The sequence below is a fragment of the Centruroides sculpturatus genome, unplaced genomic scaffold, assembly GCF_000671375.1.
Source record: "Centruroides sculpturatus isolate CEXI.00-Female unplaced genomic scaffold, Cexi_2.0 scaffold890, whole genome shotgun sequence".
Taxonomy (NCBI): domain Eukaryota; kingdom Metazoa; phylum Arthropoda; class Arachnida; order Scorpiones; family Buthidae; genus Centruroides; species Centruroides sculpturatus.
Genome location: NW_019385014.1, coordinates 202,856 through 327,145, shown reverse-complemented (window position 1 = coordinate 327,145; position 124,290 = coordinate 202,856). Strand labels below are relative to the sequence as shown.

At 29.8% G+C, this 124,290-nt stretch overlaps 3 protein-coding genes across 11 annotated transcripts in view; all 3 read left to right on the top strand.

Moving 5' to 3' along the window:
* Window positions 1-5,659: 5,659 nt before the first annotated feature.
* On the top strand, window positions 5,660-52,450 carry LOC111633429 (hydroxymethylglutaryl-CoA lyase, mitochondrial-like). 3 transcript variants are annotated; one of them, XM_023377992.1, is made up of 10 exons: window positions 5,660-5,759; window positions 26,656-26,727; window positions 26,817-26,924; window positions 27,245-27,340; window positions 27,425-27,483; window positions 27,557-27,646; window positions 27,729-27,792; window positions 43,498-43,686; window positions 50,865-50,990; window positions 51,668-52,450. In XM_023377992.1, the coding sequence occupies exons 1-10, from the start codon at window positions 5,673-5,675 to the stop codon at window positions 51,767-51,769; spliced, it is 993 nt and encodes a 330-aa protein (XP_023233760.1). In that variant the 5' UTR covers window positions 5,660-5,672; the 3' UTR covers window positions 51,770-52,450. The 3 variants fall into 3 exon arrangements, with proteins under 3 accessions (XP_023233760.1, XP_023233762.1, XP_023233761.1); XM_023377994.1 differs by lacking the exon at window positions 5,660-5,759 and adding an exon at window positions 6,300-6,319; XM_023377993.1 differs by lacking the exon at window positions 5,660-5,759 and adding an exon at window positions 17,659-17,950.
* A 4,466-nt stretch (window positions 52,451-56,916) lies between these two features.
* Window positions 56,917-77,171, top strand: LOC111633435. 5 transcript variants are annotated; one of them, XM_023378002.1, is made up of 10 exons: window positions 56,917-57,011; window positions 65,484-65,616; window positions 73,802-73,959; window positions 74,369-74,441; window positions 74,614-74,772; window positions 75,028-75,226; window positions 75,303-75,493; window positions 76,373-76,451; window positions 76,577-76,711; window positions 76,797-77,171. In XM_023378002.1, exons 1-10 carry the CDS (start codon window positions 56,932-56,934, stop codon window positions 76,907-76,909), a joined length of 1,320 nt encoding a protein of 439 aa, XP_023233770.1. In that variant the 5' UTR covers window positions 56,917-56,931; the 3' UTR covers window positions 76,910-77,171. The 5 variants fall into 5 exon arrangements, with proteins under 5 accessions (XP_023233770.1, XP_023233769.1, XP_023233773.1 ...); XM_023378001.1 differs by having other exon boundaries at window positions 76,794-77,170; XM_023378005.1 differs by lacking the exon at window positions 56,917-57,011 and adding an exon at window positions 61,371-61,391 and having other exon boundaries at window positions 76,794-77,168.
* A 13,873-nt stretch (window positions 77,172-91,044) lies between these two features.
* LOC111633430 overlaps window positions 91,045-124,290 on the top strand; it is a 67,178-nt gene continuing 33,932 nt past the window's right edge. The window contains exons 1-5 of one of the 3 annotated variants that reach the window (XM_023377995.1): window positions 91,045-91,111; window positions 91,191-91,495; window positions 96,087-99,555; window positions 99,825-99,980; window positions 103,658-104,071. In XM_023377995.1, the coding sequence (XP_023233763.1) occupies window positions 96,175-99,555; window positions 99,825-99,980; window positions 103,658-104,071 (3,951 nt within the window). In that variant the 5' untranslated portion in view covers window positions 91,045-91,111; window positions 91,191-91,495; window positions 96,087-96,174. Of the gene's footprint in view, window positions 91,496-94,317; window positions 95,896-96,086; window positions 99,556-99,824; window positions 99,981-103,657; window positions 104,072-106,467; window positions 106,803-124,290 lie in introns of those variants that run through there. The other 2 variants (XM_023377997.1, XM_023377996.1) reach the window with 2 other exon arrangements.

Genomic DNA, 124,290 nt, shown 5'->3' with positions numbered 1-124,290 from the left:
ATACAGTGCTGTATATAAATGATAAAATATAATAATAATAAAATATTATTTTGAATATTTTCACACATATATATGTGAGAATTATACATATATTTATTAATATAGTTCAAATGATACTAAATTTAGAAAATATTCGAAATAATATTTCTATTATTAAATATATATTTTTTCTCCCTATAATATTTATGTCATTCTATATTTATTTTGTTGCATTCCATTCAGTAATCATTTTTAAGTATAATCAAGTTTTTCATAGTATAAGAGTAAGGAAAGAATGGCTGCTAGGCATTAAAAAATTATTTTAATGACATAAAAAATTATTATAGAAAAAAGTTCTACGACGATCTGATAATTTTATAAAAATAAGTCTATGGTTGTAGAAGATGCAACATTCTTGTCTTTTTTTTTCTAATCTTGGTGATTAGAATTTCTAGTTTTAGTATTAATACAAAACCGGTCAAAACTATTTCCAGAATTACAATAATATAAATGTCATCTAAATGAGGCTAAAGGTCATTTAGTCCTGGATATTGGAGAGAAGAAAAAAGATTAATCGATAGATTATCCCTGAACATGATTGTTTTTACAAAATACATCCTCTTTTTACGCCTACTAATTGTGCAAAATTTATAGTCGGAGTAGCATCTGAATATATAACTAACAAATAAGAGAAAACTATGCAGCTTAATTATTCTCAGGTCGCATAGTTTTCCTTGCTTATTAGTTATATATTCAGTTCACGTTTATCGAGAAGCAATAACAATATTTATTTAAAATGTAAGTTTTTAAGATCATTAAGAGGTTGCCAACTTTTAGAGAACAAATTCCGAACGGAATAAGGAGAAAAACGCCAACTCGAAACACAAACGAACTTAGGTACATTTTCTCCTTCCCTCGATGATGATAATGATGATGATGATGAGACCGCCAAGACGGTTAAGGCGTCTGCTATCTCATCATCATCATTGCTCTAAGGACCCAGGATCAGTGGTGTTTTTTTTAACTCTTTCCGCCCTGTGGGCACTAAGAGGGCCTCTTTTAGCAAGCCCAATTATGGGTTCAGTCAGGACCACAATGAGGCAGCCGGGTGGTGAGGGACGGGGCCCGACATATCCGGATCAGTGGTGTTAGTAGCGTGTGTGGGAGGGGAAACAGACCGCACTAGATGATACTTTCAAAGGGAATGACACTAAAATGAGTCTCTGCAAAATTTTCGTGGAGTGTTTCAACTGAAATTTATTTGTTGTTATTATTTTTTAATAATTCTATAGTTTGTTATAACAAAGAACATTTGTATCGCTATACCTACAATGTTAAACTCTTTATTAATTTACTTTTTGAATCATCTAATGCGTTTCGCTCAGAGCTATCATTATTACCAAATTACAATAAAAAATGAAATCAAGTACAAAAACAAATAAATATATGTAAATTTACAAAATTTCACAATGGACGAACTCTAGGTGTTCTTTACTCTTAGTTTATTTCGTATACCATCAGGAAATAAGTTTTATTTTTATATAAATACATGTAGACTGCACGTGTGATATTATAATTTAAATGTTACTGGTTACTGGTTTACATTATTGTATTTACATACGGAAATTACGATTTATGAGAAACACTAATGCATAGAAAAAAATTGCTAACAATTCTGTATAGTCTATTACGAAAAGAGATCCATGAGGTGATACCAATTCTAGTCTAGCCCGAGATCAAATCCGAGCGATTAACTCCAGAAATTTTTCGTGTACGGTCCATTCCGGATATGTCGGCCCCGTCCATCACCACCTTACTCCTCCCATTGTGAGTCTGGTCGAATCCACGATGAATATGATTAAAACTGGCACTCTTAGTGTCCATAAAACGTAAAAAGAAATTTTTAAAAATCTAGAAACGAGTTGCGTAACTTTTCCGGCTGTTATGAGATTTTATTTAAAAAATAACTTTTATATTATTAATTATAATAAATAAATAAAATTGTGTGTGGCGCCCTCTGTTATGAGATTTTCTTATTTAAACTTTCAATATTTTTAATTATTTTAAAATGACAGAAAGTTTACGTTTGAGGGTAAGGATGAGTTTTATAAAAAATGAAAGAAAGAAAAGAAAAAGAAACTAAATGCTAACAACAAGTAAAATCTTCGTTAAATCCAACTCCACTCGAGATATGACTTATGACCCTTGTATTTCCCCCACTCCTCGATCTTTATTACCAAAATTTAATAACATCAATTCCCTTATATACAAGCTATTATGCCAAATTTCGTTTCTTAATCTTCACCCCATCCTGAGATATAAAAAGACGCCAAAACACACACATCCACGGAATTTATTTTGCCTTTTTTTTACGCTTTTCGATTCAAGAGGTCTCAAAACGTGGAGATTTGCAAAGAACCCGGAGGGTCATATTTGACACGATTCCAATACTTTCCCTTATTATGTACACATATCAGCCGGGAAAGTTAAAAAACGTAAACTGATGGGAATGAAAATAATTCTGATTACGCTTAGGTGTGTCAACTTCTCATGAAGAAACAGGGATGCGTTAAAAAAACCTGAAACTTTTCGTTTATTTTAATTTAAAGAGCATTTTCGAACAGTTTCCGTTTTCCAAATAATTTAAAAAATAATTAAATTTCAAACAATTGGCAACATGGTCATAAGCATAAAAATATTTTATACAAGTGTTATAATAATTTCAAATATTTAAACTTTGACGTAATTAAGGTGTCTATGACGTTTAATAAACTATTGACGTTTTTATTATAATTTTTTAAAAAATGTAATGATTTATAAATTACTAGCTTACCTGTCGCGCATTGCTGCGATCTCAGAAGAAACGAAATTCAAGCAAACTCGTTATGATAAAATTCAATTTACATTTTATCATTTTTATTGAAACTTATTATTATTATTCATTTTCATCGGAAAAACATTTCAAAGTTTCGTTTCAATTCTATTTATTTATTGGAGTGTTTGTGGATACACCATATTTTTTTTGTTTTTCCGTCTGGTGCTTACACGAATAAATCAGAAGATTTTCCGTTGCGTGAGCAGGCCACATACAATTGTACATGCGAGAAGCACGGATTTTTTAAATTTAGCCCACATACTCGCAGAGATTGTCAGAAGTTCGATATTCCCCATTTTTATATATAGTTTTTAAACTTTTATAATTTTCATTATTTAATTGCTCCTTCTTTTCTTCCTTGGCATGTTGTGAAATTTCTGATAGTTGGATAATAAACTGTTTTATTGTAATTTGTCTTTTTAAATTATTTTGAGTTGCTATTAAAATTTGGAAAAGTGGTGATCCCTAAATCGGTAAAATAGGCGAATTTCCTTCTACAACTTCGGTTGTTGTTCGGGATACAGTTAAGGTTTTAACAAAGTTCGAGCGAATACATAATTAGCAAAAAAAGCTGAAATTAAGTGATTAAACAAAAATTATTACAAATATCGTAAATAACAAATGCATATATAGAGATATTTTTTGGAGGGGGAAATGGTCTTCACAATTTGAAATCGATCGAACACACAGTAAAATGCTCATATACATGCGCGCCATCTATCGTAGGATAAATGTACTATTCCAGAAACCTTCGCGGGAATGTAGTCCCAAAGTTTTACGGAAATCGGATACAGTGCTGTGCGATGTCTATAATTTTAACATCGATGTCAAACATCGATGTTTGCGTAAGCATCGATGCTAAATTTCGATGTCGAATTTCACATCGATGTTTGATCGATGCCCATTGGAACATCGATGTTCAATCAAGATAAACTCAAACAATTTAAAAAAAAAAAAAAACAAAAGCAGGGCCGTGTTCAGTAACGCAGAACACCTAAGTTAGAATTCTGAGTGGCTTAGTGGGCGGAGCTAAGAATACATAAAAGAAGCTAGTGGTGGGAGGAGTCAAGCAGTAGTTAGAAACGAGTTCAACATCGCAGCATAACTAGACTTAGCAAGAATTCTGCGTTACTGAACACGGCCCAGGTTTGTTCGAACAGAAGTTCCTGACGCATGCGTAATGTCATTTTACAATGCGAAGAATAACGTGCATGCCGGTTCTGAATCAGTTACAGTTAGGGACTAGGGACTTGCGTAGGAGTAACGAAAGTAACCTAAATTAAGAAAGAACAGGTACAGATAACTTAGCTCTATTTGATACGTGTACGATCGTACATGCAAAAAAAGTCGACAGGGATTTTTTTTACTTTTTCCGCCCTGTGGGCACTAAGAGGGCCTTTTATAGCAGGCCCTTTCGGTTCGGCCAGGCCCACAATGGGGCGACCGGGTGGTGAGGGACGGGGCCCGACATATCCGAACGGACCACCCCCGAAAAATTCCTGGGGATTCTTTGACCCGTCCGGATTTGATCCCGGGTCCCCCAGAGCGGTAGGCTGCCACCTTGACCGCTCGGCCATCCGGCCTCAAAGTCGACAGGTTGCGCGCCACAAGTCGGCGTAAACAGACTAACATGGCAGAGTTGCGGATGAGTTTTAATGAGTGTGAGTTCGTTCACTGTTAAAATAGTGTAAATTTGTAAACATATTTGCAAGAACTTTGTTTCATCGCAATTTCACAATTTCTACGAAATTCCCGGACTGTCCGGGTGAAAACCGAACAGGTGGTAACACTAAGAACAAAGAATTAACTGCATGCATCGATGAATCAAAATTCACATATTGCTAACATCGATTCAGGATCGATGTTTCAAAAACATCGGAAGGTCGATGCATCGACGAACAAAAACATCGATGTGTCGATGTCACATCGATGCATCGCACAGCACTAATCGGATAAACGGTGTGGTAATGCATGAAGGACAGAACACACACACACACACACACACACACACACATACATTCATTTTTATATATACAGTAGAGAATCGATTATCCGACCCCCGATTAACCGTCACATCGGTTAACCGACCGTTCTAGTCGGCAAATTGAAATGTCCGCTAGTGATGTGGCGCTACAATATTTGGCTATGACTTGGCTACTTTAATATTATTTTTGTTAAACTTTTGCCTGTTTTAGCTGTCATCAATGGCTCGAGCATTGAAGGGAGGCCAGTATTTAAACGAGACTTAATTTTCTAATTATGAATGGTTGTTTGTTTTGTGAGCAATAAAATAATTTAAAAATAATTTTTAACGATACAATAGCGACGATTATTATTTTTAAAAAATTTGTTAAGCTTAACATAGATGAAAATTCAACGCGAAGTTGGTTAATAGCGATATACTAATAAACTAATTACATGGGATATACTAATACAGTATACTATACTAAAAATGTATTTTTTTCATTTTTTCGGTTACCCGATTTTTTCAGTTATCCGACCAACCTGAGTCCCCAATTGAGTCGGATAATCGATGCTCTACTGTATATAAATAAAAATACTCTTTTAAACAAAAATGTATAATAATAAGGTTGAATTTTTATTAACTTAAATAAATAGCCATAATTTTCAGAGAAACGAAATTTTTGAATAAAAGTTCATTTTTATTATTAATATTATTATTTAAAAAATTAAAATTTAATTTATATTTATTGCGGAAAATAAATACCGCATCATTAAATGCTACAAAATAATAATAATAATAATAAAGTAAAATTTCAATTTGTTTGTTCAATTTCAGGTTTTCGTAAAATTCAAAATGGCGACGTCCAATAGAGTTCTATTTTCTTGTCGGGAAATTTGGAAGCTTTTCAATTATATTAACCGTCATTACGGAAATGCTAAGGTAAAAATTCATTAAAATGTCAATGATTATTGTTAGCCTGTCAGATTGAGATGTTATGTTAAAATATTAATTATTTTTAAAATTTTAAATTTTGTCCGTACAAATCACGTATTAACCGGTAGCGTAGTGAATGTTTGTGAATGAAGTTTCGATTGTCATGTTTACTTTTATTGAATTCGTTGTATAATTACTGTGACCGAAGACAATTGATTACTTTTAAACCGGAAGTGACATCATAAAAATATTTTGAAGGGTCGTGTTTAGAATTATGGTCTTTATGATTGTTTTGGTCGTTTAAGAGGTTGATAATATTGATGTCTCCGCCCCCCTCATAACTAGAATCATACCATTTCTCAGTATTATAAATAGTTCTTTTTAAAATTTTACTCAATAAATACTCAGAATGGTAAAATTCATGTATAGGTGGAATAAGCAATAAAGGAATGAAAATACAATATTGCCATTCTTTAACCATTAAAATGTCTTGGGGTATTGGGAAACAAACATGATTGACATATAAAAGAATAAGAGGAAATGAATGGTTACAGCAAAAGGAAAAGGTGACATTATTTGCATCTATTCTATACTTAAGAGTTGAAAGAATACTTTTCTACTTCAATATAATGCTTTATTTTTTTATTTTCATATTTTGTAATATTACAATACAAAATACAGTTTTAAAAATAGTTATGTAATTAGGAGCAATTGTGAATACTATCTTATATGATATTAATATAATATTTTAGTATAGCTTTAAGTGAATCAAATATATGAAGTTTGAAAGTTTATCATAATTTATACCATATATATTATATATACATGCATTAAAAGAGCATTAGGTAAATTCAAAGGGCACAGAAAAGACAAATGTCCTCCTTAACCAAAAATAAACAAATTATAAAACAAAAATATCTTTCTGAAATATATTTATATGTACAGTACATGAATGTGTTTAAGTCATTTTATATTTTAAAAAATTTATGCAGAAATTATTTCTAATATTATCTATGATTGTGTCTCAATATACCATAGCATACATATTTAATGTATTAATTATTATATTTACATAAAATTAGATTATAAAAATAATATTGATTGAACTTATGGATCAGTTTTATAATTTTTTTTTTTAATAAAATTTTAAAAAGTTCATCATTCTATCTTATTGACCTTGAAAATCAATTCTACACTATTGATCCAACTCTGTTAGTGGCATTAAGATCTAGAATTATTTTTCTGGAAGATAGTGTCACCTTCGTGGTCAAGCACAAATACACTCATAAATTTTAAATGGATCTTTAAAATATATAACCCAAAATGCTGTAAGTTTATATAAGAATATAAGTTTTATTGTCATTTTGAAAAAGTTAATGAGATTATATCTCATTTGTTTCTTAAAATTATAATGCAATTTATTAATAAAACTGATTATAAAGGGATGAGAAAAAAGTGATTAATTCTTAATGAATATTTTCAATTTTTTATAGTATCATCATCAATGATGATGATCGTATAAAAGAATGAAAACATCACTGAATAAAATTTATTTTGGTTTCTAGAATTAAGCTTTTTTTTCTCATCTATTTAAATATGCTATCAACCTCAAATACTATTTAGTAAATAGTATTTATAGTATGTTGATTATAAATGTTCATCTAGAAGGAAATCTATAATATTTTCCACAAGATGGAGTTACAGTCATATTCTAATTCATAAAATAAGTTATATTATTATATATTTTTCTTGTAAAATGCTATACAAAGTGTAATAAAATTGACATTAATGTGCATATAAAAGGTCATTTGGGAAAAGATGATGATAGTTGTAAATCTGTGCTAAAAACAATCAAGATAAATTAATGGAATAAAAAATTAACAAAAACAATGTTAAGTAACTAGTTGTAATTGTGTATAATTTAATTTAATAAATTTTTTTTATTTTGTGAACAATGTAGCTATGGAAACTGGCAATGACATTGCACAATATGTTTTTGTGTCACTGATTAAATATTAGTTTGGTTTATTTTTTTGCATTATTTCTGTTTTATAGTGTTTATTAAAGTAAGTTATTGTTTATCCATTATCAAATGACACTATCCATGTTAACAAAATGGCTTGTTAAGTTTTCTGTGAAGATAATGTAACCAGAAGATCAGGAACCAATGTAAATGTTATAATAAAAATAATTTTGAATAAATATAAACTGATAAGAAATGAAAAATAATAATCTCATTCAATACTTCTATTGTATATTAAATATGGCAGAACTTTTACTATATCAAATGCAATAGCAATTTAAATTTAAAAGTATCTAATAGTAAGTGAAAATGCTACATACTAAAATGCTTTTTTTATTATGTTAAATATAGCCTATTATTATCATTAATGCTTACTACAATGTCTTTCTTTTTATATTAGCAATTTATTATTAAAATTTTATTTTAATAAATGTAAGAGTTTCAACTATTGTAATTATGAAAATATAATAATTGAATTTTATATTTTATATAGAAAGCAAAATATAAATCAGTAATATTAGATACATTGAATTCACAATATATAATTCTTTACTCAAAATACGTTCAAAACATTTAATTTCCTACCTTAGCATTTTAAATATAATGTATTATTGACATTTCAAATAGATACATCTTGTATATTAAAGCACTCTTTATCAAAAATTTTTTAATATTTGTAGATATTCATCTAATCCTAATTTTCTATGTTTGAAAAATAAAATGTCATTAATCTCCTAAAATTTTTTTCTAGTAGAGATGTGTATTATTTGATTTCAATATTATAAAGTTTCAATTTGACACACGAATCATGTTTATGAGTCTTGTTTTTTAGTTGTTTAACAATTACTAATTTAAAGTCATCTTAGTATGTCCTCATATCACAGGAACAATTAAACACCAACTGAGCCAATTTTTTTTTGTATGTTTGTTTTTCTATGAAAGATACAGTAAGAAGACTTAATTATTGTAGTTGTCTGTAGTGGTATATTGACTTATAACCCCTAAAAAATGGTTAAAAGAAACAAAATGCTGCATAACCCTGCACCTTAAAGTTCCTGGAGAAATACATTTTACTTAATCCATAAGCAGTTTAGATGATGTAGGAAACTAATCAACTGTCATCAAAAATTATTTTGGAAAGTTCTTCATTTATTGGACAGACTATAAATATATAATACCAATAAATAATAATAAAATAAATTCAAAAAAATTAAATAGAAAAAAATTCTAATGTGGATAATATCTATAGTACATTTTATATTTAAGGAGCACCCTGGGTTTGAGATGAGTTTGAGAGTGGCATTGTATCTAGTATGGCCTTTGGCAGAATTAGTAAATTAAATAAGTAAGTGGTAAATAAAATAATTGCTGTTATCATCATCATTGTTGATTTTATTACTAACAATATGTTGCATGTAGACTGTACAATATTCAATGACACAAGTTTGAGGGTCAATTACTTAGCTCTTATTCATTGCAGAGAATTAACAAGTGTTAAAACCAACAGTAAGATTCTAAATATTCTCTGAGAGCCATTAAATAGAAAGGAAGAATTACTGGAAAATTACCAGCTTTCGAGATATAAGTTTAAATAGGATGTTTTAATTGATACTATTATATGAATTAACATACAAAACCACAAGAGAAAACTTAAGATGAGGCAGACTCTTATGTACTTTGGTGGTTTCCAGAAAAATCATGATAACAGAGAATGTCTCATGCATAAAGATTTTTCATAATTTTTTAAGACATTTTTGTAGTCAGTTATGTAACCAGGAATAAACCATGGGGGCTAGAGGGGCAAACTAAAAAAATTTTGAGTAGTAATTTGTTTCAGTTCTACCAGATTTATTAGCTATTAGTTTAAGTGTAAAATAAGTAACAGTAGCCTAAATTGTGCTGAAGAGAACTAATTACACAGAGAACATACTTGTAATTGACTATGTCAACTTTATTATAAGAGGAAATGCACTTCAGGTTTTCTGCCTCTTTTCTATTTATTACAGATTTACCTAATTAAACAATAAATGCTATAATTGTAATACAATTTACTGCATACATAATATTCACATTAAAAAATTTAAACATAGTAAATTACCTTTGATTTAAATTTATTAGTGACCAATGTGTGAATCAACTTTGTATTCATAAACTAATAAATAAAATAAAAATTAAGTAAACATAAGGCTATGATAAAAAAAATTACTTTCCTAAAATGTTAATTTAATTACTTTCCTGGCTGTTATAACAGAAAGAAAGTAAGTGATCAGCAAAAAAATACCCCCCCCCATTTTTACATTTTTGGACTTAGGACACCTTGAAACATTGAAAAATGCAAAAAAAATTTGGGGGTAATTTCTATATGTGTGGGAGGACAGGATTTTGTTCACTTTGTTTGAAGTTTAATAATTTCTGTGCTTTATGTCAAAAATTTTTGAAATTTTGCAGGGAGGTTTGTGTATTAGGGGATTGGTAGTTAAAGGTCAAGGAGGTGGGGAGATAATGGGGGTTGTGTGTATCTCCAGTAGGGTAGGATTTAATGACAATTTTTACAATTATAATTAAAACTCATCAAAATTAAGCTTTTTGCCATTTTTAACTATGATCAAATGTAAAAAGTTTTGTAATAAAATATGATAACAGATGGCACCATCAAAATTTTAAATGTTGCTGGGAAAGTTGAGCAACTCATTGCTGGTTTATTTTATTTATTAATTTGTGAATACAATGTTAATTCATCCAGTGGTGACTAATGTATTTAAAAAAAAAAAGTCTAAGATAATTTAGTGTATTTAAATTATTTAATGTGTGTATTATATATTCAGTGTGGTATATTAAAATTATATAGCATTTATTGTTTAATTAAGTAGATCTGTAATAAAGGACTGAAGAGGGGCAAAAGGCCTAAAATGCATTTTCTTGTATAGTAAAGTTGGCATAGTAATTATTGATATGTTCCCTGCATGATTAGTTCTTTTCAGCAAAATTTATGCTTATCACTAAAGGATCTATCAGGAGAATGAGTAAAAATTAAACAACAAAACAGTAACCCAAGTGTACATAATGAAAGTAAAGTACATAGTCAGCAGTGTCCATATGCAGTATATAAGTTGAGTGGATTTAGACACCTCATAGTCCTCAGTAGCTATAGGTCTTGTAGTAAGTTTAGACAGGAAAAGCTGTTGGATAAATTTAAAATTGAAATTTAAAATCTGGCAATAAGTTTCTCTGGCTTTCACTGACTTTAAAACAGATAAATTGTAGTTATAGATTTCAGCATCTAAGTTCATTCAAATTCAATTATAAAGATTAAGAATAATAAATATTTCCAGAAGAAATAACTTACTAGTAAAGTGCAGGTTTAACTGATGAAAATTTAAAATGGTGAGTGATTATATATTAAAGTTCTTGATATTTAAAAAATACTAAAGATTGAAGTCTTTAATTTAAATAGAAAACAGATATTTTCTGGATATTTTTCATTTTAAATAAATTCAAAAAGTATTTGAATATGATTTAAATAATAATTAGAAAATTAGTCAGAAATAAAAAATTAATGAAATTAGGGATGTTTCAGTTTATTTCATTCCTTAATTTTGTATTTCTGTCTAGAAACATTTCATCTCTGAACTTTAAAGAAACTTTATAGATATATTATGTATTTAAATATCATATTTTTATTACTTTGGTAATAAAAATACATTTTAAATTATGTTTGCATAATTTAAAATGAGGTAGAGGTTTGTGCTATTTATTTTGGCAGATAATTTACCTTTGCCTTAACTGAAGGTTATATTTAATATACAGTATTAGAATATTTTATTGGAATCAAAATTGAATAAAAAATAAACTGTTAAATTAAAGAATATTAAAAAACTTATTTATATCTAATATTTTTATAAAGAACTTAAGTATTTTTAAATCTTTTTTACTTTAAGATTAAAAAACTTTTAATATTCTGAATGCCTATGGTAATTATAATTCTTGCAACAAATCGATAGAATAATTTTGTTTGGACTCTGCATTAAATTCATTTCTATATATTTTTAATAATGGTAACTAAAGAGTTTTATTAGAGAGGACTTACAAAAATGAAAAAAAATCTATTGTTTAAAATGTGTTATTAATGATGGCTTAAGAAATAACGTGTTTAATTTTTTCAAATACTGTGATTAGAAGAACTACAAAAAATTATTATATAATTTTAGAGTAATTTCTTTTAATACATCTTTTTATACAAGGAAAATTGTTGAGTGAAAAATTAAATATAGAATAAGTCATTTTAGTTTTTAATTACGGTACCTAAAGATGTAAAAGTGAAGTTTTTAAAAATTGAATTTCTTAATTATAGAGCGTTTCTGTTTTATATTGAAAAACTGTTTGCTTGACTGCTTAAAACATATTATAAATGCAAAATAATGATAGATTTTTTTTTGTATTTATTGATGCGTAAGTTAAAACACGATTATGCTGTCTATAAAATTTTTAGACTAACTTTATAAGAAAATGAAAAGAAAAGTTTAAATTCTGAAACAAAATAGCATTATGAATATGATCACAATAAATGATATTACAATTACATAGCATTTGACCAAAAAGTAATTACATCAATAGATATATGTGGGTCATTTTAAAAATTTCCTGTATGGGTGTGCCACCTGTTCACTGGGAAAAAATGACAACAGCACTACAGTGCACATTGAGTACTAATCTTTGGTGAACATGTAGCAGTAAGATCAAGTGAGATTTTGCATTGGTATTGCAAAGTGGATTGTGAAGAAGTACAATGCAGTTTTTCATGTCCAGATATACATAAGTTGATAAAGTTCTATGTGCTGTTAACTGTTAGGAAAATCAACAACAGAGAAACAACTTCTAGGAAGACCTTAGCAGCCATGTACCATTGTATGAGACTTAGATGATGGTTTAAGGCTATTTGGGAAGGATGAATAGTCATCACTGATGTTTTTTTTATTCATGTGGGCACTCCAAATGCAGCAGAGACCCATCACATATTTTGTGCTGTTCTGGAGATGGATTGCAATATGTATGTAATGATTGTAACAAGTCAGAATATCTTCTGAGACTTGAAATTTGTGCTTTATTCACTTATAAGTCAACACAGTCCCTTACCAGCATTGTGACATTCAAATTTTCTGGTGGTATGGAAATGGAAGATTCTTGGACATTCACCTTACTTACTAATCTTTCCCAATGTGATTTCTTTCTGTTTAACAAAGAATAAGAAGCAGGTGGGGCTGAAAGTTTAAAGTAATGGATGAAACCAACATTTCTATACAAGAATCTCTATACTATCTGAACAAGATGCACACTGTAAGAATGCAATTAACCATTGACAAAAAATGTATTGACATCAGTAGCAAGTACAGTACATTGGATAAAGGACATTTATGCTTTCCATCATAAAAAAACTAGTTTTTATTTTCCACTCTTAATGCAACCATACAAAAATTTTTGAAATGACCCTTGTGTATTGAAGTACAAATTTAAAACAATAATATACAATAGAATCTCAATTACTTGAACTATACTTAACCATAATTTAGATTAACTGAAACAGTTTGTATTTTTTTTATTTTTTTAATATATTACTGTATTTAATTCTATAAGCGTACTTAAATCCCAGATTAGAATTTGATGACTGTTGACAACTGGTTCAAAGCATTAGAGATAAAAGCTCTCCATTTCCAATTGAATACAGTATATTTTCCTATTACTGTTAAATACAGTACTATATTTGGGTTTTGTTGAAAAAGCAAGGCTGATGTGTTTTTAATAAAACAGAAGGGATATTATGGGAATAACTGTAAGACAATGTTTTTTCTAAGTAATCTTCAATCGTGGATCATTTCCAGACTGTTTGACATATTCTTCTTATGATTCAGTTTAAATTTTTGGAAAAATTGATCTGATTTTAAAAGGAAACAAATAGCCTATTAGAAGATAATCTCTATTGGACTCATTTGAACTTTATATCTTCTTGCAACCTGCAATTTTCATTACAATTCTTTAAAAATTATAATTGTATTAAGTGTGCTTAAAATTAAGAAAGTACAGAAATATCTTAATTCTTTTGTTTATTTTTTAATCTCACATTTTAAAAATTGTCTTATGCAGAAAGTATAAAAGAGAGTAAAAATTATTTAATTCAAATAAATATAATTGTTGTCCTCAATTTATTACAATGTTTTTTTTTACAATTTAAATAATTTTGAAATAGTTCATTTAAAATTTGATAATTAACATCATATAATATCTTTACAATTTATTCATACTATATTATACTGTTTTTTATGAAAATTGCAACATCTTCAAAGAGATCAGAATGGCCTGCAGTTTGCAAGATGAGTATATCACAGTCGGACATGCAAATGCAATTTGGAACAGTGCTCTATAAACTTTATTGTATTGGGTATAAGTGGAGGACACAATGGGAATGTTTTAATCAGTAATTGACCGGAACTCAGTTGTTATGATATTTCCAATGGCTCACCACTCTCTCTTACTGAAGTTCTCATTATGAATACCTTATTCACTTTGAACCAGACAGAATTATTGAGATGAGATAGAAAAAAGTCTACCTTATCATCAAATTGCTGTTCATTTGGGCAAAATACCAATACATTGATGTAAACATGGCATCAATGGACAAATGAGACCTATATTCAATGGTGCTTGGAATGTAGATGATGAACTGATTAGATACAGATTTTCTGATGAATCACAATTCAACCTAATCACCATGAAAACTGCACTTTTGTTTGGAAACATCATGGTGAATTGCATCTGGAGGTTTGCATGGATTGTCATGTTTGGATTGTTTACAATCTTGTCTCGTACACATTTCTAGCATCCTGAACAGCCAGCACTATATAAAGGATGTTTTAGTGGCAAAAGTGATTCATTTTCTCTATATAATTCCTGATGCTCTCTTTCACTATAGCCAGAATGTCCAAAACTTAGAGTCTCTGAAAATCAATTGCTAAATTTTAACAATAAATTTGTTTGAAGATGAGTGACAGGTCTTCTGTAACTCATTAAGGAAGGACATGGCATCTTCCCTGACCTGCACTTTGCCAGACTTTTCCTTGATTGAAGATATCTGGGATATGGTAGCATAATGATGATACTATATCCCAGACATTAACATATCAGATCTCTCCACCAGTCACTATAGAGGTGTTATGGGATGTATAGAAGCAGCCTTACACTCTCCAATAACAAATTCAGGATCTCTCTCATTCACAGGTTGTACTATTGCTGGACAAGAATGAACATCAGCTCATCTTAAACTTTTGCTCATCCATTCACTGACCAGTTCACCCACCCTGAAATAATTTCAAATCTACCTATATTGATCATTATTGGAGAATTGTTTAAATATTAATTAATGTTTGTCCAGTAGTTACATATTCTCATTTAACTTTTTTCTGCTTATATATCACTAAAAATCAATTGTTAAATTTTAGAAAGAACCATTTGATAACACCCACCCAATTAAAACAATGTTCTATACTGGAACAAACATCTTAGTTTCATTACTGCTTTCATTCAGTGCTTCAGTATATAGAGATTGTTATCTCTGCATGTAATGGCTTTATGAGATACTGAATTTTGTGCTAGTATGGCTTTATAAGCTCTAAGTTTAATCAGTTATTTTTTGTGATATAAGTAATCTGTAGAATAAATTTTGTTTGAATAGCTCATGTTTTTCTTGGCATTGCAATTTTCTCCAACAATAGTGTATAATGAAAATGCATGAAATACTAANGCCTATTTACATTTTATATTCTGGATCACTGTGTTATATTGATAAATAATAGCATATAACTTATTGAACAAAAGTTAAAATAATTTCTAAATTAAACTAAAGCTTATATGAATTATGATATAAAGATCTGTTTTCATATTCGAGATGTAACGTTTATAAATATAATAATATTGAGGTATATTAGGAAAATCAAATTAAATAATACATGATAAACGTGGATGATATCAATCAAATTTCTCAGGAATAATGGCAAACGAATATGTTGAATATTTTATTGCAAAATTAATGAACAGCTGTTCATCACTCATGTACATTATTTTATGATGATTAATCGGAGAAAAGCTTGGAGATACTTCTGTGTTTTCAGATAGCTTACACCATTTACTTTTCCTAAATTTTAACAAAATTTATTCAGGCGCTTCATACTCCTTTAAAAATGAAATTTCTTCTATTATTATTTCTTAAATATTGTTATATTCTTTAAGGATTTTTCTTACATAACCTCCAAATACGTTACGATACCAATGTCGAACATTAACTTATTAATGCATGAATATCGTTATTAAATATCCCAACAACTGATCATCACTTACATATTTGATCTCTTCTTTTTGAAATTTCTTAAAAATTATTATATGTTGAAATCTGCGTAAACCGGCTTTATACGATACCGAATATGTTTTCCGGTTTAGCCAGGTTTTACTGTATTCGTTAATGATTCATCTTAGATGACTTCCAAATAATTCTAATTTATTTAGAGGTTACCTGAGATATTCAATCAATACTTAAGGTATCAATACAATATTCATACATTAAGTTCCTTATCAATGACTATAATTTGTCTGATTATCATGACAATAAAATGTTTAACTCGTTAATCATGTTTAAGATTTAAATATTTTATATTTTGAAAAATTAAGAAATTAAGAATGTCTAATTAAATAAAGAGAACACCATTGAATCATCTTGAAAATTATAAATTAATTATTCTAGCTGTTGCAAATATCATGTTATCATCTTTCATCTGTACAATTTGGAAAGTTAAATCTCAAATTTGATACATTTATTAATGAGTAAAGTTACAGAGAGATCAAAATGACTTTCACAATTAAATACTCGTATATGCGTTGTTTTTAAATTTCTTTCTCGTTCCTAATAACGTAATTATTATCAAAACTATTGCTATTCTGTGATAAATTTTAATAAAAATTTTTGCTTTAAGATTCAGCTGCTAGAGCAAAATTTGATGCTTATGTTTCAGTAATACACATATTAAGTATGTTTTATAATGAATTTTGAATATAAAAGGCATCACAAAACAGATTCTTCACAATTTTTTTGACAGATGAACAGTTGTGGTGCTCATTTTGTCTGATCTTTCATTACAGTATTTGTTAAACTCTTAATCATCAGTTTCATACTTTACATCTGTAAATGAAATAAAATTTTTGTACTTTGTTTCTTAACTTCCAAAATTTGTTAGAAAGTGTACATAATATGCATATTACAGCAGTACCAAATTTTATCCTAGTGGCTGAATTTGAAGTAAAATTTTCCCTAAAACAAAAACTGAATACTCAGGAGAGTATTTATATCAAATTTGGTTTAAATTTTTCTATACTTTTTTCTACAGAGTACTTTCTACAACAGTATTTTTTAATTTCTAATTACAATCTATACTAAATACTCTGTTTTAAATACAATCACCCTGTATATTAGATCAATTTGATTAGATTAGTTTTAATAACTTGATTAATTTATTATTTATTTTTAGTGACAAATTGATCAGAAAGTAATATTAATTTTTAGTAAGATTTAATATGATGTATTTAACACATTTTAAATTAGTTAAAATAAGTTACCTTAATTTAAATAATTTATAGGTTTTAATTTCTTTGTTAATAGCTCTATATGTTACTAACATTCTTACATTTGTAAATAAAGAAAATATATTGATCAATTCAAAATAATTCAACTAATTTGCATAAAAATGAAATTTAAAAAAAATTAAAAGTTATAGGAATTGCAATTATATTCTTAACCTAATTATTAATGAACATATCAGTATTATGATTAATAATGTTTTTGTTTATAATATTTTTTTTGAAAGGCTATCTTAGTTTGGTATGTGTGTCGTTATTTCAACATTACTTTTACTTTCAAATAGCAAAACAGCACTCTGAAAACGTCCTAGTTACATAATTTTAATAGCTTCTTTCCTATTAGAAATCATGCGTCAATAGAAAAGAAAAAAACTTTTATTGTCATTATAAAAAGTTATTTTAAAAACTCATAAAGAGAGTAAAAGGAAAATTGAACAAATAAACTAGGAGGAAATTTTAATTTCTTCCAGGAATGAATGGCTTTTGGAGTAGTTGTATGGTAAGCTTAAATTTTAAATTATCCAAGTTTAGTTTTAACAAGTAGTAATTTTTTTTCTTGAACTAAAAAAACAAACACACACCATATACATATACTTTATACAGAATGTACTTAATATAAAAGAAGCTTTAGAATTATTTTAAATTAAAACAATTCTAAAGTTATTTTTATATATTCTATTTTATTAGCATTAAATATATGGCATTTTATGAAAATTGTGACTTATTTATTCTGATAAAAATTTTATTTCATAGAAAAATGAATGCAAAATTTAGTTATACTAATTCTCATTTGTATGTGCAAGGCTTTCATAACTGTATAAAAAGAAATAATAGAATATTCAAATAAAACTAAAGAAAAAGGAAATTTTAAGAGCTACTTATGTTCCTTTGTTTTCAATTACCGTACATTTTATCTTATAAGATGCACTGTTGTATTGGATGCAACACATTTTTCAAGTCTAATTTTTGGAGGAAAACTATTTTTTCCATTGTAAGATGTATCCTAATTTTTAGATAAATTATTGGTACAAAAAAGTGCATCTTGTAAGGTGATAAATGTTTCCAGTTTTGACTAATACATTCTTATCATTGCAGCAAGTAGAATTCTGAACTTAAAGTATAACATACTAATTAGTATTTCAGATATAATAGATTTGTTTGTATTAATAATTTCACTTTTTATAGTAAAGTATATTGATATTGACAATTGTTTTTGCATTAATACATTTACATTTCTATTATATCTGATATAGTTTACGTTAAATTTGATTACTTAACTTTCATTTTTCTTTGTTAACAATTACATAATATATGTCAAACACATGTTTTACATACATAAGAAATAATATCCCAAAACTGTAATTGTTTTAATAAAATCTGTATTATTATATATAAGTATGCCATTGTAATCAACATTATCATTACATCATATACTATATCACATCATATTATATTGTCAATTAAGCAATAATTTATTAACTGAAAAAAAAATGTGATAATTTTTCTAGACTTTTTTAAAGACTAATTGTATGCAAATTTGATGTCAAATTAACACANCTATTGCTTCGTGTAAATCATAAAAATTAACAGATGATATAAGGTATTATACACAAGTTTATAGAAATTATTTTATGAATGATGGTCCTAATGAAGATTGATTAAAATTAAATAAAAATAAAAAGAATAAATAAAACTATGTATCTTCTTCATCTGAACAAAAAGTATCTCCAACTGTGGCATTAAAAAATTGTTTTTATATTCCAATTATTTAAAGAATATTAGAATAAAAATAAATAAAAATTAATATAATGTAATTAAATGTTTATTTTATTGATATATAAATGCAAATAATAAGGGAATATTAGAAATGAGAGAAATATTTCTCTCATTTCTAATATTCCCTTATTATTTGCATTTATATATCAATAAAATAAACATTTAATTACATTATATTAATTTTTATTTATTTTTATTCTAATATTCTTTAAATAATTGGAATATAAAAACAATTTTTTAATGCCACAGTTGGAGATACTTTTTGTTCAGATGAAGAAGATACATAGTTTTATTTATTCTTTTTATTTTTATTTAATTTTAATCAATCTTCATTAGGACCATCATTCATAAAATAATTTCTATAAACTTGTGTATAATACCTTATATCATCTGTTAATTTTTATGATTTACACGAAGCAATAGCAATAGATATCCAATCAATAGTAATAAATAATTATTAATTATTGTGATTTAATTTAAAAAATTTTTATAATGTATGCTTTGTTTATTTTATTATTTTGATATATAAAAATTGTCATTATTCTTTATTTATAATCTTTTCTACTGAATTTCAATTTTTTTTCAAGTTTATTATTAGTGTTTTGAAGTCAGTAATTTCAAAGGTTTACTTTTGAAATCATTAGAATAACTTAATATTATTGAACTTATTAAAATATGTTTATGGATTCTTTGCCCTTTTCCACAAAGGACAACAATTGCACTCATATTATTTATTGTAGATTATTTGATCAATTATTGACATTATTATTTATTGATAAAAGTCATTTCGTGTTTGGTTTAAGATTCAAATAAAAAATCTTCAATGAGTGAGAAAAAGCAATCAAGTATTTTGCATTTCTTTTGTAATACTATATGTAACCTTGAATTAATCAATGTCCAAATGTCTCCATAAACCGCCAAAATTTTTCTGTGGACCATAAATGGTCCATTGGGTTGGTAACCACTATTAGATATAAATGGTGGGATGTGCTAAACTAATAGTTTCCATATATAACATTTTAACATGGATAATAAAAGCAGTTTGAATAAGATAAAATTTAAAAATAGATAATTTCTTTTTAGAAAATCGTTTATTAATTCATTGAAACATAAGATGATGGAGAAAACAAGCTATAAACTGAGGAGAAGGAAGAGAAAATGAATAGTTGAAAATGAAGAATTAATTTAAATAAACTAAGTCTAACAATTCTCTTCATTTAATTTTAGTTCACTAGTTCTGTGTTTAACCCTTGTAATATTGAGAGAGGTACATTTGTACCAGTGGCATGTTATACCGTGAGCAAAAAGTGCAATTGCCTGGGGGCTCTCCTACAAACAAAGGGTCTCAAACCAATCTTTTATAAGAAAATATTTTTCCCAAAATATTCCCTGAAGAAAAATGTGGGCTATACCTAGGGCCCCATAATTCAGATTTGACTGGACCCCATGAAGTTACAGGATTTGTCCAATAAATATTGGGAATGAAGTCGTAAAAAAAATTTATCGGCGATATATGTACAGTGAGTTAATATCTTTAAGATATGACCATCCTGCATCAATACACTGCTGTCAATGCTTTTTTCAGTCTTCATATGCCCCTGGAAGTCAGCAACTGCAAGGTTGTTCGTGCTCAATTGTCCTGAAATGATGTCCTTCCAGGCTCCTTTTGATCCAAGGGAATAAAAAGAAGTCGGAGGAGTCAAATCTGCACTGCAGGGTGGTTGGAGCTGCATTGGCACATTGTGTTTGGCTGATGTCTCTTTTATAATTGCATGTGTGACTGGGTGCATTGTCATGATAGAGCATCCAGGTATCTGTGATTTCCCCTCGAATGCAGCAGACCCTAATCAAAAGTTTCCATAGCAAATTTGTTCAATTTAATGCAAAATTTGATGGCAAAACTCTTCTCGATGGCATCTTAATTCTCAATGAAAGCCCTAAACACACTTTCACTTCAGGCAGGATCTACCCACTCCAAAGGCTCAGGGACAATTGAGCCAGGTCTTGTAGCTTACATGACACCCCCCACTGGTTCTACCCATAGAGACTGCCTCCACCCCTTCCCATTGGTAGGAAAAAATCAGTCTTGATATTTATTGGACAAACCCTGAATAATATTTCAATGATTTAGTCACCCAATCCAGTTTCATCTCTGTAAATAATCATATTTAGAAGAAACTAGTTTACACTTTTAATTAAAATAATTGACCAAAATAGTAGTTGGGTTACATATGTAGCTGACCTGGTATTTTCCATGAGAAGTCAACTGCATCAGAACAGTATAATTTCAAACCTAGTTTGTTTTTCACCATATTGCAACTAAAATTATAGTTGACACAGTGGAAAAAGAGATAATACAGCATTTTCTGCAAGAACAGATGGTCAATTCATATTTTCAGCAACATTGTCAACATTGGATTTGGCATTTGCAGTCCTTTGGAACAAGCCTAAGGGTGATCCATCAGATAACCATTTTGTTGCATCTGAAGAACTCGGAAGGAGTTAGAAAACGTTTGTGCAGAAATCATTTTTCATTTATCCAGACCAGAAATTGATTTTGTAGTTGTTGGTACATAAGATATCTACAGTTTATATTATAGTACTATTTTCACTAATATACTAACTTTGCTTTAAAAATATAGTTAATCTTTGTATTACATGGGTTAAAAGTTTGTTTACAAATAGAAATTTCACTGTGAATTAAAATAAAACTTGGTTAAGAAATATTTAATGTTGACTCATCAGTGGCCACATGAATTCCTTCCAAATCAATACTAGTAGTTAAAAAATTTAACTATTCTTTAAGATGTTCATTGCAACAAATTTTTAAGTAGTTGGTATTAACTGAACGATGTGTTATCATTAACAGCCAAAGAACCCATCTAGACTATATGCATAATTTTGAATAATGTATACTGATTTCTCTCTCATGTTATTTTGAAACTGCATATTCTAAACACTTACAATTTGAGAATCCTCTTATATATGTTTTCATCTAAAATTATTATTAATAAAATTACTACTACATTTTGCATTGGGATCTTTGAAAACAGCTTATGGTTGAACTGTTCTTTATCATATTTTGTTATTTCAATATAATTAATATATATGTATGGAAAAAATTTTCAAGAATGTTATTAAATAGATAGATATTGGAAATTGTTTTGCATATTATGCTATATGATGTGTTACTCAAAGCAGAATCATTTATGGGTTTATTTTGTTATAAATATTTACTATAAAATTATAGATTTAAAACATATTTTTTAAAATATAATCATTAATTAAATAATAATCTTGTTTATACAAATTCAAATAAAATTTAGAATTTTTATTTTCAAACACATTTGTTACAAAGAACAATCATAACAAAAATATGCAAATAATTGCAATTTCTTTATTAGTATAATTAGTAAATAATACCCTAAAATGATTTTTCTTTGGATTTATTTAATACTGTGGTATATCAAATATAATTAATTTGTTTTAAATATTATTTGATGTATACAATTGTATTTCTTTATTATGTTATATCTACAGCATTTTTTTTTTCTGTTGTAAATAAGGGGCCATTTATGAATTACACGTACTGTACAGTACTGTACTGTTTAAGGGAGGAAGAGGATTGTGAAAAGTACATCATTCTACATGATGAGGAAAAATCAAGACATTGGGCTGCAATTCAAAAAATTATAGACCTGTAAATTCCCACTGTTTGTCTGTCCTTCCTTCCTTAATCCTGAGAACGGAGCTAGATGAAAGTTGAGACCAGATATGGAAAGCTTAGGGGCAGGAGGCCCTGATTAACTATATATATAGTTAATTGTTATAAATGTTAATTCAGTTTAAAAATTTTCCTCTGAAAGGAGTTAGATAGATGACCAGCATGATTCTATTGCTAACAGGAAAAGTATGATGTACAGGTGCAAAACACTACTAATTTGATGTGGAGAGAATATATTTTAAATCAAATAAATTAAAAATATGATTAAAAATTGCAGCCCAGCATTGTGATGATGTTACAATAAGTTAATGAACTTTCTCATTACACCAGGTTGTATATATTCAAAATGCGCAACAACCTACAAATAACCAATAACTGGCGTGAAATTCTTCAAAACATCGGCAAACGTTTTTGATGCCCCTCCTGGACTCGTCTTCAGGCTTATTTTTATATTTTTCGTTGTAACTGGATTCTTTAATTCAAATGTTTTTTAAAAATTTGAAACGTGCCATTTTTCTAAAAAAAATTTTGAAAGTGGAAGGAATCCATGAGCTATTTCAATAAGCCTGAAGACAAGCCCAGGAGGGGCATTGAAAACGTTTGCTGATTTTTTGAAGAATTTCACACTGGTTATTGGTTATTTGTAGGTTGTTGTGTATTTTGGTTACAGTAAGTAATTGCATGTTAACTATGTAGATTTTTTTTACTAATGTTAGTGGCATAGAAATTTGCTCATATAAGCCTTTTTACTAGTCATGTGAATAAACTATCAGTTAAATAAATTCTGCAAATATTTTGTAAGTCATTACTTCAATACCAGGGAATCTATGAACTATTGTATGGTACACATAAAGGGGAGAGAGAGTGCCAGAAGGAAGTCAAAAGTGGTTCAAAAATTGTACATGTAATTAACCCGGCGTGAGTGAGGCGGGGTATGTCATACCCGAGAAGATTTTAAATGCAGATTATTTAATGTTGTTTTTGTCATGGAAATCCCGTCGTCACAGTAGCTGGAGATAAGGGAGTAGGAGACGAGGTGCAGTGTTGAGTTTAGTGTTGCGCCTGCGTCAGCGGGAGATACACATGAGCAAAGGTGACTGGGGTACGTCACACCCGACCTTATAGTCGGTGTTACATTTTTGAGTTGACAGTAAGTTTATGAGTTATAATTATTTATAGTATTTTTAGATTTATTTCTAGATTTCTCAGATGATGATCTTTGCATTAGACAACAAAACATGCATTATCCAAGGGAAACTCGAAAGTGATTACTGATCATCTGGGAGAACCTTCATTATCTGTTTCCAAAAAAGTGGGTAGTAAATATGTCAGGTGTGGTGACTGTACTAAAAAAACAGATAGAAAAACAAAACATTGCTGTTCGAAGTGTGAGAAGCCAATATGTATGAAGCATATGATTTTTATGTGTGGAGATTGTTTTGATTTGTAGGTGTAATGTTGGTGCTGTGCAAATTGATCTCATAAGAACTTTTAGTTTTTTTTCTATTTTTATAATTGAAAGATACTATAGTTATGTTGATTAACCAAAGAATTTGTAATTTTGTTAGAATTTTATACGAAAAAATGTTAAACTACCAAAACTTGTAGTTTTTCAAAGAAAATATAGACACTTTGTTATTTCAATTAAAAAAAAATGCTTTTCAATNATTTTGTAAGTCATTGCTTCAATGTCAGGGAATCTATGAACTATTGTATGGTACATATAAAGGAGAGAGAGAGTGCCAGAAAGAAGTCAAAAGTGGTTAAAAAATTGTACATATAATTAATGGATGGTCCGTAAGATACGAACTGTCTTGAAATATATGGTTTTTGTTGTTTATCCTACTATTATGAAAAAATAATTTTGTGTTGTAATTAAATATAATTGTATTTCAATCACTAGGGGGAGCAAACGAAAAGTGTCTAGTGGTTATGGCAGAATAAAATATATTTCCTACTAACTACTAATAATTTTAAAATTCTTTCAGAGGATGTACACAACAGTTTTACAATTTTGCAGATTTATGTTTAAAGTTATGATTTATTTTATGATTGTTTCTTTTAAACTTATCTTTATTTGACGATACATTTATGTGATTTTTTTGGTAATTGTGTCAACTTGTACAGACTAAACTGGAACAAAAATATCAGAAATATACATCTATTTGTAGTTAATTTAACAATAAATAAGTTATATCTTGGGAAACAATAGGACTGTTACATCTTGGAAGGAAAACTCTTACCTACGAAGTTTCCCTGGTATTAACTTCCTTATTACTAACAAGGAAGTTAATACCAAAATATAATTTTAATAATTAGAATGGAAAAGAAAAGAAAATGAATTATGATGTTTGCTATGTCTGAATATTTTTCTGTTGTTTTCTTTTTATATATTAATACAAATAATTGATTGGTAGTTTTTATTACTATTAATTAATTATCTTAGCATTTTTATAAGTAAACATTGATAACAAAACTTTAATAAATTTCTGATACATCTAATTAAGAATGGAATCAGTTATATCATATTTTAGTAAATTTTGAATGATTGTTTCATTTATGTCAAGATGAATTATATGTAGTTTTTTTCATTTGACATAAAAATGTTACAAGCGGTAATTGAATTTATAGCAATTGTAATACAAATGAATTATATCATTTTTGAAGTATACTTTATTTAGTACAGCCTACTTCAAAAATGATATAATTAAATTGTAACATATAAATAAATATACTCATTTTATTGTTAAAAATTTAAGTTTATTTATATAATAGACCTATATTTTATAATTGGCATAATTTTTCTATTATGGTGAACAATTACTTTCTATTATGATTTATGAAATGTTATGTTATAATTAGTATCTTGGTATGATATTAAGTAGTTCAAATTATTTTTGGATTTAGGGAGTTTAATTTATGACTCACTTAATGATGGTTTCTTAGAAATCAATTAGGTTGCAAAAGCATTGAGGATCTATGTCTGTTGTACTGTACTTATAATCTTGGATATTTTCAGGCATAGAATATGTTTATAATGTTCATTACAGTTATTGATTTAAGATTTAGATTAATGTTGAAAAATAAATTTATATACAGAGTCTTCCAAAAAGAATGCTATTATTTTAGGTTATTGTAATTATGTTAATTATACCTGAGAATATTGTAATATATGTTAAAACATTGGAAAACTGTCCAAGATTCATGTTTGACCACTGCAATTTTTCAATGTATGCACTTCATCACATTCAATGATACTCAAATTCTTCCTACACTCACTACAACATATCCATTATCACTTCTTTCACAGCAGCCACAATTCTACAGCTCCTGCAGATTACTCATGTTGTACAATGATGATGTATTCTTACTTTTCAAACAGCAGAACACAAATCACCTTCTCTCATTTTCATTTACAGAGATTCTTAATAGATGAAATATTTGAATGCAGACAGAGGGTGAGACTTGGACAGTTACTTGATCGATTGTTGTACTTCTCAGATAATAATTAACCTAATTACAGCAATTTAAAATGGTACAGCTTCTTCCAAAATGAATGTATGTAATTTTTACTGTACTTACAAAATATTTATGAATTTGTAATTTAATTTGATTATTCAAGTTATTGAATAATCAAATTAATAAATAATTTATTTTTAAAATAATAAATATGTATTATGATTTAACAAATTGAATACTTTTAGATAACTGAAAAACTGCCAGAATTTGTAAAAGTTGTTGAAGTAGGTCCACGGGATGGTTTACAGAACGAAAAAGTATGATGATGTAACTAATTAAAATACACTAAAATATTTAATGTTTGAAAACTTTTTATTTTACATTTGTTTTTTTGCTTTTACAAAAGGAAATTGTGCCAACTTCTACAAAGGTGGAATTTATCAATAAATTATCGGAAACAGGACTTAAAACGATAGAAATAACTAGCTTTGTTTCTCCAAAATGGGTTCCTCAAGTAATTAAATGCTTAATAGTTATATCATTAATCTACAATTATTATGATTTTTTAGTTTTTAAATTTTATTTAAGACGAAAAGAAATCTTATATATGCAGTTCTGAAAATATGGATTTTTCAATATATTTTCACTCTTAATCTAGATGGCTTTGTTTCTCCAAAATGGGTTCCTCAAGTAATTAAATGCCTTATAGTTATATCATTAATCTACAATTAGTATGATTTTTTAGTTTTTAAATTTTATTTAAGACAAAAAGAAATCTTATATATGCAGTTCTGAAAATATGGATTTTTCAATATATTTTCACTCTTAATCTAGATGGCAGATCATAAAGAAGTATCTCAGCAGATCACTAGGTATCCAGATATTAGTTATCCTGTTCTTGTACCTAACCTCAAAGGATTCCAAGCTGTGGTAATATTTTAAGTATTTTATATTTTTTGTTTTGATTTATAATGATTTAAAGCATTATTATATCTTAAAATAAATTATGCACAGGATCTTTCTCAAGTTAAAGAAATAGCTATTTTTGGAGCTGCTTCTGAATCTTTTAGCAAGTAGTTATTATTATTTTCATAGTTAAATATTTAGAGTTTTATATTTACTTAATGTTATGTTTTTATGTTATAGAAAAAACATAAATTGCACAATTGCGGAAAGTTTGCAACGATTCAAGGAAGTTGTAAATGCTGCTATTTCTGCTGGAATAAAAGTCAGAGGGTAAATTCATTGTTTTAAGTTTATTAAGTATTCATTAAGTTTTTTACATTCCTTAATTATATATATATTGTATACTTGGCAGATATGTTTCCTGTGTTGTAGGATGTCCCTATGAAGGAACCATAAGTCCAGCAGCAGTTACAGATGTAAGTTTTCTTTTAACATTATTTTTTTTAACAAGTTATTTGTAAAAAGATAAAATTAAAATTTTCACAAAAATAATTTTTTTTTAATATTGTTAAATATATGCAATATGAATGTATAAATTATTGATTAATTGCATTTAAACCATTATGATTACTTACTAATTAAAAAATATTGATGAGTACATTTTTGAACAGTGACAGAATATAAATTAAATGTTTTTTGTGTTTGTTTATCTAATAAATACATATATACATGCAATGCCTACTTTTACATACATACATACATACATACATACATACATACATACATACATACATATACAGTAGAGCATCGATTATCCGACCCTCAATTAACCGTCACATCAGTTAACCGACCGTTTTAGTCGGAAAATTTCAAATGTCCGCTAGTGATGTGGCACTACAATATTTGGCTATGTCTTGGATACTTTAATATTATTTTTGTTAAATTTTTGCATGTTTTAGCTGGCAACATTGGCTCGACCATTGAAGGGAGACCAGCATTTAAACAAGACTTAATTTTCTAATTATGAATGCTTGTTTGTTTTGTGAGCAATAAAATAATTTTAAAATAATTTTTAACAATACAATAGCAACGATTATTATTTTAAAAAAATTTGTTAGGCTAAACATCGATGAAAATTCAACACGAAGTTGGTTAATAGCAATATACTAATTACATGGGATATCCTAATATACTATACTAATAATGTATTTTTTTCATTATTTTTGGTTATCCGATTTTTTCAGTTATCCAACCAACCTGTCCCCAATTGAGTCAGATAATCGATGCTCTACTATATAACTATTTTATTACCCTATACTTGATACCAACCATCGAGAATTATCGATAATTAACAATATAATTCATTCTCTCTTAAAATTTATTTTTAATAATGACTGACTAATTAATTTATGATTAAAAATTTAATATATTTTAACCTAAATCAAATTTGAATTAGGGTATTTTAGATTAGAAAATTACCAGCAAGCTCAATTATTTTGTAATATTTCTGCATAACAGAGCATTACAATATGCAGTGGAATCTAGTTAACTTGAATCTGTCTGGGAAAAAAAATTTGGACTTTGAGTTAAAAAGTTTCAAGTTATGGAGGTTCAGCTAACAATCAAGATTTTATGCATTGGTTTATCAGTGAATCATAATAAATTAGCCATATGATATTTTCTTGTATCTTATTACTTAGAATCGTCAGTGTAAGTAATAAGTCCAATGTTGCCCAGAAACTTGAAAACACTTAACCGAATGGTTAAATAAGCTACTGAGAAATGCTTTCCTGAAGGGTTGATCTGTTTTCTCCTAAGTGTTTAGTAAAGGATTTTTTAAATTATGATATTTCATGCCTAGAATTGTGCCGAATTGATCTGTTTTTTATTTATCATAAACATAATACTCTTTATAATTGTTATATTTTTAATATTTTGCTTCAAAGGTTAAAGTTTTTACACATAATTGGATTATAATCTTTTTTTTAAAGTAATTTATCAAAAATTCATGTATTTATTATGTCAGCTAGTCAGAGAAATCCATTAGCAATCAAATAAAACAAAAAAAGTTGCTAAACCTTGTGGGAGAACTGATAGCTGATATGTAATATAACAACTGAAACACCACTCCTTGCCTACCATTACATGACATAATGTTATTTTTAGTCATATGTTGTTCCCACACTTTATAGAAAGTTTCTGATTAGTTTATTTAACAAATGAATGTTAATTATTTTATTTAAATTAAAATTCTGGAGGGTTTATGAAAATACTGTATCAAAACCCCATTTGAATTAAACAGTTCAATGAATTCAAATTAACCAATTTGATTTAACATTTAAACCCCTATGCTAGATGAACAGGGAAAGAAAACGACTTCAAGTAAATGCTACTTTGAGTTAACTAGGTTCCATTGTATTGTTATTCCTAAACAATAAAATTTACTATAAATACAGTATTTTGTTTATTTGTATAAGTTTCATTTATAACATTACCAACATTCTATTTTCAGTTTTTTTTTATTTTACAAATATNATTTTAAAAAATTCTATACTGTGTTTGCAATGACGACTTTTTCACTGTCTGGCATTTTAAGCATCTCACCCCAAGTATCCGGGTGAGATGCCAAATGCCATTAGGGTAAGATAACAAATATAATTGCATAAAATTAATTTTTGAATTTCTTAACCAAATTTAATTTATTGCATATGTAGTACAAAGTACTTCATAGCAAGTATAACAGCATAGTATAAGTATTGTTAAGTTTCTGCCTGTTCTAATGTGCTCTATAGCTAGCTGAAAGCTTTTTTCAGTCCAAAAACTTTTTTGAGAAGTCTTTATATAATTTCTATGCATATCCTGCAATAAAACGAGAAAACAAAAATTTATTAAAAATAGGCATATTGGAATTCAATTAACAAAAAATAGACAAGTTACCCCAAGAAAAATATGGCATCTTTTAGGACTTTGTTGGGGTAAGATGCCTAGTAGAGTCACGTGCTCCAGCATGTCCAATCAGGATCGGCGGTAGTTGACAATGGAAACTTTAGAACTTTAACTACATCATACATTAATTGTTTTTTGCAATTTTTAATAAATTCTATTTTAAGTTTTAGTTTAAAATTACTTTAGAAACATTTCACAACAAAAGCTTTGTTCTTATCTAGCTTTTATTCTTCTCAGATGCAGAAAATGAAGTAACGGTAGCCAACTACAGCTTTCCACACTCAATATTGGCCTAACGATTCATCATACAAATACATGACAATATGTGACGCCATCGTTTGAAAATATCAAAAATTAGGCATCTTTCCCTGCTTACCATCTTACCCCGAATCACTCTATCTGTTACAGTCAAAACCAGTTTTTAGTTAGGATGCGTTTTAACTAGTTAAAACTAGTTTATACTGGATGTTTTTGATAAAACCCGTTTTGTGTAGTTAAAACTAGAATTTACTGTTAGTCAAAAATGAATTTGGGTTAAAACTAGTTTTAACTAGACAAAACGGGTTTTATCAAAGACATCCATTATGAACTAGTTTTAACTAAAAATGGGTTTTGACTGCAACATATATAAAGTAAGATTCATCCCTCACTTTATAGATATCTGTTATGCATAATTTGTTCCTAACAATAGAAGAATTTCAAATTATTAGATTATTTGATATATTAAGAGATTATATTTTTAGATATTTGAACTTTAAAAAAAAATCATTTTTTATGTAACTATTGTATAGATAATTTATTAACTCAATATATATATTTTTTATAACTGAGTAATGCATAGAATATTTTGAAGTTGAATGAATGCACTAATAGCACATGGATATCTTTCATAATGTAAGATGATGATGATAATAAATTGAAACTGATAGTGGTTTTATTAAAAGTATAAGACCAAAAATCAAATTTACAAAATAAAAACATTGTGTAGAGTAATGCTTTCCAAAGAACAGTTCACGATTACACTTGCTATGGAAAAATTTCATTAATAACTACATTTTTAGATAAAACATTTACTATATTGCACCTATAACGTATGGATTTTTGACAGTGATAGTAAATAAAAACAAAACATAGAAACAAGTAGGCTCTTCAAACTTTTTTTTGAATTGCTTGATGATCCAACTTTCAGGTTATTTTGTAACCTCTTTAAAAATAGTAGAAAATTAAAGAATTTGATTTTCAAAATTCTGAACCATATGTTAATAGAATTAAATAGGAATATAGCAAAAAAACTGTTTGGTTTTATCCGCTTCCATTTTCAGAAATTTTCCCATAGAAAGAGCATTACAATCAGTCTTGAATGTAAAAAACTATTACTTACAATGTAGTAACTATTAAACTGTAGATATTATTATTTTTAAGACAAAAACCAATAATAATATCCTGATGATAAGAGTTATTTTGAAATAATATTATATACTTTAATGCAACAGAAAATTAATAATAATATATATTCACTTGAATTTTGACTTTTTATTTTTTACCATCTACAATTGTCTTTTTTTCTTTTATGGATTTATGATGATTAAAAGTCTGGGAATCACTGGTGTAAAGATTTTTAGGCTGCACATGACTGACTAAGGAGAGGAGTGGTTTGACTGTGTTCTAAATATGTTTTTTGAGTGTAATGAATTCTTTTGCATTTTATCTCATCCATGGTCTTACAGTAAAATTTTCTTTTAATGCAGAAAATTGATCTACTTAATGAAAAATAATGGGCATTAGAAATTTATATATAAATCAAATATCCACATATAATCACTAACAGTAAATACAAAATAAAATAAAAGTAAAACTTACTACAGTAAATTATGTATAAAACAAAGAATTTTCTTTGAAATTACATGTATTTCATTATTATAATGTTANGTTTTAACTCAAATTCATTTTTGACTAGCAGTAAATTCTAGTTTTAACTAGACAAAACGGGTTTTGTCTAGTTAATTTACTGCTGTACATGTTTTGATTTTAGATAAAACTAATTTTAGCTACATAAATATGTTTGGGGGAAATAAATAAAGTTATGTATAGTGATTCAGCGGAAGATGCCTAACATTTTGCTTATGAAGGAAATTATAGCGCTAATTTGGGTTTGGAGCCCTCTGATGAAAATATCATATTCAGGAGTATATTTTTCAAATAAAACTTTGGAGTTTATTAAAAAAAAAATTATATTGTGTTTGCAATGACGACTTTTTCCCTGTGTGGCATTTTAGGCATCTCACCCAAGTATCCGGGTGAGATGCCAAATGCCATTAGGGTAAGATAACAAATATAATTGCATAAAATTAATTATTGAATTTCTTAACCAAATTTAATTTATTGCATATATAGTACAAAGTACTTCATAGCAAGTATAACATCATAGTATAAGTATTGTTAAGTTTCTGCCCGTTCTAATGTACTCAATTGCTAGCTGAAAGCTTTTTTCAGTCCAAAAACCTTTTTTGAGAAGTCCTTATATAATTTCTATGCATATCCTGCAATAAAACGAGAAAACAAAAGTTTNAATAAAAACAAAACATAGAAACAAGTAGGCTCTTCAAACTTTTTTTTGAATTGCTTGATGATCCAACTTTCAGGTTATTTTGTAACCTCTTTAAAAATAGTAGAAAATTAAAGAATTTGATTTTCAAAATTCTGAACCATATGTTAATAGAATTAAATAGGAATATAGCAAAAAAACTGTTTGGTTTTATCCGCTTCCATTTTCAGAAATTTTCCCATAGAAAGAGCATTACAATCAGTCTTGAATGTAAAAAACTATTACTTACAATGTAGTAACTATTAAACTGTAGATATTATTATTTTTAAAACAAAAACCAATAATAATATCCTGATGATAAGAGTTATTTTGAAATAATATTATATACAGTGGTGCCTCGTACAACGTACTTAATCCGTTCCAGGTGCACGTCCGTTAAGTGAAACGTCCGTTATACGAAACGCATTTTCCCATAGAAATACATGTTAAAACATATAATTCGTTCCGCAGCATAAAATAACCGTACTGTACCATAAAAAATGAAAATGGAGCAGACACCAATTATGCCGGGTAGTCAGATGTTGTNACTTACTATTGTACAATATTGTAAATAAAAATTTATTAACTAACAACTCTATAAACACCTGATAAATTATAATAAAGCACTAACCACTGGCATATGCCATCAGGCTATATAACAGCTATAATAATAATAAATTACTGAGAGAAAGAGACATTAGATGCCTAATCTCTAGGGTCAAATTGATCAGTAATTTATTATACCTGTTATATAGCCTGACGGCATATGGCAGTGCTCTATTAAAAATTTATTAGTAAATAATATTAGTAAGAGATTAAAATTCCAAATACAAACAACAAAACATGCGGTTAATGTTATCCATGGTTCTAAAATGGCCGTGCTTCCGATTGTTCGTGATCCAGATGAACTCCTCCCGGAGGGGAGCCACTGGCAGGCCACTGAGTGCAAAACATCACTAGTTATTGATTCACAGTAGTTCTTGAACAAAATAAATTAAAAAAAAAAAAAGTCTAATAAAAATGTAGCTAATCTAATGAAAATAAAACGAACCTAACCGAAGCTCTGCCATTTTGGAATCATAGGTAACATTAACCAAACATGCTATTAATTATAATAAAAATACATATAGAATGTACAGTACATATAATAAAATATTGTAATTATAAAAGCACATTTGTTATTTTAAGTATTAATGCTATTATTAATGAAGATCTCAAAAAATAAATTCACATCTTAGAAATCAACTCCAGCAAAAACTTTAACAAAACAAAAAACATTTTTAACATAATTTGATAGGTCTTCATCACTTGGGTATTCCAAAATAGAATATATTTGAGTAAAAAGAACATTCAATAAATACCAGTAGAATAGAACAAAATATAAAATTTGAAATATAACATAAAAATAATATATTTAATTTTCTGTTAATTTTTGTAACAAAATAAAATAATGTAGAAGTGCCTATTAAAGGATAGTCAAGTTAAAGCTCATACAGAGTATTCCATGTGGTAGATATTGAGTCCAAGACCCTGTAATTTATACACATGGAAGTTCTATTGGCTTTATATATTTTTAAGGTCTGTACATGCCTAAATGTGCTACAATTATCAGATCAGCTAAGGGTCCTTATCCAGTCTAATGATTGTAGCATCTTCCCACTTGACCTGTACCTCCTGTTGGGCAGCATATACAAGTAATGTTGTGTTTCAAAGTTTCTTATTAATGGTATACTTGCATTTTTTGTCTTTGTTTTAGGTTCCATTTTGTAATCCCAACATAAGCTAGTGTCCTGTTAAACTATGACTCCTCTGTTGGGATTGAATAAATCCCCAAGGAATCAATGTGACTATAAAGCACCTTGTCATTTCTTAAGATCTTGAAAATGGTGGAGGAGTCATGTTTATATATCATGTACACATTAGGGAATTGGGCCACCTGTCTGTATTTTCTTTAAGATGGGAAAATAGTTCATCTCGAGGTGATAACTTGGTAATCCATCACCCAATTTTGAAAACCTTGTTTTATTTTATATCTATTCTCATTTGGGGTATAGGATTCTTAAACATACAGTGGTTGGTAATTAGATATAGAAAACAATCTCAGTCTTTTAGTAGTATATAGATGTAATATTTTAATAATTCAACTAATATTTTTTTTCCCTTATTAGTTATCTTTAGGATACAGCTAAAATGTGAATATTTAGTTGTAAAATATTTTTATTAGATCCTGTTTTTTGTGTGAAATATATTATTAATGTTGATAGACTTTTAATAATTTTTAGAACAATTTCATATGTTCTTCATGTATTATTATTAAACTCATGATTACATGCTTTTGTTCATTTCTTATAAAAATTACAAATGTATAATTTTAGAAAGTAATGAGTTAATTTTTAATTTATTATTTAAAAAAATATGGAAAATTTGTCAGAAATTTATATGTTGCCAAAATTTAGATTTAATAACTAATAATAATAATAATAATATAAATACATAATCCATTTCTCCATTTAAAAATTCTAAATATATAAAAAGATGGAATTACACACCAAATTTTAGAGAGGTGTACAACCTTTGGATTATTAATTTTTTGAAATAACCAAAACCATACACAAAAAATATATAAAATTAAAATTATACTTGCTAGTACTTCTAATCAAATAACCTCATTTTCAGGCAAAGTAACAGATTTTTGTTCAGTTTGTTTTCTTTGTCTGCATAAGAGAAGGTTAAACTGAACAAAAATCTGTTACATTGTCTGATAACAAGTTTTTTATTTCATTAGAAATACTAGCAAATATAATTTTAACTTTATATATTTTGGAAGATGAACACCCAAAGACAGTACTTATATTTTGCATTAAACCTAAAATTATATTTTACTTAGAGAAAAAAAAATTAAATAGACAGAAATATTTCTATTGAACTATTATTTAGCATGTTCTCCTGAAGATGAATTCTTATAGGCCTTTTGTTTCCATTCATCATTTTAAAATATATATTCTCATTATCAAAAAGAATTCATGAAATTTGTCAGGCCACAAGTACTGCTTATTTATTTTTGTTTCATTCTGAATAATTTAATAATCCCTAAAGGCAATCATAGTTTCGCACAATTTTTTTTTTCTTCAAGTTATTGCTTCATTTTTTTTGTATTAATTCTTTATGCTTAGTAAAAATTATTTGCTGCTGTAAGGAAACAGGTTGTCGTTTATAGTATAGAAATTGATACAAATGATAATGCATTTGTAAAAATTTAATGTTTTTTTTCTTTAATGTGTTTTATTTATCATTAAACTAAATAAATATTTTTGCATTTAATAGCACAAAAGTGTTTATTTAGTAAAAGCTACCTTTGTATTATTAGATTATGGATTAACATAAAATTGTTACTTTTTTTTTTATTTGAAATATGCATTACACTAATTTCCAAGATGTAAAGACAAAATAATTGCATAAAAGGATTTTAACAATAATCTTTCTTCTGAAATTGATGTTTAATTTAATAAATACAGGAAATCCTTTGTTCCTTGAATTTCAAACTAACAAATAATCGCAACTTCGAATTATCTAAGATTTACATAATTCTGTACAGTATGCCAAATGCCATGTAACTGATGTAATTTATTAAGCAAACAGAATACAACTACATACACAGAATGCTATTTTCATTAATAATAATAATTGTCCAACTCCAGCACACTCTTTGTATCTATAAAATTCATCCCCAATTCATTAGTTTTCTTGCTTCTACCATGTTCCACTGGAGAACAACATTACATTTTAACCTCCATAACACTCACATAAAAACAAATCAAATACACATCAAAGAGAGGAATTTTTCAAGGAGATTCCTTGAGCCTCTGGTTCTGCCTTGCACTTAACTCTTTATCTAACACATTGAACAAAACACGATAGGGCTACAATATCAGACACAAAAAACAACACACTTCACATTATCACACCTCATACATGTACGATATCAAACTTCATCCATCCACACAGAATGAGCTTCATCATCTCTTATACTATATACACACACACACACACACACACACACACACACATTCAATATACAAATGGAGACAAAAGCAAACACACTACACATTGATAAAGGAGTTCTGAAGAAAGGAGACTTTGTATTCAGAATTGGAGATATTATTGAGTCCATGTCTTCGATGGACTCAATAATATTTTACAAATATTATAGTTTTACAAATATTTAGGATTCAACAGGCCAAACTTACAGACATAACATGCACAGCTAAAACAAAGATTAACACTCAAATACCAGAACAGATTGCATACAGTATTAAAAATACACCTAAATGCAAAACATACTATTAAAGCTATTAATACCTATGTTGTCACTACATTCACTTATTCTTTTGGTTTCAAGATCCTGTGCATGTCTAGTTATACACTGGACATGCACAGATCTCAAGCAACTCCAAAAGAAAACAAGATCAACATTTACTAAGATTAACATTTACATAAACAATATCACCCAAAATCATCTACAGAAAGATTAACTCTTCCTTGTAAAGAAGATGACTGTAGCTTTACTAATTTAGTGAACCTAAACTACAAACAAATTCAGAAATTCTTGTTTTTTGTGGAAAAACTCCTACAAACATCAAAATTATATAAAGCTATAACTCTGGCAGACTAACCACACACCTTTCGGCTTACATTCTGAGCAGTTGGACATACTATAGCTCAACACCATGAAGCAATTATGGGTCCAAAAGACACTTCGTGGCAGGCATGCCTATGACCTAGCTCAGGATTGTGTTGACAAAACTGCATCAAACTGCTGACTGACTAGGAGCTGCCTGTTTGGAGAGACTGAAGGGTTTATGGTTGTCATTCAAGATCAGGTCAAATACACTAAAAACTGTAGAAAACACATCCTGAAGGATACATCACTAACAAATGACTCTTACAGAAAATGCCAAATTCTGCCAGAAACAGTACAACATGNAGATGTAAAGACAAAATAATTGCATAAAAGGATTTTAACAATAATCTTTCTTCTGAAATTGATGTTTAATTTAATAAATACAGGAAATCCTTTGTTCCTTGAATTTCAAACTAACAAATAATCGCAACTTTGAATTATCCAAGATTTACATAATTCTGTACAGTATGCCAAATGCCATGTAACTGATGTAATTTATTAAGCAAATGGAATACAGCTACATACACAGAATGCTATTTTCATTAATAATAATAATTGTCCAACTCCAGCACACTCTTCGTATCTATAAAATTCATCTCCAATTCATTAGTTTTCTTGCTTCTACCATGTTCCACTGGAGAACAACATTACATTTTAACCTCCATAACACTCGCATAAAAACAAATCAAATACACATCAAAGAGAGGAATTTTTCAAGGAGATTCCTTGAGCCTCTTTGGTTCTGCCTTGCACTTAACTCTTTATCTAACACATTGAACAAAACACAATAGGGCTACAATATCAGACACAAGAAAACAACACACTTCACATTATCACACCTCATACATGTACAAAATCAAACTTCATCCATCCACACAGAATGAGCTTCATCATCTCTTAAACTATACTCAATATTTTACAAATATTATAGTTTTACAAATAAAGGTGAGTTTTACAAATATTTAGGATTCAACAGGCCAAACTTACAGACATAACATGCACAGATACTGTAAAACAAAGATTAACACTCAAATACCAGAACAGATTGCATACAGTACTAAAAATACACCTAAATGCAAAACATACTATTAAAGTTATTAATACCTACGTTGTCCTTACATTCACTTATTCTTTTGGTTTCAAGATCTGTGCATGTCTAGTTATACACTGGACATGCACAGATCTCAAGCAACTCCAAAAGAAAACAAGATCAACATTTACTAAGCATAAACAATATCACCCAAAATCATCTACAGAAAGATTAACTCTTCCTTGTAAAGAAGGTGACTGTAACTTTACTAATTTAGTGAGCCTACACTACAAACAAATTCAGACATTCTTGTTTTTTGTGGAAAAACTCCCACAAACATCAAAATTATATAAAGCTATAACTCTGGCAGACTAACCACACACCTTTCAGCTTACATTCTGAGCACATGGACATACTATAGCTCAACACAATGGACATACATATGAAGCAATCATGGGTCCAAAAGACACTTCATGGCAGGCATGCCTATGACCTAGCTCAGGATTGTGTTGACAAAGCTGCATCAAACTACTGACTGACTAGGAGCTGCCTGTTTGGAGAGACTGAAGGGTTTATGGTTGCCATTCAAGATCAGGTCAAACACACTAAAAACTGTAGAAAACACATCCTGAAGGATACATCACTAACAAATGACTCTTACAGAAAATGCCAAATTCTGCCAGAAACAGTACAACATGGTTGCAAGCTCTTAGCACAAACAGAATATTTACATAGGCGTAATCAAGTAGCAAATATAATATATCAAGTAGCAAATATGACATATCAAGAGCTTGCACATAAACACAGATTATTAAATACCCAGACACCATACTACAAATATACAGTAATACCTCGCCATATGCAAACCCGGAGTTACGTGATTTTCAAATCTCGTTGATTCATCTTTTGTTTGAGTGCCACGCAACTCTTGATTACTCACTCCTCCCCCACTATTGTTCAGCTTACATGTTTGGACGTGTCATGCGGAATCAACACATAGCTACAATTTATTTTGTGTTATTTATTTCTGTGTTTGTTATATCTACGGAGACTCGAGAGACTCTATGTTGTGATTTCTTGTAACCGTGAATGAATCAAAAGGCGAGATAAGGTTAACGAGAACATTTATTAGCTTACATACATCCAATTTGGATTTTACACAAATTGCGAAATTATACCCCGACTTACGTGGTTATCGCTCAATCCCACCTATCGTGTAAGTTTGGGGTATTACTGTACTACAACAGAACCATAATCACAGATAAAACAATTTATGACAATAGACCTGACATAACTCTCATCAACAAATGCAGTAAGATCTCTGTTCCAAACACTCATAACATAAAAAAATGCTCACACTGAAAAAATCAAGTACATTCCATTTACTCAAGAAATAAGACAGATGTGGAGGATGGATAAGATATTTATTGTACCTGTTGTCCTCTTTTCAACCGGTGTTATACCATATACACATAGCACTGCAGAAAGTCATGTCACTAGGGTTTCTCAAATGGGATCCCTTTGAGAAACCAGAGTTTGAGAGCAGGGTTAAAAAACAACCGGAATTCTGGTTTTTTTTAACCAGGAAATTCCGCAAATTTCTTAAAAGTTCACTTTTTTCTTATTTTGTGTTAAGGTTGAGTAAATTTGCAAATAGAAAGAATAATTAACTCATAAACTGTCAGAATACATTTGTATTTATTAATTTTAAACCTACTTATTGTTTTTTTTAATTTTTCCTCATTATGGCATGTTACAAATGGTCATAATCAATACATAGCTTATTTGTGGCAGGACTCTGAAAATTCTTTACTTGTCAGAACCTGTAAGGATAACTGTGCTTATGCTGTCTTAATTTTTAACCATGCCCAGTAGCTTCAATAACATTATGCCAGGTTGTGCAATATTGCATAGGCATTATGCCAGGTTGTGCAAATTGGGCAAGGATACAAACAAAATATGCAAGTATAAAGTTTTTCTTCATAAACCTGATTATTAAAACCAAACAAATTGCCGAATTATCGGANAACTGTAGAAAACACATCCTGAAGGATACATCACTAACAAATGACTCTTACAGAAAATGCCAAATTCTGCCAGAAACAGTACAACATGGTTGCAAGCTCTTAGCACAAACAGAATATTTACATAGGCGTAATCAAGTAGCAAATATAATATATCAAAAGCTTGCACATAAACACAGATTATTAAATACCCAGACACCATACTACGAATATACTACAACAGAACCATAATCACAGATAAAACAATTTATGACATAACTCTGACATAACTCTCATCAACAAATGCAGTAAGATCTCTGTTCCAAACACTCATAACATAAAAAATGCTCACACTGAAAAAATCAAGTACATTTCATTTACTCAAGAAATAAGATAAATGTGGAGGATGGATAAGATATTTATTGTACCTGTTGTCCTCTCTTCAACCGGTGTTATACCACATACACATAGCACTGCAGAAAGTCACAATATTGAACATGTCACTAGGGTTTCTCAAATGGGATCCCTTTGAGAAACCAGAGTTTGAGATCAGGGTTAAAAAACAACCGGGATTCCGTTTTTTTAACCAGGAAATTCCACAAATTTCTTAAAAGTTCACTTTTTTCTTATTTTGTGTTAAGGTNCCTTTGAGAAACCAGAGTTTGAGATCAGGGTTAAAAAACAACCGGGATTCCGTTTTTTTAACCAGGAAATTCCACAAATTTCTTAAAAGTTCACTTTTTTCTTATTTTGTGTTAAGGTTGAGTAAATTTGCAAATAGAAAGTATAATTAACTTATAAGCTATCAAAATACATTTGTATTTATTAATTTTAAACCTACTTATTGGTTTTTTTAATTTTTCCTCATTATGGCATGTCACAAATGGTCAATAATCAATACATAGCTTATTTGTGGCAGGACTCTGAAAATTCTTTACTTGTCAGAACCTGTAAGAATAACTGTGCTTATGCTGTCGTAATTTTTAACCATGCCCAATAGCTTCAATAACTGCATTATGCTAGGTTGTGCAAATTGGGCAAGGATACAAACAAAATATGCAAGTATAAAGTTTTTCTTCATAAACCTGATTATTAAAACCAAACAAATTGCCGAATTATTGGGCTATAAGCCTGATGCCACTATTAAAGCAGCCAAGGTAGACAAATGAAGAATACTAGAGAGCAGAGCAAAAAAAGTACTACAGTCTCGAAAATGAACTAGAAATCTTCCAGGCTACAGGTGGGAAAAATATAACATCTGTCTTCTCTTAAATGTATTAAATTCCACTAACATTCCACTAACATCAATTGAATTGACAATTCCACTAACATTAATTGAATTGGAAAGGGCATTCTTAGTAGCTGGACTTTTCATTACTAAAATAAGAATCAGATTGAGTGATCGGAGTATTGACCATCTTGCTTTTTAAAATCTTATAATGTTTTATTTAAAAAACGAAAATTACCTTTTAAGTTAGAAGTTTGATCTAAGTTCATTTTTTTAAATTTTCAACTCAATTCAAAGCATTTTGTTGTTGTATGCAGTTTCCAGCAAACTTTAATAAATTTTTTCTATTTGTGAAAATTTCTACAAAATTCAAAGGTAATTTTTAATATGTATCTTACACAACATTATTAATATGATTTTGGAGATTGCAGAACATATTAAATTACTTTAAAAAATGAAAAATAATTATACAAAATATCATGAAATCAAATGATATATCTTAAAAATAATTAATTCTGTCCTGGGATTCTGGGAAACAGTTCACTTTTATCCCAGGACAAGCAAAAGACTGGGAAATGAGAAACCCTACATGTCACATTGTTAGGAAGTTTGTAGACTTTCACATGTACACTAATAACACAGCTTAATGTTACACTTGTTTGGATAGCTTTGTCTTGAGTTTAGTCTGGCATAGCACATGGCACCAGTATTGGCTGAGCATAACATTTACAATATATAAATAAACTGCAGGTAAGCAGCACATATTTTGCAAGAACCTCACAAGTTTCCAGTTAGGTTTTATAAAAAGTAAAGCAGAATTCTCAAAATGTAGCCCAAATTATTTTTTAAAATGGCCCAAAAAGTAGTAAGTCACCCAATGTAACTTATAGCCCTACAAATATCTCAATCTGCTATATGTAGCCCAATCTTGCCATCCACATTGGTCTAAACAAACAATTTAACATACACATATCACAGTTTGGACAGAATTTTCACTTCAGATTTTAAAGTAGCCATATTTCAAACTAACCAAATTCCTNCTGGGAAATGAGAAACCCTACATGTCACATTGTTAGGAAGTTTGTAGACTTTCACATGTACACTAATAACACAGCTTAATGTTACACTTGTTTGGATAGCTTTGTCTTGAGTTTAGTCTGGCATAGCACATGGCACCAGTATTGGCTGAGCATAACATTTACAATATATAAATAAACTGCAGGTAAGCAGCACATGTTTGGCAAGAACCTCACAGGTTTCCAGTTAGGTTTTATAAAAAGTAAAGCAGAATTCTCAAAATGTAGCCCAAATTATTTTTTAAAATGGCCCAAAATGTAGTAAGTCACCCAATGTAACTTATAGCTGTACAAATATCTCAATCTGCTATATGTAGCCCAATCTTGCTATCCATGTTGATCTAAACAAACAATTTAACATACACATATCACAGTTTGGACAGAATTTTCACTTCAGATTTTAAAGTAGCCATATTTCAAACTAACCAAATTCCTTTATGTGTAAATATCTACATTCCTGGCTAGGACAAATAGTACAGTTATGAACTAACAGGATTTCCTGTACATGTCAAATTATTGTAGTTATTTAATTTGATAAAGTACACAATGTTAACTGTATATTTTATTAAATAAACTATTGTGTTTGGTTTTTGCAAGTAGATATCAGGTTTTTAAATAAAATATTCTTTCTAGGTAGCCAGTAAGATGTACGATATGGGTTGTTATGAAATATCTTTAGGAGATACCATTGGAGTTGGAACACCAGGATCTATCAAATCCATGCTGAATGAAGTCACAAAATCTTTACCTGTTAATGCTTTAGCTATTCATTGTCACGACACTTACGGACAAGCTCTAGCCAATATTTTAACATCATTACAGGTGATTTTTTTTTTATTTTATCTTAAACACTATTTTTATGTAATTACAATATTTTGTTTTAATTCTAAAGTTTACATTTCTCAATTCCATAATTTAATGCCAAGAAAAGAAAATTTTATTATTATTAGAATATTTGAGGGCTGATCAAAAATATCTGGTACAGAATTTATTATAGAAAAACAAAAGCAATTTCAAAGTTTGACTTTCTAGATCATATGCAGCAATATCAGGGATTCTTCCACTTTTCCATGCATGTCTGATAGGCTGTTTGAGAATAAGTATAGCTGCATGTTGCATTTAGTTATATCTCCACAATGCCTTGATATCATTTCTCCTTTGGGATGGTTTTGAGCCTGAGAAAAAGAAGTTGCAAGATGCCAAATCTGGTAAGGTTGGTGGGGAAGTATGGGAATGCTGCACTTCGACAAAAGTTCCATGACATTTTGGGCTGTGTGGTACAACTCATTGTCGTGGTACAGAAGACCATTTATGAGGACATTCCAACAAACTGCAATGCAGAACAGTAAGATGATCAACAGTCTCATTGATTCATGCCATTGGATCAGTCTTTGTGGTTGTTATGAATTGAAGTATGTCCTTTTTTGAAATGTGAATACCACTGAAATGTTTTGGACTGATTGAGTGTTGTTTCTCCAAATGCTTGTTGAAGCATTTCAAACATTTTGATAACTATCTTACCAAGTTTCCAGCAAAACTCCATGCAAATAAATACATTACTTTTTCAACTTGTCCATTTCACATCACAACAAAGGGAAGCACATGCCTGCACAGTAGCCCATCTCACTGATGATTGACAGGTGCATTCAGAAAATATAGTGAAATACTACATTGGTTGCTACATTGTTGCTATTAGTTAGCTCTATAAAAAAAATTATCCTAGATATTAGCCCTCATAAATAAATTACATAGTTCAAACATTTTTACAGTTTATATGTTCCATTAAATTGTTAGTGAAACACTATACAGTATAGTGTATAGTTATACAAAGTAAAACTTCAGTTTTTATGTAAAAATTATACAAATTTTCATAAGCAAAATTTAATTAGATACTAATGAAAATAATAAATTTATGCAGTAGCTATATAGAATAAATGTGACAATGTGCAAGTGCCCCCTATGTTTCCACACCACTTCATAATGCCACATCAGGATTCTGACACCACTGTGTCTTATGGATAGACACAGAAATCACTATGGTCACTAATTATTGTTCATGCACAAGCAGTTGCATTTGTAGGTAGTCTGATTCGATATGGAGGATTTCCAAGAGGCTGTGTGTTCGAAAGAAGTGCACTCAACTACAGATTTAGCAAACAAATACAGTAGAGTGTCGATTATTCAAATCAATTAGGGATTGTTCAGAAAATTGATATTTCGGATAACCGATTGTGTACGAAAAAATATATTAATTTATCCCATGTTGAAATTTTTCTCCGTTGCGTATCACTTTGCGTTGAATTTTCGTGGATGTTAAGCCTAACGAAGACTATTGTATTGTTAAAAATTATTTTTTTATTTTGTATAAACAAAATAAATATATTGAAAAATATAAAAACAATAAAAAATTATACTTCAGAAGTTAATTTAGTATCAAAAACGTAAAATATTTGAGTAGCCCAAGACATAGCCAAAGATTGCAGCGCCACAGCACTGGCGAAAATTTAAATTTGCCGACTGGAATTCTTTCGGATAATTGACTTTCGAATAATCGATGCTCTACTGTATTTTATTTATTTATAGCTATAGGAGGTTAGTTAGGATTTCACTATAGAGTTATTAGTACTATTGTTGCTGGCCCTAACCACAAGAGAGAATTTATATTCAATTGTGTGTTGATAAATACCTTGAGTATAACCAAGAAAGTCAGTTCCTTATTCATTGGCAAATAGGTGGTTTGGAGGACCTCTTGTCCTTAGAGCATCTGGTATCTGGAATTGCCTGAAGATCAATGTGGATTGCTTGATGATAGTCAGTGAGACATTTGATCCAAGGTGGTCGGTGTATCTGAGATCTGGAAGAGAAAAAATGAGTGACAAACTCTGGAGATGGCAAACTGCCCTCATTGTCATTGATTTTATTCTTTTATTTGGGGGTCCTCCCTTTTTTTTCTTATGCCCATCTTTGGTAATGTTAATTTCTATGTCCAATAGACAAATTCTGGTCATTATGTTCTTGGTGACACATCCAGAAGATATCATCTCTGGACAAGGAAGCAAGTCCATGGGAAAAGATATAATCGTATCGTTTTTGGATTTTTTTTTTCTTTTTCATAAAAATTTTTTGTCTAGTCCAGGCTCTCACGTAAAGAACTGATCTGAATTAATTTAGATCATACCAAAAATTTCAAAATTTATGATGTGGAATGGCGATATTTGATTAATAAACTGTTTATAATTTATTTACGGTGTTTTGTGCTGCATAAATATTAGACAGAAGGATTAACATTTTGAATCATTTCTACAGATCTTCAGGTCAATGGTTTTTGAATATTGTTACATTTTCAAATATGCAACAATATTCAAAATCCTTTAACCCTAAGATCTGTAGAAATTATTCAAAATGTTAATCCTTCCATCCATGATTATTTATTTGAGTTATTTATGGATCTTAAAGGGATTTTGTGCTATGCACTTAACCTTTAGTCTAGAAAATTATTGTGCGTGGAATAAAATATTTAGTTTTAACTTATAAAATGAAAAATGTAAATTTGAGAAATGTAAGTTAATTTCAATTTATTAATTTTTGTCTACTTTATTAAACATGAATGATTCTCCTTGTAAAATCTATAATATATTATTATTTTTCCAAATAAAAATGATTGTTTTTAATAATAACACATTTATATTCATAATTGATTAATAAATAATAATGAAATAGCTGATTTCTGATGTAATATCAAATTCTTTATCAATTTACAAATAAATTTTTACAGGTAAGATATAATTCATAAGTGAAATGATATACACATAGTTAAAAGCTATGCTGAATAAAAATAATTTTAGAAAATTAAATCAAAATGCATAATTAACTTTTCTCAAAATAATAATTTCAGTTATGACGATTCATTTTTTAAATCACATGGCTATGCATTATTAATTGCTTTTGGAATAGAAACAATAATTGAATTATTCAAAATACTTTATGTAGCTTTTACCTTGTAAATTAAGTACAGATTTTTTATATTTTGGAAACCATGAATATGGAAGGGAGAAATAAATAGCAAAATGTCTTTGTATTCTTATTTTTTCAATCATATTGCTATTCTTTTACATTCATAAATAACAAAAGTATGGTCAGTTGTGTCAGCTTATTTGCAGAAAGAAGAATCTGGCAGACACTTTCTATAGTCTTTATTAGATGACAATTTTATCCTTACAAATTGACAAATTAAAACCTACTCACATAATTACAATTCTGACATTTGCAGTTACAGTAATACCCCGACTTACGCGAACCCGGAGTTACACGATTTTCAAATCTCGTCGATTCGTCTTTTGTTTGAGCGCCACGCAACCCTTGATTACTCACTCCCCCCACACTATTGTTCAGCTTACATGTTCGGATGTGTCACACGGAATCCACACATAGCTACAATTTATTTCTGTGTTTGTTATATCTACGGAGACTTGAGAGACTCTACTATGTCATTCAAACGAAGTAGAACTAATTCTTCTGCATCAAACAAGAAAAGAAAAACTTTATCTTTGGAATGTAAGTTAACATTGGGTATGTTCGTAAAGTCAAACGAGTTAAACGAGAATGACGTCATCGTTATTCCTATTTTGTTAGACTTTTTGACCGATTCGTTACTAACGTGTTTAACTCGTTTGACTACGAATGTACCCATGATTAAAGACTTCAATACAAAAATGAAAATTTGTGAATTGGCAAAGAAGTTTGATCTACCGGAATTGTCGGTCAGAACAATTATAAAAGGCAAAGAAAAAATTCTCGAAGCTGTGAAAAATGCTCAATCTTTAAATTCAAGCATCATTCGTAAACGTCACAGTATTATCGCTGAGATGGAAACAATGTTAAAATTATGGCGTAATAATCAAGTAAATGTGAAAAATTGTAAAATAATATAGGCCTAATTTGTTATACATATGTATTATCTAAGATTTTATTAAACATTTTTTTCTAAATTATTGTTTTCTTTAGTCTCCGGCCCCAATTAAAAATTATTTGTATGTATTTATATGCGAAATTATACCCCGACTTACGCAAATTTGACTTATGCGGTTACCGCTCGGTTCCACCTATCGCGTAAGTTCGGGGTATTACTGTATTTATTATGACATTGTCACAATGCCAGGCTGCAATTTTTAATAATTTTTTAAAAATTTATTTAATTTAAAATATATGTTTTCTACCTGAAATTAGTAGTGGCTTGCTCCTGTACATCATACTTTTCCTTTAACAATAGATAGATGACTGGCATGACTCTTAACACCTTTCAGAGGAAAAATTTTTGAATTGAAATAACATGACTCTCGGTTTGCATTGGAATTTCTTATATACTGTATTTACTTGCATATAGGATGAGGTGCAACTTTAAATATTAAAATGAAATAGATTTATTAATACAGTTCTAATTTTAATTTTCTTTGTTTAATCACAAATAAAATATCAAATGAACGTAAATGCACACATTTTTCTGCAAAAATTACTAGTATTTTAAACTTCAAGGAAAAATCTTGTAAAATCGACAACATAATTTGTTCATGTAAAGCTGGATGATTGGAAATTTTTTTTGCCAATTCTTAACAGTCAAAGTCAAATTCACTTTCCGTCAATTACACTTATGAGTTTCTCTGAATTCTGATTTCCAAATAATCATCTGTTTTCATGTGGGAATGGATTAAAACTTATTTCAAATTGGAATTCAATTCAAAAGCTTTGCTTTTCCTATTGCTATTCATCTTTACTCCTGACAATACACAAGAATGATTCAAACGACCCAGAAAAAATATTTTTGTTTTTAAACACCAGAGGGTGAGCATCCATTAACAAATGCAAATACATGGTTTACAAAGGTTATTGCAAAAATGTAAATAATCCTTCACTCACATGTAAAGGATAACCTACATTTTTGAAGCAGTGAAAAATGAATAAAAACCTCATCTTATGTGTGAGTAAATATGGTCCTTTTGACCCTAAGGTTTCCATATACATTCTCAAGATTAAGGAAAGACAGACAGATGGATGACAGTGGAAATTTAGAGGTCAATAATTTTTTTCAAATTGCAGCTCAAAAATCATACAAGAATCTTTGAGATAACCATCAGACCATGCTAGTATAGCAATCATTAAATTGTTCCTCTAATTTTTTTATCTGTAAATAAGAAAATTTTAACTTTTCAAATATGAAATTTCTACTGTGTAATGTTTTTAATATTAATACGAATTGGTAAGTAAAAATTTAATATTAAAATCATAGTATTTTTAATATCTTGCATTACAAAAGCTGAAACTGATGTGTAATGTAATTAATAATTATTAAAGGTATCTTTATTAAAATAATCATTAAACAAAAGAATTTAATATTGTTAAAAAAATTAAATTTGATTTTAAGTAATAGATTTTATTAAACTTGTTATTTCATTTCAAAAATTATGTAATTAAATTTCAATATATAAAAATATTTTACATTCAACTTGAAATTATAATAGAATAAGAAGTATGCAATTCCAAATATATTCTATAAAAATTTTTATGAAGTGTTGAATTATGTAAAATGCATCAGATATATTTTAATAATCTGATATGATACTTTGACAGTTTTGTAAGTAAGCACTAAAGAATATCTGAAATTCAGGAGGGACAATTACGAAAGTTTAATTCTAGAATTATTTTATTATTTTCAGTTAGATGTTAACCCTCAAATTATGATTATATGAGAAACAATTTTTTAGTTACTTTCAATTTCTTTTTCTTTTTTAGAATCATGTTTATTTTAAATTTTAAATAGCTAATTTTTTTTTATCATTAAGTTTTTAAAATGTCATGAAAGGAAATTTTTTCCACTGTTAAAATCTGTGGTGTGTGTATATTCAGTATAAAAGTGATCAAAAATAGAGAGATTTAAAATATTTTCATTTCATAGTTAGATTTTCGTGTATTAGTAAATGAACACCATTGTTTAAAAGTTTCTAGGAATTTTCAAGTTATGTCTTTAGACAATAAATTCAGCTGATGTCATTCAAGTAAAAAAGTTGAAATCTGGGTCATATTTTAAAATCCCAACTACTAGTCATCACCCTTAAATAAAAAGGATAAGTAACTTGGGTTATTCCTACTATCTCATTAACAACAGAAATTCCAAGATTTGCATTACATTAAAATTTTTGTTTTAATTACACTTTGAATAAACAATAAAAACAATACATAAATTCAATACTTAATAAAATAAAAGAAATACAACACTTAATAAAATTTTAGTGTATTTATAATTAATTCACTTTAGAACAATATTTAATGCCATCATATTAATTTACATAATAATGTCAGTTTGATTTTCTTATCACTCATGCACATTAATCTTATTTGATGTTTTTATATTGTTTCATTCATCATAATATATTAACATAATTGATCTTACTACCAATAAAAAAAGATAATGACACTTAATAACAGAACTTTATAGAAGTCATCATACATTTGATGACCTTATTTTAGGTAAAAAAATCAATATTTAAAATAATCAACAATTTTTGATTTAATATTAATAATTCTCTGTATTATAGACAACATTTAACTGCACATTCTATTCAGTATTGTATTCTTACCATATTTTTAAAATAAGGTGTGGGTATGTTGAATGCTGCACTATTGTTCAAATAATAATAATATGAAAAAAGTTACCAGATTTATTCCATTAATAATTTAGTCATAATTGCACCCAATTCCTAAACAATGGAAATAATAGTCTCCCTCTAATAAACAATGTACTTTTTTATTAGAATAAATACAGTATTTTGTATTTCTCTGGATTAATAATAGTATATTCTTTATATTTAATATAACAGCTCAGGAAATTTATAAATACTGTAAGGTAATTTGCATTTATATTTTTTGCAGTCAATATTTTCTGTTGACATTTATATTGTATTTAACATTTTAAATACAATATATAAAAATAATAAAATTTATTTCAGATGGGAGTAAGTGTAGTGGATGCATCTGTTGCTGGTCTAGGTGGATGTCCTTATGCTCATAATGCATCCGGAAATGTTGCCACTGAAGATGTGGTGTATATGTTGCATGGAATGGGAATTAAAACGGTATGTTTTGTTTTTTATCAGAATAAACTCAAACTCTCAATTATTGAAAATAGATATTATTCTAGTAGCAATATTTCTACATTTAGTTTAATATGTTAAATTATTGTTAATATTTTAAACTTTTAAGAAATAAGTCCATTTTATCAAAAAATAAACTAAAATTCTCAATATAACTTTTACACTACAGATTTACTAAATACCTATAAGTTGTATTACTAGTGCTTCACTAAAATATTTAACAGAAAATACATTAAAAAAAATAACAAATCTTAAAATTTATCAAGTTCAAACATTTAATAACATAATGATCTAATAAAAAAAAAATTTGAAGTTCTGTTTTTTTTTTTAATGTGTGTTTTTGTAATTTATTTTTCTTTTGATGAAAACTTGAAGAATTTACACTGCTCTCCTATGGAAAAATGCCATATCTACAAAAATTTTAAATTTCAAGCTGAGGTTTCTAATACTTTACATATCTGCCAAGAAGAAATGTTATAATTCATGTTTAAACATATTTTATTAGAAACCCATAAGACACCTCAACTTGAAATTTTTTTTGTAGATACAGCATCTTTCCTTAAGTGGACAGTGCATGAATGATGATTATCTTAATTGAAATTTGAATGTAGATCAGTGATTTTCAAATGGTGATAATGATTTTTTTACAATATTTTCAGGGTATAAATCTAAGTAAATTACTAGACGCTGGTGAATATATATGTCAAGCTCTTAAAAAGACTTCAAGATCCAAAGTTGCTGCAGCACTAAGCAAATTGTAATAATATATCAGTTTATTGACAGTCTATTAGATTTCATGCAACACTCACAAGATTAGAATATGATAAAATGAGTATCATGTATTTTGTAAAGGTATTTTATTTATATTTTCATATATTTCATTTATTTATTTATTCAATAAGAAAAATGTTATCATAACAAACAGTTATTACTATTTTAAAGTATGAGATGCTTGATTTGATGAATGTCTGTCTATTTGTATACTTATAAAAAATGAGAAAATATAATGTTTATAAATAGTTAAAATAACTTAATATTTGATAAGAAAACTGATTTGGTATATTTATAGAATACTGTTTTACTAAGAGTTTTAATGGTTGCAAGTTGTCATGAAATTACTATAATTATAAACCTTAGAATACTACTTTAATATGACAATAAAACTGCTTTGTTTTGTTTAAAACTAATAATAAGTTATATTGAAACTCAAATATTAATACAATGATGCTTTAAATGTATTTATGTCCAAAATTATTCAATGGATTTTGCATAATTTTGCATAGTTGTTATTCCACTTTAAAAAAATTAAATATAAATTATTTAAAGCATTACTTGCTTCTGTAATAGTTTACAATGATTTTGCATAAGTGTACTTGTAGCTGACTAAAGATTTAATGATACTGAGTTAATTTTATAATAGTATTCATTTCATAAAAAAAAAACTTAAATATAAATTATTTTTACAGCCAACACGTTTGTTTTAAATGTGCAATATACAAATTATTTATTTTGAAACAATGTAGTCTAATGTTAGACAGATACGTATAAATTTATAATCGATAACTGAGTTGGGAATAATATATTGTGCAGTATTAAAGATATTGATATAATCAAAGTAAATGTTAAAAAAAAAATGTTTTTTTGAAGTGACAGTAATGCAACATTACGCTTTACTTATCGTCTAAGTGGAGAATTACATTTTCGATTGTTTTCCTGTGTTTGTAGCATTTGTTGTTATGGTTGATAATTTAGGAGAAGTCAATGGCGGTTATCTCGGATTACGGTCAGATGGAGACTAATTCATATTTAACCATTAATCAAAAGGAATTATGTGATAAAGACTTAAGCATAGTTTTAAGAATAAATTAACATTTAGCATTACATAGGTCACCATCACCATCGTGTTACTGGTGTAATATTTTCATTTCAGAAATGTGAAATATTCATTCTAAACTAAAATTAATTGAGTTGTAAATGTAAGTTGAATATTTTCGGTTTAATTATTAATTTTTTTAAATNTAAGGCGTTGTGTACAGACATTTAATGCCAGCTTCTATGTGTCTTTTTGAGGTCAAGGATTTTTGGCAATGTCCAGGGGTTAAATCCGTCTCCGGTGTAAATTGTGTTAGAGACGGTTTGTACGTTTTATTACGTCAGGTTTTATAATCCGTACACGAGTTTAAAAAAAAGAAATACATGCCGATTAAGTTATAAAAACTGGAAAATAAACATACTTGACCTCGGTAATTTGTGTTTGTATGTAGTTATTACTATTATGTATTTTTTTTTTATTAAGTCGGGTATATTAAATCGAACTGGGTTGATCGCTCTGTAAAGATAATATTGGTCTATTATCTAAATACATCAGAAATTACAAACTGGGGACCATATAGAAATTTCTACGTGAAAGTTCAAGAATTTTATCTCAGGGCTCTCATATTACAATTCTTGCAAAATATGTCATGACTAAGTAATGAGTAATTCAAACAAGTCTTTTTGATGTGACAACAGAAATTTCATTAATTACAAGTTTCGTTTTTATTATAAAAATAACTTAGATATTAGTTTTTTATTTAACAAATTTTTTCCATAAAAATAATTAAGTCATTTATTGTCCATTTTTAAAAAGTCATTCCAATTTGACAATAGATAATCTGTTAGTGTAATTTAAATTATTGCCATTTACAAGCATATTAACTCTTCTAGTTTATATTATTTGTTAGAAGCTCTTACCATAGAAAGACAGGAGTATATATGTAAAGTGAATACACAAATTTTTTGTTTTTTTAATTGTTGAATTAAGAAGTTCAAAAAGAGCCAAAGCCAACAATAAACCATTTGTTTCACAGTTCTGACAATCCAATATATCACTTCTTTATTAATGATACCGATTACAAATATACCTGTTGTTTAATTCATCTATTCTGTCTTACGTGTTGGCTCCTCCTACAGTTTTCTAATAGAAATTAATCACCATTTCGTGCAACCATATATGATGTAAGGAGTGCACTTTTTTCTCTTATTCATTTAGATAAAAATAATGACAGCAGAAAAAATTATATTTATTATGTGATAGTCTGATCTTAGAGATAAGAGCATTACAGAATCATTAAATTTCTAAATATGGAACTTATAACAATTGTTTACAAGCAGGTAAAAATTTACAGGATGTTTTCAGATCATTGCAAAGATATGCGATTTAGAACAGTTTCTCAATTAATTTGGATAAATTATAATTAATTTAACATTCCTAGATATAACCGGATTAATTATCATAATGTTGGTTTTCACACAGAGTTAGAGCATATCGAATATCTGTCATAGGCATCATTTATATTCCAAGTGGAAAATTTTCATACTTGTTCTGGCCATATCTATTTTTATTAGGATAAATCCTACATACTTGTTGTTCGACCTTCAGCAAAACTTTGACCCCTGTCAAATACTTTTCTGATATCTCAACTCAGGCAGCAAGCAGGCAAATCGAATTAGTCAGCAACAATGACCGACATCACAAAATTAAAAAAACAAGCAGAAAAAAGTTGTAATTTTGAAATATTTATCAAAATTGTTTGGCTTTGCAATGAATTTCATATTCATGCTTATAATATTATCATCTAAATAAATGGAATTTGTCAATTTTGCCCATAGCTTTATATATCTGTAGTCCAATTTTATCATTTAATAATTATATTAACGCTGAAATTAATTTTAAACTGATAGTTTGTGTAATATTTGATATTTTAAAAAAATATTGAAATGTATAATTAGTCATAATTTATAGATATGCTAGAATAAGTTACACCCGAAAATGGCAGAGTCATTATTTGTAAGACTTTGCCATCCTTTCCAGACATAGGAAAGCATTAGTTTTGTTAGCTATGTTAAATACATATTTCTACATTTCATTCTAATTCCCAAGTTAATGTAGATAAAAAGATTAAGTGTGTTTAACAATTTAATTAATAGTTAAAATATGTTTCATACAAGTTAATTTTTCCTTATCTAATCAGTCTTATTAAAGCAATGAATACAAATTAATAATTTAACATTTAAGGAAAATTTTAATAAAAATTTTAACTGATAAAGAAAATTCAATGGATTTCTTTGTATTAACACAATAATAAAATTGATGCAACACCTATGCAGCATTGCATGTACTTAATACTAGTCTATATTGGATTTTAATTAATGCTTCACTCATTTGTGTACAGAATAATTAAAAAAAACTATGTTATAATTGTGTGGAATTGCATAACATAATACTGTATCATTCTAATTTTGAATAAATTTTATAAAAATATTTAGCTGAAAAAAATGCATGTAAACCTGAAAAAGTTATCAAAATATTGAATATTTTTATGTATAAATGTATATAATAATAAAATTATATTTTTGTTTTGTTATTTACATTTAATCTATAATAATTTATAAGTCTAAAAAATAGTAATTATCATATAAATCGGGACACATTACGCATATATTTAAAGCTGGTATCCTGTGTTACAGCGTTTCTTTTATCGTGGTGTAGATCAAAATTAAACAGGCTAATTTTGTTAAGTTTTTATGGAATTTTTTTCGGTGGTACATTATGTAAACGGTTCCTAAAATAGGTTGAAATAAACTTAGACTATAATTTGTCCCTGATATTCTTCGAAAGAAAAAAAGTTTGTTAAAATTCAGACGGGTCATCCAGAAAGACGTTTCGACCGCAAAGTATCTAAGATGTGGGTGTACGCTATACCCAGACTTGTTTATCCAGTATAAACGTCAAGAAACGACCTTCCAAACGTCCCAAATATAGAGGTTTTTACCCTAATGCTACCAGACTTTCACTTACATAACCGGAATAGGATTGTTTTTTCTTCTAAGATCTATTCTACAACTCTTACTTTCAGGAAAAACCACTTAATCACGGGCCTTGTTTGGGTAGTGTATCGCGTTACGAACTGTTCAAAAAATCCGTTCAACCGCGCCCTGCAAATACGATAGAAACAATCGTTACCGAATTAAATCGTATTATAGATCTTGCGGAGCGTGAAAATGAGTTTTATGACCATGAATCGTCCTTGATCGTAAGCTAATGGGAGTGGTGTATACCATTCATAATCAAAATAGCACCGAGTAAAGTAAGAGTTAAATGAATAGGTTATTTGTTCTCAAGTTCAATAGCTAGTTTCCAAAATCTATTCTCGTGATATTTATGACCCGATTTCCTTATTCCGTAAAACGATAATTACGTTTAAAGGACATTTCCAGCTACATTTACGCACTAATTCGGTTAAACGTTCTGTAAATACCCGTATTCAAATTATACTTCCTCTTCCCATAATAAATTCTATAATGGGGACTGGCCGTGAAGGTTATTATCGAGTTAAAATAGTTTAAGGCGTTGTGTACAGACATTTAATGCCAGCTTCTATGTGTCTTTTTGAGGTCAAGGATTTTTGGCAATGTCCAGGGGTTAAATCCGTCTCCGGTGTAAATTGTGTTAGAGACGGTTTGTACGTTTTATTACGTCAGGTTTTATAATCCGTACACGAGTTTAAAAAAAAGAAATACATGCCGATTAAGTTATAAAAACTGGAAAATAAACATACTTGACCTCGGTAATTTGTGTTTGTATGTAGTTATTACTATTATGTATTTTTTTTTTATTAAGTCGGGTATATTAAATCGAACTGGGTTGATCGCTCTGTAAAGATAATATTGGTCTATTATAGCTTGTGATAAAATTGATAGATGCTAACCTCTTAAACGCTCTAACGACGTCGCGATAGCCTCATTCATTGTTTTATCGAGTAGTTTGGAGGACCATTGTCTTGAGAGGTGCGCTACGTATATCGGAATGATGATGATGGACACACAAGTCATTAAAACTACGAATGTGATTGATGGGTATGCTCTCGGCGCCCCTTACCAAATGGTTGCCAACGAGTGCAGCGAGCACTTACGTATGCTATTTGTTTTGCATAAAGTCGACTGTATGGCTGATTCGTGCGAGTAAGTACGAAATTTAATTACAGTAAAACTTTCCTCGAGTGGGCCGTGTTTAATAATGAGAACTGCCTAATTAATAGCGAGATAGTCATCGGTCTATTGTTACTGCGGTAACATTGCGTAACGTTTCGTTTTTTTTTTCTTCTTTTCTGTGTTTACTTTTATGCCTATTGAACCCCTACAATACCCCGCTGAGCATATACCTGAAATGCAATAAATCTCAACTTGTGGTCCCTTTCCGAAGCTCCTATTTACAATTAAGTGTTGAGTCTGAGTTATTGTCTGTCCGTCCTACGAAAAAAAATGCCAAATATGGAGAAGTATGCGGGAGTAAAAATCTCGTTCAGAAAAACATTCTGGATACTCATTTTATTTATTTTATTTTTAAAGAAAAATTCGTCGGATTTGTAGGTGTTTAACGCCCTCGTTAAAGGGCATTAGCCAATAATCGATTGCTCAATTATATATAAATAAGTTATATAATTGCCACTTTCGAAATTAACTATATTTAGTGTTTATAAAATTAACACTTTAAAGGGGTGGAGTAACTGGAATTAATTTTTCAACGAACAAAAGGGGGGATACGTTCCCGATTGTGACGGATTAGTTGCGTTTTTCGTTACTGGATGGCGGCATGGACGTCTATTAGATCTCGTTACCGAAAGAAAAGTGGTTGGAACAATACAAACAATTAGAAAAAAATATAATGTAAATAAGGGAAAGCGATTGTTTGAAAGAATGTTTCATTTACTTTCGAACATTTTCGGCTACTGATTTATTTCTCTTGTGCTATTGTTTCAACAAGAATCCTTGACGCCCAAAAACATCGTGACTCGTATTTTGGGTGGAGTTTGCTCTCCTTTTGTGTGTAATCAGAGACAGAGGAACTAATTTCGATCTCATAGAAGTCTTAAGTGTCTTATTTTCTATTACGTGGCTCGTTTATCAAAATCGGGGTGTGTGTCTTTCGAGTCTCGTTTAATAAACACAGTGTGTTATCTGGCAAAATTTCATTGTTTTATCATAATTCTTCCACTAAACTGGAGTAGGGAATATAGGGTACGACAATGTCGTCTACTCTAACTCGAGGATGATAAATTTTCGAACCTATTGATACTAAAGTGGGGCATCTTTTACCTTGTTTATATTTTATTACCTTAAAGAGATTTGAATTCGACAGATACATAGGATTTTTATAGCATAGATGTATTGTTATACTAAGAAAAATCAGGTTATAGAATTCTAAGAATATCAATAAAATCCTGGATATTTTAAGGTGTGTCACATCGATGGCTTGTTAATAGTAATTTTCGGCACCTGAAATTGGGCGTGTCTGGATATTTTGGCTACTAGAAATCAGAATTAAAAAAAAGAAAATCAATCCTGTCTTACAAAAATCGGAATGTGGAAAGTCGGGGGATGATACTAAAATTGTTCTGGCTACTAAATTAGGACCAAGAAAACCTGAATATTAAATATATCTAGAAAGTTGGGTTGCAACATTCGGAATTACTACAATCTAGTTGTATTTATTTAAAAATATAGGGGCTAGAGTTACTAAAAATTGGGATGTAAGACGTCGAGTTTGTCAGGATGTCAAAAATATCAATTATCATCTCCACGGATCTTTAAAAAATTGGAACCGATCGAACAAGTTTCAAAAATTTAACCTTTTGGCTGTAGATCATCTACTTTTTTTTTTATCCCAAAAACGGATAATTACTATTTTCCAATGCCGAAAATTGGTATGTTTTATGATCTACTTACAAAAATTCCCGCTGTTTCTTCCGTTAAAACGGAACTCATTAAAATCTCGTACGGCCTCCAAAATCGAATTACACTCACAGAAGGGCTTATTCATTAAAAAGAACCAACAGTGATGCTTCTATAATCTACATAATGTCTGATTTGAATATTAATCACCCGATACGGATATTGTTGTAGAGTATGGATGTATGTATACATACACATTTAATTTACGTGGGAATAATAAACATGACGTAAGCTTACTTTCACCTGTCGTATTTACCTTCATGTGTGTTTCGGTGTATATATAATGAGCGTAAATTAAGTTTATGAAAAAGAAATTAAGCTAGAGAGAATTACGGTTTCTTCATTAATTTCTTCCATGGTTGATTAATCTTCCGCTTGATTTTTATAAAGAATCACCTGCTCTTCACCTGCAGACGGTTTAAAATGAGGCAAGAAAAAACAATTTTTCTGTGTATTAAGCGGCATAAATCAGTCGTGACAAACGAGATGATAACGGGCCATAAACCGAGTTTTATTAAAGTTAAGACGAATTTTATTATGAAAGACGATAACTTAATCGCGCCGTATCTTTAATTGTACGACTGTTTTTGTTGTAAGGCCCTACAGGATGTATTTTCATGAATTTTTTCCTCACAAGAGACAGGTTTTGCGTGGGGGCTGCTACTTAAAATAATAATAATATTAATAAACATTGGTCAAATCTGATTATAAACTTTGTCACTTTTATAAATACAAACAAGTATTCAATACTCTAACCTTGAATGGAACAGGTTTTCTTAAAAAGATGCGTCCCTGAAACTAAATACGCGTTTAAGCACACCTTCCTGCCTCTTAATAATATTTAGCGGAATAAATGAAAAGGATACTGTAACAAATAAAAAAGGTCCGGATTTATTGAATGCCCATTAAACTAAACAATAATTACTTATCTTTAAGAAGTGTTAAAGCGAATTTGTTGATAATAGACAAGGAGCGGTTTGTGTACTTTATTAAAAATGACCTGTTCAAACTAATACGTCATAAAAAGCGTCTAAGATATGGCACCTTTATGTACCTCTTTATCGCTCACTAAATTCGAGTCACGCTTTTATGTTATTAGTGGTTAACATATGTTATAGAGGGGAGAGACCGACAAAGTGGGAGGCTTAACTGAATTGAGGCCTCGAGAGGACCCTAGAGTTACGAACATACTAGTAGTGTACTGTAGTGAAAAATCGACATGAATGCGTATCCTGACCCAAAATTCTAAAAAAATGTCTGTGTACTGATTATTTTAACTTAAAACTAAAAATTTGTGTACACGTACTGTACATTGTACTTACACTAGAGTAAATATGCATCATCACAATTCTTAAATCTGAGTAAATTTACATTATTTTAATCATAATATTATACTTTAATTAAGCTTAGATTTGTTTATTAAATATTCTCTGTTTAAAATAGATAAAAATGCGCATTAATCTAGTTCAAACATAGAGAAAATGGTTTAGTCTAATGGAAATTATCGATAGAAGCTTATCTATTTCGGTTGCTACTTATTAAATACAACTAAACTTAGAAGAAATGTGGAACAATTAAGCCAAAATTCATGCGAAATGAGCATCAATCTAGTTTTGCTGATGTGTCTTTCTTCGGATACTTAAAATGGTAATGTGGAACCCAAGGCAACGAGCATAGCAATGATATAATTATAAAGATACTGGTAAAGGTAACCATCAATTCGATTTTTCTTTATAATAAAAGCCGAAACATTAATGAACGACCGTTTGATCTTGCGTAAGATTTGAACTAATCACATATATGTAGTTGGTGGTCCCTTCAAATTGCAACACGAAAGGTCGCTGCGGCTTTCATTTAGCCTTGATCTGTCCAATCACCTTAAATCCTAAGTTAAATGTAAATTATAAATTTTAAGGGCATGCAATGTCATATACTTTTAACCTCTTATAGGGGGAAACCAAAAAAGACCATTGTGATTCGTAAATTGCAACATCGTCATAAATAACGAAAAGGAACTGCGCCTAATCAACGTTCCTACCGAAAAAACAATGAGAGTAATGTATGAAAAAATAAATAAATAAAATAATAATAATTCTGCAAGTACATTTTAAATGCCGAAATCTTTCGTCTGACGAAATAGTTTCTAGAATTCAATCTACGAAACAAAAGTTTGTTGTAGCCTATGTATGAATTCTACGAAAACTAGATGCCGAGCATTATCAATAACTCTTACAGATCTTTTGAATTCTTCTAAACACTGATCAATGTAACCGCTCTTTACTACTGGTCCTATCGATTATAGAACGAAATTCTAGATTTTTCACCAAGTACAGCTTATTCTATACTCCTTTCTTTGTTTTTGCGTATGGAAGAGGTGCAATACCCTATTTTTGTTAAAATTAAGAGAAAGGATCTCTTTCAAAGGACACTGATCTCTTCATTAGGTGGATCCGAAAAAATTCCTTAAAATAACCATTGAGTATATGGTCTATGACCTTTAAGAGGTATCTGAACTGGAGTAAAGGTTGGGCACTTCCTTACTTAGGTGGAGGTAATTTCTACTTAAGTTTCTCTGTTAAACTGGTAACTACACAGCTGGAGGTGGTGCAGGTAAGAACTTTCGCTCTTCTTACTACAGATTCTTTGAATTTTTTAAAAAAATCGTATTTTAATTTTGTTCTTACTACTTATTTTATAGTAATTTTTTATATGTAAATTATTGCTTAAAATAATTACATATTCTTCAGCAGAGTACTTTTAAAAGAAAATAAATTGCTAAAATTCCTAAAAAATTCTAGAAAATTTAACGTTTGATTTACATCTTAGACATAAACTTGGATCTAATCTTAGGCAATTTTTATCCAAATAAACTACAAAATGACCCATAAAATTTAGAAATTAATTAAATTTAAGAATTTTTACCGTTTAAAATAAGCAAGAGTCAGATTTTTAATAATTTATATAATTCTATTACATTAAAATATTAATAGTTTGCTCTAGAACCGCGCAAGTTCTAAAACAAAGAAAACTCTTTATATGCAAATTTCCATATTAAAATAGTTCAAAATTGAAGTTCAAGGTTCATTTTTTGAATTGCTAAGAAGAAAAAAAAATTAATTATGAAGAGTTGTGGGGAAAAATTACAGCTAACTTTCTAAACTTAATTATAGGATATCTACACACGACAATTATGGTCAAACACAAGGTCTCTCAGTTAATAATTCGCATCGGAAGATCAATTAATTTAGCATATGTTTCGATATATCACCTCCCATTATACTTGTTTATCAGATAACATGTTTATTGTCATCGTAATCTGCAAAAAAGCTAGATCCCCTTTAATCTAGGGCGATATTTATTAATTTCTCATCGTGACAATAAGTCTAGGAGTTTAAAAAAAGGGGTTTTTTTGAATTGTAAACTCCTGTTTCCAGCCCACTAAATTGAGTCATTAGTACAGATGATGGGATGTTAGCCTTTATTTAAACAAAAAAGCATCGTGACCGATGTTAATCCATTTAAAAAGTCCAGACGGGGTGTAGCGAACATGACACAGTTTGGATGACATTCGCCGCCGTAAATGGAATTTGCCTAACGTGGTGTGAATCAGCATTTTTTTTATTTCTTTTTATGAAATGTTTATGCCTTTTTTTACAAAAAAAACCAAGAATGCCTTTATCGATTGATAAATAATTCCGAGAAAAATCGGCCAGCCCGCGCGTTTCGGTAGCAAATTCCAACATGGCGCCTCTCGTTTCGAAAATTCGTTGGAAAATATCTAAACTCTGCATTCCGCAATTGGTCGAGCGTACGTTTGAAATCGACCAATAGGGGAAAGCTTCGATTGCGGCTATAAAAGATAATTATATGTTAATTTTTCGATTACACGCCACGAGAGATTTAAAAAAGTGATAGCTCTATAAAGGGGAACTGGCATAGGAATAACGGATGTAATACGGTAATATATAATTAGTGTCAATCGGTGACGTCAGAGTGTCCAAAATCCAGTTTTAACCGAATCGTTCGAGCAAATCGGGGGCTGACAAGGACACCTTTTTTTTACATACTAAATGGACGTTTCACATAAGAATTGTTCGCAGAAATAAAGCAATTCTGTAACATACGCATAGTTTCAACTCCGTTTTACCATAATAAAATTTAGATCCGCTCTTAATCAGTTTCCGGTTGAGGGAAATTACCCCAAAAACAAGTAACGTTTCGGGAACGCGTTTCAAGTCCCCCTCACTTTGAGATTAAGGATAAGGAAAAACAGAATTCCGCTCGTTATTAAAAGCAGTCCAGTTCGAGAATATTTTTCGTTCTGCCATTGTAAACACTGACCCATATCGTCGACTATTAGAAAAAATATGATTTTAATGGCGTGAGAAGTAAATACGGAGCCAAGGTTAGTCTGTGGACTAGTTACTTCCTACGGCTTCACCTTCTCCTCCTCACACGCTGGACAATTATAAATTAACGTTCGATCATGTGATATAATTCTGTTATCCTTAATGATAACTGTATATGGTTCAAACGAGGAAATTGTCGACAAGGACGACGAGTTTAAGAAGGGGGAAAAACAATTTTTGTCGTCTCTTGCCAACTCTTTTCCATTTTTATCGACAGCTGCCATCCCCCAGGACAATTTATCCAAATTTATTAAAGTTTTCTTTAATCCGATTTGCTTACGATGCATTTTTTTTCGTCAACCGGGATTTACCAGATTGGGTGTGATACTTGTCCTAATTTGCTATCACGTTTTAGGGATAGTAAAAATATTTTCGGTTTAATATCATCAAGGAATTGGGCCGCGATCTTTTAGCCCATTTCACTTATTTTTCTGTTAAATGTGTTAGTCGTTTGGGTTTCTTGTATCCACCTTTATAAAAGTGGAATAATCATTCGGAAACTCGCGCAACCTTGTACAGATTGAAGGAATTCTGGAATGCAGATGGCAAAAATGTAAGGGGAAAAAAAGGAAATCAGATGCAAGTTGGCTGACGCAATCGATCATATTTTATATTCAATCGAAAACTGTTGCAATTGAATTTATGATATTATTTTAGAGTGTTCCTAAGATTGATGAGTGCCATTTTCATCGGGTGCTTCTGATGTATTCGATTGTTAATACTCTTTGAGTGCTCTGAAGTATTTATGCGCCTCTTGTTTAGTTGATTTTTACTCAAATTCGCGTTTTCGTTGAAGTTTCGCAACCAAATTCCTGTAGCGGCGTAATAAAATGCAATAAAATAAAACTGATTCCCCCAAAAAATCCGCAATGTTTATGAATCCCCTTTATCTTGTAAAAATTGAAGTGATGTACTGTACGCCATAAAATTACAAGCCTACTTAATTTTTTATTGACATCTCTTCAATTTTAGTAGGGGGAGGGGGATTTCTCAAAGTCGGTGTGTGAGAGCATTCGCTTCTATTGTTTTCCAAAGAATTGGCTATAAAACTCAATAGATAGACGTTGCTCTTTCACCGAAATTGAGAAGTGGAAACCGTTATACAATTGTTACGAGAGATCGATCGGTGGTAATGGTGGTAGATAAAGGGTGCCTGTTACATAATTCAATAAAAGAGAGGAAAGGGGTGGAGATGATACTTAACAAAACCGATCGTCCAATGATGGTCAGGAAGTGAGTCAAGGATGTCAAGTCTTTCCCGCAACTAGGACACGGCAAAGAGAAAGGGTAGCGATATCCCTCACTTAACGTTTACACACACTGCCCAGTGGTCCGTTTGGTCTCCTGAGCGTACTTGCCTGTTTATGGTCCCGTTACATAAAGTAAGTCCACTTCCTTTATTGCTAAACGTCGAATAAAAAGTATCGTAACTCTATAACACAGATAATCTACTTTCATCCTACCGAAACGCAATATACTTTTATAGCGAAGATATGATACAGGTTTCTTAATAAACATTATTTTAATTTGCTAATAGATGGCGCGATTTTTATGAATATATCTCAAGTGTTTCAGTTGTTTGTGTGTTGAAGTGCGTTCTTAAGATTGATAAACGGTTGCGAAATATAATAGGAAATTTTTTTGGCGTGTCGAGGTGTGAGGTGCGTGGGTAAGGCAAGTTTATTGTTATTTGAAAAAAAATATCCGCGTTACTTTCTCTCCTCTGACGTCACCATCCGGGTATCCGCGTAACGTCAAAAATCGCGGTGTTCATTTAATAGGTCGTAGCTAACCTACTTTGAGAGACGTCACAGTGACGTGCGCTCTTTTACCTGTAGCGAACAGTTCAGTTCAGAACTGGAAACGTTCAGGTGTAGTGTTGAGGATACCCAATTGCGCGGACTGCAATTAATGACTGGATAACTAAACATTAGGTACGTAAAAATATTTGTATTGTGCACTTTTATAAAATTTTATCTCCATTTTTTTTATTTTATTTTTTATTTTTCTTAAGAATAATTTTCGTGACGGCCTTGTGTTTGAATAGCGCTTCTTCGGTGTTCTGAATGTAGTAACGCGTCACTTGACGGTGTTTAGTCGTCGCGTGCCTGAGGTTAAACCGTGTGTTCGGCGGTTAATTTTTGTGTAAAAAGTTTTGTGGTTTTGGCGTTAATCTGTTTTATGTCGTTAATACGGGAACGAGCCTCCATAAGCGATTTGTATGTGTCCATCGCGTCGGCCGTTTCATTAATCTTAACGCGTAACGGTAACCGTATTATGTTTTCTTCTTCAGTTGTGGTCCAGATCCAAACACTGAGATGATCAGTAGGCGTAGAATAGTGACAAGATCTCGAGATGAACTCAACGTCGATTTTGGTATAGAAGATGATGAGGACGTATGGATGCAAAAAGACAAATTGTACAGGGTAAGTGTAATATACATCTGAATGATATCTTGACCTCGTTACAAAGTCGATGACACTCGTTTTTCGATGAACGATCATTCAATATTGTTTCGGTCGTCAATTTTTTAAGTAGAGAGTTTTTAAACTCTATTGTCCGCTTACTTTTGATAAGTAGTTAATTCGATATGTTTAATAATTACAATAGTGTAGTGGGGTTTTTTTGCTTCATTTTCTATTCGTTCTTCCTACAAGCAAACTTCCTCGTCTTTTTCCCCCCACACAAAATATCCGTAAATGTCCAAAGTCAAGGCTGACGTCATATAGGTGGATGGATGGAAGCAGAGGGTGAAACCTTGCCCACGCCCAGCCAATTTAAGTGGCAAAAACAGACAACAGCTGTTTTCATTCATCGGATTTTCCACAAAATTTGTTTAAACTCGATTTTATTACTTTCCAATAATAGAGTTTCTGTAATTATAATTAATTAATTAATTAACTTGTTGCTTTACTGTTGCTTAGCTTTAATGTCTGGTGTGTTATTTTACAACGTATTTTTGCGTGCTAGTTAGAAACAAATTGAAATAATCCAGTTTGGAACCTCCCACTTAGCATTTTAAACCATGGACTCGCCTTAAATTTGCTGTCAACCAAATGAGGGAAACCTACAATAATTTTCATTCCCAACTATTATCAGCATTAAATACAACAGAAATACGAGTTGTACCAGTTAGACCGCTATTACTAGGTCAAATTTAAAGCCTCTGGCGGCAACTCGTTCCACTTTACTTCAATCGAAAGATCGCTTCACCGTCTACACCGCAAGAAAGCGGGGAGTAAGATCTTTGCAGTCAACAGCATTGTAATAAATTATTTACAGTACCAAAAATTATAGCTCTGTACAGATTAAGTAACGTTAAAATGACGTTTTGAGTGAAAGATTTATTAAATGTAATCATGTTTAGGGTGGCTCCGAGCCGATCGCTTCAGAAGGATCAATGAATGGATAATGGATACACATCATAGATAACAATAGAAGATGAAGAGCGATTAATTTGCGGAAGTTGCAATTACATTAGACAGTTATATATATATACATTTTTTTAATGTATAATTTCATACTCGCTCTCGGACTCTACAAACTGGTTTGGAACATGCGCAATAAAGAACGGTACCGCTAGCCTCGGGCATCTAAAAGCTATAATAGCTGTTTGTCTCGGCCGACAGAGATAGAAAATGGGACAAATATGGCGTCAAGGGTCAGTGACACGCCGAAGAAATGGCTAGAGGTCAGCATGAGGTCCTTGCCTGTAAAACTTCCTGCATAGAAATTTGCTTTCTCACTTGGGTATGGATTCGCTGTTGTTGCCATCGTTTCTAAGTCTAAGAGGTGTGGGTGAATGCTTCAAGTTTGGTAAAAATGAAGAGCAGAGAATGAACTAGAATCATTAATAGGGCAGTCAGTCACCAAGATTAACCTCACATTTGTTTTTAATCGGTTCAGTTAAAATTCGTCTATATATGACCTGTTTTTGACGAATAATCCATCTTTTTATCAATATCGTTCTGATTGAATGAACAAATTATAATTTGCTTACAAGAAAAAATAAAATAAAATGAATAAATGCTCGAACATTAAGATATACCCCGCAGACAATTCTTCAAACCCGGAATATATATATTTTTTTACAGGAGGATATACGACATTTTTACATATTTATAGAACCATTCATTTCAAGATACTGTATACCATCATTTTTATGTTTAATTTACTGTACATTATTCTTAACAAAGAGTTCACTGTGAGTAATATATCTGATAAAAAACTGCAGAACTTCTCGGATTCTATTGTAATTGTCGCATTGGACTAAATTTGGTCAGGAAGTATTATTTTAAGTGGAGTTTTCTTGTTTGGATCTACTAGATAATTGCAAAAACACCTTTGTGTCACCTAGGAAATAACCTCGTTCGATTCTATATTTAAGTAGGAAGTGCGAAAGCTGTTACGGCTTTTTACAATAATTGTTTTTTTCTTGATTTATTTTTCTTGCACCTGCCGATCCGACACCTGATCCTATCATTGAGACCCGTTACGCATGATCTAAAATTATTTCTTCTAATAAAAATAAATAATGCAGCGAAGTAGAGTAGGAGTTTTTGGATGTCTACAACTGGAAATATCTCGAGAAGAAAAAAAACATGGCGTTTAAAATGGCCCTTCTTAACGGGTCCAATTCTTCAGATAAAGAGAAAGAAAAGACATTTAAACCAGAATTTTGGCCCGGGGACATCTTGACTTTCTCTAATGGCTCTCAATTTTCTGTATCGGGGTGTGGATATCTACGGGTCACCCACTTTCGCTTTACACGAAAATGTGTAGAAATCAGATTGGCAAAGTAGTTGCACGTATTAAAAAAGAATGCGGTTGAACTACTAGGGAGGCAGTTGAATTTTTTTAAATATATATATTTTTTATCCTTATTTTCTGTCAGATTGGTGTCAAAAGCTGAATACTTCCTACTGTACGTGCGTCTTATTCTGCTTATTTTCCTTATTTTTAATTCAAAACGCTTCAATCTCGACTCTTTTCGTTTCCTGGATGTTCAATAAAAGAATGGTTAAGGGGTAGCTTTTGACTTTCCATCGTTTATTATTAAAATTTGCGATGGAATATAAACGTTAAACGATCGTAAAAATTTTTGTTTTTGAAGATTGAAAATAATTTTTATGGTAAAAGTTGCAAAATTTGTTCACTTTTTAACTATTTTTTTTACCCATTTGAAAGAATTAAATGCGATCGTAAAATTTATAGCAATGTTAAAAATTTATCTTCCTCATTCGATTCCACTAAATGGAGAATGAGTGCCACGTGACTCGCTTTTCTTCCTTATTCGAAATCATATTCGACCGAACTATTACATAAAATTACGGCATAATGATATAAATATTTTATATAATTTACTTAAAAGTTCCTCATTACACGTTAATTATGTTTATTTAGGATAAATTTTAATGTCTAAGTTGTGAATAATTGAATTCCATTTCCTGAATGTGAAGTCGCCATTCAACTAATGATCTACTTTAACCTAATTAAATTTTATCTTTTACATAACAAAGCTCTTTAAAGATTGAAATGGTTTTCATTTTCGTCCATTTGTCATTGATTCATTGAAAAACTACTCGGACCGAATACCTTTTAGGACAGTATCAGTGATTAATGTCTCTGGTCAAGCGTGGCTCGAGACATTCAGACAACCCAATTTTTCAAATTCTCTTTCATTGTTGCCCTTTGACATCTTTCGACAATATCCTCTACCTTTGTTGACTTTGTTCCTTCTATTTTCGTCCGGAAAAACCGTTAAGTGCGACCACCTGGTGCCCGTTACCCTGCAGATGTCTCCAGATCAAAGCGCTACATCAACCTGTTTCGAGATGAGTTAGCTAACAGATTATCCCCATTTAATAATTAAATTACCTGCGATATCTTTCCATATCAGAGCACCGGTTGTAAAGGGGGGATACGAAAACAAAAGGAGAAGAAGTCATCGCGTCAAGCATTCACAATGGTCTCATAATAAAGAAAAAGTGAACATTATGTAAGATTTCTCATTGTTTATTCAAGAATTTCCGCTGAAAAATCAAAAAACGTCAAGAACCATAAAAATATTCCAACAATAATTCTTCCCCCCGGTGCTCACCATCGAAAACGAGGCCAAAACAACCGGTCCTATGACCTAGATGGAGGCGACAAGTTTTGGCACATTGCCTGGCCTCGATATATAGGCCCTGCTTATTGGTATCCCGAAAACTTTCGGTTGGCGTCACTTGTCTCTTTGCCACAGGTGATACTGACGTCACCGAGTCACTCTCGCCCACCTGCCATGCGCCTCATCCCCTCCGTCTTCACTCCAACCGATGCTAATCTTCTATACTTAAAATGTGGAGAAATTCTAATTTTTTTGGAAGGTTGATTCTTATCCAATTTCCGGGTTTACAAACGATATCGGGAGGGAGAGACGAGAGCACGACAATGATATGGTCAAGGTGAGAGGCATCGTCGCCCACTCATTTTCCAAGTCGTGATATGGTCTAACCACTGCGAGCGTGTCAGGGGTCACGTAATAAATCCTCTGACCCACATATCTGAAAACTACACGCAGAGGTTTCGACTATGTTGAAAACTCTCCTGCTATATTTTCCTTAGGAGATGCTCTCCATGTGTCATTGTCCTAAGTCTGAAGAAACCCAAGAGTCAACGAACCACATTCACAACTAGTTATTATAACTGTCATTATCACTTCTTTCGCGAAATGACTTGTTTCTTTTTTTTCCTACGATTGATTGATATCAGTTCCTTATATCTTAATGTGTTAAAAGTTCCGTTATACAGCGAAATCGATATACTTCTTACTAAAACCTGTTCGACCATAAATATAAAATTTAGCAAAGTATGGTTTTATTTATATTTTAAAAAAATAGTTATATTAATTTTTATTCTAGAATAAAAACAGGTTTATTCATTTATAAATCCGGAATTATTATTTCTCAAGGTAGTAAAAGTCCGTTCCAAGCTTCTAAATTGTCTAATGTAGCATTTCCAGTTTTCTCGATACAGTTTTTCTTGTTTGACTGGTATATTGTTGTGACAGTTAGAAACAGTGACGTTTCCTTTTTAGATTTTTTTGAATAGCCAAGTTCCTTCAGTGCCACCTCCCAGCATTTACAGATCCAATATTCTTAACTAGGCCATTGAAGTTTGCACCATTTCCTCCTCCTTTTTTATAAGTTTTAAGCTATTTATTCCTCATTTTACATTGTTAATGTGCTGTACAACTATCAAGGAGAATCACTACATCTCATTCCATTATCATTTCCCTTTTTCCATTTGTTAAACGGTTTCTAAATAATTTTCACTCATTAATGCTCACTAAACCATTTCCTGATACCCCTCATCTCTTGTTTATTGCTGACTGGTTTCTTGAGAATTTTAAGACCTAGAAAAGAAAGGAAAGTGAAAGAAAAAAGTTTAAACATAAAGTGGAATTGATTAAGGAAAGTAATAAATTTTATCGGATGCTTTCCTATAATATTTCATAAACACAACATTAAATGTTTTCTCATCATCTTTGAGTCATCGTCGAAAGTACTTGCAACCCTGTGTTTTGCAGATTTAAAGAAAGTACCGCTACTCAGCCTTGATGAAAACAACATTCCAAAACATATTCCAACCGACTTGACAAGCTGACTCGATCTGGTCAGAGGTTAGATAAAAAGATTAAGAGGTCTAAGCTGGTTTCTTCCGGTTTTTTTTATGATTTATACAATTATATTTCCAAGGAGAAGCTGTGTAACTAGTTTCGGTGTTCAATGAAAGTCCGTTTTTGCACTTTGAGGCAGAAGTGGATCCCATAGAAAGAACCAAGCTTACCGAGAACAATTATCAGAGATGTTAACAGTCTCTTTATTATATAAATAACAGTTTTGTAATCTTAATCGCAATAGTTTCAAAGGAAACTCTCTAGACTGAAAGACCTTGCTGACATCCGTTGCATGATGAGCTCGATTGTTGATATTTCGACCCTTATCTCCATCATATTCTTACGTCATCCACGAATGTCGATGCATTGTCACTAATTTCCGCTTTTTCGCGTCCCTTTACCCATTATCTTGTAGAAGGTCTAGGCAAACTCCACCCTTTATAAGCTGTGTTAAAACTATAGTAGTCGGTAAATACCGTTATATGGTTTGTGATCTCAAGGTCTTCCAACAATCTCCGAGATTCTGGCATTTAATGATTTCTGGAATTAAAAGGACATCCTTGAATAATTGCTCGCACTTTCAATTGTGAAAGTGAAGTGGAAATTGTAAAGAGGAAGATACGTTATCGGTTCATTATACCGGGTTTAATGTGTTTTACGAGTAGGATGTCGCCTATGATCGGTCGTTGGTCTAACACCCACTGTCACCAATCCTTACTAGGAAATTGGTTAGAAACATATATACTTGTAGGCGCATCTGGAGGTTGACATTCAGCATATATATTGTTCACTTTCACTAGCAATTTTGCCATTGCCAAAAGTGGAGTACATTCACCTTTCCAGACGCATTTTTTACCAATGAGTTTCTAACCTCGACAAGAAATCCATATTCAGAGAAATTCACCTGATACTAAGATTGTTTATTTCCCTCCACCCATGAAGAGAATCTTCCTTAAAACCTTGAGGCTTAACAAAGACGGTTTCAAATTGAAATTAGTCGTGATGTAAATGAATTCCAACAAAAGGACACCAATGTAAACACCCCTATAGATACACGTCCAATTAAAAGATTTTAATATGGGCGACATCATCCCTGACCACGAGGAATGCGGTCCAACGAAACTTGTTACGATTGTCATCGAAAAAAACTTGAGACTATCCAAAGAATGAGGTCAAGGGAAAGCTCACAGCCCTAGACCCTGAAGGTCAATCCGGAAGATGTACAATTAAAAGTGAAAACAATTAAGATAGGTATCTCCCAACATTCGAATAGAAAAACAGATAGCATTATTGATACCCCACAGGAGGGCATTTCTTTGGGTGTCATGCCCGGGTGCATCCACAAAGTTAGTTTATTGTATAACTCCACATTAACACTTTTCTAATCCACGATTGTAGACAACAATAAGAATCTACAATAAGGATTCTATCTGATTTCGTGAAAGATTTTTTTTTAACTCTTGCGATTGTTTGAGTAGGTGAATACACGAAATTTTTTAGATAAAATGCCATAAAAATCTTATTTGTATGGAAGTGAAATTTACGTGTTTTCACCAAATACGCAACGAAGGGAAAAGATAGAGCCAAGTATGTCACAGTTCCATATAGATCGACCTAAATGGCACTCTACCTGTGTCTGGCATTGTCGGTATGGAAGAAAAAACAAAACAAAAACGTTTTAGAAGCAACCAATTGTTTAAACTTTATAGAATATAATAACACGCTCATTTATTCATTTTATATTTATTTATTTTTCTCAATGGAAGGTGGGTATGTCGCATAGGAAAGCGAGTCGAACGACCCTCCGAGATGTTAATTTCTTATGAATTCATTATGGGGGGAAAAGGGCGTATTACATTTTTGTAACACGCGGAAGAATGTAAATTAATTCGAAACTATAACAAGAGATGGCGGCACTAACGAATTTTTCGAATAACTGTTAATGGGTAGTGCAGTGAAGAACACCCCACAACGGATTTTTCAGCTAGGAAATCCCGTACGGGTGCGGTTGTCACGCTCGTCCTTATCCTAAATACTTCGGTGGAAAAAAAAGGCAATGTCGAGAGAATTATAGGTGACAAACGAAAAATTATCGAAAGTTGCGGGTGGCTCGTCGTCACACAACTGGTTGACAAGTTAGATCGAGAGTCAGATGGACGTATACGTGAAATGTTTGGCAAAACTGTCTACTCAGACCTCCTTGCAGAAGGACAGTCTGGCCTTGAGATGAGCGTCCGGGGAGTCGGGCGTTGCACCACTATCCCTAGTTCGACACGTCAAGTTTAAGTCCTCCAAAAGGTTATATATAACCCGTACTCTTAAGACAGGATCTCTAAATGGATTTATACATAACTAGTTAAGAAACGAAAGTATCAGATAAAAGAGAATGCGGGGAATTTTTTACAACTTCATTTTGCAGATTTATTAACGCTAAGAGCGCGTAAAAAGCGAATTATTTACTTTTAAGAGGTTTTAAAAAAATTTGTGTCAACCCATTGTTAAAAGCTGTAACCTCCCTTCAATAATCCAATAGGCGCTATTGTTTATGTTGATTCTGACAATAACCCGTGCCTTAATTGTCCTAGTAAAATGTCCCTCAATTGATTAGCCATCAAGTGAGTGGAAACACTAAACTATTTAAGTATGCTCCACTTCTAAAGTTACCCAACCTTCTAGATGAGATCATGCACCCGGAGAACAAAGATTCATGTTTTAAGGGGGTAAGAGGTCGTTGGGAGGAGACCCCTTTCTCTTTTTATCATTAGTCTCACTCACTCTTTCTCCCTTGAGAATATATTTCTGAACTATTATTTACAATGCACGACTTACGAGGTATTTTACAAGAAAACAATAAGTAACAACGTAGCCATTTTTTAAGCTTAAAGACCTATTTGTTCGCATTTCGTTATGTAGACAATACACGAATTAATTAATTTATGCTCAATTTACAGGATCATATACAGGAAGTATTAAACAAATGGGACCAAATCGATGACGAAATATGGGCCAAAATTATTTGTATGGAAAGAAATAGAAGAATTGCTAAAGCGTATGCGAGGGCTCCTGTACTTACCGTAAATGGTTCAGATGATGGTTTCGATGGTTTCAGGTTTGTAAACGTGTTTAAGAATTCGAATTTTTTTTAATCTGATTTTTGAGGTACGTTTCCATCAGATATTTTAATGTTGAACATGAAATTCGAGTGGTTTCATCTTAAAATTAATACATTTTTTCATGTATTCAGTTTTTGTTATATGTTTTAGGAAGCTACAGAATTTTGTTAAAATTGAATTTAATTAGATGCAAGTCTCGTGGTATCCGGATATCACGAACAGATTTCTTTCAGTATCAACTTCACGTTTCAGATACCGTGAGGCCAGATACACACAAACCCAAAAAATATTCAGAGTTATTTCAGATAAAGTGTGTAAAATAAATCATAAAGATAACCTGTCAAACCTCAAAAATCAGATTTCCATCACGTGATCACAAATCTAATCATTTAATAACAATTTCAGGATCGGTCTGAACGGTTTTGCTAATCCACTCAGAGACTCTAAAACTGAAGAAGTAAAGAAACATATAGGCCACGTAAGTGTTTTCCCTACTTGTTCACCCTTAACAATAGAGAAAGTAGTTAATAATTGCTGTCGGGTGAACTACAGTAGTCGAAAGACGTGATGATGGCTATCTCTTCTTAACCATTACGTCTGCCGGAAGAACCTATATATAATAATACTGATTGCTCTACGTTTTTCAACAGGGTGTTAAAATTAAAATGGATGATGCTGGCAACATTTTGGTTAAGAGAATAAGCAAAACCAACGTATTCGTTAAAGAAGTTTCCAGTTCTGAAGATAACAGCATCGCGTCAGAAATCATTAAAATGAACGGCCAACTAGAATTAGAAAAACCTGTTAAAGTAAGTTGGGACTTATTATCCTTTTTTTTAATAAGAGGAAAACTTAAATGCGCGTTTTTCTTATATAAACTGCTGACCGATATTGTCGTTGTTGTGTGAAATAATTTTGCACCTCGCACCATTAGGTCACGCACAGAAAACGTTTTCAAGTGGAACATCTGATGAGAGAGTTTTTAACTTATGCCCTAAATTTTAAATGATTTAAACGCATTAAAATTTTTCAAATATCTTTCTTTTTTTCTTCTTCTTTTACAGTTATTCGATATGAAAAAATTTCAACATAACGTAGGAAGAGAATTAAGAAGAGCATATCCCGATAGAAGAAAGCTAGAAAGTCAATGTATAAGTGCTATAAGCTTCGTTAAAGATGCGGCAGAAACACTAGATTGTTGCTGCTGGATAATGATTATTAATATAGTAGCGCTGGAAATGCTCAAATCGAAATTACCGCCCAGTAAGTGAACGCGTAATTTAAAAATAAACACGTGATTTACATACGAAATCTAATTGGTTTTCCTTTTTTTAAACAGTTGCGAAGAGACAAAGTGCACCTAATTTAATTAGTATATTCGAAAGACCGCGTATGCCAGATCCCGAAGAAGACCCATACAGTTTGCCAACTTCGACTAATTCCTCTTCGTCTAGAATATATAATGGGTTCAGAGATTCTAAACCACCGAAATTACCACCTAGAGATTCCGAACGCATTCCAGTTCCCATGGTAAACAACTTTCTCGGCAATTAATTTACAACTGTAAACATAGCTATAATGGAATTCTAACAATTAATAAATAGGTTAGAGGTGCAATTAGGGTATCGGATACCTTTTGAACTTGAATAACACAATAGGTTGTCGATGTTGTTACAAAATACCGAAAAGTTTCTTTGGGAGGGGTTGGCCTACTTCTTTGATAGCTATGGACAAGTGTTTGCTTTCTTACTCTGGCGATGTTTGTAGGTGTGTCGATTGTGGAACTTTAGTTGGGTGTTTCCATTCGTTGCAATGGTGCTGGAACTAAATAGCTACAGATACGCATCTCTGGCGGGTTCTTTTGCATTTACAGAATTCAACTGAAATCATTTGGCTTGTGCATTTTTTGTTTCCTTGATTGTATGCTTATTTCTGATTAGAAAAGCTTAATTCTAGTACTAACCTCGTTTCTTTTTAATCTAACTTAATGTCGTTTGCTATCTCAATAGTAAATTTCTTTCGTTCTTTAAACATTGAAAATAAATAGCCACGTAATCTAAAGAAACATCTAAGGGTATTATTTTAAATTGCAAGTAACAGTTTTGTTTAGCAGCAGTATCATTTTATATCGGGTTACATTCAAAAATCTAACGGACAGGTAGGGAAAATTCTTCAAAAATTGCTGAAATTTTAAATAATTTATTAAAATAAAGATGACTTAATCTCTGATACATGTTCTCTTTTGAATATTTATTTAAAAATTCTAATAGTAGAATTTTTTATAAATTAAAAAAACAAAAAACTAGTTTTTTTAGTGGGTGAAATGATGAAGCAAGCAAAATTACATTATAAATTAATATTGCAACACGTATATATTATATTCAATTCAATAAATTTTATTCTTGACAGCCTGACTATGAAGATGACAAAAACGAAAATTCGAAATTTCCATCCGTTCAGTCGTCCAGAAAAAAGGTTCGTGGTTATGGTAAGTAAACAGAAGCAGCTGCCTATCATAACTCGATTACCTTGACATAATATTAAGATTCACCTGCCCAATTCTTTGCTTTGTATGGTCGAATTAATTGATAAAATAAAAAATTCTCTTCCTAGACGACCCTTACTACTGCGGGATGAAGGCCCGGGTACCCAATTTTGGCAAGAAGGATAAAGAGCCAATGAAAAGATCATCTAGTTACTTTAATATGTTGAGGAATCAGGATCGCTACCCTTATGATAATGTTCATGGTGGGTTGATAATTCGTTATGATGCCCAAGGACTTAATGTTATGAAGATTAATCGAATGTTTTTGTTTTTTTTTTTCTTTAGCAGAACACGATTTTCCTGTAGAAGACGAATATGGTCGCATTTATGGACGATTCAGAACATCACCGCAACAGCAGATGTACCATAGAAGGGAAGTATTCGTGGGTGAATGGGAATGACCTCTAAACGGAACTCTAAACGAATTTTGAGACTTGGAACCCGGCTACGACAATAAAAATCAGCCTTCGATTACCCCCATTTTTTCACATTTTCATCTTCTGGTGATGGATCTATTCTATTTATACTATACCAAAGCCCCCAACTCAAACCCCTTAGAGCCCCCATTGTAAGTTAATAACCGAAGAGCTGAAGATGTCGACGTTTATTTTTATTCACGATGTACATATTTTTGTTGTATACATTTATCTAATACAATGAATAAAATTTTCATGTTAAAAATAACTGTTTTTTTAATTATAATTTATATATAGTAAGAGTAATAGACGATGCAATTTTCACTCATGATTGCACTAATTAATAACAACTGCGAGAATATTTCGTTTTCTTTTTTTTTACTTCTTAAACTTTTTAAAATATTTTACAAAATTGTTATTGCAAATAGAGCGTGTTAATTCATAAATTTCAAGCAAAAAATAGAGAAAATAATAATAAAAAAGAAAATTCCACATGGTCAAGTGATGTGTGAATATTACGAGGCTGTTATTTGCTTCGTAAACAGCGAAAATTTTACTTTCGAGCGGTTCCAGCATATTAATTTCGACTTTACTTTCCTTAATTATCGAATTCCGACCCACTTTAAAAGGGAAAACAATGAATATTCATCATATGTCATGGCAAACAATGCGGTTTACCTCGTTCAACCTTACATAAGTCATCAGTCATCCCAGCAGGTGACATCTCACCGCTGTCCTTATTTATCACGATGACCGGATATATCTGGGACAGATTTCTAATCAGGTGGTACTTCTCGAAAATTCTGAATAATACTTTCTTCGCTTTCGTGACGCGCAGTGTCAGGTGTACGCGGAACACGAATTACTAACGTTTATATTAACGCACGACACAGGTGCGTTTATTCATTTCGAAGAATAGATTGTTTAAAGGGGGGTTTATTTAATAAAATGAAATTAATTCGGGTGTGCGCATAAATGCATATCGTGCAATAAACTTTAAAAAAATCTGTATCTCAATCGTCACGAAATGGTAACGTGACACGTGTTTTTCAACCCTTTTGCTTCAATTTCAAGTTGGAAGCTCCCGAAACTCGTTAACCTTGAAATCCGCCTACCTGGACCAAAATTATTTCTCGGGGAGGGGTGAATATTTGAATTCTATCGAAACTGGCCAATGGCCAAACGTCTTTCAGAAGTTCTTTAGATAAGGATGGGTTAAAGATCGTTTGCCTCTATGAGACATCTGACTTGAATATTTTAATCCCAAAATGACATTCTCATCCCACGTAGAGTACCACCTACCTCTTCATTGATTGATTGAGTTTAAAAGGGGCGATGTACAAAAGTTCCATCACCTTTTCGGTTTCGATACAGTCGAGTGTTGAAAATATTTCCACCATTACAGGCGAGGAAACGCATTTATACTTTAAGCAAATACCATTATTACCCCCTTTACACACGAGCTTTCCCACATAATCGTAGTCTAGCGGTTTAACGGTACATTGTTTCGCAAAGAGAAAGAAAGAAAGAAAAGAAAAAACACTCTCACTTCATTAGAATCCGACTGGAGCTGATAGCCAAAAAAGCTTTTAAGTAAAGATCTAATAACAACATAACGATAGGGGTGGAGGGAAATTCGTGTGCTTCTCATTTCTTAACAAAGAAACTAACTAAAAAAACCGATAACAAGACAAGATAACTTTATGGAGATTAAACTCGATAGAACATAAGGTCCTGTTTTGCACATTTCGCTGATGTATCTACCATTCGATCGCTTGGTGTATTCACAACTCAATTCGTTCACCCTAAGGGAGGATCCAGGTTATTCATCACTTCTGACGTGGCATTTTTTTAAAATTTGCTTAACCCGTGCTTCACTTTTATCTATAGTTACTTTCTATTGTGCATTGCGATGATCTGTAATATCCCCACTGGCCTATATAGATAAGTTGGAGCATGGTGTTTCTCTTCTCTTTAATTGCGTTCAAGATACCGTGTTATCCTTTTACAAAAGATAGGAGGGTTATTATAGCATTTTTTTACGTCACATTTCGTGTTTCGGGACGATTTGTTATCGTTGTGTTACAGCGAGTTTACCTATTTGTTTAAAATTGCCGTGCCCCGAGGATACTTAGCCCTTTGTACAAAAAGAAAAATGAAATTGGGTGGAACAATTCAAATGGTACTTTATCTCTTTCAGAATTTCGATTCTGCATAAAATAATAATTTAATTTTTATAACGATTCTACAGAATTTTTAAAATTTAGCATAGTAATAACTTCGGTTCCAGTCGAATTAACTGCTCGTAAAGCTTTCAACATGTATTTTCCCCTTATAAAAAAAAGGAGAGAGAGAAGATAATGTTTGAAATTTTCGTGTAGCATACGACTGTAGAAAAAAATCAATAAATCATTGCACAAAATGAGTTCCGTTTTAGAAAATCTCTCTGTAAAATCCAACTAATATAAAAATATCGCAAAAAAAAAATACTCGATATTTTCCTCCATTCTTAAAGGAAGAAGGTATATTAAAGTCATTAATGTACTGTACATCCTCTTACTCCTCAATGAGATGTAGTTATATATTCAGGATCCTTCCTCTATTCGTGAACATTATTCAATATTTTTTACGATCTACAACTTTTTGGGTTTTTTTTATATTTTTCCACGACCATAAAACACGAACTACAGTCAAGACTTTCGTGCAATACCAAGTAGAAAAGAAAAAAAATCAATACATTACATAAATTCTTGTTCGATGGGACTGTTCGTGTGTTTTGATTATTTTCCTCAATAGAAAATAAAATGTAAAACTATGCTCAAGCGGTGAACATTTTAACGATTTTCTTTTCCCTTGTAAAATAAAAATATTATCTCTCTTATTAATATGAAGTATTCCTCTTAAGAAACGTAGGCCCTCTTTCTATCCTATAACTTAGAGAGGCCTTCTTTGGGTGGGCCTTGTTGAACATTTTAACGATCTATAAACTGTAACGCTATTCCTGTACGATTTACGTTTGAACAATTATTGAGACTGAATATTCACTCATGCACAATGCACATGGTGCTTCGTGTATTGTTCCAGTTCGTCAGTTTATTCCCTTAAGACAATCGATGCTTAACTTTCTGGTATTCGAACTGCTAATTTCTCACGGTATATTCTGGTACAATTGTATACTAATTGAAGCGAAGACTTCTTAATTTATTAATTATTAAAGAAAAATTCGGGATAATTAGACCTTGCAAGATGAAAACGATAGAAGAATGTATGCTGTAACCGATGCTTTTCTTTGTACCGTTGTGTTAGGGATTACATACAGTTTTTCAAGACCTATTTCAATACCATTTTCATTCTACGGTATGTTTTATTATAACTTCAATGCATGTAAAGAATTTTAAATTCATAATGACTGACCTATTTGACTAGTTATTAAGATACAGATTTATAGGGAAGAAAGTATTGGTGTGGAAAGAAATCTTCTGTCGAAAATCATCGTAAAAGTCTTCCGTTCGTAACTTTTCTTTCTTAAATTTTAAAACACGACTCTTTTATGAATAGAACACAAAGCAGTAAATGGACAAAAGGTAGAATCACAATGTGGAAAAATGTGTTTATTTATTGCAAATGGAGAAAGCCGTAATTGCTTTTCAAACAAACATTCAAGGATATGATAAATTAAACTTCGTCTTGTAACATAAATCTTTGTTACGGCAAGTTAAATATTTTAGCATTCGAAACTTTCGAAATTCAACTTCATCCGGTTTAAATTATGTACTTAATACTTCTTAAGCACTCGCGGACAATCAATCAGAATTAATCTAAATATACCTAAACGTTTGTCGATGTGCGAGTTCGCGTATGACATCAATTAAATTTACAGCTTGTATCTCGCATAAAATTTATAAATCTGTTTTTTTTTTTTGCGCATTTAAATAAAATGCTGGCGACAACTTTAGCCTTTCTTCTTTTAAATCTCCCGTATATTCCAACGGGAAACATTTACATAAATTGAATTTGCCAGCATTCTTCGGAGGTGACCTTTCGCGTGGCGATGAGAAACTGCTTTACAAGTTTGTCTTGTAAAGCAGTTGATTGTCTCATTTTAACACCGAAGAGCATAAAGTAGAAAATGTAATAAAACTTTTAAAAGTGCTTTATGCGGCGCTGTGATATCTCCATCTTAGTCTCGAAATTGTCAACATCTTTACCTCTTGGTTACGTGACGATATTGCAAATGTTTTATACACACAAGTATTGGGAAAAAAAGCCCAAAAAGTTACATAATTCCGTCGTCCCATATATCCAAATTACTTCATACCCTACGGCCTTTGAGGGCATTCAGTTGAACATGCTTAAATATTGTACTATTAACTTATTAAATGTATAACGTTACAGTTCAGTGGGTAACTCAGATGCTATCTAACACGTAGAAATTCTTTTTCCAGGCATTAACACGTACAAACATAACCTTGACCCTGGTGGAGCGCGTGATACGTGCTAACCTTGAGTCGAGTTTGAGAGAAAGGATTAAACAATTTCTTATTAGCAGAAATTGAAAAAAATAACGAGAAATATATCCGGATTTCAGTAACAAAGACACAAAACGTGAATCATGACTTTATAATTGTTTTATTTGCTACTACTTACCGTAACAAGGAAGTTTTTTTTTTTTTATATTCCTTTAATGTATTGTAGTAGTGTATTTTGTAAAAAGGGTTTCCTTTATAATATCTGGGTAGAGTACTTACATTTAAGAAGACGACGCGTGTCAATCTCTAAAGTACCACTTTCTTTTCTATAAATGTAACTGTCTCATTGTAAACGTTAAGAAGAAGCAGTGACAAGCGGTAAGGAGGATTATAATTTTCTTGTCCGCTTGATAATAGCCAGCGTAGAATCAATCAAACTGTCTTTCAATCAGAATATATGTTAAAAGCGCGGGGTCACGACCTCTGAAGAAGAAGATATTTCAAATTCTGAAAGGATGAATGGGGCGGTTAACCGCACCTGGACAAACCCTTCTTCTAAGAAGTAAAAAAATGACCCGAAGACATTCTAAAGAGATAAACTCCACGTTTCTGTAAACGGGTGGGGACACACAAGAAGGGAATATGATTTAAATTATGTAATTTGTAAATATTTTCGTGAATTTCCACTCTATAAATATAGTATCAAGCCATTAAATATCGAGCTAAGCATGATTCCATTATACCGAAATCTCGTTTCAGCCAGCTGGTAGCGGAGTGTTTATCTTGACACATCAGAAATTTGTCTAGGGGATGATAATGTTAACTTTTTGCGAAATAATTTCAATGTAAAGAACTACGAAAAAAAGCTGGCAATTCGAGATAAGTGATGATATTTTAATTTGGATTATTATGCAGATTGGGGTTCGAATCTCGTTTAGGATCTCTCTCTCTCCATCTGTACTTTCGGCACTAGATAGAATGAAAAGATAATGAGTTTAAAACTTTACAACTGCCGACAGATAAGGGGCGAAACAGGATACAAATCCAATTCAGTGATAACACGGGCGAAACACTCCACCAACGCACTTTAAAATAGGATTTCGAACCGGAAAGGTAAACCAAATGAGTCATTTCGACGAAGAAATTTGCAAATTTGGAAGAATATCGTCTTTGTAAATATAAATATTACAACAAATTTGTAAACATAGGACCGAAAAATAAATCTACAATATAGATTATTGAAGCGAAAACGACCCAAATAGTTTCTACGTGAACCATAACGGTGTCGTATAATATAACCATAATATAGAGATTTCTATTTATATATATCCGGATGTTCCTTCTGTTATTATTTTAATAACATTAATTACGTATATAACTCTTAAGTAATATTTATTCAAAAAACGAAGTTCTGTAAATATACAGAAATGGGGATTTGTTTCGTTTAATTTTTTAACTTTAAGTTGCTCCAGAATTTCGTAACCAAGTCAATGCGCCTGACCCTTGCTTGAAGTTAAATCACGCTTTGACCCACACCAAGCATGAGTCTAATTAGAGTTCTATGCTTGTTTCTCCATTGTCGCTGTAGATTATTCATGTAGACAGAAACGTGAACGTGTGAAAGTCTTGATGTCTAGGAAAAGATAAAAATCATGTCTGAGTTTTCGTTGAGTGGAGTCGTTGCTACGTAATTGGAACTATTCTATAAAGAACGTCTTATCGTGTCATAACTTTCGGCTGTTAAATCTGGTAAATTATAGACGGGCTAAGAGTATAAATAATTAAATGGCGGCGTTAGAAACAATGACAAGTTATATTACTCAATACGAGCGTCAATGGCGCAAGAGAAAAGTGAAATTTTGTAACGAAATCTGTAGTTTTTGGAGTAAAAAAATTTTGATTTTATTCCTCAATTTGCTTAATATAACGGTGGAAAATTTTCGGTTTTGTTTGATCTTTGAGTTATAAGAGCATTTAAACTGCATTTAATCTATAACCTGTAAACAACGGCCACTGACGGAAACGTAAAAAACGACCACAGTTTAGAGGTGGCCGCCATTGAAGGTTCGAATGTACAGGTACCATTTTAAAACACAAAAACAATACACAAGCAAAAACTCATATCTAGTTACAAAACACAAGTTCAGCTGTAAATACTACCCCTAAACATCCGCAACGCCGCCAAGCATAATAAAGTTACCAAAAAAAAAAAGTCGAATGGGGGTATAATTTATATTAAAACCGGGCTATAATCGAAAATAAAAACGTCTAGTACAATTTATTGCTATTTTTATGTTTGGTACAGGCCCACAGAAATCTAAACGACCACGCTATGTGTTTCTAGGTGGAGACGAAAACATTCGTCGTCCTACCTATTTTGTCCGCCTACTCTTTATCTGGACTCTTGTTCCGGTGTGTGTGTGTGTAGCAAATATTAATGTGTGGTGGACGGGGTGTATGTATCTTCCTATATATCTGACCAACAGTTGTTCTTTTTATATTACTTATAAGGTGGAGCCTTAAATTTATGATAAAAGTAAAGGATCCACTCGGTAGAAAATTTCGTAACAATAGTGGGAGGTTTATATTGTTATATACATATATTACAACATAAAGCAATCGTATAACGACTATTATAGTAATGGGTTGATTGCTTTAAAGTTAATTTATTTAATAATTTAACGAGTTNTCCATTTATTGTCACTGCTTGCTTCCAGAAACAAAAATATAATAGAAAGTTTGCCGCATGATATATAGCTTCGCAAAAAATTCTCTCTCTCTCTCTATATATATATATTATAGTAGCAAGTTCTCTCTACACAAAGTTCTATATTAAATTTTAATTTTTTCCGAACGGAATTCTATATTTATAATCTCAATGATTAAAAAAAATACACTGAGTTTACGTAACGGTATCAGATAGCATTAATATGGACAGTAAGTATCAATACACCAATCGCATTGCATCTTCTGTAAGATAATGCTAATAAACCCGTACTGTATTCCTTAATATCTGTATATTTTATATTTAAATTGTATGCCATTAGAATTGTGAATTATACGGTACGAGTGAGAGCGTGTGTCTGCATAACAATGTTTCTAATCGCATCTGATCGTAACGCTGTTGATCAGAACATGACTCTTTTAATCGGGTAAATGCCTGAGTGACGTAGGTAAGTACAGATAGCAAGTGTACTGTACTGTACATACTGTGGGTTCGTAAACACAAAATTTGGTGCCATCTAGTGACAAATGTGGTTACATATTTAAAAAATAATGAATTTTCTTGAGCGTCGTCTAATTTTTTAAATATAAATATATAAACTGTCAAGAAAAATTTCGAGAATTATATAAAAATTGAAGTGTTTTTTTTAGCTAGGTGCCTATAAAACACTCGTAGAAACGATCAGACAAGAGGCATCAATTTATACCGATGACAGTTAATAAATTTATTAATTGAAAGGATATACATAAGAAACGAAAGAGAATTACTTTCCTCGTACAATCAATAACTATAATTTTCGATTACGGGCGCCATTTTGAAGCTTACTTTCCTATCTTTTGCACATGCTAAATTATATACCAGGGCATAGTTTTTCTTAATTACTATATAATTATCGTTACCCGTGCCAAATTCTTCTAAAGGGTGATTATACAAATATTATTCGGATGTTTAAATCGTTTTAGTTGATTGGTTGCGGTGTTTATGCGTCTCTTTATCTTATTGGTCAACGGGCATAGTTTTATTTTTTTGAATAAAGATACCCTGCAGTTCCAAAATATATTTTTCGGTCCCCGTTGAGATTTCAAGGTGAACCACAGCCTATCACTACTAAAGGATTGGATGTAACGGGGAGACGTTTATAGAATATATAATGAATATTAATGAAAATGGGAAAATATTAGACGGGCCAACCTTCAGCATACTACAGTGACAGAACATAAAGGCCCATAAAATTACAAGTCTCTAACCGTACTGCCTATGGGCCTGTAAAAAGTTCCCGTTTGCATAATACTATTTTAAATTAGAGTTTGCAGTCATTACATATCTTCCTCAAAATTACTAAATTACATGTTACTCTCTCACTTTGTGTATTTATGGAGACCTTACTGAGAAATTAGCATCGAAGTGAAAATAATAAATTCGAGTCTTTATTGTCAGGAGAGGTGAATTATTTTCTGAGAAATGCACTTAAATATATATATATTATGATGTTATATATTTACCGATTAGATCATTTTAAGTTAAAAAGTAAGACATTCCTGCAAATAGTTGCGCGTTAAGTCATCGATATTGAGGAAAAACTGTTGAAAAAATTCGCTCTCGCTGACTCAATAGGTAAAAATAAAGTACACAAGTTGCTTATGGAACGGGTGGTAAAATTCAACACGCGTCTGCTTTCACTAAAATTGTGTTCGTTGTCCCTTTAGAAGGTCAAAAGCCAAGCAGTCGGAAAGATCCACCCGTCTTAACTACTGACGTCAATACAACCTACAGAGGCACTAGAACCAACCCTAACTCGAAAGGTACCCACAGTCAGGGGAAAAAAAGAACGAAACAAAAAAACGCGCCTACAAACGAAGAATAACCCCCTACGCTGCACCCAACCCTCACTGAGTCATGTATCTAATTAAGATGTCATTTCTGAGAATAATCTATCGGAATGTTCAGCAAACAAAAAAAAACAGAATATTTTTTTCCTTCGCTTTCATATCCGAGAAAGCAATTTTCCGCAATAAAATTGATCGGTATGTGTAATAGAAGTCCCTACAACGGCGTGACGTCATATCGCGCAGCACTGCCATTTTCGTTTTTGGAAACAAGTGTTGGTTCGCAGTGTTTTACACGTAAATTCCGCCTTCACTTGTAATTTATTAATATTTTCAATCGGATAAGATAGTAGCTCCCTCTATTGTTAAATGAGTAGACTAATTGTTACTCGAATGACTACTCGTAAAACTGAAATAAGTTCAGTGTATAAACTCATAAACCCCAGTTATTCGGGTGCTTAGGAGGGAAACAACGATTTAATTCTCGTTGTTAGAGCTGATGGTTCCTACATCTCATCAGATAGTGCGAAATTTCACCGGTGTGAGTGAAGAAACATCTGTCTTATATACAGAAAATACTGTATAAACAAGTAGAAAAATTTATAAAAAATACATTGCTTCTAGAGGGCGGCCGATCGAAAAGTCAGTTTACCATCGTAGATTAAATTAATTTTTTAATATTTCCTAATTTTATTTACGACTCGTTTTCTTACGTCAACGAGAATTTAGCCTATATTTGTATTAAATAAACCATATTTCAGTTTATGTATCGAGATTCACCTATGCTTTAAAAAGACTTAATTAAAATTCTACGCTTCTACCGGAACTATAAATCATAATTTGTAAACACTTAAAAATCTCTAAATTCCATCAACCGATTCGATTTCAAAAACACAAAAAACGGGAAAAAATTACTTCAAAGAAGATTAAGAATTATTGCTTTTGAACCAGTTAGCAGCAATGAAGCAAAGGTTAAAAAAAATTATATCAGAAAATGAATATTAGGAAAGGAAAAGAGGGTGGAGTCGGATCGACTTGTCATGCTCAATAGATACGATTGACAAAATTAGATGTGGATCGATGAGTACAATGACTCTGCAAAGAAATATTGATGAAATCTATCGGGACTCTTAAGTTTAATAAGAGGTTATTGAACATTAGATCGCCAATACGTAGAAGGGGGCAGAGAAAAGAAATCCTTAACGTAAGATTTAACAGAATTTTTTGAGTTTTTATTAAATAGGACACACTAGTAAGTCCCGCTCTGCTTCTCCTCCTTACTCCTTCTATAATTTTTTTAAAAATTATTCATCACTAGAATGACTTTTTAAGACTTGCGGCGCGTTATGTCACTTACTAATCTATATAAGAATCATAGTACTATAGAAAAAAGCCAAATGGTGAAGAAGAAAAAACTCATCTTAAAGGATAAATAATCCTGTCTACGCTACTGAGTCGAAGTTAAACGGTAACTTATCGAAAATTGGTACAATACTCTTTTGACCTAGAGGAGATGCAGTCAGGTCACGTCTTTTTAATAAAATAACAAGAAGAAAAAAAATAAGACTGATGTAAACAACATAAATTTTATGAAAGGAAAAAAAATATGACATTTCTTTATTGATACAACTTGCGTTTTGGACAAATCCATTTATTGTCACTGCTTGCTTCCAGAAACAAAAATATAATAGAAAGTTTGCCGCATGATATATAGCTTCGCAAAAAATTCTCTCTCTCTCTCTATATATATATATTATAGTAGCAAGTTCTCTCTACACAAAGTTCTATATTAAATTTTAATTTTTTCCGAACGGAATTCTATATTTATAATCTCAATGATTAAAAAAAATACACTGAGTTTACGTAACGGTATCAGATAGCATTAATATGGACAGTAAGTATCAATACACCAATCGCATTGCATCTTCTGTAAGATAATGCTAATAAACCCGTACTGTATTCCTTAATATCTGTATATTTTATATTTAAATTGTATGCCATTAGAATTGTGAATTATACGGTACGAGTGAGAGCGTGTGTCTGCATAACAATGTTTCTAATCGCATCTGATCGTAACGCTGTTGATCAGAACATGACTCTTTTAATCGGGTAAATGCCTGAGTGACGTAGGTAAGTACAGATAGCAAGTGTACTGTACTGTACATACTGTGGGTTCGTAAACACAAAATTTGGTGCCATCTAGTGACAAATGTGGTTACATATTTAAAAAATAATGAATTTTCTTGAGCGTCGTTCGTATTTTAATAATAATAATAATAATAAAATATTATGTTATATCTCAGTGGTAGGTGAGAAAATCGAAATAAGATCAAAATAAAATATAAGAATCTATAATAAATTCAAAGATGGGAATCGGATATTTGATAACCAAAAAAAAACAATTTTAAAATTATTTGCCCTGTAATTAAATTAAGGAAACACATTTATAATTTTTATAATAAATTTCTTAATGTTGATTTGTAAAAGGTTAACGTGCAGATTTGCTGATGTAGTTAATTTTTAAATAAAGGATTAATTAGTCAAAACATGTGACTAAGTAAAACGTCAAAAGATGGCGCCTCGATACAAACCCATTAATGTAAAATGATCCTACGGAAATTATTTATTTAAACGAAATTAAACATTCAAACTCGTCTAGAGAATATAATACGTAATAATCTGCACAGCTTTTATTTTGTTTTTATTCTAAAATTGCTTTAAAGTTTACCACAATTTCTATTATATCATCTTATATAATTCAATGTAGAAATAAACAGCTAAAATTATATCCTGATTTACTTCAAAAAAATTAATCACGTTCGAATGAAACATTAAACCGGACTATTAGAATTTTGCTTACATTACCTTTACATAGAATATTTATTCTGTACTAGAGATGATTAAATAAATGTACTAATTAAATATACTGTTATAGTTATTAATAAAGTGGCAATTCACATTCTGTTATTTATTTACTCATTCTAATTAATTACCATAGATATACTAATTAAATTCTATCATTTATCATTTGATAATATCTCTTCTAATTATTCACTTCTTTTTAAACGATTTTAATAATTAATTATATAAACTTCACTTGTCAAAATATTATTCTAGTTTTATATTTATGATTAGAAAATACTCCATCCTCTATATTTTTTAAATTTGATATCAAAATTCTAAAAATAAATTTCCTACCTCTCACATATAAATGATGTACCCGTAGAGTGGAAAGCATTAATCGGTTTATCGAAATTATTGAGTATTTTATATGCCGATATGTTTACAGTATGGCGATTATGTTCCTTGGCATTTGAAGCATTCTTTTTCTCTTTCTCCTACATTCACTTCTTACATAAATTTTTTCGCATTAGCTATCCTGTATTATCTTGATCGATATCTTCTTGGCATATTTAACCATTTTTCATGCACAATTTTTTTTTCTTCTTCTATTACCTCTCCGCTTCTAGAAAAGAAAAAAAAATTCGTTTTTATACTAAACATCTCTAGCTGCTCGATAGCGCTTCGTGCCTATAGTAGATTGCATCTGATGATCTTTTAAAACCATAAAAAAACCTATATATATATACTGTATATAGAAGTAATCTTTTACTTCTTCCATTTTTTTATTTTTTTAAAATGATTCTTTTCCTATTTTGACATTTTAATTTCCGTTGAATCACTTTTTATATCATTCGAACTGGGACTTGGGATGCCATTTTTATATAAACCAGAACGGACTTGTATATATTCTACTTTTTTCTACAATATTTTCAGTTACGATATTTATAGGTATGTATCGGACATAAAGGAAGAGTTTTTCTTACTGTTACTGTGCGGTTAAATAACACACAATGAGATAAACAGAATTTATATCCACCTACTCCCCTTTTATCGCTCTTTTTAGTGCCTTCTCGGATTACACAGTTTTCATTCTGTTGAGGGGGGACAATTTGTTTCACTACTTTGTCAAAAATAATTTTTTTTTCTAGTTTTTTTTTAATAGCGAATAAGATTATTACCTTTTTTTGAAAATAAATACTGTACTTTTTTTTATTTAATAATTATATTTTTAGTGTACGTACACGTTACTAAATTACAAATAAATTTCGGCGTTTTTTTATTATAAAATAAAATTAAATGTATCTAAATTTATTTTTAAAAATCGACTTTTGACAGAAAAACATTAATTAAACTGGCAACTTATGAAATTTTAATTTGAAAAGCTGTCATCGGAGGCGCCACTGTATAAATTTTTTAATTATTTTTTTACGCTATAGATGGCGCTAAATGTTGGCAGGATGACTACTTCAAGGCCACAGCCAAGGTTGTGAGAACGTTGGGGTCGCGGGTATTAACGTTTATTTTGATTTGAGACGGGGGTGTATAAAAAAACAAACACACAAAAGTAATTAAAAAGGGAAAGATGATTCTGTAATCTCGTATAATAACAAACACAATCTCGATTAACTTTCCTCCTGCCGTTTTCGTTTTCGTTTTTTTTCCAGTTATTTTTAGTGGAATTTTATTATTATTTTAATCAAGAGAAACTTTTTTTTCTCTCGCCTTATGAACTTCCTTTTATTTTAGCTCGATGTTTTTCAAAAGAGCTTTTCCGACTTTCAGTCGCCACATGCGCACGAAAAAAGTTCTTTAAATAGGAACACATTGAACACTTTACCCGATTACTGCCATCTGGTGGGAACATAGTGTACTAAAAATAAGCTTAAGGTCAGCCGCGATAAAAATGTTTTCGCTTTAATAGGTTAAGTCAGAAAAGTCTACACGCCGAAGTTTAGAACGTTCGATATTAGAAAGAAAACTGCTGTAATTCTCTCGAACGGAGGTTCTCGAATGTAAAAAAAAACCGTAGAAAAATGATTGTTTACACATTTCAAAAGTTATTAATAATATAAAAGTAAAAAAAAAGTTAGGAATGAATGGAGGAATTCTTCATTCACATTCTTCAGCGTGAATGGAAGAATGGCGGCTTTGCATAGTTGTTTTCGGCGTACTTCATTGAGAAGCGGCACCCTTCTCAAATAACATTTACAAACCGAACAAGTGGGAGGAAGAGGAAAAATAGAGCAATCAGAACTTCCCAACGTCAACACTATCAGCCGTCGACAAAGCGACGCCAGTCACAGCTGCCACCTCACCGCACTTGGTATGTCAGCTTACTACGCATCGCAACGTAGTCCGGGTTAAAAATCTATATTTACTCGTTTCCCGCGCTTTTTTCGCAGCCCTCGACCCCCCGTTTCGCCGTTAACCGGAAGTTTATCGTCGACAAATGCTAGGCGGACATAAGTAATGAGGCATTGCGTTCCCGAAACGGCGTATCTCATCCAGACGGGACAAAAAGTCTGTAGCAGTGGCATGCAAGGCTATCCAGCCCCACGTGCCCTGCCACAACATGGCGGACGGGATATCCTATTCGCACATCTTCCTTCAACCTCAGGGGTTATCCTTCGCCCAGTGACGTCATCACTCAAGGGTGTGCTTGGCAGTTCGAAGAAATTCAACGGTCGTAAACCAGCATGGATTTGAGGTAAGACGGAAAGCTAGCGTACTTTCTAGTTTGTACTTATTGTATATTATGTACTGTACGTAGTGTTCTAGTGTGTTTATAAATTGTACGGGAAATCCCTTCTGTTGATTACGTGTTAGCGGGCGGGTGAGAGCGCTTCTACCCCCGTCCACTCGCTATTTTTTTCGATAGGAATGGAGGATGACCCGAGTGAGTATCGTATTTTATTAAATTTTTCAGCTTTGTGGCGGCTTCGATTGCTTGCAGCGGATCTGTGGGATGCGTTGGAATGTGAGTCAGCCAACGTTGGGAAACACCCTCCCGTGTAGGGGTTCCCCGTACATACTTCACGCTACACGTACACTTGTCTTGTCTACCTACACGGCTTCTGTGTTTTCGTCCTTACATGGTTATATCTTGCATCTTGGCGGATTTTTAAAATACACATTTTTATTTTAGCATCTTTAGCATCTCGATGTGTTTATCGATTTTCGATTTTGCCGTTAACGAACGCCTTGGCGGGATTTGCGCGCCGTAAACATACGAGTTTACGATTACGGATTAAAGCAAGGGGGTTCGAGTACGTTATTGTTGTTTCTGTTGTTGTTTGTTGTCGTTCGATAAGAAGTCGGATACTTTTAATAGTTACGTTAATGGTGTTATTCAATAGTTTCCGTATGAAGTAAGGGTTGAACCCGGGTATGTTGACACCGATGCCTGTTTGATGACCGTGCAAAGACCAATGTAGGATTGAAAAACTTGTTGGTGAAACCACTTCAGAAGGCCATTCATTGTCTAAGCTTAGCGAAATGTCCTAGACACGCCGAGGGTAGGTGTTGCTAAGCCGAGAATGTAGGTTTACTGGCGCCTTTGGGGAAAGGGTAAAATTTCGATTGTAGCCTATGTCAGGAGCGAGGAGAATAACTTTATAACTGTACAATAACCGTCGAATTAAGTTATTAACTCCGCTTATCTTTAAGAGGAGTTCCTTTTATGTTCGTGCGCAAAGGCGAATTTTTATTCATAAATTGATTCTCCCGTTTAATAATAATAATAATTATTATTATTATTGCTTTTTTCCTATAAAAATGGTAACAGCTGCCCTACTTAATACACGTAAAATTCTTTAATCCAAAGAGGTTATTAGGTTCTGTGACACGACATAGGAATGTGTCCACTTCGAAGAATTTTAAAACCTTGCGACCAGAAAGGTGTATGATTCATCGTCTTGGTGGGGTATGAATATTGGCGTCAGCTGTTTGTGTGCTCTGAGTTTATCGTTATCATGCCTACTCTTTGAACCGAGTTCGAGGTTCGCTAAGTCATATCGCACTCTTCACTTTTCGAGTTTGTTTAAACATAAAACTGCAAACTGTACACAAACATATCACTGGATTCATGTAGATATATATATTTTAAGCTTTAATTATAAGAACTATTTATTTTGATTATCCCAAATAGCGCCCTTTTGCAATATTTTAATTAACATCCGTGATGTTTCCCAACAATAATAACGCGAAATATGACGTCATAAGGTTTCCAAAAGTGTCACTTCCAAGCCGTCTTTCGTGCAGCTGCCAAGTAATAGCCAGCCTGCTAACATTTATCTACGATTGCCTTGAAACTCGTATAAAATCACCTGTTCTTCTATTTACACCCCCAGATTTTAGATGTTTAAAACCAATGCACCTGCTACATAAAAACAAAATAACATTCCCCCAACAGGAAAATATCTAAGCTTTTTAGGATTACAAATTTACTTGAAATACCCTCTCTATTCAGAAATAAAAGTTTGATAATTTAGGACAATACAAACTCTGCCGTTGGTTATCAATGTTTATATTACGCAATACGTATTTTTTTTTTAGCAATCTCGATGACCGTTATTGCACCAATGCAGTTCGAGTGTCGAAATAACTTTTCGTACCGTCGCCATCAGATAAATTACTCGAGTATTAATCACAAAACACATTAGCCTCACATGTAATCTTAGATATGGACCAAAATATGAAAGAACACGCGGTTAAAAAAATTAATATATTGCCATAGATAACAAGAATATCCTATCACAGATGGATTTATTGTTGTTCGATGATTGCATGAAAGCCGGATAAGTAGGTTGTCACTGCAGGTTATCGAGAAAACTGAAGTTTTCCTGTTGTCTTCTGAGAATTATCGAGGGTTTCCTAGATGTTAAAAATGTTGCAGATCTAAGCAAGTGTTGCGTTAGATAACTTTATGTCGCCCGGAGATAGAATGTACTAAACTTATCAGTGCGTAAAAATCCGTAATAAACCTTCATTTTAAACCAGACTGGTTTATTAAGATGCGAGAAAGTCAAATTAAAAAAAAATACATTATTCTGTTTCATTAAATTTGCGAATAATGAATTTTATATCGTTAATGTATATATTTTTTTCGAGTGACACATTTTCTAGCGTAAAATTTGATAAAATTTAGGTCGATATGAGAAAGTGAGAGGTGAAGAAACTTTCGATAATGGTAGAATTTTAATGCGTACTCTCCTAATTTCTTGAAGTGGACTCGCCTGAACTGCAAACCTGTTGTCCAGTGGAACAAGAACAATGACAGCTGCAACTCTGGCAGGTGGTGTCCGAGTAGAGAATATATTGTAAGGTAATATCAAGGTATTGCCTACAGAGAATGATACTTGTAATGCTTCTAAGTCGTGCAGACGCCTTAATACGTTAGTTTGCCCATCGATCCGAGAAAAATCCTTTTTGGTTTTGCTGTTTTTTTTTTCTTCTCGAATGTGTAATTCGCAAGAGCAGGCGATACTAAAGTGATTAAGCTTCACCGTTATAAAATATATCACATAATAAATTATATAATTGCGTGTTGATACATTACCATATCGGAAAAGCTATTTTTCTGCTTAATTATTATTTTGAGTTATATGCCAAGGTCGCTACATAAAGAATTAATTAATTATTCTTACTTATTCGTAATTTAAATTGTTATCCGATGCTATAAATCGTGCGTTAATGTATTAAATATTGATGTTACATTAACTTAACAAGACTCGAGGAAGGGGAAAAAAACGCTGACGAGTTTATAAAAATTAAAACTATGTAAAATGTTTACTCTGCAGGATTTGTGTATGGTTTAAATTAATGAGATCGTGTTTATTCTGAAACGCATCGAAGGCACGTTTCTGAGAAGCATACGTCATCTGTAGCTTATCAATCGCTTATGGGAAATCCTTTCATTTCCCCCTTTACCATCCTTACTTAGAAAACTATAAATAAATCTGAATAATGTTTAAAATTATCCCGGTATTTAAGTGCCATTTTTAACTAGTAAACATCAAAAATAAAACTTTATTTAAAAAAAACAAAATTGAAACATTGTGTGCGTTTCGTGTTGGCCAAATTTATTTATAGTTAGCGTAGTAAAAGTGTTTTGTGATAGTAAAACTAGTGTGATTATTTTGGCTCTTTAATATGAGTTTATTATTAGTTTCCAGCAATATGCATTACCCTGATTATACTGCGTGATACCGGCGAATGATTAGCAGGGGAAAGTGATCCTTAATGGAAAAACCGCAACTACTTGTGAGCTATAAGACTATCAAAGTGGTTTCTAATGTTAGAACCATTTTAAGAACATCGGACTTGCCTTTTAAGTTCGATTGAGCGACCATGGGAATGGCGTCAAACAAGGTTTTGCTCTCGCATGATACCATTTCAATGCAACCTGCACGTCTCAGTGTCCATCATTTTCTTCCCCATCGTCACACTCCACTGCTGTGCAGTTCAGGTTATAACTTAGAGGCTTTTCATTCGTTCAATGACTTCTACCGTACTTGTTTTTAATCTGGAATATATTCGGACAGCGCTGTATATCTTCGACTTCGAAAGAAATCAGCAACTAGAAAATAAAAATAAAAATATTAAAAGAAAAAATAAACACAATTAGAGTTTTTTTAAAAGATAAATCTGTGAATTGATTAATAGTAGTATCATTGAATGACGATAATTAGCTTTCAGTTACATAATAGAAGTGTAATTATTTTTTTAAACCGGAGTTCGTTATAATTCTATTCACTCGTACGATAAAATAAACGATGTTTTCGTGTGATCAAAGAATCCAATTTCATTTCCTGACTATCACTGTTGAAAGTTAAAGGCACGGTTTGGAATTCTTCCTACACTTACCCCTTTCTCCGAATGTGATAGACCCGTTGTCATAGCGATACTGCAACTCTGCAAGAAGGACAATGACGACATCATTATCATCCAATTCCTTTATCAAAATACATCATGTTCATACGTCCGAAGTTTTTGTTTATTAACGATATAACTATCTCCATCTCGCAATTAATTCGATACATTTTTAGATATTTTTTCGTTAAAAAACGGAGAAACACACAAGCTTACACTGATATTGATTTGTTTATGGTATTTTTATGTATCAAATACTAATAATAAAAGTGAATTTTTTTCGATTAAATATTTATGATGATAAAGTCAAATAATTAAATGTGAAAATTGTATATAAATTAATTAATTTTTTTTGTTTTAATTAATTAATTAAATATTTTTATGAGAAAATTTTAATACTAGAATAGTTTTTCTGTTTTTTTTTTTAGTGTGATGGCTGTAACAGATGACGATGAAAAGAATGCAGGATTGCTCGAAGTTTTCCATATGACATATAGCAACTGAAGAAGGCAACTTATGACAAAGGTAATGCCAAACAAGACTGTCAGTGCAAGTCTCCAGTCTTCTCTTAATGAGGGATCTTTTAGCACTGTTAAAGACACTGTGGAAACCAGTTATGAACAGCAGTCCGAACATGACAGATCGAGGTCTAGAGGAACAAATTTGGATATTGTTCCTACTTTGAATAATCGAAAAATATCTTTGCCAACTTATTCTTTAAAGGACAGAGGAATAAATGTGACTAAAGCAATTAGTGAGCCAACCTTGGTGGACAGAAAGAAAAAGCAATTGATTTCAGAAAATCCTATGCCAGACTCTCTTCTGTGCGAGGAAACAGACAGACGAAAGAATAATACAAATGAAAATAATGTGCTGCTCAAGAAACGAACATACAGTTTTACTTCACAAGATCATATTGATTTTTCTGCTCGAAGTGCCTTTCCATTGACTTCAGATACTGATAATATAGCAACATCTTCTGGTTTATCTGAACCGTCTTCCACAGTAGTTACTCATCAAATTCCAACTATCGCTTCAAATAAATCAAAAACTGGATCAGATGTAGGTTGTCAAAAACAAAAATTTAAGCTCAACACATCACTGCCATTGAGCAAATGTCTTCCAGGTGTGGATTTACCAAGAGAAAGTGAAATTAATATTTCTATGCCGAGTTCAGTTTATGGTACTCAGTCTTCTAATATTGAATCAGTATTAACTGGTTTAAATTTAAATAAGAAAAATATGGACAATGAATTTGTTTCTGAAATTGAACAACAGATTGTACACCTCACAGGAGGTAGTGTTAATTTATTGCCTAACACCCAAGAAAATTCACAAATAAAAAATTTATCACAGTTAATGAATGATGATAAATCAAATGAGAAAACAGCAAAATTATCTGAAAAAATTAATGACATCTCACAAGTAATAAATGAAGATGATTATATTATTTCAAATAAGCAAGATGATTTATCAGAAAGCCCCAGAAGTTCTGTTGTTGATTTTTCATCTGCCTTAAGTATTACAGTTCCTCAGAATAATTTAAAATCATCACCATCTCAAAAAGTATCAAAACCGCATTCTGTTGTGCAACACATTTCAAAAATAATTGCACAAAATGCAGCTATTGTAGAAACAACAAATCCCATTCGTCCGAGACAACATGTTCGTCATTTGAGCTTTTCGGAAAATTTTAATGAGAAAGAATATAGAAAATCTCATACAGCATCCAAAATTCGTCGATACAGTGAAGATTTATCCTCTACTTTTAATAATTCTCCTTATCAGAGTAATAAATCTAAACTTCATAATGCTCTTCTAGGGCATTCCGATTCACCATTTTTCTTAAAAAATTCAGATATTTTTACAGATCATAAAAAATCTGCAAGTTATTTGAATGGCATCTATACAATTTTAGAAAATGAAAAATTAAAATTTTCTTTATCAGAAGAAAAAGAAAGGAATTTTTTAAAACCACTTAGCAAAACTCATTACACATCTCTTTCTTCAGATAAACTTTCCAGTGAGTTTATATCAAAATTAGAAAAACAATCCAAATCAGAAGGCAGTATAATTAAAGATCTTTTATTGAAGCCAAAACAAACAGTACATCATACTACATCTGAAGAAATACTGCTTCATCAAACTAATACAGAAATAGTAACTAAACAAAAATCAAATGATGCTCACTCCACAGTATACTTATGTAAATATTGTAATATTGGTTTCCATAGTAAAGGTAATTTAGAGGCTCATCAGTTACATTATTGTAAACATAGAACTCAATTTGAAACACAGTTGGGACTTTTAAAAGATATGTCTTTAATGGAAAAGATACATACATGTGATTCACCAGAAGAAGTTATTCCAGATAAATTGACTTTACAGGAAACTGGAGAAATTAAGAATTTCATTGTTGACAATGACGGATGGATTCCTCCATTGAAACAGAGGAAATTATCAGAACCAATATTGTCAAAAAGCCACTTAGAGACTCCAGTGAATCGAAGAAAAACAGTAGAATATTCTAAAAGTGATAAAACATTAAGTCCTCATTGTATACCTTCAGTGTCTCCTGGTAATTGGAATTCTCAAATGTCAGGAGGAAAAGTGCAAATATTTGATGAGATAGGAAGCAAAAATGCTACATTAAAATCAAATCTTCATAAGAGTGCTTTGTTTACATTACTTGATCGTAAAAGTCGTTCATCACAATCAATTATTGAAAATGAGCCCTGGTCATCGGAACCAGAAAAAGTGCAGAAATTTAAGAAAATGTCACTTCCAACAGTTGTTGTTACAATTTCTAAACCTGAGTTAAATTCAGGTGGCACAGTCATGCAAGTACACACTTCCACTGCAGTTGTTGGATCATCACTCTGTGTACAAACATCGTCTCAAGCGCCACTTATGGCAACAGGTATGAATGATTTAAATAAATGGAAACGTCATTTTCATTCAGGTGATGATAAAATGGAACTGTCACCTATGTCAAAGAGTGCTACCACAGAAAATGAAGAAGAAAAATTAGTTTCAATGTCTCCTCATCACTCTATGTCAACTAGTTTATTAGTTGAATCTTCAAGTTTGTCTCCAGCATCTGAATATGCAGAAATGTCTTCAGTTGGCAGCATTAGTCCATCATTATCACAACAGTCTGATTTCAATAATGGTGATAAACAAGAAAAAATTAACAAAAAAATTATGCAAATGGAAAATGAAAGTACATCATGTACTCTGACATCAATATCAACAATTAAAACTGACACAATAACTACAACATCCCTACCTCTCTTGTGTGTGTCAGATAGTACTGATGCAGTTAGCGAGGGAACAGGTATTAAAGAAACAAATGTAACTGCTGATAATGTTAATGCAAACAGGTCTTCACCTAGTAAAAGTGATTCGTTATCAGATGATGTTAAGAAAAAATGTGCAAATCCGAGTAGACCAACATTTTTACCCTTAAAAAAGGGTATCACATTAGTTGGTTCAACTTTAATTAGTCCGGAAACACCTCGGCCAAAAAAGACAAGTATTCAACTTTATCTTGGTGGACATGCATATACAAGTTTAGGTTTGAAGTGTTCCACAAGATCAACTTTTTGTTGTATATATCGTTCTCAACCAATGTATGTACCACAGGATACTGATCCAAAATTGTCTATGTACTCTAATTGGCAAGTATTGCCAGCTAAAGAGGAGTTGTTTGGAATGACACCTAGCCAGTTGATAGGTTTATATAACTCTCGTCAGAGTAAAGAAAATGGCAGGATGACTATTTCAGTTGCTAAAATGGGAAACACATTTGTATGTACTCATTCGAGTTATTGGACATTTCGTATGCAAGACTTAGCAAAGGAAGAATTTCAAAAATCTCCAAAAATAAAAGAAAAGGTGAGTTAATTCCACAGAAAAACAATTAAAATAAATAAAAAATTTAAATCGTCATGAGATAGAAAACTAACATACACAACTTTTATTTCATCAAGTTAAATAAAATATTTAGCATTGGTTTTAATACATTAGAGTTTTTATTAAGATGTAAAATAAAGAATTCATATAATAATAAAATAGTGACTTTTTTCATATTGTTATTTTTTTAATTGGACGGTTTACATTTCAGAATAATGAAAATAAATTACTTAAATTTTTTATTTAATTAGGTCTGTGATAAGGATGTTGTTATGGAAGATGCATCATTATCAGAAAACTCTGTATCAATCGAAATATCAGTAACCTATTCATCAAATGTCGAGATTGGCTTGTATTTTCCCAGAGAGCAAATCCAATTAGATGATAGTAGTAATCCCTCAATGAAGGTGAATACTAAATTATATATATTTTTAATCAAATATTTTATAGTTTCTGTGAGCATGCATTATCTTACTTGTCAAGAAGGGAGGAAAAAAAATCACATTCTTTTGTTATAATTAATGCTTTAAAATAATTTCTACTATGAAATCAAAATTATAAGTTTCATATTATAAGTAAATAAATATAATTTTTCAATCAGGAAAGATGTTTTAAAGAAATTTTGCAAGTATTTGTCATAAGATGTTAGTGTCAACATTTTCTTGTCTAGTTGTTTGTGGGCAGCCAGTTTTTTACAAGGTCAGTTACCAAACCAGTTTCTCCAAACTAGTAGAGGTCACAAAAGGTGTGTTGTGATGGGTGCACTGTGATCTGTAAGCTGAATATAATTAATTTTGTTGAAACATATGAAAAAGCCATTGACTTTTTCTCTCGATTACAAGTAAAATACATACTTTAATTTGTTGCAAATATATTCAATAACTTTAAATAATTTCATTTTGAGTTATAATTAACTATAACTAAATTGTATATTTTATATATTATCTGGTAAATAGTTGTTAAGAATGTCGAATGATTAATAATAATTAATATAATTTGAATTTTAATTTATGCTAATTTGGGTAATTTAATATTGAATTTTGTAAATATTTAAAGGTAATTATGTAGATAAAAAAATTTTAATTAGCTTTTACTAAATACAAGTTATAAATATATAGCATAAAATTTAAATTCAGGAAAAAGATTTATTTAAACTATGACAGAATTTTAAATAAAGTTTAAAGAATTTTCACTTAACCATTTTTATATTTCTAAAAAGAGATGGGGACAGTACTGTTCAATTATACTTGGAAAATGTGGGTTTTGATTTCCATTTATAAGCAATTTCTCTGCTTCCAACATAATTTGTAAGATTGACTCCTCCATATGGTTACAAAACTTCAATGGATTATAGCTAGTTACATCAGATTAAGCATGTCATTTTATTGTGAGCTTTAATTAGGAAAGTAGATTATACGCCATTAACTTCACCTAGTAAAAGTGATTCTAATATTCCAGCTTTTCCAATACTTTTCCAACATATTCTTCTCTTTATTCATTAAATGCTTTTTGTATAATCAAATAAATAACTATCTCCAGCTTTTCATAAATTGTTTAAGTTATAATTTTTTTTAAATTCATTTTCTTATCTTCTGTATGAATGAATATAGAATATTCATAAAATTTGAAATGTGTATTTGTATTATTTTAAAATAAGCATAATGACTTGTCAGTTACAGTAAGTACAAAATTTGGCTTAAATTTGAAACTATATTTTTTGTAATTGAAATTTATCAAGAAAAATAAATTTCATTTATAATAAAATGATATTTTTTCAGATTTGATCAAAATAGTATGCCTTAAAATATAAAAGAATTATTTGGACTGGTATCAAAATAGGCTCATTACCTAAATATTTTAAGTCTGAATAATAAATTTCTCATATAAACATGATGAATAAATTATGTTTCAAACAAATACTAAGTATTTTTCTTAGAAAATATTTATTTCTTAGAAAATTTTACAAATGTTTTTCTTAGAAAAATATTCCTTCAAAGAATTATATTTCTGTTATCTTAATACATTTTAAAATTGTTTTAAAAAATATAAAATTAATTTTCAAAAAATAAGAGTATTTAAAAAATTTCACAGATATTTACTATGAATATTTTTTATTTTAGATGATTCATTGGTAATCTTCTATGTAGGGTACTTATTTAATATAGAATTTATTTATAAGGGCTTGCTTCTGTCAATGAAGTGGTTATTGCAATGACTTAGATAAATTTAATCTAAATCTTGAAATTTTGTTTGTAGAAAAGAAAAATGAGTAATTTTATTTCCTATTATTTTATAATTATTATAAATTAGATAGCTATAATGTCTCGCATAATAAATATAAAATTAATGTATCTAATAATTTTATATTTATTATGCAATGTACTATATTTAACTTATGCAAGTTATTTATTTTATAAATTTACTATAATTACTATTTAGTGATACTATAAAATAACATTTATTTTTGTTTATATCATTTAATTTAATTGATATAAAGTAGATTAAACAGAAATTTTTATAATTTTCCTATGATTACTAAATCATAGGAAAAGCATTGATCTTGTTAAAATTTTTGTTTTTATCCTGTGAAGAAAAGTCAGATGAGGAAAAAAATGATGATAATACTAATTTGATAAAATATATCTACAATTAATATAATAGCTGAAAATTGCAGTAATTTTTTAATTTATGTTTATATGATCATATTGTAGAAATACAGTAATATTAAAAATTATATCAAGAATATAAAATTTTTTTATATTCCAATGTTTCTTAAAATTAAACTTATTTTTAATAAATGTTTGAACAAATATAAAGAGTTTAAATTTACAAAGTTTTAAATTATGCATATTATTTCCTAGAAATTGCACAATATCAATTGTATTTTAAAAATTATATTAGTGGTAATATATTGTAATAATATATCATAGAAGAGATTTTAAAGATTTTATACTTAATATGTATTACATGTTATTGTAAAAAGGCATGTATAAACTCAGGTTTTAGATAAAAATGAAATAAATTGAGGGAAATGAGTCATTTATATGCAGAACTGAAAAGGAAACTTTTGAGGAAATTGTATATAAAATCAATTTAAAATATTTTAAAGATCACACATTTAGTTTTACTTGTGGGTGAATTTGTGTTATTTTTTATCAATATTTTTATATTGAAAAATGATTTTAATATGTAACTATAAATGTTAATTTCTATTGTGGATATCTATATAATGGAATTTTATATTCTATAAAGAACAAATTAAATGCAAACATTTTCATGCCATTATTCCTCACATTGAAAGTGAAATAAAATACAGATAAGTATTTATGATAGAGTAATGTCAGTCTTTGTTTTATTTTCTGAATTTGAACAAAGCTTATATAATAAACTCTAGTATTTTAAACAAAAGTTAATAAAACTTAAAAATAAAAACCATTCAACTATCCAGCATAATTCTTTAATAACATAAAAACGTTTTCAAACGCATTAAGCATTCATCATTAGTTATTTCTCTAATTCGAAACGGGAATTCGAAAAATTACGCAATCGAATTTCAAATAAACGGTTATGTAAAAAATTAAAATGTAACGTGCTATAAACGAAAATGATGTATACAAATTTCCGTGTATTTAATAAATAATAATAAAAATAAATAAATAAATATCAAAGATCATCCTAAGTCCAATTATGCCTTTTATATAGATCTATGCTAATTCGTCGCAAAANTTGTTGTATATATCGTTCTCAACCAATGTATGTACCACAGGATACTGATCCAAAATTGTCTATGTACTCTAATTGGCAAGTATTGCCAGCTAAAGAGGAGTTGTTTGGAATGACACCTAGCCAGTTGATAGGTTTATATAACTCTCGTCAGAGTAAAGAAAATGGCAGGATGACTATTTCAGTTGCTAAAATGGGAAACACATTTGTATGTACTCATTCGAGTTATTGGACATTTCGTATGCAAGACTTAGCAAAGGAAGAATTTCAAAAATCTCCAAAAATAAAAGAAAAGGTGAGTTAATTCCACAGAAAAACAATTAAAATAAATAAAAAATTTTTAAAATAATTTAATTTATAGGAGCATAACCATTCTGAAGAAAACATAGAGGAAAATACCTCTCATTCTAATATTCATTCACCGGATGAAATGATTCAATCTCATCCATCAAAGAGAGTTCGTCATTCTGAAGGAAATTCAAATTCTACTGATGATGGAACTTATGTTAGAGGTAGAGGTTGGGGAAAATATATATGTGAAGAATGTGGAATTCGTTGCAAGAAGCCAAGTGTTTTAAAGAAACACATTCGAACTCACACAAATCTCAGACCATATAAATGTTACCATTGTGCTTTTGCATTCAAGACAAAAGGGAATCTAACCAAACACATGAAATCTAAAGCCCATTTCAAAAAATGCATAGAACTTGGAATTGTTCCTGTGCCAACAACAGTTTGTGACTCCCAAATTGATGAAGAGGCACTAGATAAACAGGTAATATTCTTTATAAGCTGCAGATTATTTATTATTATTATGAATAATAATTAATAATTTTCTTTCATTAGAATAGAAGCTTCATACCACTGCATGAACTTATCTTATTGTAATTATCGCTCTCCTATGTTAATATAAATTTTTATAGATAAAACATTAAATTTATTTATAATATTTAGTATAAATGAAAAAAGATCAGCATTTATGAAAATTAACAAATTATATAAAACATTCTGTATCCTTGAATAGAATATATTTTAAATTATAATATGTTAATAACTGACTAACTATAATCATTTATTCTTCAAAACCTCTTATAGAACTTCTTAAATAAATCTCCAGTACATTATCACCTTTAGAATGATTAATATTTTGAACATTGTTGCAATGTTGTGTTTTGTAAATATCTGCTTTTTAAATGTCCCATTTATCAAATGAGAGTCCAGGTTTAAATTCATTGTGTGGTGTCATTATCATAAAGAGTGATATCAGTTTAAACAGCTTGTAATATTTTATATCACTTCAAATTTTATTTTAATGTTATAAATGCATCAGATTGTGATTTTAAAGTAATACCTGCCATGCATAGGACAATCGTTTTTTCTTCTTTGAAATTACTTCTCCCTTGTTTTTTGGCCTTAATTATTTCTAGCAATTCCTAAGCCCTAATGTTATCTAATTGTTTGGATCTCCTAATCTATGTCATTGTCTGCAGCATAGAAGGCCAAGGTGGTGGTGTGTTTGTTGTGGTTGATATCATAATTATGTTCAGCTAATCTTTTTTGTAGTGTGTGTGGTGGAACCAATGTATTCCAATTTCCAGGGGACTCTGGTTCATTACTGGAATGCAATATACTCCTGGTAAACAGAGTTGATTGGGCACATCCTTGCTGTTGAATAGTAAGTTGTATGTAGTTTGTAGTTATGCTATTTTGACATTCTTATATTCCACTATCTCTCTAACATGTTCTTTATATTATGATTATATTCCACTGCTGTATGGGAAGTGTTATTATTGTGGTTCTTATTTCTGTTATCACTTTCCTCTTCTGCATTACTCCTTTCATTGTTACTTTGCTGTATGCTTTGGCCAATCTTTGGATAAGGATCTGTTTCATTTCTTCAACAAACTCTCTCAAATTAGATATTGTAAATTTGTAATCTCGTAGATGTTCTTTAAGCTGATTATGTAACAAGTTTTCAACTAAGTGTGTAGACAGATCATAATACATAAAAAAAGGCTTACATAACAGTTCTATTTTCGAACTCTTGGATCGAACCTGATGATGACCGTTGAAAATGGTAGAAAACGTTCATTTGGAAGTGAATTATTGCTGGTTTTTTTGGTAAATACATATTTATTTTATTACATAATAGTTCTGGATTTCATATCCCTTTATCCATCTATCAAACTACAACTATACTTTTGCACACTGAGATTGACTGTTTCAAATTACTACAAGACCTACATACCACCAGTATATCTTGAATCTAGCGCACATGATCTGTTATTGCTCTTCCTTTCAATATAGTAACATCACATACATACAAAAGAGAGGAGTGCTAATAAGCAGCTCGATATCAAGGGGTCTCTGTGAAATGGTGGTACGTATGTTAGAGCTAAAAGTATTACCACTATTCCTTCTCACATCCACATTTACAAAAGGTATGTGGATGACATTTTAATCATCTGGAAAAGTAAACTGAATATAGAAGCATTGTGGATACCATGAATAACAACCCTTTTGGCTTCAGTCTCAAACTGGACAAATCCAACAATACACAGACCCACTTCTTAGATCTACAACTGTTAATTCAAGAATCTGTACCAGGCTGATCTACAGAATACCACTATCATTAGGAGAGCCAAATTAGAAAACATTAGGGCTTTGGAATCATTAGAAATATATAAGGCTGAAAAACAAGGGAGAAGTATTCATTTTAAAGAAGAAAAAGAATTGTCCTATGCATAGCAGATATTACTTTAAAATCACAATCCAATGCATTTATAATATTAAAATAAAATTTGAAACAGGATCAGTTTAAATTACTTGTAATATTTTGTATTGCACTTTATGATAATGACATCACGCAATGAATTTAAACCTGGAGACACATTTGATAAACAGGACATTTAAAAAGCAGATATTTATAAAACACAACATTTGTGACAATGATTGAAACAATAAAGCCAACCACTGCCATATGCCATTGGGCTATATAACAGCTATATTAATAAATTATCTAACAATTTGACCCTAGAGGGAGGCATTTGTTTGGTAATTTATTATTAATATAGACATTATATAGCACAATGGCATGTGGCAGTGGTTGACTTTATTACTATAGTGTATCAAGTTTTAGTAGAGTTGATGTTTGAAACGTTCTGATTCTAGAACAGTTGACCTGATGAAGATCCAGATGAAAGATTGAAAAAATTAGTCATTCTAAAGGTGATAATATACTGGAAATTTACTTAAGAAAGATTCTATAAGAGGTTTTGAACTATATTTCTACTCAGTCTGAGCAATTGTGAGTAGAGCATTTATTCTTTTTGTTGAATTTATTTTTCCTGAATGATTCAATTATAACATATTTACTTCCTTACTGGACACACTACTTCATTAAGTTAATTCTTATATTGAGCAATATTATCCATTACTCAACATAAAAGATAGTAAAAATAAATTTGTAGTGACTGTCGGAATCCTCTTAAGCATTCTATATTATTTGTTTTTCCCCATTCCTTAATTTTATCAAAAATATAAATTGAAATTGTTTTCAATTTATATTTTTGATAAAATTAAGGAATGGGGAAAAACAAATAATATAGTTTTCACAATAGTTAAACATAATGCATTTATTTAACTATTGTTTACTATTATATTAACTATTGTAAAAAGAATATGAATGAAAAATAAAAAAAATATATAAATTTTAAAAAAGTATTAAATAATATACACTCAAAATTAAAGCTTGTAAAACTTCATAAAAAAAAACAAACATTAAAGAAACATAAAATTCTATAAATGTCAAATCAGACTAAATGGAACCTATTGATCAAGTACTGTATCTAAATTTGATGTTACCATATGAAGAAAAAATTACAATAAAATCATGATTGCTATCTGCAACTCAACAAAAAATAACAGTTTATAAAGTTTACAAATTTTATTTGAAAAAGTTATTTTATTAATTATATAATAAAAAATTTTCAAAACATGATATACAGTGATAATTCATGTGTTGATAGTTTATGGTTTGTTTGTAGTTTCATATATAGCTTTGGACCATCATTTCTGAATGAGTAATTATATTTTTAATATTTATTATAAACTATTAATATATATTATATTAGGAATCTGATTATTTTTTTTTTGCCATAATTTAAATATAATAATTTATCTTTATTTTATTTATTGGTAAATTCACATTCTTACTGCTTTAAATTCACATGAACTTAAACATAATACTAGCACAATGCAAATAAAAAAAATTATTTTTTTTGCATTTAAAGTTTACAATAATAAAAAAACACTATGTCCAATTTTTATTGTATTATTTTTTCAAAAATTTCCATTATTACATCTTTACAAAAATATTTTTTCAAAGTTTCATAGATATATCAAAATTACTATTATTACCACAGATTTCATATAAAAATTAATCTGAATTGTAATATTTAATAACCTTTACAGCTTCTTTAAATTTCATATTTTTTACATTTAAAGTATATTCTATTGAGAGATGCATGTATACTGGATTCATATTTAAAATTCATTTGGACTCACTTTTACAATAAATTTTTTTATACATAATCTTTATTATATTTTTGAATTTTTAAACTGAGGTTTTCTTTGAAAAGGATTATTATATGCAAAGTAGGAACAAGAATTTTTTATTCTTATTTAAAAAATAATCAGAGAGATCAATTATTATTGAAAAGCAATGATCCAAAGCTATTGCTTTCCTTATAAATGCCTAAGAATGATATAAATGGTATATATTTTAAATTTATCATAATGTATGACTACCTAATTGTCATTAATTCAACTTTTTTTTTTTTTTTTAATCAAGAATAAAAATTCTTGTTCCTGACATAGTTTTAATAAATGTTGGTAATATCCAAAGAAAAATTCAAAACAGATTTCCAACCTGTTATTAATTTAAATAAATTATTTTATAGAATTAATATATTTAAATTTTCTATGAATAATAAGTTCTCTTTTAAAAAGCACTTGTTATTCATAGATTTGAAAACCATAAAGGACCATTATTAGATTTTTATTTTTATACTTTGTAAACCTAAGGTTTTGAATTTATTCCAAGATACTAAAATTTTAAATTCAATTTCATATATTTTTATAAAAATTTGAATTATTCAATTGATTATTAAATGAAAAGACTTAACAAAATAACTTACAGAAATAAAAATTTCAATTGATATAAATATCCACAAGACTTCATAAGTTTTCATTTTTAATTTTATTTAATTTTATCATATGATTTTAAGATGTTTATAAGCATTTTGTGATATTTTTAAATAGTTCAGATCTATTATTCTATTCAGAACATATCATTTGTTTATATTTAAAAGTATTTATTTATGATGAAAAGCATAAAAGGAATTTGAAGCAAAATCTATTTACACTTCTTAATTCTATGTACAGTACATAAGACTTAATTTTTGGTGGTGTTCTTAAAAATGAAAATCAAACTTTTATGATGATTATTTAATTTCAGATTTAAATTTTATCTAAATAAATGATGGAGTTGTTTAGAATAAATTCAAAATAATAAATTAAAGTTAAAAAATCATACATATATCATCAAAAAATCATTTAATTAAGCATTTTATTTACACAGAAAACATCCATAAATTTTGAAAATAGAAAAATGACTAAATGTTTGCAATATTTCATTTTATTAATGAATTTGATTGTTATTTATATATATTTTCTTGGTTGTATTTTATAAATAAAATTATTATTTTTATAATTTTTGANCGGTTCTTAAAAAACGACTTCCTTTGTTTTTTTCCTACTTTTCTTGTCGATAAAGACTAACGTGCCAAAAAAGAAATCGACAGATTGATTGATAGATAGATATTGACGAATATAAAAATAATTCCAGAAAAAGCGTGCGTATAAACCTTGTCGTAATAGTATTATTAAATGTTCGTTTATCTTCCGTTTCTTTTTGACTCTGTTACTCCCAATTTTTCTATTTTTATAATATGTATAAAGATGATTATAGAGAGGTGATCGGATATTAATTCGCCATATACGAAACTTTGTTTCTTAGGTTCATTAAAACCAAGTCGAGCAACGAGTGAGAATTGTTAATAGGCATAAACCGATTAAGTCACAAGAGCCAGTCTCTTCTTTCAAGTCAATATTACAATCTTCGATTATGGTTCGAATGATAATAGTTGTTTCTAGTATTAACTGTCTTTTAAAAGATAAACAATTGCTTCTTTAATGAATATATGGAAATCTATAAATAATGGCTGTGGTATATTTCCTCAGTAATATTCTGTTATTGTCGCCAGGATATATATGTTAAATTAGGAATCAACATATAGCTAATTTGATTGTGTATATATATTATAATTGAATCAGAAATAATACAGTATCTTTCAGCCAAAAGACTTGATATGCTCTCTCTTAAAAATTTATGATTAAAATTTCCAAAATATTTACAAAAATAAATAAATAAAGTTGAATTAAATACAGGTATATCTCACCTTACGTCGATAATTTGTTCCAGGAGAGGCAACTTAAGTTGAATTTACTTGTCACTAGGCTAGATATCATTCCCACAAAACCATTCCCAGTTCTATATTTTATTTATAAATGCATTTTTAATAATATATGGTTAATAAGAATCTATTTTAAGCTTACAAACAAATAAATTTTAGTATTTAATATAGTACAGAAAAAAGTAATCTAAATTTATGAATACGTGTATGTACTGTACATACTTGTAAATACAGTATACATGTTTACAATTTACAGTACATTGCGGACTCTTTATTTCTTAAATGTGGTTTGCTCTAAGACGTTATAAAATAAGATGATTATTATTTTGCAATAGTAGAAAATAAACTAATTTATGTAAAATTTACCAATATTGAGTTGCGTTGACAACGACACCAAACAGTAGATATTGGAAAATGCTAATATTGAGCTCTTAAAGACCGCTAAATAAGATGACAACACAGAGTCACAGATGTTTTCATATTTCATTCTCTATGATTCATGATGATTATATTAACATTTACTGTAAATATATATTTTAATATGATTTTATGTGCTTTTAACACTTTTCTAGTTATTTTACAACTTCAATATTTGTGGCAGACAGACGTAAAGTTGAATAAAATGACATACAGTTGATTTTTTTTTTTTTTTTTTTTTTTTTTTTTTGACAAACGAAACAACGTAACCCGAGGTATACCTGTAGCAACTTATAGAAGATAATACAAGATAATTTCTCAATTTTAGCATTATGAAAGCTTTTGAATATATTATTTATCATTTGAAAGCTGTAGATTTAGAATAAAAGGACAAAAACAAACCAAATTTAATAGTTATTTAATGCCTTATTTTTTAACTTTTAAACTAGTTTAATAAAATTGTTTTTTTTCAATTAGAAAACTATTTCCCATCATTATTTAGTACAAAAACAGAAGTAGTTTTTATAGAAACTATCTCATGATAGAACTATGTAAAGTATAATGTTGCTGCATAATATTACTACACATTAAAGTCTATATAGTCTATAGTCATATCACTTACATTACACACTATGTAGTAAACACATTATAGTTTACTACATAGATCATAATGTGCTTGCTTGGGCAGTTGTCAAAGTACTCACTGTTATTTTGCAAAATTTTTTATTCTCATAAGTTTTTTGAAAAGTTTCTTATAATTTTATGAGCTCTAAGATGGCTTTCCTTTTCTGCTAGACTTATTACACCATCAGTTAGAAACAGGATAATCCTTAGAAAATCATTTCCTAGAGTATGCATTTTGGACTTTGAGTTCCTTTTCAACTCTGTGATGTAAATGGTTATGAGAAGCACAGAAATGGTGACGATTGATAACATACGAATGATAATTATTAATTTACATTAACATTCTAACTATTGTTATAGCAAACACCTGTAAATTAATAATTATCATCCATATGTTATCAATCGTTACCATTTCTGTGCTTCTCATAACCATTTACATCACAGAGTTGAAAAGGGACTCAAAGTCCGAAATGCATACTCTAGGAAATAAAAATGTGATTTTCAAAAGATTGTCCTGTTTCTAATTGATGGTGTAATAAGTCTAGCGGAAAAGAAAAGCCGTCATAGAGCTCATAAACTTGATTACAAGACTAGACAAGAAGCATATTACAGAAATTTCTTATAGTCATTAACAAACAAAATTTATTTGATAATGCAAGAAAACATTAGCAGTAAACTTAAAATGTTTGTTAGTCTATAAGATACTGTAACTTCAAACTAATAAGCATTTTAGATGTTAGGCAACAAGTAGAGTTTGAGGAGATAATTTACATATCAAATATTTTGATATTCATTGCTCATTATTAGGAGATTTTTTTAAAAATAAATTAAACAGAGTAATGTACTTTTTATTAATAAGCTTATTTTAAAGAATCTGAAGATGAGAAGTAATATTTGAAAATGTTTGAGATTTAAAGTACTTTTTACTTCAATAAAGCAAAGTTTAATTTCCAAGTGACAGTAAATGTTTTGTATACAAAGCATCAGAGATAATGTACTACCAGTATGTTTTGGTCTATAATTGTTACTATGCAATTGTTAATAAACAATTTCATTAAAATAATTTTTTGTTTTTATTAATGATGATAGAAAAAACTTTTAAATTGGANTTCCAAAGGGATTGATATCGACCATTTTTTTAAAATTCTTTCCACTCTATAGGCACTAAGAGGGCCCCTATTAGCAACCCCATTATGAGTTCGGCTAAGTCTACAACTGGGCGGCCGGGTGGCGAGGGACGGGGCCCGATATATCCGGACAGATCCCCCGAAAAATTTGACCCGTCGGAATTCGAGCCCGGGTCCGCCAGAGAGGTAGTCTGCCACCTTGGACTGCTGGGCCATCCGGCCTGGTGGATATCGACCATTGGTGGTTGAGAAGGAATTTTCGGGACCGATTGAAAATTGTTCATTAAAAATTATTAGTCTAATGGAGTACGTGTGTGGATCATAATTGAAATGAGTCTAGATGACGGTTCAAATATCATGAGTCTCTTATATTACAATTTAACAAAAAATGTATGTATGTATACATATATAAATAAATTTATTAACACTCCAAAAGTCATAAATCAAAAACAACTATTTTGTTGGAGTACAATTATTTAACACAAGCATCCAAGTGTTTTTGGACTTCTTAGTACATCCTCAAAGATTAAGACAGTTATTTCTAAACTGGGTAAGTTTGTGGGATGTTATAGAGCCTTAATATCTTAAGATGGATTGAAGAAATCCAATAACACTGTTGGTGTTTCTGTGTTAAATATTGCATTCCAATAAAGTAGTTGTTTATACAGGGTGTGTCATAGAGTGGATAATCCATTACCTGCAGATAGGGGACATCATGACTGTTCAGAAAATTAAACATTGTGTTTAGTAAAAGTGTCATAGTTTTCGAGTTATTGAACATTTTCTATTTTTTTGGAAAATGGACTCCCCTGTTCACATTTTTCAATGTCATGGTTGCAAATCAAGGATTTTTCCCAGTCTGTTTTTTTGAATACTAGTCTTGGATACATGTTCAAACATAAACTGCCATTTTAGTGTCATAGACTTGGTTTTTTAGAACAAAAAAATAATTCAAAATTTTTGTTTTGTTTTTTAAAATTTTTGTTCTAAAAAAACCAAGTCTATGACACTAAAATGGCAGTTTACATTTAATAGAACATGTATCTAAGACTAGTATTTAAAAAAACAGACTGGTAAAAATCCTTGATTTGCGACCGTGACATTGAAAAATGTGAACGAGGGAGTCCATTTTCCAAAAAAAAAAAAAAAAAACATAGGAAATGTCCAATAACTTGAAAACTATGACACTTTTACTAAACACAATGTTTAATTTTCTGAACAGTCATGATGTCCCTTATCTGCAGGTAATGGATTATCCACTCTTTATGACACACCCTGTATATATAACTGCTTTATTGGAGTGCTGGAGTGTAATATTTAACAAGGAAATATCTATTGATGTATGTATATATATTGCTATGTAGCAACTTAACANTAAGTAATTACAGATAAAAATAAGTAATATTAAAAAAGAAGTAATCTCATTAAGAGATTATTTTTTATTTGTTGTTATTTTACACTGTCTATCATAGGAAGTAAATAGATATCACATTCATTTTATATATGAAACTATAAATTAAATTTATAATTTTGTAAAAATTCACAGATATAATATTTACTAATATTATTATTGAATTTTGTAATATTAAATTGCAGGTAAAATGTAAGTAATTACAGATAAAAATAAGTAATATTAAAAAAGAAGTAATCTCATTAAGAGATTATTTTTTATTTGTTGTTATTTTACACTGTCTATCATAGGAAGTAAATAGATATCACATTCATTTTATATATGAAACTATAAATTAAAAGAATCAGGCTATTCCTGGAATAGAAAATGAGAATACATTGAAAAATATGATGGCTGTAAATTTTACTATTAATGCTACAATATTTGAACATATTATTATTCCATTGCACTGTCCAGTTATTAAAATGAAAGAATTACAATTGAAGTACTTAAAAAAAATTAGTTATATTTTAAAAATTTGTAAAAATATTTTAAAATTTATTTTTAAAACCTGTATCTGTATTTCAAGTCATTCTGAATGACAAAGTTAGAACAAAGATAACAAGTATTTGGTTTGATAAGAAAAGCAACAAAATTTATAGAAAATACAAAGTTTGAATTTAAAATTACTGTATACCATATTTTATTATGTTGTAATCTAATTAAATACTTTAAAGATAGCAGCATGTTAATAAATGCATTAATCTTATTCTGTATATGCAAATGAAACAAACAGTCCCTTATCTAGTCTATCCTTTTACAAGAATATCAAATATAACAGATAAAATAAATTCCAAATATTTTAATATTTTGCAGTTAAAATGTATTGGCTACCATAACAGCTACAAAGTTATATATATACATTTTAAACTATTAATTAATAAACAATATTTTACTTAAAACTACTATTTAACAATTGTTCATTATTTATTATCTGAAACTATTAGCTACTGTATACTATATATAATATTTTAAATTATATTATAGCATTTAAATTTATTTGAAAAGTTTTATTATTGTCTTTAAAATTATAATGATTTCAAATTTTTTCTTCTTAGATGTACCTTATTTTCTTTATAATAATAGACCCTAACAGAATAAAATCTTATAATCTCATATTCAGTAATGATTTTTACATAAACAATAGTAGTTAAAAATAAAATGAATACATGTTTATATAAATATTAAATAAGTTCATCCATTTATTATTCCACTTTTAATAATGATTTTAAAAGTTATAATTGAAGAGTTTTTTTTAAACTAAAGGATAAGTTTAAATTCTGAGTTAATTTGGGCCAAACTATGGTTAATTTTTAATTAATTAATTTTAAAATTTGACATAAAGGTAAGTGATGGTTTCACTATCTTGTATAAATATATAATTAGAAATTAATTTTGAATTTTAATTAAATACATAGTTTAGAAAATTCTGGGGAAAAGAAACAATCTGGAATGGAACTTGAGCTCAAATTCTTTATATATTGGACAGCATGTTACTAGTTACATTATCTAGACTTCCAGTTTTCCTCTGATTTTAGATATGTATTAATTTAGATCTAATTTTGGAATTAATAAGTAAAAGTTAGCCATAATTAGTCTGAAGTTATCTGAAATATAGCTTATCTTTAGTTATATGACTTGGGTTTTAGCTTATAAAACTGCTTCAAAGAAAATTTATTATTTTTGCTGTATTATTAAGATGTATTATTATAAAAGTTATAATGAATTTCTAAGCATTTGCAAAAGCAAAAACTTTTTTCTCTTAAGATTGTTAAATATCAGATTTCAAAGATATGTTCTTATATTTCATAAAATACTATATTTTTAAAATAGAATATCAATTAAAAACTCAAATTACATTAAATTATATTTTACATTTAATATGAGCCTATTCAGATAGTTTTAATACATTATTCTATTTTAAAATTCAGTTTATTTAACAATGAAAGTTTGTGATATCAAAAATACTTAGAAAATATAAAAATTTGTATCTGGAAGAGATTATATTTATTTATTGTAGGAGAAAGTTTTATCATCACTTTTATTTATTTATTTATATAATAATATGGTTAAATATGTAAAAAAGTAATAATAATCTACTATTCATATGTTAAGTATGTTTATGATGATTATGGAAAACTAAGATAGTTTTTTGTTCCATTATTTGTTTGCAGTGTAAACATAGATATTTTTTAAAGAAAATCATTAAATATTCATTAAGAATTTGTAATCCAAATTTTTCTATTAGAAAATTTTTAGTCTTTATATTAAAATGTCAAAAGTTTTTTAATATATATATATAAACATAAAATTGTTGACTCATCAGTGATTACATATTTATGAATACTTAAAAAATATATATATAAGAAGGAATTATGATAGTTTTATACTTACCCAGATTTAAATCTCATAATTGACAAAGAAAAGTTTTTGAATTATTAACTGCTATTCAATAACATATAGTTATATGAATCATATTACATAATATGATTTAAATCTGGGTAAGTATAAAACTATCATAATTCCTTCTTATCATATTATGTAATATGATTCATATAACTAAATATAAATCTTCTTTATTCATTAACTAGCAGACCCTACCAATGTGTTGTTGTGGCTCAAAATGTATCTATTATAAATGTATAACACTTCCCCCGTGGGGGAAGGAATTCTTCAAAAAATCCCTTCTTAGTGTACATTCTCTTGATGTACCCTATTAAAACGCAAAAAGCCACATCTAAAATAGTATAATAGAAGCCAAATTCTTCATGGTATGCCTTAATCCTGTCCCTCTCTCCGCAATGGGGGAATTTTGACATGTATATTATATAAAAACACGTGCATATGTTCGAATGCAACATTGTCAAAATTTCAAAGGAATCGGTAGGAACAAACGAACATTACATTTTTATTTATATAGATAGATAGAAGATGATCTGCTTTAGTTCATCCTCACAGAAAAGCATAGTGCCTCAAAGAAAAGAAAACTTAGGTCATCATACTCGTGGAGTTAGCGCCATCTGTTGAACATAAAAGCCTTAATCCTAGATGATATCTTTTAATTTATATGAATGTTTAACAGAATAATATACAGCCTATGTCCACCCTGAAGTTCCATTCTAAATATTGGTGAAAGAATTTTTGAAATTGGATGAGTAGTTTCGGAGATATTACCTCCTACATCCAAATTTACAAACTTTACCTCTTTATAATATTAGTATAGATTATAAAATTATATTGTATAATTTTAAGAAAGAATTTTGTTTAGAAAATTTCAAATAATAATCTAAATATGTGTAAAAATCTTTAAATGACAAAAAGATTTAAAGTTAAATTCATTAAATCATTTTTAGCTATAAAAAAAATTTCAGATTAAACAGCACAATGCAATGTTAAATTCATCTTTTCAACTAAAATAGAATTCAAAAAATAAGTTATAAATTGAATAATTGCATAATTCCAGAATTTGTGTTTGATTATATAAGACAAATTTAATATGATAAAATTTATTTTATATCTTCTTTATATGATTATTTTAATTTTGTATATTTAATTTTAGATATTTTTTTTCTTATATAATTTGTAAGGATCTATTATTCACATGCTGACATTAAAAAATTGCCAAGAAGATCAAAACTGTAATTGTAATAAGTAAAAAATTTAGATTTAGATGGAACATTGTGTTATTGAATAAACTTTTGAAATGAATGTATGTATACATCACCTTTTTTATTATATATTAAGCAAATATTATGCAACTACGTATTTCAATATTTTAAAATTTATATCTGTTTTCTCTAACAGTTTGATCATCTCATATTTGGTAATATTTCATTTGTTTTTTCTTAGTTTTTTAAATATATTATTTTTTATTTAAATTATTTCATGATGGGTTTCTTTAAGAAACAGAGTTCAGTATATAAATCATTTATTAAACTTGTCAGTTATGTTGTAATACTTAATTTAAGTGCAGTAACTAATATAAACACATACAAAACACCTATACCAGCATATTTTGAAGTATGCTGGTGTAGGTATTTTGTATGTGTTTAAATTAATATATTCCAGTATTAGAAAGTTATTGACTGAAGGCCATCATCAGTCAATTTCTGTCAATCTTCATCACCAGCCAAGTTAGAAACTAATATTTTATTATTATTAATTTAATGTTTATTTATTTGACTGAAATATAAGTCATTATCAATTAGTTGCCATATAACATAACAACATTTCCAAATTATATGAAATGATTTACTTTATAACAAGAAGTTTTCATACCCTAACACAGGGCTTCTTAAACTTTTTTTATTCACGACCCCATTTATGATTGTGATTTTTTTCGCGACCCAAAAAACATATAAAATAAACATATATACAAATTTGCAAAAACAATAATGATGTGCTACCTGGTCTCTTGTGTTACAATCAGGGCTGTGGAGTCGCGTAAAAATCTACCGACTCCAACTCTTCCTTACCATCGGACTCCGACTAGGGGCAGATTTGTTACCGAAAGAGACCAGGAAATTCTGATGTCATCACGTGACCTCAGAATAAAATATTCAATAAATAAAGTTGTAATAAAGATAAAGCGTAGAAACTTTTTATTCCAAAGCTAAAAGACTTCTCTAAGTAATATATAAATATGTATTCGATAATTTTTACTTTTCCGGCTGTTATATATAACAGAGGAAAAGTGTAGCGCTCGGTCAAAAAATGACCCCTCCCAAATTTTTACATTTTTGGACTCGGGACACCTTGAAATTTCGAGATATGCAAAAGATTCGAGGTTTTTTCTATATGTGTGGATGTTAGACTGTGTGTGGGGGGCATGATTTTGTTCACCCTGTTTGAAGCCTAATAATTTCTGTGGTCAGAGTGGTCAGAATCGGAGTCAGATGGTTTAACACAGGAGTTAGTTATTAAGCGTCAAAGTGGTTGAACTAAATCGTGTCCCCATATACATTCTAACATCTTAGGCGAGAACATCTTAACGGGTTTTACTGTACTATTATAAAATGGCAAAAAAGCTTACTTTGAGGGTAGAGACGAGTTTTATTTTATTTTTTTAAATTTTGAACGCTAATAACGAGTAAAATATTCATTAAGAGATATGACACATGACCACTTTTATGTCTTCACCCTGTCGACCTTTAATTAAGAACCAAAATTTAATAGTATTAATGCCCCTTTATACGCAAGCTACAGTGCCACATTTCGTTTCTTAAACTTTACCCGTTCTGAGATATTGTTTAATATCTCAGAACAGAAAATAAAGAAATTAAACAAATTAGACGCCAACACACACGCGTGCGCGAATTTTTCCCCTTTATTGACTTTTTTGAGGGGTTCGGGAGTTCTCCAAACGTGTAGATTTGAAAAAAAAAAACTTGGAGGGTCAAATTTGACACGATTCCAATACTTTTCCGTTTTATATACATAACAAGTTGGTAAGTAAAAAGGAGTCGGAGTCGTCAAAAAATCCGCCGACTCCGACTCCATAGCCCTGGTTACCTTGGAACAGAGACAACTGAATACACTGAAAAGTGACAACACTGCACTAGTTCACACTACAATCAGTGTTGCTGAATCATTGTCTCCCTGCACCAGAAGTGACACAAAGAGCAACTCACGAAACCTATGACACAAAGCTTGCCATTTTCAAACTCTCACAAATTATTTTCAATATTTTTCATTAAAATCTCACGACCCCAAGATTTCGCTAAGCGACCCCAAATGGGGTCGCGACCCATAGTTTAAGAAGCCCTGCCCTAACAAAAGATAGTAAGAAAATTGTAGATAATATTATTTGGACTTGTTGATTCAATTATTTACTGTTTTATTCCCAAAGTTTTAAAAATCTTTATCATATAAGATAGTGTATTTGAATGCTACTTTATAAATCAGTTGAAATATTCAAATTCCATTACACTCTTTACAAGAAACATATATTAATTTTAAATGTATCTATGTGTTATTCAAAATACTGTATGCAGTAATTGTAAATTTTACTTTTATATGTTTAAATTTTAACTATTCTAAATAATTTTAAACATTCTAAATTCCAATTTAGAATGTGCAACTGCTCTAATTTCTGTACTCTAGGAAGGCTTCAAAAACATTTCTTAGAAATAAACATTTTTCAGTTGCCTTAACAAAGCAATTTATTTATAGGTTTTGATAAATCAATTGAAATAGTTTCTTTAGAAGATACCAAAACTAAGTAATTTATTAATGTAATAACTTATATAAGGCAGTTGGTTAAAATACAGTATGCATGCCACTAATGGCACATCAGCCTTTTTTGTTTGCCAATACCATTTAATTAGCTAATTATCAAAATATTACTAGATAAAACATTGATATGCACATAGTCTATATGAGATGAAACCAATTCTCATTCATTCTTCAATACTAGTTTGTATGAAATCTAAGAATTCTTTGATAGTGCTTTAGACATTAGGAATGTTCCATTATCAGGTCAAAATTAACTTCCAGCAATTTATAGCTTTGTAATCAAAAGTATTTCTTACTGTTATTTTCAATATTACACAAATAAGTGTTAACTGAATCTTTCAGTCATTTTCTGTAACTTTAAATTTTGATCATTTGTACCTAATTATTTTTGTAAGGAAAACTAAATGAGCAATTGTGTTTAATTTACAAAGCTGCATTAGCTAGGCTGAATAATTTAATTCAAAAAGAATTTTTTCTGAATCATGAAGACATGAATGATAATCATTCCTTTGGGTCTAGATTATATATTGATTTTATCGAAAAGAAGAAATGCAGATTCTATGCAGATATTCATTTAAAAATTGTCAGAAAAAATAAGAATATAGTATATGTTTATCAATTTTTTAGGCACTTCAGACAAATTCACAATTTCCTAATTAAAAAACTTTAGTCAAACATACAGATGTATATTAACAAGAATATTATCCTAAATACAAAAACAATTAACAATCCACAGTACACTATATATATAAACTAGGATGAAGCAAGAATTATTAGACCTCTGAAAGAGAAGCATAATCTGAAATATATGGAAAGTTTGGAAATTTATAAATAAAAAAAAAGGGGGAGTTCAGTGACCTTTAAAGATGAGGGCAATATGTCAAGAATCTGGAGGTATATATATGAGACTTTTAATAATGTCTAATTAAACATTTAGACTAATTATTTGAATTTCATTTTATACATATTTTGTAGTTTATACTGACAGATTACATTTATTTGTATTTCAACATTTTCAACAAATTAAAATGCTGAATGTGATTTTTAAATACTTCATATGTTTATATTGTGTCCATTGTTCCATTTGTATTTGAAAACTGTTCCAAATATATCTAGTCTGATGATGACCTCTTAGAAAGGTCAGAAATATTAGCTAAAGTATAATTGAAGTGAATATGTTGAAAAGGTGTTCTATAAATTTATATCAATAGTTAACCAGTTTTTAGTAAGTAAAAACAATTACAAATACCCTTAATTATATTAATAAAAATTTAAATAAACTGAATAAAACATAGTAGATAGAATTTTTTAATAATAATTGTACAGTTTATATACCATATATGAACTGAAGAAATGTTTAAAATGGATAATTTTTAAAATTGTCAAATAGAAATAAGTATTTTAATACTTTTATAAGTAATTAATTCACATTTTAAAATATTTAGTAACATTTACATTATAATTTATAATAAACATGTAAAATACATTTTATTAGGTTCTGACCTTAAATTTTGAAACCAATAACTTTAGTGAAATTTCAACTACAAATGAAATTCCTAATACAAATCTTTAAAATATGCCAAATCATCAAAAAATTTACCTTAAAAATACCTGCAAAACCTGTTGCATTATTATGTCAGTGTCAAATTCTTTCAATATCTGAAGTTAAATTTTATATCTTTCCTCATATATTTTATCTTATTAATATAAAACATAAAAAGTACTTAAGGTGTAACAATAACTTTTATATATGAATAGCTACTTTTTCAGAATTATTGGATACAAGATGTATTTTATATTTAAAATTAAAAAATATATATCATTATCTAATAATTGTTTATGTCATACTATGTTATGTAAATATATATTTTTTGCCACTTTAATAAGAATATACATTATTAACTGTATTTACAAAGTTAATGAATAAAATTTTATCTTAAACTTGTAAAAAAAAATAGAAATGAGTAAATTACTATTATCAAAAGCATAATGCTACTAAGTTCAATTGCTTATATTACTTAATTGTCATTTTATATCATCTCAGGATTCCCAGTCAGTTCAATGAGTAGTTTTCCAAACTTAACTCTTTAAACATTGAAATCAGCCAAAATTTCCATAATCCATTCAAGATAAAATTTGCCAAAGGCTAAGATGTTTGGTTTTGCTTTACAAATTAATTTTATTTCAATTACTTCCTTCCTATGCAGTGGAGTTCATTTTTGTTTAAGGGGTAAGAGTGAATGTTATAGGAATTTTGTTTATCAAATGTGTTATTAGTTTTGTACATTTAATATTTAGTAGTTGTATACAGTTTTGTTATAGTTACCTATTTCCTCATCACTGTCACTTTCATATAAAATCTTCTCAATATGTTTCTCATTTTCACATATTCAAGGATTCATTTTCAAATGAAGACGAAATGTAAAGAACAAGTAAATTATTCTAAACCTTTCTGAGGCCATGGAACACCATTCACATGCTTTTTACAGTGCAGAACATTAACATCATTATATTCAAAAAATCGATAAACAACTCTATATTATTCTCACAAACAAAAACTTTAAACTTTTTTTTAAGCTAAAACTTTATTGTATAGTTAGTAAACATGAATCAAATAGTAAGAATGGAAATGTCTATAAATAATGTAGTACATTGGAATAAATTTACAATAAAATCTTTCGTGAAACATTATGTTCTGCAGAACTTGGGTTGAGAATCACTGTTCTAAACAAAAGAGAAAAATCACCACACCACCAACTGGATAACTAATACTCTCAAATATCAACAAAAACAAAGAATAAATTAAGTGTGAATTAGTTTGCTATCTAGAAATGACCAATCTCTACAAAATAATTTCATTTCAAATAAAAAGCATAAGTGTTTTTAATATTACAAAACAGCAAATATAATTAAAAGCATAATAATTGAGAAACAACTGCACAAAAAATGGCAGCAAGATCTTATGATTCTTCTTCCAAGCCATTCTCCTGCCTAAAACAAATTTGAATGCCTTTACTACTTGGAAGAACTATTTATTTCATATAATTGTCCCTAATGTAGTCAATGGTTTATTTTATGATTATATAGTATTTTCATCAATTTACCAATAAATTAATGGAACTATTTAAAATTAGGCTAAGGGTCAAAAAATTAATGTTGAAGTTTATTTAACATAATAATTGTTTTTTAAAATTTCAAACATTAATTTGTGTTTGAGCTGGGGCTGGAAGGTATGGTATAGCACAGGGGTGGCCAACAGTTTTTGCCCCCGGAAAAGAATTGAAAAAAAACTTTTTTCACAGGCCGAACCAGAGGCTGCCCTAGGAAGATTTTGAGATGGTGCGAGATCTCATTGTGGTGCCACTCCGTAGAGACTAAATTGTATATAGAGATTACAAATACATTTTTCACATTATCATGCTTTATCAACATTCTACGCTGTACTTAAGAGACTTGTAATGGAGGGTTAACTCCAAACGCATGGTGAGTTGTTGACCTTTTTTTCTTTTTAGGCGTCAGAATTTTTCATTGAACTATTTAGACTTGAATAGCTTACATTCTAAGATTGATTGCAGGTCACATAAAATTCATTAGACAGGCCGTATGTTGGCATTCCTGGTTTAGCATGAGGTGGCAAATTCCTAGGACCAGCCCTGTATAAAGATATTGCCATTATAAAATTAGTACTAAAATTTATCACTATGGCACTTTTGGCACTGCAAGCAACAAATGTTTTATTTGTACAAGGCACACATGCTATACATAGATCTTAGTAATCCAGGAAATACTGTTCAATGTAGTCCTCATTCTAAGTTCTATTTATCTTACGTATTAGATTTAATTGATGTTAGACATTATGAAAAATATATTGTTAAATGTTAAATCTTTATTTATTTATTTTTTTTTATTAATATATGTTAATAGTAATAAAATTTTATTTATTAATTAATGTTATGTTAGTATTCTAAACTAATTTCATATAAATAATCATCAAAACTAGCAATTTACTATTTACAAAAGATAAATGAATGATTAGTTGAAATTTTGAATCAGAGTTCTGTGTATGTAATAAAAGAAACTGGCGTATCTTAATATTATATTATTCATTTTAATGCTATATTTATGTATAATGTTAAAATTAGTCAAAGTAATTCAGAAATTTAATAAGAATTTTAAAATAATCATTATATTATAACAGTAAGCTTTAGAAATATTAATGGTTTTTACCAATGCTTGTTTTTATTAATCATGAATAAAAATTTCAAGATTTATCACTTATTATTTTTCAGTTAGATAGCATTTTATGAAACTAGAAAATGAATTGACAGAAATTAACAAGTAATTACTTTAAATAATTTTTAAAATTCTTTGTTTATTTTTAACTAACAGTCCAAAATAGAAAAACATTAATAAATCATATTTTCAATAAATAAATTCTTTATCATAAAAAGAATTTTAGTTTTTCTTAAATTTACTTGCTGTCTAAATTCAGGGTTTCTATTCAAATTTTTGTTTTAAATTTCATGACTTTCCTGACCCTCACATCCCTTATAGTATGACACATTGACAAAATAAAACAGCATTTGACTTACTATGCACATATGCT

Bases quoted from the DNA above. Each gene is read 5' to 3' on its own strand.
- LOC111633429 (XM_023377992.1), top strand. From the start codon at position 5,673: ATGGCGACGTCCAATAGAGTTCTATTTTCTTGTCGGGAAATTTGGAAG. The intron at 5,760-26,655 runs GTAAAAATTCAT...GAATACTTTTAG, and splicing joins GTCATTACGGAAATGCTAAG to ATAACTGAAAAACTGCCAGA. The intron at 27,793-43,497 runs GTAAGTTTTCTT...TATTCTTTCTAG, and splicing joins GTCCAGCAGCAGTTACAGAT to GTAGCCAGTAAGATGTACGA.
- LOC111633435 (XM_023378001.1), top strand. From the start codon at position 56,932: ATGGTTGCCAACGAGTGCAGCGAGCACTTACGTATGCTATTTGTTTTG. The intron at 75,227-75,302 runs GTAAGTGAACGC...TTTTTTAAACAG, and splicing joins CAAATCGAAATTACCGCCCA to TTGCGAAGAGACAAAGTGCA. The intron at 76,712-76,793 runs GTGGGTTGATAA...TTTTTTCTTTAG, and splicing joins CCCTTATGATAATGTTCATG to CAGAACACGATTTTCCTGTA.